General features: G+C 49.0%; 2 protein-coding genes across 8 annotated transcripts; one reads left to right on the plus strand and one right to left on the minus strand.

The window, feature by feature from the left end:
• Positions 1–686: 686 nt before the first annotated feature.
• PPP6R2 (protein phosphatase 6 regulatory subunit 2) lies at positions 687–97053 on the minus strand. Of its 7 annotated transcripts, none has more exons than XM_068401668.1 (26): positions 96951–97053; positions 90531–90608; positions 70134–70266; positions 50551–50796; positions 44687–44873; positions 43851–43988; positions 39425–39490; positions 37978–38090; positions 34851–34964; positions 33531–33657; positions 32420–32572; positions 31505–31708; positions 30806–30870; positions 26921–27036; positions 25553–25638; positions 25159–25239; positions 23434–23531; positions 20614–20671; positions 18441–18568; positions 16542–16717; positions 15780–15903; positions 15265–15353; positions 13806–14013; positions 10965–10988; positions 1975–2130; positions 687–868 (listed from the first exon to the last, which is right to left on the minus strand). In XM_068401668.1, exons 4-26 carry the CDS (start codon positions 50775–50777, stop codon positions 817–819), a joined length of 2790 nt encoding a protein of 929 aa, XP_068257769.1. In that variant the 5' UTR covers positions 50778–50796; positions 70134–70266; positions 90531–90608; positions 96951–97053; the 3' UTR covers positions 687–816. The 7 variants fall into 7 exon arrangements, with proteins under 7 accessions (XP_068257769.1, XP_068257764.1, XP_068257765.1 ...); XM_068401663.1 differs by having other exon boundaries at positions 15744–15903; XM_068401664.1 differs by lacking the exon at positions 96951–97053 and adding an exon at positions 92691–92710 and having other exon boundaries at positions 15744–15903.
• An 8528-nt stretch (positions 97054–105581) lies between these two features.
• Positions 105582–133261, plus strand: DENND6B (DENN domain containing 6B). Its single transcript, XM_068400776.1, has 20 exons — positions 105582–105731; positions 112900–112938; positions 113034–113076; positions 115253–115365; positions 117040–117120; positions 118863–118968; positions 119517–119596; positions 119857–119919; positions 120724–120779; positions 121125–121247; positions 121640–121735; positions 121828–121922; positions 122915–122980; positions 123314–123378; positions 124263–124352; positions 125126–125179; positions 125789–125898; positions 128677–128779; positions 130150–130224; positions 130617–133261. The coding sequence occupies exons 1-20, from the start codon at positions 105594–105596 to the stop codon at positions 130737–130739; spliced, it is 1719 nt and encodes a 572-aa protein (XP_068256877.1). The 5' UTR covers positions 105582–105593; the 3' UTR covers positions 130740–133261.
• Positions 133262–133880: the final 619 nt, after the last annotated feature.

Raw genomic sequence — 133880 nt, forward strand, 5'->3', positions numbered from 1 at the left:
TGGCAAACACCACGCTACCTTCTTTGCATACTCTCCAGCCAACGGAGGACGAGATCCGGGAAGTTGAGTTTTGATGGCTTGGGCAGGAGAGACCAAGTGCTAACCGAGCCCAGATCCTGCAGCGAACCGTCACCGAGAGGCTCCCCGGCACGCGGGGACCTCCCACGTCACAAGGTCAGCGTTACAAGTCAGCTCCTCGGCCTCTGCCTCGGGACAACGGCAATGACTTCCCTCCCACCCCACAAAAACGTAAAATAATCCCTCCCTGCTTCCTCCCGTTTAAAGTGTTTGCATCTTTTTCCTCCTATGAAATGTTTCTGATAAGGCTTTATTGCTATACAAAAGCGGTGCAAATGCTGCCCAAAGACAGCTCCATCAGGAACTTTGGTCACACGACTGCGGGACTCTTGTGCGCTGTCCAAGTCCCAGCGTTAGACCTGCTACCTTTCTGAAGAGAAGCTGAATACTGTGTGCAATAACACTAAGAAAATAGGACTGAACCCCAAATACAAAACAAAAAACAAGGGGGAGAGGGAAGGGGAGAAGGAACTAAAATTAGGCAGAAGGCTTGCTTGGGAAGAACCCCATCATTCCTGTGATGACTAACTGATCGATGCTACATTTAGACAATGCAAGTGTCTTTCAGAACAGATTGTTGGTGTTGAAACTGTGTGTCTGGTCCTGAATGCCAGCTCTCTCATCAATGCAGCATTTATTAAAAAATAAAATTAAAATGAAAAAAAAAAAAAATTGACAAATTGCATCACCAGGTAGCAGCCTGGCCTGGATCACACACGTCCCATTGCATCGGCTTCATCAAGCAGGGCCGTTTAATGTGGCTTCAGCACAGGGCAAGACTTCTTCTTTCCTAGAGAGAAACCCAAAGAGTAATATTAGTGAAACATAACTACTGGAACATACTTGCTCCTAAAGCTCACTCTCATCCTATAGAATCACAGACTCACAGGATGGTTTGGGTTGGAAGGGACCTTAAAGCCCATCCAGTTCCAACCCCCTGCCACAGGCAGGGACACCTTCCACCAGACCAGGTTGCTCCCAGCCCCATCCAACCTGCCCTTGAACACTGCCAGGGAGGGGGCAGCCACAGCTGCTCTGGGCAACCTGGGCCAGGCTCTCACCACCCTCACAGCAAAGAATTTCTTCCTAATATCCTGCTTGGAAACTTTCCTCTTCACTAGTACCTGAGCCATCCTTCCTCTATTTGTTTCTTCTACCTGCTAAAACACTATTAGCTTCCTAGCGAGGACCTCCTCCAAATCCTTTACAACAGACTACGTTTAGAAATCAAAATAGGAACTGAGAAGTCAGCTTTGACCACCAATTACACAACATTAATTAATTTATTGAATCAGAAGATTGGAACGTGACTGTGGGAGTCAGCCTCTTCTCCCAGGCAACCAGCGATAGGACAAGAGGACACAGCCTCAAGCTTGGCCAGGGGAGGGTCAGGTTGGCCATGAGGAAGCATTTCTTCTCAGCAAGGGTCATTAGCCATTGGAAGGGGCTGCCCAGGGAGGTGGTGGAGTCCCCATCTCTGGAGGGGTTTAAGACAAGCCTGGCCACGGCACTTAGTGCCCTGGTCTAGTTGCCATGGTGGTGTCAGGGCAATGGTTGGACTCGATGATCCCAGAGGGCTCTGCCAACCTCATTGATTCTGGGACTCTGTGATCTGAGATTCAATCTAACAGCAAACATCTCCCAGGAGCACTGAGCCACCCAAGAGAGGCTGTCTTAGCTCAAGAAGAGCAGAGCCAGCTCGTTATTGACACGCATCTCTCTGGCCAAAACCAGGAGCCAGAGCAAAGCCGTGGAGGTGACAGCACTAGATATGCACAAGGATCGATCTCCATATTTAAAACGACCTAAACTGCCACATTCACAAAATATTATTAATATAATTGAGATTACTTCCTGTTTCAGTTACCAAAACACATTGAGTTTGGACCACCTCACCTGTCCTTGGTGGCCGTTTCCGTGACTGCCGTGACAACAGCAGCGGGGTTCTGGTGCTCCTCCGGGTGCTGGGCCACGTTGTTCAGGGGTTTGGACGCTTTTGTCGTTCCCACGTCGGTGATGGTCAGCTTATCGATGACCATGCAGTCTGCATCACTGTGTGGGGAGAAGTCAAGTTCACGTTAAAACAGCAATTAATGGGGCTTGAATTCCAATGGAGAAAAAAATATTCCTCCTCCTCTCCTAGCACAGGCCACAAAAATCCCACAGAGAAAAGTGAACTGAAAATAAACTGGAATTAAAGAACAGTGTACGCATCCTGGAGGCTGTTTCCTAAAAATCAACAGGACACCGAACACACACAAGAACGACAGCTCCTCAGAAGAGCATTCCTATCTCCTGCAGCAAAATCACAGAATCACTCAGGTTGGCAGAGCCCTCTGGGATCATCGAGTCCAACCATTGCCCTGACACCACCATGGCAACTAGACCAGGGCACTAAGTGCCATGGCCAGGCTTTTCTTAAACCCCTCCAGAGATGGTGACTCCACCACCTCCCTGGGCAGCCCCTTCCAATGCCTAATGACCCTTGCTGAGAAGAAATGCTTCCCAATGTCCAACCTGAACCTCCCCTGGTGAAGCTCGAGGCTGTGTCCTCTTGTCCTGTCGCTGGTTGCCTGGGAGAAGAGGCCGACTCCCACCCCGCTCCAACCTCCCTTCAGGTAGTTGTAGACTGCACTAAGGTCACCTCAGAGCCTCCTCTGCTCCAGGCTAAACACCCCCAGCTCCCTCAGCCGTTCCTCGGAGGTCAGACCCTCCAGTTCCCTTCACCAGCTTGGTCGCCCTCCTCTGGAGGTCTCAGAGCTCCCACTGTGTCCCCACCGCCTGCAAACCATTTTACCACCCTCTGCAGCCGCCTCTGCTGGCGCGCTCTCCTACGGACAAACACAGAACACAGACAGCAGAAGGATGCAAACATGAAGTACATTGAGCTGAGACTTTGCAAGTTTAGAAGGTGCAGGAAGTCAAGCTTCCCCCCAGGAGCAATGAACCAAAGTGGGCTGCTTGCTTTGGCGGTCACTGGAGGCTGCCGGTACCAGCAGCCAGGACCACAGACCAGCCCGGCCTGGAAGGGACCCTAGAAGATCCTGTGGTTTCTGATCCAACACAGGCACCTACACAGCTCTACCCTAAAGATCTCTCCCAAGTGGCACCTGGTACTTCTGTGTGCACCTAGAAAAGCCTGAAATTTAAGTACAGAACCTAAAACTCTGAGGAAGAAAAGCAGCTGACTGACTGCAGCCCGTGGAGGTCCACGGTGGAGCAGATATCCACCTGCAGCCCGTGGAGGTCCATCGTGGAGCAGATATCCACCTGCAGCCCGTGGAGGTCCATGGTGGAGCAGATATCCACCTGCAGCCCACAGGGGTCCACGGTGGAGCAGACATCCACTGGCAGCCCACGGAGGTCCACGGTGGAGCAGATATCCACTGGCAGCCCACGGAGGTCCGTGGTGGAGCAGATATCCACCTGCAGCCCACGGAGGCCCATGGTGGAGCAGATATCCACCTGAAGCCAATGGAGAACCCCATGCTGGAGCAGGGGGATGCCCGAAGGAGGCTGGGACCCCATGGGAAGCCCGTGCTGGACCGGGTTTGTTGGCAGGACTTGTGACCTTATAGGGGGCCTGCGCTGGAGCAGTTGGTGAAGAACTGCAGCCCATGGGATGGACTCACCCTGGAGAAGTTCATGGAGGATTGTCTCCCGTGGGAGCTGGAGCCCGTCAGCAGCTGCCGGGGGAGTTTATAATGCACACATATAATCACAGCCTGGTAATTAAGACATGTGACAGAGATTTTGAGATCAAGGTTCTATTTCTGTAGCTACTTTTCTGTGTGCTCTTGAAAAAAAATACATTAAAAATGAGGAATAAGGAGATCAAAACATTCATCTTCCTAAAGGGCTCACGTGCTCCTAAAAAGAAACACCACAAGTACAAAAATGTACTTCAGAGAAACCGCAGGGGGTAGAGGAGCCACCAGAGAACTGACCTGAGGTGCCAGAAATGTCATTAGAAAATGACATCCCACGCAAGCAACTGGAGCTCATGAGGTTTAAATTGCTCAAAGACAAACTTCTCAAATTCAATCACTAAAATCTCCATGACATGAGGATTCCGACGTGATGAAGTCCTGAGGCTACCTGACCATGAAGGGGGCCTGGAAATTCATCCCTCTTCACCAGGGAAAGCAAGGCTGGACATGTGACCCTCAGCAGAGGCCACTCACCGGCCAAACTAACGGAGTAAAGCAAACCAAGGGGTTTGGGTGGATCAGAGAATACTCTGACCCACGCAGAATCACACAGAATCCCAGAATCACTGAGGTTGGAAGAGCCCTCTGGGCTCATCGAGTCCAACCATCGCCCTGACACCACCATGGCAACTAGACCAGGGCACTAAGTGCCATGGCCAGGCTTTTCTTAAACCCCTCCACAGATGGGGACTCCACCACCTCCCTGGGCAGCCCCTTCCAATGCCTAATGACCCTTGCTGAGAAGAAATGCTTCCTAATGTCCAACCTGACCCTCCCCTGGTGAAGCTCGAGGCTGTGTCCTCTTGTCCTGTCAGGTTAATGACAACATCTAATCCCGGCCTAGAATAAACTCTAGCACCCATAAATATTTTGCATTAGTATTCCTCTGGTCAGCTTGTTTTCAGCAGCGAGGTGTGTCCCCCAAACGCCCCTCTGGCACAACCCTGCTGCCAGGTAACCTCCATGTCACCAAACAGCCCGGCTACGTGCTCCGGACCCAAGGGGCTGAGGGCAGGGATGGAGAGTGTGTCACCTGTGAAGAATACGGCTGTTCTCTCATGAGGCTGGTGAAGGCAGGCCAAGGAAGAAGGGTTATGAGCAACAACAGCTGTAGCTACTGTAGACTCTGCTTGGACAGTGGGATTGATGCGCCCTCAGCAAGTTTGGGATGACACCGAGCTGTGGGGTGTGGTGACACGCTGGAGGGAAGGGATGGCATCCAGAGGGACCTGGACAGGCTGGAGAGCTGGACCTGTGCAAACTGCATGGGGTTCAACAAGGCCAAGTGCAAGGTCCTGCACGTGGGTCGGGGCAATCCCAAGCACAAACCCAGGCTGGGCGGAGAATGGACTGAGAGCAGCCCTGAGGAGAAGGACTTGGGGGTGATGGGTGACCAGAAGCTCACCATGAGCCGGCACCGTGCGCTGGCAGCCCAGAAAGCCACCCGTGTGCTGGGCTGCATCCCCAGCAGCGTGGCCAGCAGGTCAGGGAGGGGATTCTGCCCCTCTGCTCCGCTCTCGGGAGACCCCCCCTGCAGTGCTGCGTCCAGCTCTGGGGCCCAACAGCAGAAGGACACGGAGCTGTTGGAGCGAGTCCAGAGGAGGCCACGGAGATGCTCCGAGGGCTGGAGCCCCTCTGCTCTGGAGACAGGCTGGGAGAGCTGGGGCTGTTCAGCCTGGAGAAGAGAAGGCTCCGGGGAGACCTTCTAGCACCTTCCAGTGCCTGAAGGGGCTGCAGGAAAGCGGGAGAGGGGCCTTTGACAAGGGCATGGAGTGACAGGACGAGGGGGAATGGTTTTAAACTGAAAGAGGGGAGATTGAGATGAGATCTGAGGAAGAAATTCTTTGGTGTGAGGGTGGTGAGAGCCTGGCCCAGGTTGCCCAGAGCAGCTGTGGCTGCCCCCTCCCTGGCAGTGTTCAAGGCCAGGCTGGATGGGGCTGGGAGCAACCTGGTGTGGTGGAAGGTGTCCCTGCCCGTGGCAGGGGGTTGGCACTGGATGGGCTTTAAGGTCCCTTCCAACCCAAACTGTTCTATGATTCTATGATAAGCTCTGCAAAAGGATCGCGAATATTTCCCTCTACAGAAAGAACTGGGAGTTTTTAGCTCTAATTCAAAGCCACTTGTACAAATTTTCCATCAGCAAGCGTAAGTCTGTCCAGAACTGTGTCTTTTTTCACAATGGACAAGCACTCCGCCCCAACAACTTGGGAATGCCACCTACAGCCATGCCCACTGGGCTTTCCAACACGAGAGCCAGGACAATTCTCCTTTATGTTCACCAAGTTCCACATCGTAGCCAAATTCTGCAACTAAACCACCAAGTTTGTAAATACTACTCTGGAGGTCACTTGTAACAGAGAGTCCTCTCTTTCCACAAGCACTGCAATGCTTTCTGAGATATCAAACCACCCCCAGTGCACATGCTGAATGTCCAAACTCCTCAGGCTTATCAGAAAATGAGACTAGAATCACAGAATCAACCAGGTTGGAAGAGACCTCAGGCATCATCGAGTCCAACGGTTGCCCTGACACCACCATGGCAACTAGACCAGGGCACTAAGTGCCATGGCCAGGCTTTTCTTAAACCCCTCCAGAGATGGGGACTCCACCACCTCCCTGGGCAGCCCCTTCCAATGGCTCATGACCCTTGCTGAGAAGAAATGCTTCCTAATGGCCAACCTGAACCTCCCCTGGCCAAGCTTGAGGCTGTGTCCTCTTGTCCTATCGCTGGTTGCCCGGGAGAAGAGGCCGACTCCCACTGCGCTACAACCTCCCTTCAGGTAGTTGTAGGCTGCAATAAGAAGATATGACCTGCATTATTGGGCCCAGCCATCTTCACTTCTGGAAGGTTAGAACAGAGTTTGCATAAAAGAAGTTGGAGATGTTTCCTCCTAACCACTGGCTGGTTGCTTGGGAGAGCCCTGGTACAGAGTCTGGTGGTATTCTCCTCCCCCAGACACGTGGTGAACATCATGCTTAGCTGAGCTCCAAGCATCCCAAACAGGATGGTCTCTACTTGACCTTTATGCAACAGGGCTTCTGCAGGAGAACTCTGAGAAGATAACCTTGGGGTCTAGAGACAGAAGAAACTTCGTGGCAGCAGCAGACTATTATTGCCTGGATTTCCACCAGCTTTACACTGAAAATACTTCAGCATTGCAATTTTTTGATCACCTCTCTTGCACAGTTTCATTACACCAACTTCTAACCCCCAGTTCGACAGCACTACTGTAAAACCCGTCGTGCTCCCACCCTGCCTTTCCAGTGACGTGTGTACCGAGAGCCTCTTGGATCTAGCAAGACAAATGAAGCTGGAACAGCTTTGCTGGTGGCACAAATCTGCCAAACTGACCTCGAATTGTAGTGCCAGATGGAAATCCACATGCTACAGCACCTAATGCAGCTCTTAGAATGATAGAATCTTTTGGGTTGGGAAGGAGCTTTAAGATCATCAAGTCCAACCCTTAACCCAGCACTGCCCAGCCCAGCACTAACCATGTCCCTCAGCACCACATCTACACGGCTTTTAGATCCCCCCAGGGATGGGGACTCCACCACTGCCCTGGGCAGCCTGTGCCAGCGCTTGACAACCCTTTCCATGAAGAAATTGTCCCTGATCTCCAATCTAAACCTCCCCTGGGGCAACTTGAGGCCGGTTCCTCTCGTCCTGTCACTTGTGACCTGGGAGAAGAGACCGACCCCCCCTCGCTACACCCTCCTTGCAGGCAGTTGTAGAGAGCGAGAAGGTCTCCCCTCAGCCTCCTTTTCTCCAGGCTAAACCCCCCCAGGTCCCTCAGCCGCTCCCCATCACACTTGTGCTCCAGACCCTTCACCTTGCCCTTCCCTGGACTCTGACCGTTCCTCCTGACGCTCAGGGCCGTGCTGAGCTACATCTCACTGCCGAAGGGTCTGTGAAGAATTCAGGCTGTATTCCCAAATCACCAAACAGCTCTACGTATTTCGGGAAAGGATTCAATACTGAATGAAACAGCCTCAGAGCTCAACTCTACCCACCTCTGAAGCTCACTACTGGGGCTCCTGGGACACACTTTACATATCCTCTAGTCTCTTTGGTAAACAATTACAGAATCAACCAGCCAACCAGGCTGGAAGAGCCCTCTGGGCTCATCGAGTCCAACCATTGCCCTGACACCACCATGGCAACTAGACCAGGGCACTAAGTGCCATGGCCAGGCTTGTCTTAAACCCCTCCAGAGATGGTGACTCCACCACCTCCCTGGGCAGCCCCTTCATATCACAGACACCAGGACACCGTGAGGACACAGCAGGAAAACCAGCGGTGCTCTACACAACGCAGCAAGACGCCTACACGAAGCACACCTCAACACAAGCCCCATGCTGAGCCCACAAGCAAGTCCTTAAACACCAGGCTCTGCAGCAACCCACCGAGAGACAAGAGACGCACGGGCAGCCACGCTACTCTTGTCCTTCTCAAAACACGGGGAAATTACGTGTTGGCTGTTAATTAGACAAAGTCACACAAGGTGGGAGGTCTGGCTTCCATTACATGCAATCTGCCATTAAAAAGGCCAATGCTCAGGTCAGCTCAGACGAGCCCATCTGTGCCAACTGCTGCACTAGGTGTTCACCTTTCACTTTTTCTGGTGAAATGGGACCCCGGATTGGCCACTTTTATTTTTCTTCTAAATAAAAGCACCCTGACATGCACTTGACGCCATGCTGCAGCCATGCCCCGTGCCCCGTTCCCCCCATGCCCCGTTTCCCCACCCATCTGTTCAGCAGCTCCACGCAGTCAGGCAGCAAAACGAGACACGAGCGTTCCTCGTGCCGGTGCCCCGCGCTCCTCACGTGCCACGGCACACGCAAACGTCGTGCAAGACCAACAGTCGGCAGGCACAGAGAAGGGAAAGGGATCCCAGGAGGGGAGAGCTCAAAACATCCACTGTGACAACGTCGCTCCGCTCCGCTCGGGACGCTGGAGGATTATGTTCTCTGCTGCGTCTGAGCGGGCGCTGCACCGAAAATCCTTGGTGGGTGACAGCCAAGGGCCTGGCCTGGACCCCGGGGACCCCCGCATGGCACGGAGCCCCCGGCCCCCCGGCCATAGCACTGCCAGCAGCTATTTCTGAGCTATTTCAGCAATTTAGGGCTGTCTCTGCTGTTAGAAGTTAAGCGCTTTCATCGCCGAACTCTGGATGATCAGAAACGAGAGGAGACTTTTAACAGTGATTTTACAGAAACTCTAATGCAGAAATGGCAGAAATTTCTGCAAAATTGCTCGTGTTGTCTCATTTTCACCTCAGTTCTAAGGAAACTGCTGCAGCACCTGCCCTGTCTGCCTCCAAAGCTGACGAAAGGAGAGTTGGTATCATCCAGATACAGAAGGAATACAGTTGTTTTTAACAGATATCAAGCACTATTGTTCAGGGGGACTCCAGCCTCCCCTCTACACTTTCTTTTTCAGTTGCTTATCCAGGCTGGTTGGGTGTGGAGACACGAGGGAGAAGGGGACAATGAACATATTCAACCATAAAGAAAAAAAAAAAAAAGAAAATAAAAGATTAAAGGGGGGAAAAAAGCATTTCAGGTAAAGTTAATAAACTGAAAGAGAAATTGAAGGTTATGAACATCCCAAGCCCACTATCACCATACACAGCAAAAGCTGGATTTTCAATTTTTTTTTCCTTAAGTGCAGCTCATCTTTTAAGGAGCTCTTTAGAAACCTTATTTGACCAACTCAGCGGCGAAATACTTCAGGCAGCTTTTGAAAATCATAACGAAGAAATGCAAAAGCTCGGGTTAAGGACATACAATTAAAAATTAAGCACACAGACATGGAAATGCGAGTCGTTCCCCACAAGAAGTACTGCTCACGCTGCACCCACTGGTGCACCCAGTACTGCTTGCCCCATCAAACCCAGTCTCGGGGCTGTTTGTTCTGCTACCCACACGCTGGTGAGGACGAGCAGCGTGGAGCTGCCTGGGCTCAGCCCTCACATCTCCCCTGCCTCGTTCATCGATTGCTTCTACAACTTCAGCAAAGCCTTGGAGAAATTTCCGAGACCTTCGCAGCTGACGCTGGCACGGATCGTGCCTCTCGGGTCGCTCGTTAACAGCTTAATTACTAATTTTTGCTGGCAAAAAGGACAGCCTGAGCATGTAGGGCGAGCTACGTGCGTTATGCACTCGCCTGCTTATGAAAGAGGCAGAAAACTTTCCCAAGTTTGTTACAAAGGCATCGTTAATTATTAAAATAGTAAGTTAAGTACGTGTTGTAATTATAACTCTCTTAAAATACCACACAGCTTACAGTTCTGAAAGGCTTTCGTCTCTGGAGACTGCAGGCACGTGCTGAGCTGCATCTCCTGAATCTCCTGAGAAGTCAGGACGGGGTTTCTGTTCATCAGTAACTCCTGTCTAGATCTGAACGTTTACGTGTTGGCTGTAACATACTCCAAAGGAAACGGCTGTGAGACATGCTTACTACAGGGGATTTGCTTTTAGTCTCTGATCTCATCCCAAAATTACAGCAAAGTCTTGCACAGCGACTGGGAAAACTGAATTAAACGGATGAATTCTAGAAAATAATTAGTAAAACGCCACGATTTAAAACAGAAAGCAAACTTTGGGAGGAAAAAAACAACTATTTTGTTAAAAATAAAAAAGGCATTTGGAAAACACACTGATCGTTATTTTATGGCATATTACAGCACACAAGCGAAATATTGGTTAGTGCTGTTGTGGAAAGTCTCAGGAGACTTGACCACTGCAGGCAGCAACTCCAGCAGCGTGTGCCTTAGCAAAGTGCAGTCAGCAAGGCTCTCCTCCAGTCATCCTGACCAGAGCACGAACCTTCCTTTTAAAAGAATTTTAAAAATCCTATTTGCAGAAAGAGCTCACAAACAGGTGGAAGGGCAGAAGGTCAAGGACACGATGCAGGGAACTACTGAACACCGTGTTTGCTTTTTAATGGTTTGGTGATGGCCGTGGTGACCTTCACAGAGGGCCACATGCAACGTCAAATCCAGGTTTTCGAAATCTAATTTCTGGGATCTGTTGTAACTGATTGATTGCGAAAAGAGGAGCTTTCCCAGTCCAACAGCTCTTTTCCCAGCCCAGGATGAAGTAACTAATGGGAGAAACTACTTGTCAGGTGGATGTTTGGAACCCTGAGGAGGTCACCGTCATACATACCCTCTGACTGCAGGTCTAAATACTCTGAGCAATACCCACAGCGAGAGAGAAAGGCAGCGAGAGAGGCAGAGAGAGAAAGGAAGCAAAGAAAGGAAGAAAAAGAAAACAGTAAAGATTGCTGAAAAAACAGACAAAAGAGTTAACTTTGCAACCAGGGCTCCTGCCAGGAGAACGTGCAGGAACATTTAAAGCTATTTCAAAGAGCACAATCACTGAATATGGCATTTTCCACATAAAATTCAGATCAATATACAAAAAAAAGTAGATTATTTGATACAGTGTAAGAAGCACCTTCCTCAGGCCCCACCTTTCTCACCTCACACACCCATTCTGAAGCTATCACAGAGCAAGGTTTGGCAATACTGGAAGCTCTTTGGTCAGTGTAGTTCTGCAAAACTACTTATTTTTTCACAAGAAACTACGACATAGAATTAAATATGGGAAAGGAAGGTAGCTAAATACATTTAAAGCAGAGAAGTTAGCTAAATAAATCTCAAACACCTTCTTTGTGTCTGATGGTTAAGCTACTACTAAGAACACTGGCTCCCTTAAGCAGAAGTGCCATGAGGGACACTCTACTAAGCCATGCAAGGACAAATCAACTTCCCTGAGGTTAAATTTTGGGGCAGTACGGGCAGGCAGAGAAGCATCAGCAGTTGAGAAGATGATCATGGAGGGTATTAGAGGCAGGCACTGGAACATCTGGAGCATGTACTGTAACATCTGGAGCTGTCATGACCCTGGTGATGGTGGAATCCACAGTCCTTGCGTAGCTCCAAGGAGTATTAAAGATCTCCACTGCAGGGAGGGGATGAAAGGAGAGGGAAGACCTGTTTCTACAGAAATAGGAATGTGGGTCGGTGAAAGTTTAGCACTTCTGGGGAAGTGCTTGTAGAAAGTCACCAAGAACCACATATCCAAGCTGAAAAATTCTTCACCTTCTAGTATAGTTCATTTCCTTGGAATCATTAAGGAACACAGTAAGAAATGAATATATTCCCTACTGGCCATTGGAGTTTAACTCTATCCATTCCAACAGAAGGCAGAGTGGTTTGGGAGAGCTGAGGACACCAGCAAGATTCTGTTATTGTCACTGGTCAATATGGCAACTCACACACCGGGAGAAACCTGGCTACTAAACAGAGCTGGAGCAGCTGAAATCACCATCTCTGTAACAGGTTCTGCCTTCCCACAGCTCTGTTTTGATTTTTGGCTACAGTTATAGTGTGGAAAGCTACAGACACCTTTGAAGTGGAGACTGTGGTTACTCAAGTATTTACTTTCTTTGCCAAAACTGAATGAGTTTTGTAGAATTGCAGTCATGCAAAACCAGGCAGGTTCTGGAAGCCTTGGCCTTGTTGCAAGTGCTCCAGGTATATACTTTGAGAAAAAAAACACCTTCAAAATTACACTGCCTGAAACAGCAGCACAGCCCACAGCAGCTAACCAGCCAAATCAGAAAAAAAATCCCTGCTATGAAACACATGGAAGACGTAAGACTTGCCAAATGAGATTTACACTGCTACTGTGAAGCAAGACAGCCAGCTGCAAGTGTGCTACTACTGTGTTACAAACACCATGCACTCAGAGAGGAAAAACATCTGGAGCACAGAGCTTGTTTTAGATCCACATGCCAATGGATTTAATTAGATGTAATTCAAGCGCCATGAAAACTGGAAAAGGAGATGCTGCTTTTAGCACAGCAGGCAGTGTTTTTTCATGCTTTCATTTCTCGTGAAGCCATGGGCCATGTGCACACAAACTAACTCCAGTTGTCAAAACAGCTCTTCAGGTGCAATCGCTGCAGGCAGAGAAATCTCAGGCATCTCACTCGTTTCTGGCATGAAGAGTAAAGGCCATTTGAGGTGGACATCAAAAATAAAACCCAGTCACGTTGTTAAAAACTCAATTCAGAGCTGCCTCACCAAACATACCTCTGGTTAACTTCCTCCCTTAGTTTTACCTAGTTCTGTACTCCCCCTTGTATCCTAAAACTGCTTTTTAACTCCTAGTAGCGAGGTGTTGGAGCCTGTACACACGCCAGCAGCTCACGTTGACTATCCAAAAAAGCCACGTAACCACAATATTATAAAAAGTAAATCCCTTTCCTGAGTCAGATGTATAAAATACAGGGACTCCAACTAGTTATATCATACACACAGTTAAAACATACTTGTAAGGAATATGGGGAAAAACCCAACTATGGTAAAATTGCGTAATATTTCTGGATGCACCGAAGGGAACTAGAGGCTGTTTTGAAAAGCAAGTGATGAGAGCAGTCTGGATTCCAGCACATGCAATTCCCACCAAACTGCTGCCCAAGAGCTAACAAATCTCAGCATCTGCCATATCTTTTCCTGGCATTTTGTGTTTTTTATCATTTATTGTCTATAATGTACTAATATAATGTACTACTCTGGCAGTGAGGGGAAAATGATAGCTTGAGACATTTAAATCTTCCCCCTGCCAGACTGATTCCGTGGCAGACCTTGCACTTGCCATGTGAAGCTTTGCTCAACTCTTCTGTGCGACCTGACCTGGCATCCCTGCCATGAGCCCAGGCCCTGACCTCTCGTGCAGACAGACAGACAGACAGACAGACAAGTGATGCTTCTGTGACGTGGCTCAGTGGCTAAAACAAGCCACAAATGTTTCTTAAAATAAACCCGTTATAAATATTTTCTTAAAACAAAAGCCCTGTGACAAGACAGCCGTAAGACACCCTCTCACAGGACATTTGGGACCGTGGTGTCTACAAGGGAAAGGTGATACATTGACCCTGAGTGACACAAGGGGGTAAACCCAGGGCAGGACCCCGGCCCGAGGAGCTTCCCTTCGCACCTGGTGAAAACAGCCTTCTCGTTCTTAGCATCCATAGTCAGCTTGATGGTCTCCTGGCCCGAGCCCGTGCTGATGGTTTCTGTGACCATATCAGCTTTATCCTCCTCCTCGTCGCTGTCGGAGCCTCCCGAGGAGCTGCTGTCCGAGGCCACCAGCGGCGCTTTCCTCGTGACGCAGACGTTCCAAACGCAGGGAGAGGCGGCGTTGACTGAGAAAAGGAAATAATTCACATTGCAAAATGAACAAACCCACAGGAACACCCCCCAGGGATGACCCCGAGGAAGAAGAGTGGTGTAAAACAGAGTGTTTACAACCATTGCAAATTCTGAGATGATGGTTTCTGGGCAGATCCCACAGCATGCAATATTATTTTTGCAGGTAAAAAATAAAACCCAACCCCACAAATGTGTGTTCTCCACCTGCCACCTCATGTCTGTGTTTAATACTAACAGCAGAGATTTTTTCTTCATTTGTTGGACAGTGGTAACCTTGAACAGAGTATTAAGGCAGCCCCTGGGGTCCCTGCAGCCTCTTCTCAGTGACAGGACAAGGGGCAACGGGCACAAGCTGAAACACGGGAAGTTCCATCTGAATATGAGGAGGAACTTCTTTGCTGTGAGGGTGCCAGAGCCCTGGCACAGGCTGCCCAGGGAGGGGGGAGTCTCCTTCTCTGGAGATATTCAAACCCGCCTGGACATGACCCTGTGCGACGTGCTCTGGGTGACCCTGCTTGGGCAGGGGTTGGGCTGGGTGATCTCCAGAGGTGCCTCCCAACCCTTAACCAGTCTGTGATTCTGTGCTGACTGTGACCTAGCTCTGAGAACGTGTTGTGGTATAACTTAAGCAGCCACAGAAAAATGTTTAATGTAGTTCCATCAAAGTCCTTTGTTAAATTTTATTTTCCCTTGCTCAGAAAGGAGGAGGGAAAGAAATGAGCCTGAAGCGAACCAACTGGCCCGGCACAATTACCAACAGTAAAACTTACTCTACCCTTTTGGGTTTTGGCAAGTAATTTTATAATCAAGAATACAGTTAAAACAGGACTTTTGAATAGTTTATAAGTGAATCGTCTCTGTGACATCGACTCCTACTAACTTAAATTTCATCCTTTTCTTGCTGAATAGTATTATCCCAACAAACAGTCAGGATTTCTGAGGTACTATTTCAAGATTGATCTCGGTATGAAAGAGAGCCTTCCAGTAGGATAAGGCAGATGACACTGGAAGGAAGTTCACAGAATCCCAGAATCAACCAGGTTGGAAGAGCCCTCTGGGCTCATCGAGTCCAACCATCGCCCTGACACCACCATGGCAACTAGACCAGGGCACTAAGTGCCATGGCCAGGCTTTTCTGAAACCCCTCCAGAGATGGTGTTCTCCCCAGTAGGCTTGGTACGCTATGCAGAATCTCCAACAGCTTAAATAATATATCTGTTCTGTCTCGTAACATTCTCACTTACAGTTCTTGTCTTGACTCTGCTTCGGGTTTCCATCCGAATCATTGCTTTCTGTGTCGACAGGAGAACTGCACCGTGGACCTGATTCTGAGCTAAAGCAGGGGGGAAAAAGCCTTGAGAATGAAGTACAGGTAGCTTGGTTGTGCTTCTAGATATCCCCAACAGAAGAAATCAATAGGATTGACTCTTTCTTTACATAAATATTTTTAACTTCTAAAAAAACTTATTAATTTACTTCTTTTATTGATACATAAAGTATTCCTGTAGCATCAGACATGAATGCTAACACCAGTTAGAAGCACTGGAAGGCAAAGCGAATTATGAAGCCCTGATCCAGAATACAATATAAAAAACCAAAAGGGGTAGGAAGGGGAAGGGAAAGGGAAGAAGAAAAGATCACAGTCAATGTACTCCATCAAACCGTATTTCAAATACTCTTTCATTCAAGAGTTCTAAAGAAACGGAAAGAACACGAGTCTCACCAACAGAAAGGTTGGAAGTCTGTAAACTTTGCCCACCCCTTCTCTGGCGTCGTGTTCTCCGGGGCTGCTGAATCCCACACGCTCGACCCAACATCCATGGCAACGCAGGGCACGGGGGGCTTGGAGTTCACAGGCTCGAACACGGCTGTCCACCCAGACCCTGGAGACACACAACAACGGACTGTGACTTCTCAGATTCTTTGGCCATCCCAAAAATATTCCAAAGTGATCCCAGGGACAAAAAATAAACAACATCCAATGGCTGTCCTTTGGAATCTGCAGGAAGCTGCTGGGCTCTCAGGTTACACACAACCAGCTTGAAAATCCCTCTTCTGATCAAAATTACAGAATCGCAGAATCCCAGAATCAATGAGGTTGGAAGAGCCCTCTGGGCTCATCGAGTCCAACCATTGCCCTGACACCACCATGGCAACTAGACCAGGGCACTAAGTGCCATGGCCAGGCTTTTCTTAAACCCCTCCAGAGATGGGGACTCCACCACCTCCCTGGGCAGCCCCTTCCAATGGCTAATGACCCTTGCTGAGAAGAAATGCTTCCTAATGTCCAACCTGAACCACAGTGTGTCTCAGGAACTCACACAGCATTGCTTGTATTATCATCTGGGAAAAACTTGTCCCTCTACAGCCTTCCTCTAGGCGCTGTGAGAACGGGTTTGCAACATGCAAGCTAAAACTAGAAAGGCAATTAGGCAGAACAGGAGATACATGGAGTGTGGAGAGACTGGGCAAGGGTCTGCATAAAACTCTTGGAACGGGATGATGTTGTTTTAGTCTTTACCTTCAGAGGAGTCAGAGTCTTTCTGCTCAGAAATATTATTCTTGTTGCTGTTTGCTGAGGAAGGAGGCGGCTGCTGTTCTGTCTCCTCCTCTTCTTCGGAGTCCACGCTACCATCATGATCTCCGTTCTCAAGATCACTTTTGGACGAACTCTCTGAGGTCTGAGACGCTCCAAATCTAAATGGCAGAACTCGGAATTAGAAAAACCCTTGGAGCAGCCCGTTCACCCCTCGCCTGCTTCCTCCTGCCCCAGGGGGAAAGCACAGCTCAGGAAGTGACCAGGCGATGCTGAACGCCTTTTACAGGGCTTATTGCCCCCAAAGACACAGAGCTCAGACAGGCAAGAGCAGGCACTCCTCTAGGTACCTCCACTGAAGTCCCAAAGTGCTTCACATGTCAACATGCATCTGCAGTGACATAGTCAGGGCTGGAGAGTGACATGAGCAGGCAAGAAAGTCGCAAACAAGGGGAAGAGAATCACAGAATCACAGAATGTTTGGGACTGGAAGGGACCTCGAAAGATCATCTAGTCCAACCCCCTGCCGGGGCAGGATCACCTGGATCATGTCACACAGGAACGCGTCCAGGCGGGTCTTGAATATCTCCAGAGAAGGAGACTCCACAACCTCTCTGGGCAGCCTGTGCCAGGGCTCTGGCACCCTCACACCAAAGAAGTTCCTCCTCACATTCAGATGGAACTTCCCATGTTTCAGCTTGTGCCCATTGCCCCTTGTCCTGGCAATGGGTGTCACTGAGAAGAGCCTGGCTCCATCCTCATGACACTTGCCCTTTACATATTTATAAACATTAATGAGGTCCCCCCTCAGTCTCCTCTTCTCCAAGCTAAAGAGACCCAGCTCCCTCAGCCTCTCCTCAGAAGGGAGATGTTCCACTCCCTTAATCATCTTCGTGGCTCTGCGCTGGACTCTCTCTAGCAGTTCCCTGTCCTTCTTGAACTGAGGGGCCCAGAACTGGACACAATATTCCAGATGCGGCCTCACCAGGGCAGAGTAGAGGGGGAGGAGAACCTCTCTTGACCTGCTAACCACACCCCTTCTAATCCACCCCAGGATGCCATTGGCCTTCTTGGCCACAAGGGCACACTGCTGGCTCATGGCCATCCTGCTGTCCATTAGGACCCCCAGGTCCCTTTCCCCTACGCTGCTCTCCAACAGGTCTGTCCCCAGCTTGTACTGGTACATGGGGTTGTTCTTGCCCAGATGCAGGACTCTACACTTGCCCTTGTTATAGTCCATTAAATTTCTCCCCGCCCAACTCTCCAGCCTGTCCAGGTCTCTCTGAATGGCAGCACTGGTGTGTCAGCCACTCCTCCCAGTTTGGTGTCATCAGCAAACTTGCTGACAGTGCACTCTATTCCTCACCAATGTGGTATCAACTCTGTGTATGAACAAGACAACTTCAGTTAGTAACTGACTGTATCAAAGGGGTGGAAGTGATTTGCAGCGCCACAGATGTGCCACAGGAGGTCACCCATCCTCATGCCAACCAACACTTCTCTTCTTTTGACATTTTTAAAAAGAATATTCTGTCTACTACCCTCAGTCTTACAAATCTTTCAACCTCCTCCTCTCCAAACATGAGGCAAGGAGTAAGCCCTAAGTATTTCAAACCAAGGGTGTTGTTTTTTTTAGTACCTCTGACAACAAACTCAGTAATTAGGTGTTTCCATCACTACTGTGTTCCCACAAATTGGATCTGTGTTTCAAGACAAACCAGCACCTCTTTCTGCAGAAGTGTGACATGTGAAGCACTCTGGTTTATGCCACAAAAAGGCCTCACAGCACATAAATAACAAACAATTAAGCATGTACTTAACTAAAACATACAGCTTCATAGCATCTAGGAGGGAAAAAAAATTGACCTTTTGTTTTCACCTTACCGTGTTCTTGATTTCACTTGGGTTGCATAGGTTATCTCCTTCTCTTCCCAGATATCTTCTTCCTCCTCGTTATCATCAAATTGCTGGATCCGTTCGTTGCAGCAGGCTTCAAAGAGGGAAGCATTGGGCTAAAATAATATTAAAAAGAAAACGAATTCCATTTATTCTTTGGAGACAGAAACAAGAACTTCAGCGATGAGGAAGTTCATAGAACCACATTTGTACACAACTAACGCCATGAAGGCGTTTGGGTTTATTTCGTTTTATATCCCAAGTTGTGCAACAAGCAACGTTGGGATGTGGAAGAGCAACAACAGCACAGTGTGCTCAGAAGCAGCACGACAGACTGAGAAAGAAACACAACAGTAGCTCAGTCTATGCTGCTTCCACACCAGCAGGAACTCCCGCACGCTGCGTCAGAGCTGGTCTGTGACAGGACTCTTTGTACCCCTCACAGTGGCAGGGATCTAAAGTCACCGCAGAAGAGGGCTGGGAACAGAATCCCAGAATCCCAGAATCACTGAGGTTGGAAGAGCCCTTTGGGATCATCGAGTCCAACCATTGCCCTGACACCACCATGGCAACTAGACCAGGGCACTAAGTGCCATGGCCAGGCTTTTCTTAAACCCCTCCAGAGATGGTGACTCCACCACCTCCCTGGGCAGCCCCTTCCAATGGCTAATGACCCTTGCTGAGAAGAAATGCTTCCTAATGGCCAACCTGACCCTCCCCTGGCCAAGCTTGAGGCTGTGTCCTCTTGTCCTGTCGCTGGTTGCCTGGGAGAAGAGGCCGACTCCCACCCCACTACAACCTCCCTTCAGGTAGTTGTAGACTGCACTAAGGTCACCTCTGAGCCTCCTCTTCTCCAGGCTAAACACCCCCAGCTCCCTCAGCCGTTCCTCGCAGCTCAGACCCTCCAGACCCTTCCCCAGCTTGGTCGCCCTCCTCTGCACTCGCTCCAACACCTCAACATCTCTCTTGAAGTGAAGAAAACAATTCCCTTACGAACACATTCGCAAACTGACCAGCTTGGAACTCAAAATGCCACGTACACAAACCGTCCTGCTCAGACTCACAACCCACAGTGCAATTTCCTTCAGTGACTCCATTCTCCTTGACAGAACTGCAGGAGCTTCTAAGCGAATACAACAACACTTAACTCATGTGCACACCCCTTGCTTCAAAACACAAACCCTTCCGTGCTGGAACGACAGCTCTCAGACACGGGTGAAGTGAGGTATCCCTGTGATGACCTGCCTATTTGAGCGTGCTGGGATCAATCAGTTGAAAGACTACGTGGTGACTTCCAGATGGTGCACGGTCCAACCCAACACCTGCATTAGAATTCCATCGCACACAAAAACTGTCTACTCAAGAAAAAAACAAGTTCAGATAAGCACAGCGACAGCTCTTGGTGGCTGCACACTTAGCTGGCAGATTCCAAAAGAAAGCAAAATTTCTGTATCTACAGAGCACTGCCCAGAGCAGCCAGAAGAGAGAAAAAAAGTCCTCTTCAGAGTACTGGTTAAGTGACAAAGTATTTTAAGGCTGAGGAAACCTAAGTCTTAATATTGACTAAAATAAGCTTCGGTCAGGAGATGTGCTTGGAATCAACCAACACTAGAGACACTTGACATGACCACTCAACACCTTCTGCGTTTGAGATGAAAGATTACTGTGTATTTTTTAATATTTGAAAAAAATACGTAGGATTTCCATCTTTCTTTTAAGCCACTGTCCAGCTTCCTCAAGGAGTACTGATTTAGGTCAGTAAAACAGAAAAGGCAAGACAGAGCATGGCAATATTTAGCCCCATGAGAAACCCAGTCCTCTCTAGTTGCATCTTTTCCTTGTCTGAAAGATTCTCAAAGTGAAAATAAGGACAACAGATTCACGCTGCAGAGAGAGAGGGAGAGAGAAAGATCCCTCCAACGTAAAGAGCACAACTTGTGAAGGTCCTCAACAACGCAATAAAAGCAGGGAGGTTCTCCAAGGGTAGATGCAATGCCCCGAGTCCTTAACCGAGCTCAGGCACGAGCCCCGTCACCAGTTTTCACTTACCAAAATAACACACCAGATCTTTGTTCTTTCAAAATGACAACAACTAATCCAAGCATGAACTACCTTGCTGGAATCCGTCCTGTTAAATAAATATCCCCAAACACCCACTTACACTGTCATCATCAGCATCGATATTGAAGTTGATCTCTGCGATCCTGTCGAAGGGAGCGCTGCGAAAACAAGGGAGAGGAAGGTCAGGGGTGGCACGGAGTAACAAAGCACTTTGGCAGCCCCAGCACAAGAGCAGAGGGTCGCCAACCACAGAGACACTTGACATGACCACTCAACACCTTCTGCGTTGGAGATGAAAGATTACTGCGTATTTTTTAATAGTTGAAAAAAATATGCAGGATTTCCTTCTTATGTCTGGCTCAATACCTGAGTGGACAAAATTTGTCATCATCGTTTGTCACCCATCTCAACCCTTGTTGAGAGGGTGTTCTGAGGCTTCATGGCAACCACAGCAAAGGCTCCTGTTAGTTTGCAACTCTCTTGGCACCTATGGAGCATAAAGGCTATCTTAATTTTTTTCACTGGGTCTCTCCAGCTGAACCAAATCTCATTGAAATAAAACAAATTCAGAATTAATTAAAAAGGGAAGGAGCTGCACCCAGCTGCTCTGGGATTCCAGTCCTACGTTCACCCAAGAATTCTACTGGGTTCCTCAGCACCAGACAAGACCCAGGGATGGGATTTGTCTTGTGGGGTTGGAACCAGACGATCTTTAAGGTCCCTTCCAACCCAAACCATTCTATGATTCTACGACTGAATCCTTCGTGGTGGGCATATATCCAGGAACACCCAGTCAGGATTGCACCTGCCTGTTTTAACATAATTACAGTAACTTCGGGGAATCTTAGTGCACCAGTGGCTCAACAACCCTGATGCGTTACTAAGACACGTTTGCTACAACAACCATTAAACAACCCAGTCCCTGAGGTGGACCCAAGGGTGTCGATGGTAACAACAGCAGAGGGTGCTACAGGGTAAAAAACTCCAACTCACACGCACAGGCTGGGTCCACGCAGTATTTTTTCACCATATCTGTGTATCTCTACGTTTGGACAGTGTTGCTTTCTTTTAAAATGTCATTTTCAAAATGGACATTATATACCTTCAGTAGCTCCTCACAGAAATTACGTCCTCCCCTCCACCTACGCCCTTGGAAGTTCAATGTTTGCTGCTGTCTGATAAGAAGTTAAAAGTGTATTTTATTTTTAAAAAATGTGTAGAACTAAGTAATCCACGTTCAGTTAAACTCTCCTTCTAGTCTGGAACTTTTTGGCCTTATTAAAATTCTGGACATATACAATGCTCAGAAAAAAAAAGATGGGAAAGCTGGACTCCAAAATCTTTCTCCACGTTAGAATACAGTTCCCAGCTCCTTGGCCAACCCCTGAATGGAGCTCCTACGACCCTGAGGAGCTTATGACTCTCTACTTTGATTCATGCTTGAAAGCAACTCTGAAGCAGCCAAACTATTTCCACATTGTCATTTCATTTAAGGTATTTCATGGAGCCCAGCAGTTGCTAAAAATATGGTCTGAGCAGAACAGGCAAAAGAATGCTCAATAAATCAGCTGTGGAGCAGCCGAGGAGTCGGAGCGATGTGGTATGACCAGAGCTCTCCGGGCTAAAAGCTGCTGGTTTCTGTTGGGATTCCAGGACACCAGGATCCTGCAGCTCTTTGCAGAATCACAGAATCAATGAGGTTGGAAGAGGCCTCTGGGCTCAGCGAGTCCAACCATTGCCCTGACACCACCATGGCAACTAGACCAGGGCACTAAGTGCCATGGCCAGGCTTTTCTTAAACCCCTCCAGAGATGGGGACTCCACCACCTCCCTGGGCAGCCCCTTCCAATGGCTAATGACCCTTGCTGAGAAGAAATGCTTCCTCATGGCCAACCTGACCCTCCCCTGGCCAAGCTTGAGGCTGTGTCCTCTTGTCCTGGCGCTGGTTGCCCGGGAGAAGAGGCCGACTCCCACCCCGCTACAACCTCCCTTCAGGTAGTTGTAGACTGCACTAAGGTCACCATAAGAGCAGCCCCAAGGTGTGCTGGTGTGTGACACCAGCCCTTGGATGGTGCCTACAGCAGGTACTGTCATGTATGCTCCCTGTCACCTCGCATGACACATCACTCCTGTGATTGAGATGGACATTGCCACAAGGTGAAAGGCAATGGGCACAATGGGCAGGCAGCAAACACGCTGGGTGTCCTCCTGGAGCATCTTCTGTCAATAAATGTACACTAAAGGGTTACAATTCCTGAACCATTATGGACAAGTGGGATAATTACAGTCCCAGTAACTTCCTTAGCTGCAATTTTAAGGTGAGAAGATGAGCTGCAGTTTTAATTAGATTACAGTAGCTCTATAAAAGCAGCACCACTTCTGAACACCGAATTCAGAAAGTCGCGTAACATTAAATCCACCTGTATCTGCCGCCTTTGAACTGTTATTTCCTCCTGCCTTATCTGTGTTTCTTTATTCCTACGAGAGAAAACGGCTGAATTTTTCTGTGGACTTCATCAGAACACTATTCGTTCTACTCCTAATTTCAATAAGGATTTAATGCCACTGGGGAATATCCGTATAATTGCCTAGAGTCAGTTCTAATGCTTTGCTTTCTGTGCAGTTAAATTTATTCTAGCATATGGCTGGATAATAATTGTGTGTTTTATTAAAAATGCTTCTCTTGGAAACGAAGAAGCCCTTTTCCTTGGTTTTGCAACTGTCTTTGGAGATCAGGGATGGACTCCTATAAGAACAGAAAAAGGTCATCTGGTTTCCAAGCCATTGACCTGCCTTCTGCTTGTTTCAACCCAAAGGTACACGGTGAGGTTCATCTTAAAACCTGAACCAGAAGAAGAAAGATTAGATGCAAAGAGGCTTAAACGCTAAACAAAAGCCTCTTGGAATTTTATAAACTTACTTGATATTGTCATCCTGGTCTGCAAACTCCTCATCGTTAAAGCCAAACTGATCCACAAAGTTAGCTGTCATCTGCTGGATCTGGTACTCCGAGAAGGCCTGAGGAACAGAACACAAACAGGGCCATCGTTAAGGTGTCCAAAGATATTCAGTCAAGCTGGCTGAAAACACATATTCTAAAAAGCATTAAAATCACAGAAAACTGACAACTCTGAGAAATCATCTACTCCAACCCCCTTTCTCAAAGCAGGATCAAAGAGACTTCTGCAAGTCCTGAACAGACACTTCTCTGAGCTGCTGTTAACTTCTTCCAAACAGAGTTATGAAATTTGCCCAGGAAATCATCTGGTGGCTTCACTGTTCTATTAGAACATTATATTGGGTTTAATTTGTTTGTTTTCTCCTGATGCCGTAGGAAATGCACCTTGCTGCAACTTAAACCCACCAGTGACATCAAGAAGGTACTTTTCACTTCCCCTAAACCCCTCTTCCTTGTAGGATGAGGCATATGTCTCCACATCATCTTGTCTTCTCTTGACCAAGTGGACCAAATTCTTTCAACTTTTCTTCCTATGTTCTACACCTCTGACCCCTCTCATTAAAACCCTCCAGCCTACCTTCTGCTAATACAAATCACTTCTGAAGTTCACTGCCTCCAACTGGACATTCACCAGGGAGGATGGGACAACTACTCCATACGTCTTTGAGACAACACTCCCACCTATCACATGTCTGGTTCCCCAGCTTGGGTCTTTGTTCTTCAGCCTGCACCTCGGGATGATTGCCTTTTGGGCACATTCTTGCCTACTCATCCATGCCTCATCCAAGGATTGCTTCTGCCTCCAAATACAATCTCACACTAGCTCTTATGCATTTTTTTTCAGACCATTCCTCCTATTTGGAGGGTAATTCTGAATGTCAAGAGTAGCCAGTTAGAGTATTTGGACAAAAGAGTAACTATAAACTATTTTCAGCTCATTTTTACCCTTAACCAGATTTCAGATTGAGGTCGTCTTTTTACTCCCTGTAGGTAGCTTCCTACTAAATAGGCTGAAATTTGTATGTTCTGCTGATGCTCTTTATGTTCTTAGCACCAAAAAAGGTTGGAAGAACTTGTCTAAAGACTTCATCCTCAAAAGCAGCTTCCATGTATCTGATGGAGCTTTAGCAGAGCACCTCAGGTTTTGAGGATCCTGAGATCTTTGCCAAATGCAAGTGAACCTTTAAATACCTCTGTTTCTTCCTAAGTCAAGGCTTTTTACTGCTCTTTACTGCTCACATTTCAGTGTGGCTCTTCCAGTTTTTAACAGAAGCCCAAGGGGAAGCAGAACCCCTCCATCAGCTCCAGCTCTGCTGCCGGTAGGTGACGCACACCACCTTGTTGGCTGGGAACTACAGCAACTCGCTGCAGCTGCTCCACACCACCAGGATCTGCTCCACACCACCAGGACCACCCAGCCCCCCAGTGTGGAGAGAACCAGGAAAAGAGCAAGAAATACAGAGTGTCTCACAGGAATGTGTGAGACATCAGGATCTGGGACTCGCATGAAGTCTGAGCCAAACTTATTCCCAACTGGAGTCTAGACCACGTAAGTAACTACACTGGAAAAACACAAGAGAGCTGAACACACTAAGAATAAAATTTAGGATCTACACCAGGATGGATTAAGGGTGAATCAGAGAAGCAAGCTTCCTGGGAATAGCGAAGAGCATGTTGTTAACAAACCTGTTGGAGAGAAAGTTCATTGGGAAAAGCACTCTCAATGTCTTCATCCTCACTAGAAGAGTGCAGATGGTGAGTGCTCACCTGGAAAAAGTACAAGAAAATAAGCACAAGTGAAAGCTAAGAAAGCTCAAATACTTTCATTCCACACATTTAATCGAAGACCAAACTCCCCAGAAGGCAGAAACTGTCCCAGTGAATAACACAGAAACACGGACTAGAGTTTACCAACACGTATCAGAGCTGCTGCTGCTTGAAGAACTATTACAGAATATGTTTTCTACTTCATAAAAACTAGCAGCAGAAGAAAAAAACCCAGCAGTATCTCCTTTTTTTTTAGTTAAAGTCCAGGAGATAGCAGGTCTATCTGAAATAGGCACACTATCACTGTTCTCACCAAATCCACTGTATTCCTCCTGTTTGTTTCCGTCAGCGTCTCTTCTACAAAACTCTCCCACCTCCCTCTGCAATCTTCAGGTAGCTCTGAAATAAAAAGGTCACCACAAAGATCACCACAACTCAGGAGAAGGCTCAGAGCCAGTCACTCAGCCCCACTGCTCACCCGGGAGTTTCTGAGCAGACACATGAGCTAAGTAATGTGTGCATTACTAAGTGCTCTGCAAAGTAAGTTATATTTTACTCCTGATTTTCTAAAAGTGGTAACTTCTGCAGAGAAAGGAACACCTTTCATTAGGCCAACCAGTAAGATATTACTGGGCTTAACAACCTTACCTCGCTTGTGGAATTACAGTGGGCTAAGGACAGAAAACATCTACAACTTTCTGAAAACCAGCCCACATGTGACTTAAGTTCTACTTTTTTCTTCCTTTTCCTTCATGGTGATTGGGGTGGGTTGACCCCAGCCAGCACCTAAGCACCCACCCAGCTGCTCGCTCACTCCACCCCACAGCAAGGCAGGGAGAGAACTGGAAGACCAAAAGTAAGAAAAACTCATGGGTTGAGATGAAGAAAGTTTAATAAGTGGAGAAAAGAGTTAAAAAAACCCAAACCAAGCGATGCAAAGACACTCACTCAACACCACCCACCAGCAGACCAGTCTCTGAGCAGGTGGTACCTCGGAAAGAAGGTCCCCCCAGTTCCTACTGCTGAGTACATGGCATGGGGCAGCCCTTCAGCCCACCCAGGTCAGCTCTCCGGCTGTGTCTTATGAAACTTATGAACCTTTCAGTCTTTACTACAATATTTATGACTTCTCAATTTTCACGTAGATATAACAACTCACCAAGTTACTGTATCACCATTTGATATGTCCCTTAGATGCCAAAAATGGAAACTCAAGTCATATTTGTGCTCATTGTTTCCCTTAATAGACACAGATGGAAAATCTTATTTCCTCTGACACAAAAATGTCAGATAGAACTAGTTCTCAACATAAATCTGATGAAGACATGATGGACAAAGCCTGGCAATGTGACTATCTCCAACAAAGCAGAGACGTAGGGCCTCTGTGATCAGTGACTCTGGTGCGTCCCTTCCTCTCAGACAGGTATAATAAGGAAGTACAGACACACCAGGCACAAACACCACCACAGAACGCTGTAAATAAGCACTACAAATGTACCCTAAATCTATTTGGTCTAGACATTTCTTTCAGGTATGGGAATTTGTGATATTTAACTGGAAATTCTTTTCATTACGAAAGGGACCCTCACAAAATATGTGCAATAGAAGTTTTTCCAAAAGACCTGCAAGGGTTATTTAATGAAGGTAAAAAAAAAAAAGGAATGGAGGAAGGAGCACGTACCTTTAATGAAGTCACTAATTTGAGTCTGCATGGGGCCCTTCTCCATGTTCTGCACTACAGCGTTGGCTATCCGGGTGAGGTGGCCCATATTGCCTCGCCTCATTCCCCCTTCTGCCCTGAAAAGAGAGAACAGCCAGTAGCAATATAACCCAGCCCCGGGGTGACAGTCACAACCCCTCGCACAGCCCAGACATGCAAAGAGCCCCCCACCCTTGCAGCAGCCTGACCTACGTACAGGTTACTCCAAGCAGACTCCGCAGGAAGGCTCCTGCTCATGCAGGCAGGGCACGGGACGAGTCTACCCAGAACAAACGAACCTTTCTGCATTTTTTCATGTATTCACAGAATCCCAGAATCAATGAGGTTGGAAGAGCCCTCTGGGACCATCGAGTCCAACCATTGCCCTCACACCACCATGGCAACTAGACCAGGGCACTAAGTGCCATGGCCAGGCTTTTCTTAAACCCCTCCACAGATGGTGACTCCACCACCTCCCTGGGCAGCCCCTTCCAATGGCTAATGACCCTTGCTGAGAAGAAATGCTTCCTGATGGCCAACCTGACCCTCCCCTGGCCAAGCTTAAGGCTGTGTCCTCTTGTCCTGTCGCTGGTTGCCTGGGAGAAGAGGCCGACTCCCACCCCGCTACAACCTCCCTTCAGGTAGTTGTAGACTGCACTAAGGTCACCTCTGAGCCTCCTCTTCTCCAGGCTAAACAACCCCAGCTCCCTCAGCCGTTCCTCGCAGCTCAGACCCTCCAGACCCTTCCCCAGCTTGGTCGCCCTCCTCTGCACTCGCTCCAACACCTCAACATCTCTCTTGAAGTGCAGGGCCCAGAAGAAGAGGGAAGGGATCACTCATCCAGTCTGAATGCACTAGATAAAATTTAAGCCAGTTACAAAGAGCACGCTAACTGGGTACTCTGAAAGACCAGTGCAGAAATAAATAATCTGGTTATAATTTCCACTAAAGAAAACTCTCGGCAATAAGAATTTACATCACTGCTGCTGAAAAAGCTTTAGAGTTTTACTTGCAATTGAAGCATTAAGCAGATGAACTCCAGAGAACAAAAGACACTAATCTACAACCACTAGATTTCCCCCTTACAAAAAAAATATAAGCAGCTAACGCTCAGTCCAAGCAGTATCTAAGTCACTTCTCTTTGAATCTTCATTGGTTCTCCTTCACTGGATGGCAAAGAAGCCACCTAAAAATCAGGGCATGAAGAGCCTGAAATAATTCTGCTTGCCACAAAGAAGGACTGATGAGATTTGGGAAGAAAAATGTCAACCCTCGTGGCAGATTACTGGTAAGAAATGTCCCAGTATCGCGTTCAGGAACAGCATCCCTGCCTGATGCCCAGGCAGAACTCTTACACACAACGCTACTACTCATTGTAGCATTATGCACACTAACGTACCCCACATCCTGAAGTCAAATTCAGGAATTATTATTTCTTGATGTAGCACAAGGAGCGTGCAAGGTCGACTCAAGCCACCACAAACAAAACTGGTGGGTCAGAATCAAACTAAACAAGAATAAACCCCTTACAAACAGGATGACAAGAAGTTTCCACCATGTTACTAAGTCTCCAGCTGTAAAACAAAGGTTTCTTTGCGAGATGCTAACAGAGCCAATGTACAACAAAGAATTTCATTTTCCTTGGGAGGGAGGAAGACAGTAACTACACCAGAGTTAATTTTGAGCTGGAACGCAGCGCTCACGTAAATTCTTCTCTACCCTTCTAAGCTGACAGGTCGAACACAGCAAAGCCACCAGACGGTGCCAGCTCTCCTGACCACATGCAGTTACAGCTACATTTGTAAGCTTTTTTTTATTTTGTGACCCCCACATCCCCTGAAAAGTGTAATCATCACCTCCTGAATCTCTACAAAGGATAAGTCTGTACTGAAATTATCTCAGGCTTTCCCCTGATGTTGGAGCTGAACATATAGAATCATAGAATCACAGGATGGTTTGGGTTGGAAGGGACCTTGAAGATCATCTAGTTCCAACCCCCTGCCATGGGTAGGGACACCTTCCACCAGACCAGGTTGCTCCCAGCCCCATCCAACCTGCCCTTGAACACTGCCAGGGAGGGGGCAGCCACAGCTTCTCTGGGCAACCTGGGCCAGGCTCTCACCACCCTCACACCAAAGAATTTCTTCCTCAGATCTCATCTCAATCTCCCCTCTTCAGTTTAAAACCGTTCCCCCTCGTCCTGTCACTCCAGGCCCTTGTCAAAAGCCCCTCTCCTGCTTTCCTGTAGCCCCTTCAGGCACTGGAAGGTGCTAGAAGGTCTCCCCGGAGCCTTCTCTTCTCCAGGCTGAACAGCCCCAGCTCTCTCAGCCTGTCTCCAGAGCAGAGGGGCTCCAGCCCTCGGAGCATCTCCGTGGCCTCCTCTGGACTCGCTCCAACAGCTCCGTGTCCTCCTTCTGTTGGGCCCAGAGCTGGACGCAGCACTGCAGGGGGGTCTCCCGAGAGCGGAGCAGAGGGGCAGCACTGCCCTATTGCTCGCTATAAAAATGTGTGTTTTTCAGCAAACTCGCAAAGCTCTCTCAAAAATTTAAAGCGTGTGGTGCTAAAAGCAGCGTACAGCAATGTTGGATCTGTCCTCCTCAGTTGTACACCCTGGGAGGGCTACACACTGATGACCAGACTTAGTTTATTTTAAATTCTAATTAGGCAGATCAAAGGGACCGCAGTAAAAGAATTACATGGGTTACCTAGAAGTTAAATTCTAGTAGTTACAAAGTCCTTTATCAAGAGCATACGGAATAACTAAAACTAAGAGAATCCAAGGAGAAATTCCATGTTCCAACAGGAAAATATATCACCATTATTCTTGCTGATAATTTTTAGGAAAGAATTCCCAAGCTCTCCGTTTGGAATCTCTGACCCTGGGGTTCCCAGTGCATGACTCCATCTCCTCACCACGTGCATACAATAACCTTCACATAAAACCCAACTCCTTGAAGCACGCCAAGATACCTCTCTGTTAACTCAAGATTTTTTTCTTGCCATTAAAATTCTTTCCAATGTGGTGACTGGAACTGTTTGGCATGAAATATGCATGAGCTCTAGTTCCCATCTAATTTAATTAGGAAAACTCTTAAGCAGCAACCACAGATATTTGTGTTACCTACAAAACTGTGCACAATGTGCAATAAAACTATCAGCAAAATTTGTTATCAACAGCCCAAGGGGTTGTAAGAGGGAAAAAACAACAAAAAAAACAAACCCAAACCAAAACAAAATCAAACCAAAAGCCAACCCACCAATTAGGGCCTGACAGTAAGCCTAAAATAATTACAGTGGGGCTACACAGCACTTGGAAGCCACGAAGAGCTCAAAAATAGTGAGGGAGGACAGAAATATTTAGATGGGCAAAGAAACAGAAGCCTAAATAATATTTTCCCTTTAATATGTTTAGGTTTTTTTAATTATTTAGCTCTTGTAATCATTGCAATCAGCATGAAATCTAAGTGTTTTACTAAGTTAGAATATCAAATGTGGGGTAAAAATGCTTGCCCACCCCAGTTTTCACACTTGCTCACTCTAGGGAGAATATAATTATATATTTAAAATAAATAAATAAATTAAAAAGTCAATGCTATGCAACTAATACGCTGTGTAACCTCCTGAGAAAGCCAGAACCACCTCGTGTATCTGGGTTGAGATGTTATAAGCATTTAAAAAAAAAAATCATGCTTTCAAATTACACGCCTATTTGGTGAATCTGCTTTGTAACATGCAAATAATCCCAAATCCAAATCACAACCCAAATCATTTTAGACACCGTTAAATTGTAAATTATCCCAACGATTGAATGAATATTTCAAGGCAATATTCTAAATACAAGGGCCGTGGGCACCCGAAACCCCTTACTGTATTTTGTCATTGGCTTCCCAGGCATCCAGTATCCTCTGCACTAGGCAGCACTTCTGGAACAGCTACAGGGGAAAAAAAAGAGATAGAAGAACATTTCAAACGTTTGCCAAAGCCAGACTCACGCCTTAGGAAGCCTGCACTGAACTAGAGTTACTTTAGGTCATCCCTTCACTCCTCCTGAACAAGAACTTGGAAGTTCAGCACTTCTCCTGCCCAAGAGCTCAAGTTTCTTCTTTCTCAGTGTTTTTCTCAGAGGCTCCAGGGAAAACAGCACTACCTAGAACCACCTTCAGCCTGCTTCTGGGCTTGGCATGAGCAGCCATGGAGAACATTGTTGTCATTTTCCAACATAACAAAAAATTGTCATTGTTAGGGCCACCACGCAGAAGCTAAAATGCAGTTAGCTCGTTGTACTTATTATTATTTTTTTTGTCCAAAGTTTATATGCGTCTTTATTAAAAAAATCTAAATAAAAATGGATTCACAAGCCCATTAAATGAGATGGGTGGTATGTTTATTTTTTCATTGGATGCTAAAAACAAATGTACAAAAGCAAATACATCCAGAGCTGACAGAACCAAGTTATACCCAGACACTTTTAAATAAACCCCACACTTGTCACACCGCTGTCTTGTTAATGCATATTCAGCTTGAATCAATGGGTCTAAAACTCTCAGGTGACACGACCAGACTTACATGAGTAACCATGATATTCTCAGTACTGTTTTCAGGAGTCTCTGAGCTCTCCGTGGCCACGTTTCCATTCAGCACCTCTTCTTTGCTTTCTGGGTCATGAGTAGTAGTTTTTCCCTCTTGCACAGAGTGGGAGAGAATAGCTGCTATGGACAATTCCACTTGGAAATGCAAAAAGTTATTCCACGTGTATTTAAAAAATAAGTCCTGGAACAAAAAGAGAAACAAAGGAATTCACTCTAGATACATCTTCCCATCGTTAACAATCGAGTGATCTTAGAACGCTGCACAAGTAGGTGTTTAATCAGCAATTCCACAAAAATAAATTTATTTATATGCTGCAACATCCCCTCCTCGTTGAATGTGCTCGGTTTGCTCTGCTGTAACGTGTGTTTCCCAATAAACTGAGCACACAGGTAGGGCTCACAGCACAGACACACTGAAAAAAACCTGGTGTCTATTCTGTGGCTGAATTAACAATAGGAAAAATATTAACTAAATAATTTCTAAGTATAAAAATAATTTTCTGAATGACTGCCCAGGTTATATGAGTGATTTTCAGAACGTGTCCCTGTTCACAGCCAGACATAAAGATGAGTTCTCAGTGTTCGGAGAGCTGATACCCACAACACACCCAGGCTTTGTCAATAACCAGGCTGTTTTGCATACACAACTAAACTATCTTAACAATAAATGTGAAGCATGAGGCTCAGTTCCAAATACCAAGCAACTGTATTTGTGTTACAAAAGCTATTCTGAGGATGAACGTTCTGGCTTTCAGATTAGACAAATAATTAGACACTGGCACCCATGCAACAAACTACCTTGCGCTGAGCAGATGAAAGGGAAAGCAAAAATGTGCCCAGTTTCAAGTCATTCCCCCGCTCCTCCTTCACAGCGTCCCACTATGTTACTCACAAGTAATAAATTCATGGTACTGAGTCTGCATAGTTCCTGATTAATACTGGGAGTGTTTGTGTGGAGCAGAGCAGCTATTAGACGAGATCCGTGAAGACGAGCATTCCCCAGCGGCTCCTCCAAGACACCGATTGTGGTCAGGATTGCTGTTTTCTGTCAGAGAAACAGATAACGAGTCCCTCAGCAACGAACTCCAGCACTCCCTTGGGTGTACATGCACAATGATCTGACTAAACATAACTAGCTCATTTCATAAACATTCTCTGCAGGTAAACCTAAACCATCTTCCCACACAGAGGACAGTGGCGTGTGACCACTGTGAGACCTGGGCTTCCAAAACCGAAGATCAAAATCAAAGTATCCACTAACTAGAAGTTCCTTTCTCTTCACTCCTCAACCATCTTTACACAAACCACCAGTCCCAACGTCTTAGTTTTACGTGAATGCAATGGCTTTCAAAATTCACAGAATCACAGAATCAATGAGGTTGGAAGAGCCCTCTGGGCTCATCGAGTCCAACCATTGCCCTGACACCACCATGGCAACTAGACCAGGGCACTAAGTGCCATGGCCAGGCTTTGCTTAAACACCTCCAGAGATGGTGACTCCACCACCTCCCTGGGCAGCCCCTTCCAATGGCTAATGACCCTTGCTCAGAAGAAATGCTTCCTAATGTCCAACCTGACCCTCCCCTGGCCAAGCTTGAGGCTGTGTCCTCTTGTCCTAGCGCTGGTTGCCTGGGAGAAGAGGCCGACTCCCGCCCCGCTACAACCTCCCTTCAGGTAGTTGTAGACTGCACTAAGGTCACCTCTGAGCCTCCTCTTCTCCAGGCTAAACACCCCCAGCTCCCTCAGCCGTTCCTCGCAGCTCAGACCCTCCAGACCCTTCCCCAGCTTGGTCGCCCTCCTCTGGACTCGCTCCAATTCCTACTGCCTAGCCCCTAGGCACCTGAATTATAAATCTTAAGCATGAATTTTTCTTCAAAAGACATTTGCCTGTTCCAGCATATGCTGCTGTCAGAAAATATCCAGGAAGCCTGTGCATGAGGAAAGCAAAATCCCAAAATCAGGTCAGGAACCATTTGCTGCTGAGAAAGGCTGAGACGCTTTACCTTGGGAGGGCTGAGCAGCAGCTGGTGGAAATCCTTTAGCCTCGGTTCAATCCCCTGGAGGATGCTGCTATTGACAGTGTAAGACCTTTCAAATCCCTGAGTGTATGAGTCCATCAGTCCTTCCACTCTGTGAAGGAGAAAGCACAACAGTTAAGATTTGACTAAATCTTAAACTGCTCTCCAGTCACACTGTCCAAGTTGGTCATTTTCTCTTGAAAAATAACTGTGAATAAGAAAAATAATAATTTCCAGCTACTGACTATATTTACATAACTAAACTCTATTAATATATCATTTACAAGTTGATAGTCACATAATCAAAACTGTGAATGAGCTGGGTGGGAAGACAGACAATAAGCTGTCTGCAGAGCTGACAAAGATAAATTACTGAGGTGCTTCCTGGTTTTTAAAACTTCCCAAACATTTGAAAAGCAAATTACAGCAGCAAGAGTTAACTACAAACATGTGTTAAAAACTGTAAACCTTCCACAAGTGTTCAAAAAGATGTACATAAATATACTAACTGGTGAAAACCTTGAGCAGGCATGTAGCTGTGCTCATAATCGTGCCTCTATTGGCAGTGAATTACAACTACTACTAGCCCCTTCCACCAGCAAAGCCTCACACTGCAATAAAAGAAACGCTTCCATTTCAGAAATGTAATTCCAGCACGGCAGGAATGGGCTGGATAGGAACCCCTGAGCCCCCAACTCATAAACCTTCCGAGGTCCTGGGCACAAGACACAGCAGAATTAGTACCTCCACTTTTCAGTTCTAACTCTGCACATGACTTTCTGACTAGCAACTTGCCTGCCCAGTGCCAGCTCCTGTCCTGCTCTCCAGCACCTCTCCTTAATCTTCCATCATCTCCTTCACTCTTATTTTCTCCTTTTTTAGAAACTGAGATTTTCAGTGTCTCCCTTCCCCCCAGAACCCTTTTGCCTTTTCTCTCCTCTGCCTCCATAAAAAGGCAGATATAATTTTAAAAAACAAAATTCAAACTATACAGCCATATATATATATATATGCACACGTCATCACACAGATTATGCATGATACACCATTTCCTCCCCCCTCCACACACATTCTGCTGTCACAGCTCTGATATTACAGAGAAGACTTTGCTCTACACGTGCAAGAGAAGGTGAACAGCCCACAGAAGGGTCCAGCTGCCAACGGGTACAACTGCCACGAGGTGCACCAGAAAAACCAAACAGCTTTTCCTGTACTCAGAGGCCAAAAAATGTCCTTTTTTATCTAAGTAAAACCAGACTGGAGTTCCTGAAACTGCTCTTGCTGGAGAAGCAAGTGCTAACTTACCCCGAGCGCCTTGTTTCCAGCAATGTTAGAAGAACTTGTGTTCCATTCACTATGCAATTTTCAGTCTGTTCTCCATCAAACATATTCTTCAGGAGTTGCTCCACACATTCCTGCCTGTTGACCAACACACACTCATTAGCAGTAGAAGAATCAGAAATATTGCTTTCATCACAAAATACCCACTTCTGGGTCTTCTGGAAAAAAAGGCTGCAATTCCCCTGCCCCTCTACCCCGAGCAAGAATAAAGACATTCCTCTTTGAAGTCTCAGATGACAAGAATGCTTCTACACCAGGTTTCTCAACTTGCTTACTCATCACAGAATCACAGAATCCCAGAATCAAAAAGGTTGGAAGAGCCCTCTGGGATCATCGAGTCCAACCATTGCCCTGACACCACCATGGCAACTAGACCAGGGCACTAAGTGCCATGGCCAGGCTTTTCTGAAACCCCTCCAGAGATGGGGACTCCACCACCTCCCTGGGCAGCCCCTTCCAATGGCTAATGACCCTTGCTGAGAAGAAATGCTTCCTCATGTCCAACCTGAACCTCCCCTGGCCAAGCTTGAGGCTGTGTCCTCAAGACCTGGTCATAGACACCTGGACTCCAAACCAAACCAAACTGTCGTTCTCCTTTATCAACAGGATACACCTCTTAATTATAAACTGAAGACAACCCAAGTGTTAACTCAGTCAAATTGATTTATTAAAGACAACATAAAGCTGTTAGCTGACAGTCTAAAATTATCCCTCAGAATCGCAGAAGGCAGACAACAATCAGTGGAAGTTGACCCTTATCATTTGCCACTGGGAGAAGATGATCCAGGACCTGGAAATGAAGGCCAATAACTACAAACTGTCAATAATACGCAGATCTTTCGCAGTATTGAATATTTTAATCAATTCACCATCTCTTTGAGCCCTTAAACCAAGACAAGATGCCTTCCAAATCCTGACAGATTTGGGGCCAGGTAGAGGGATCGCCAAGTGAAGCGGTGAAGACTGCTGCAGTCAGAAGGAGTAATGACACTGGTCCCTCCAGCATTAAAAATTACCCTGACACTCAAGCACGGCCTTAGAATTGAATAACAATTAGCACAAAGGTAACAGCCCACTTCTCTCTCTACTGTTTGCCACACGCTAAATGAATAATAGATGTAAGAAATACGAGGTTCAGGCTGGCACTGTTACTCCTCTACATTACCTGACTGCAGCAGTGCCTGCTCCCACCTCGGCACTCACACTCCCTCCTACGCTAATTCTGGGGATGTTAATGACAGTTCTCCAAAATCCAGCACTCAGCAAGTGCCTTTCTCGACTTGCCAAGTCACACATCCAGCTAAAAACAGTATTACTCAAGTTCAGAGCCTAATTTTTACTATTTTGTAACATTTGAAAAAATATCATTTGCATTTGTATAAATAAAATATGAGATTAAAATGTAAAATATATGAATAATGCATGAGATGAAATTATTTTAATAACTAGCATCTAAATACACTCCACCAGCACAAGCACAAAAGGCAGAGTCAGGAAAAAGAAGTAACAGTTTACCGTGATTAACTGAATTCACTTTTATCGCATCCAGCCAACAGTGGACTCTTCGATGGGTTAAAAACTGGCTGGCTGGCCGAGCCCAGAGAGTGGTGGGGAATGGGGCAAAGTCCAACTGGTGCCGGTCACTAGTGGTGTTCCCCAGGGCTCAGTGCTGGGGCCGGTGCTGTTCAATGTCTTTATAGATGATCTAGACATAGGGATGGAGTGCACCCTCAGGGAATGTGCAGCTGACCCCAAGCTGGGTGGGAGTGTCGATCTGCTGGAGGGTAGGAAGGGTCTGCAGAGGGGTCTGGACAGGTTGGATAGATGGGCCGAGACCAACGGCGTGAGGTTCAACAAGAACAAGTGCCGGGTCTGACACTTGGGCCACACCAACCCCCCGCAGCGCTACAGGCTGGGGGAAGAGTGGTTAGAAAGAGCCCTGGGGGTGCTGATCGACAGGCGGCTGAACGTGAGCCAGCAGTGTGCCCAGGTGGCCAAGGCCAATGGCATCCTGGCCTCTCTTAGGAATAGTGTAGCCAGCCGGTCTGGGGAAGGGATCGTCCCTCTGTACTGGGCACTGGTGAGGCCGCACCTTGAATCCTGTGTCCAGTTCTGGGCCCCGCACTGCAAGAGAGATGTTGAGGTGTTGGAGCGAGTGCAGAGGAGGGCGACCAAGCTGGGGAAGGGTCTGGAGGGTCTGACCTGCGAGGAACGGCTGAGGGAGCTGGGGGTGTTTAGCCTGGAGAAGAGGAGGCTCAGAGGTGACCTTAGTGCAGTCTCCAACTACCTGAAGGGAGGTTGTAGCGCAGTGGGAGTCGGCCTCTTCTCCCAGGCAACCAGCGCTAGGACAAGAGGACACAGCCTCAAGCTTGGCCAGGGGAGGGTCAGGTTGGCCATGAGGAAGCATTTCTTCTCAGCAAGGGTCATTAGCCATTGGAAGGGGCTGCCCAGGGAGGTGGTGGAGTCACCATCTCTGGAGGGGTTTAAGAAAAGACTGGACATGGCACCACTCCACTACAACCTCCCTTAATGATTCAGTCAAAGTAACAGGCAGGCAGACAGTCTTTGGTGAGATGCATCAGGCAGTATCCCAGCATCACCTCATCTCTGTGAAGCGCAGGCAAGCCAAGGTTCACAGAAGTCAAGAACTCTTCAACTGATATTTGACTCAGAGCCAAAACGAGCGTGCCAGAGGACACTGCGAGTGTACAAGCACCTCAGCACAGGCTGGAAGGCAAGCTGATAATGCCCCATACAAAACGAAGTGCACGGTGACACGTGAGCTACTACGGTGAGAAACTTCTTCTGTTGTCACAGCATTTTCTTCCCCATTTTGATGAACAGCAACTTGATGACCTGAAACCCATCTATATGGTGCAACACGTTGACCAGTGGGAATAACAGCCACTGTTGGGCCAAGTATCTCAAGTGATGCTACAATTTAAAAGCACTATTAAACGATTGGCACAAATGCCAAGAGTTAAGCAAAGGCTTAAGACTACTTACTGCATAGTTTGTGTCTCTAGAGAGCTCTCAGTAAGTGACAATATTAGTAGCAATTAATTTAGCAACAGCCCTGACGAGTACTTACGATTCCAGTGCTGTGAGAAGTGGATCAGGCTCAGGTATATCCTGGAGTTGATTGCTCTGGTCTCTGCTCAATCTTATGATATCACACAGGGTCTGGGAAGCGTTTGATTGCCTCTGTAAACAACAACACAGAGCACAGTTCAGTGCTGACGTCTCAACTTGGCTCGTTCTGGCTGTCCGAGAAAATCTACCATAGCTGGGAGTGCAAGAAACTGAATAAATCAGAATTTTTCAGAACAAGTGCTACCATGCTCTAGGTTATTCATCTGTTAAATATAACGCTGAGACGAATTCTTAGAAGCGTTAACAGATTTTTAAATCAAAGAGGAGATCCTCCTGAACGTAACAATTAAATGCTGTTGAAGATTTCAAAAGCGAGGATGGTTTTTTTAGTTTTCAAATACAAGTATTTCGTTCTTACTTCTCGCTACTCAGGAGGTTCCCTGCCTGAAGAAAAATAAATGGCTTGATAAAACCCTTTACAATTTAATTACTATGCATTAAAAGGCTCTGAAGTAGTATTTTGATAAATCAATCATCTCATTCTGGCTATCAAAGACTCCCCGTAGCTGCTGCACGGCTGAGATCTCACGCTGTAATTTAGCATTCACCCATAGACAGCACTGCTGAGGGCACCCAAATCAGCGTGTTACTCCCCATTTTTTCCCTCAGAAGAGACAATTTTTGCTGTGATGAGGGAATCATACTCTCAGCAGTAACACTACACCAAAGGGATCCCATGCCATCCAGTTCGCTCTGCTGCTGGCCCTCCCAGGCGTCTGTCACCCAGTGCCCCCAGCCCCACCTGAGCCAAAGCAGGCCAGGAGGGATCCATGTGCTGCCTTGGGCTTCTCCTGCTCAGCATCAGGGATGGCAGCCAACAGTCAACACCCAAATGTGAAATAATCATGGAGGAAACTGAAATCCAGACCTAGAGCTCCTGGCTTGGAGGTTTTGTAAAAATTATTGGTAGCGGAAAAAAAAAGAGAGGGTACTCGTGTCATTTAACACTTAGCACGTCTTTCTCATGGGCTCAGAGAATTGCATCGTGTAGATTTTATAATGAATTTTTATAACTTACTTATGGTCTAAAAAGAATTGAAAGTTACAGCAAACTGCTTAATTTTAAAAGCTGTTCACCAGCCTGTTCCAAACAGCAGGTTCCTACTTAAAACCAAGTACGTTACCACTCACCGTAGATGCTGAGATGAACTGATGCGGCAGCAGAATGAACTTAGAAATTGGCAGTAAAATAAGTCAAAATGAGATTAAAAATACAACAAAACGTTTTGGTGTTGAGCCAGGCAACCAGAGGACAGGATGTCCATCATGCAGGTTATCTCCTTCCCTAAGTCTCCTGGGCATTATTGAAGAGACAGCGAGAGATTCTTCTGGACCTTGCAGGACCCGCTCCCCACAAAGCCCAAACTTAGTCCTGTCATACTCACGTCCTCATCTTGGCTTGAATGGATCAGTTCCACCAGTCTCTGAATAATCTTTGCTTCATTAAGCCACTGGAGAGAAAGGAAGGGGAAAAGAAAACCCTCGGTTGATATCACAGAATTCAAACCCAGAGGAGCTCTGCGAAGCTTTGCCCAACACAGGCTTTCCAAGAAGGGAAAGCCCTTCCCTTCCACCTCCCCACCAAAGCCACGGGCAGTGTACCAACGGCCCTAAGGCACATTTATTTGCATCAGTGTGTACACCCTGCCCATGGAACCAAAAAACCAAATACCTTTGGAAAACATGGACTAGATCGGTCATAAACAGTCTCATCCGAAGGAGCATTAGCATAATTATCAGCATCTTCTCCTACCACGTCCTACTCTTACAGCCTTCCTGCTGTTTACACTAAATCATTTCTCAGACTTCGAGACGACCTAACGATGCTGTTGTTATATCGCGTCTCCTTCGGCCGACTTCCTTCTCTCAGTGCAAGCTATCACTTTATCTCCCTCTCCTGACCACATGCAAACCAAGTGTGTCATCTGCAAACGATACCTTCCAGTCTCTCCCGTCCCAGCTTCATCTGCAAGCTCAACATCTCATTTCCACCCAACCATCTTCACTCTGATTTCTCTGGTCTTCATCCCAGGCAAATGGCCGGGTGTCTAACATCAGTCAAACTCAACACTCAAATCAAACTAATGCATTCTCAGTTGCTTTTGACTGACCAAACATTAATTAAAAGGAGAAAGACTCTGGAGGTTTCTGCAATGATACAATCTTCCAGCACTCTTCAGATGAGTCATGGAGAAAATGAGCAGTCTCCTGCCTGCTGAAGGCTCTATGCATATCTTGTCCCCTTGAACGCTCGTTTTTATGTGTCATCTATTCACACGACTTCAACTATGATCCTCATGTTGACTCTTCCACCAGCTTTGCTCTAAGAACCTCCCTACAGATCTCGTCCTCTCCTCTATGACTCCATGTTGAGTATCATGTACGTCTGACACAAAACAAAAATTCCAGGTCACCATTTTTGGTGACTTTTCCCGTTAATAACACTGCTGTTTTCCTACTAAGTCTGAAACGTCCGACTTTGTCTCCTTTCTGGTGTCCCTTATTAATGCAAAAATGCTAATGTTGTCCAACAATCTTCCCAGGGAAACCAAGTATTTAATTCAAGACCATATTTTCACATCTGGTTTCTGTAATTTCTTCTTCCCAATACCCAGTTTACCCAAAAGTTCAAACAACTGGGTTCCTAAGACATTTTTCCTCACCAGTCTCTCTACCAACCTCTCTCTTCAGATCCTTCTACTGCTTTCTGGTTTCCCAGCATTAAAATTATCAAGACCACCACAGTAGAGTTGATCCCTGCTGTGTCTTAATACATCAGTCTTGCCATCTCCATGCCACTAACACAGCAACTCTCCGTTCCCTCCTGGCTCATTTAGTCTACCCGCATCTTTTCTCATCTCCCTGTGTATCGATATGACTATTGAGACCCTTCTGTCAAACCCTAAGACCCTTCTTTCAAATCCTAAGTCAGGTAGCTGTCAATTGGCAATTTACCAAAACAACTTCATCAAGATCAACGAATTTCTCCTCATTTATATCTTCCAAAAACCAGCCGCTCAATTCTATCAATTATGCCTACAGAATCCCAGAATCACTGAGGTTGGAAGAGCCCTCTGGGATCATCGAGTCCAACCGTTGCCCTGACACCACCACGGCAACTAGACCAGGGCACTAAGTGCCATGCCCAGGCTTTTCTTAAACCCCTCCAGAGATGGGGACTCCACCACCTCCCTGGGCAGCCCCTTCCAATGGCTAATGACCCTTGCTGAGAAGAAATGCTTCCTCATGGCCAACCTGACCCTCCCCTGGCCAAGCTTGAGGCTGTGTCCTCTTGTCCTAGTGCTGGTTGCCTGGGAGAAGAGGCCGACTCCCACCCCGCTACAACCTCCCTTGAGGTAGTTGTAGACTGCACTAAGGTCACCTCTGAGCCTCCTCTTCTCCAGGCTAAACACCCCCAGCTCCCTCAGCCGTTCCTCGCAGCTCAGACCCTCCAGCCCCTTCACCAGCTTGGTCGCCCTCCTCTGGACTCGCTCCAACACCTCAACATCTCTCTTGAATATACTTAAGTTCTTGGATATACTGCCAGAATTGCTGCTAAGTAGCTTCTCTAAACATTGAAACCCAAATTTCAATGTTGCTACTAGTTTCTGTTTTTCTGAGAAGTCCTTAAGCCATCAGGTTTTTAAATGCTTGGGGATAATGTTTATATTAAGACTATTTGTAAAAAAAGAAACCTTCAGGTGCACCTCCAGCGCCACTTGGTATCTTCACTTTGTTTTCATTTTTCTTGACCGTGTGAAATCTTTAACAGGTAGAATAAACCTGATAGAATGGGGTTAAAATATATCCCATCCAGTTCTGACTGTTATGGATGGCTGATATTTGGAAACCTGCATATTGAAAGTTTCCTGAATGGAAGCCATCCATCCAGGAGAAACACTCCTCAGTTAATATGGCATTTCAACATCAGAAGAAAAAATAATTCCATTTATCCTGGTGACATTACGCTGCACTATTGCAAAGTCTGTCCTGCGCTGATGAGCCCTGGCCTGGCCCCAGTATCTTGACGGGTCTCACCAGCGCTAAGCAGAGGGGAGCAATCCCTGCCCTCACCCCTCCGGCTGCCCTGGGGCCGTCATGGCCTGGGATGTGGTTGGACCTTTCTTGCAAAGCTGCATTTTCTTCCAGTGAATTCTCCATCATCACTACACAGAATCCCAGAATGGTCAAGGGTTGGAAGGCACCTCTGGAGATCATCCAGCCCAACCCCTGCCCAAGCAGGGTCACCCACAGCATGTCGCACAGGGTCGTGTCCAGGTGGGTTTGAATATCTCCAGAGAAGGAGACTCCCCCCTCCCTGGGCAGCCTGTGCCAGGGCTCTGGCACCCTCACAGCAAACAAGTTCCTCCTCATGTTCAGATGGAACTTCCCGTGTCTCAGTTTGTGCCCGTTGCCCCTTGTCCTGTCACTGGGCACCACTGAGAAGAGTCTGGCCCCATCCCCTTGACACCCACCCCTGAGGTATCTGTGAGCATTGATAAGATCCCCCCTCAGTCTGCTCTTCTCCACCTGAACAGCCCCAGCTCCCTCAGCCTCTCCTCGCAGCAGAGATGCTCCAGCCCTCTCACCATCTCCGTACCCTCCGCTGGACTCTCTCCAGTAGCTCCTGGTCTGTCTTGAACTGGGGGGCCCAGAACTGCACACAGTTACTCCAGGTTTGGCCTCACCAGGGCAGTGTAGAGGGGCAGGAGAACCTCCCTTGACCTGCTGCCCACACTCTTCCTCACACACCCCAGGACACCATTGGCCTCCTGGCCCCAAGGGCACATTGCTGGCTCATGGGGAACTTGTTATCCTCCATCAGTCCGTTTCTTGAAGGCTTTTTCCTCCCATCTGCTTTCCTGCTATTACTATTGGATGTCCAACCAACTGAATTGCTCACTTTCCTGTCAAGAAATGATGACTTCCCTCACGGGTGAACGCCCACACAGGTCTGTAAGCACCGATTTGTGCCTGCACTTCTCTCCTTCTCTGTAACGGCGTGTGGACGATGCACCGTAAGGCTGAGAGGAGGAACCCAACAATGGTGATCGTCTATCATGAGTTCTTGCAAAGAACATCCACCTGCTCACCTATGGGGTGGCCAACGCTCTGGACACAGAAGACTCAGGCAGCAAAGCCTGTCAGATGTACAAACCCTGGTCTGGGCGTCAGTGACTCCAGCACAGTTTTCCACACCACACACTGCTCTTCTGGTTTACTCAGAGGGAGCTAAAGTAGGTTTTTTTCCTCCATCCTGCCCATCTGGCCACTAATGGGGGCATGAGGCAGCCTCACCCACACTGGGCTATGAAGGGAGAAAAACTTGTCCTACCTGTAAAGCAAACTGAGCGTCTCAAGGAGATATTTTCTAAGGCTGCCTATTAAAGAGCAAGGGAAAGGAGGTGGCAGGTGATATCACCTCCAAAAATCACATCCACCCTTGAACATGGTGAGGAAGTAAACACATTACTGTCCCAAACGATCAGAATAATTCTGAACACTGGGGAAGATTACAAATTTCCTTTGTCTACAGCAAAACCAGATAAATAGTGGTTGCTATATGGAAAAATGAGTTGAAAATCCTTTACTGCCAGTGAGTGAAGCAGGCTTGCTCTGCTGTGCAAGCCACAAACAGGCTGAAGTACCCAGAGTAACCGACGTGCAGACTCCAGCATTAAGAAAAATAGTTTTCAGAAGAACGGATCTGCTCTCATAATCAATGACAAGAAGAATTCTATTTCTTTAAGACACAAACCAACCAACCCCCTCGTTCCCAAACTCTCAAAGAACAAAGCAGCAGGTTCTCACGTTGAGGACTTCCTGCCGTAGAGTTGCGGGCTCCACGCAGCTGATCAGGCGCAGCAGGAGGTCCATCATGGCTGATGTATCTATATGCTTTAGCACCAGGCTAATAAATTTGTCTTTTTTCCTTAAAAATGCAATCACCTGAAAAGAAAAGTCACCATCAGTTGCTAGTACAACACACAGAGACGGCACAAAGAACTCCCTATGCTTCACCTTCTTGTCTCAACCAATCTTGATGCAGAACAGCTACCAGGTTGAGAAATTCTCTGGAGAAGGAGAGGAGAGAAAAACATCCTCGTTTCAAGGCAATACTAAATCAAATCTTTTTAGCTCTCTTTTCTTTCCTCTACACCACAGAGAAACCCAAGCCCACAGAAATAAGAGCATCAAGAAGCGGGTGAAGCTGGGGAATTTAAAAATCAACTTGGAATTGGGACACATGGATCCTGTGTTCAGCTCCTGTTTCCAGCACCCCTGTTGTAGGCATGAGACTTAGCCCTTGGTTAGGTAACGAGCTGGTTCTGGGCAATGATCAAAGGATGAATTGATATGATGAAAAATAAAGCTTTAGCTGTGGCACAGGAACACCCCAGCTACGGCAGCTCCGAAACCACAACCACGCAAAGGTGTCTCAATGAGCCAGCATCTCTCTCAGTTGAGGGATCTGAAGAACTTCTCAAAGCCTACACTTCAACTCCAACCTGGAAGAGCACAGCGAGCTGTTCTTCAAGGCTAAGAACACCATGAGATCACGAGGGTAGCAACGATACCACCACACAACACAACCAACGTTAGCGAATTCATTCGTGCTTACGTATGAGGACAAATCTCATCACTACCTGTTCCGTTTTTCTTGCAATGAGATTCCCAATAGTCTTACTGAAGAAACTGGCAAGCAAAGGGTTCAAAGGCGGCTCGTGATCCAAGAAGTCGTAGAGGATATTCAGCAGAGTTTCATCCCCTCCCAGCTTGTCGTTGATCTGCGGCACATCCGAGGTCAGCAGTTCACAGGCTGTGTTTGGATATCTGCAAGGACAGAACCAGAGCAACTAAAGGTGAAATGAAAACTCTCAAGAAAATCTTCCCTTCTTAAAGTTATAAAGCAAAGAGTAGAAGGATCGTCCTTCCTGGAGACGGGAAAAACCACAGAGGGAACAAGGGTCACCTACATTAACGGCACATTTCGAGGAGCATCATTTCCTGCAGCACATCGTGAGTGGTTTTTAACCACTGAATTATGCATCTCAGCGGCCTTCAGACTGCAGTTAGTGCTGGTTTTTGAAAGCGATGCTTAATCAGTTGCAATACAGAATCCCAGAATCAATGAGGTTGGAAGAACCCTCTGGGATCATCGAGTCCAACCACTGCCCTGACACCACCATGGCAACTAGACCAGGGCACTAAGTGCCATGGCCAGGCTTTTCTTAAACCCCTCCAGAGATGGGGACTCCACCACCTCCCTGGGCAGCCCCTTCCAATGCCTAATGACCCTTGCTGAGAAGAAATGCTTCCTCATGGCCAACCTGACCCTCTCCTGGCCAAGCTTGAGGCTGTGTCCTCTTGTCCTAGTGCTGGTTGCCTGGGAGAAGAGGCCAACTCCCACCCCGCTCCAACCTCCCTTCAGGTAGTTGTAGACTGCACTAAGGTCACCTCTGAGCCTCCTCTTCTCCAGGCTAAACACCCCCAGCTCCCTCAGCCGTTCCTCGCAGCTCAGACCCTCCGTTAAAAGCCAGCAGTACCATACTGCTACAGGGCCCTCTTTTGCAAACACTTCACTGATTCAGACCCTCCATTACTCACGTGATGAAGGAATGAAGCAGGGGATGGGAGGCTGTCTTGCACGCACGCTACAACCCCAAAATTCATCTCACTGGTTTTTATTTTTTTAAAAGAGGAGGGTCAGGTTGGACATGAGGAAGCATTTCTTCTCAGTAAGGGTCATTAGCCATTGGAAGGGGCTGCCCAGGGAGGTGGTGGAGTCCCCATCTCTGGAGGGGTTTAAGAAAAGCCTGGCCATGGCACTTAGTGCCCTGGTCTAGTTGCCATGGTGGTGTCAGGGCAATGGTTGGACTCGATGAGCCCAGAGGGCTCTTCCAACCTCATTGATTCTGGGATTGTGAGGTTAGTGTCTTAATCCCCCATTCCAGCTACTGTCCACCTATAAAAAGGGCTCAGGAGAACTCCTGCCAAAAAGCCCTCCTCACCACCCCACAGAGGTTACTGCAGTCAGCAGCAGCAGCTCATTAGTGCTGTGAAATTCAACCCACCACTGAACTTCGACACTATTTTCACAGTTTCAATGATATATACGAGCCTAGAGTCAAAAGGCAGCTGGACTTTATTTTTAAACCATCATTTGCTCTTGCCCCACTAATTGTTTGAGGCTCTGACAGGGCGTGCGCGTGGCTCAGCGGTTCTGAGCACAAAGCAGCAATTCTGAACACCAAACCTCCTGCTCGCTGCCAGCTCTCACCCATGCTTCCTAAAGTAGTTTTGATTTGTTCTCAAGCAATACAGATTAAGAATAAAACCTGTCCTTTACAGTTCGAGCATCTTCTCTCTGTAAGCAGAGCTGGGTATCTCCCCCCTCCCCCAAAAAGCAAAAAAGAAAATTTACGATGTATTTTAATAAGGGCCAACTAAATTAATGTTTAGTTTAAAGCTGCATTCTCTTCCAGTGAATTCTCCATCATCACTACACAGAATCCCAGACTGGTTAAGGGTTGGAAGGGACCTCTGGAGATCATCCAGCCCAACCCCTGCCAAAGCAGGGTCACCCAGAGCATGTCACACAGGGTCGTGTCCAGGTGGGTTTGAATATCTCCAGAGAAGGAGACTCCCCCCTCCCTGGGCAGCCTGTGCCAGGGCTCTGGCACCCTCACACCAAAGAAGTTCCTCCTCACATTCAGATGGAACTTCCCATGTTTCAGCTTGTGCCTGTTGCCCCTTGTCCTGTCACTGGGCACCACTGAGAAGAGTCTGGCCCCATCCCCTTGACACCCCCCTGAGGTATCTGTGAGCATTGATAAGATCCCCCCTCAGTCTGCTCTTCTCCAGCTGAACAGCCCCAGCTCCCTCAGCCTCTCCTCGCAGCAGAGATGCTCCAGCCCTCTGACCATCTCCGTACCCTCCGCTGGACTCTCTCCAGTAGCTCCTGGTCTTTCTTGAACTGGGGGGCCCAGAACTGCACACAGTTACTCCAGGTGTGGCCTCACCAGGGCCGTGTCGAGGGTCAGGAGAACCTCCCTTGACCTGCTGCCCACACTCTTCCTCACGCACCCCAGGACACCACTGGCCTTCCTGGCCCCAAGGGCACATTGTTGGCTCATGGGGAACTTGTTGTCCCCCAGAACCCCCAGGTCCTTCTCTGCAGAACTGCTCTCCAGTAGATCACCCCCAGCCTGTACTGGTCCATGGGGTTATTCCTCCCAAGGTGCAGGACCCTACACTTGCTTTTGTTGAACTCCATGAGGTTCCTCTCCCCCAGCTCTCCAGCCTGGCCAGGTCTCACTGAATGGCAGCACGGCCTGCTGGGGGATCGGTCACCCTTCCCAGTTTGGTGTCATCAGCAAATTTGCTGAGGGTACGCTCTGTTCCTTCATCCAGGTCATTGATGAATAAGTTAAACAGGACTGGACCCAGTACTGACCCCTGGGGAACACCACTAGCCACAGGCCTCCAACTAGACTGAGCACCGCTGATCACAACCCTTGGGGCTCTGTCGTTCAGCAAGTTCTCGATCCACCTCACTGTGCACTCATCCAACCCACACTTCTTGAGCCTTCCTATGAGGACCTTATGGGAGACAGTGTCAAAAGCCTTGCTGAAGTCAAGGTAGACAACATCCACTGCTCTCCCCTCATCAACCCAGACAGCCATGTCATCATAGAAGGCTATCAGATTGGTCAAGCACGATTTCCCCTTGGTAAATCCATGTTGACTACTTCTGATGACCTTCTCCACATGCTTAGAGATGGTCCTGTCTTCCTTTTCCCACCTGGATCACCCATCCGCCCTACACATCTCCGAGAGGCCTCCTTAGTTTGCTGGCTTCGAGTACTAGTGGGTTTGCCTTTAGCAAACTGCCTCTCCAAATCCCTCCGTTCATCCTCACAGATTAACTACCCACAATATCCTTTTCCCATATCTGGACACAACTTCCTTGCTGTGAGGCTGTACTTCCATCTGTGATGGATTATTTGTTTTTAACCACGCCAGTTTTCTACATTAGGATTTTTTTTTAATGTCTGTAATACAAGCTCTGCCTTTACCATGAGCCACTAGAATGTTTCCAGGCCAGCTGTGAGCTCTTTACTCTCTCACAGTACCACTTAATTCCTAACTAGCCTCCTCATATTTATGTAGCTCCATTCCTAAAAGTTAGAAAAACAAACCCCAGGCCCACGGTAATGCCGTTTATGTCATTTTTGCTCCTGCGAGGATGTTAAATCTGAGTACATTACGGTTACTATTACAAAGTGATTTTACAACAGTTATGTTTCTTACAGCCCCCAAGGGTATATAAAGAGTTATTTCTCCTTTTTCTGGCTCGCTGCTCCATGCAAAAGGCATTCACGATGCCTAAAAATTCATGCCCCGTGCCTCCCCGTGATATATATCCTGTCAGCAGGGGGATAAATGAAACCTCGCCTTGTTGCAGCACATTCTGCTCTTGCAGCCTCTACTGAGCCCAGGTTTCACACACTCAGATCTCATACTTCACAGAATCCCAGAATCAACCAGGTTGGAAGAGCCCTCTGGGCTCATCGAGTCCAACCATTGCCCTGACACCACCATGGCAACTAGACCAGGGCACTCAGTGCCATGGCCAGGCTTTTCTTAAACCCCTCCAGAGATGGGGACTCCACCACCTCCCTGGGCAGCCCCTGCCAATGGCTAATGACCCTTGCTGAGAAGAAATGCTTCCTCATGTCCAACCTGAACCTCCCCTGGCCAAGCTTGAGGCTGTGTCCTCTTGTCTTGTCGCTGGTTGCCTGGGAGAAGAGGCCGACTCCCACCCCGCTACAACCTCCCTTCAGGTAGTTGGAGACTGCACTAAGGTCACCTCTGAGCCTCCTCTTCTCCAGGCTGAACACCCCCAGAGTTCCTACATAACGTATTTCCTGGCATTCACTTACCTGGAAACAGTCACTGAAACCTCACTGACCAACCAGCTCACCTAATTATAAACCTAATCAATTCCACCATTTCTTCTGTGGATTTCAAGCACCAACAGCAATAATCAACCCTGATCCATTCCCACAGCAACAAACTTGCCTGTTTTATTTATTTATCCACAGAGCAACCTTTTATTTTTTACATAAACTTAACAGAGAAAAACAAACATCCCAAATCCAAAATGTAAATATTTTCAAGTATACATTCAGTTAACAATGTATAAACACAACTTGCTATGAGAAGGAAACACATCTAAAGAGCTCCCCACCATGAGGCTCTTTACAGAGTTAGGCCCTCTCCCTAACGATATGATCACCAAAATCAGGAGGTTTTGCATATGCAGCACATGGAAAATATTGCATCTTTATTCACTGTACAGCGCTCTGTCTTTGTGGGCTTGACTACTGAAAACCAGTCAAGTTCAGAAACTTATAACTTGGAGCACAACGCTCTTTGCTTGCACTTCTGATCATAGAATCACAGACTCACTGACTGGTTTGGATTGGGAGGGACTTTAAAGCCCATCCAGTTCCACCCCCCTGCCACGGGCAGGGACACCTTCCACCACACCAGGTTGCTCCCAGCCCCATCCAACCTGCCCTTGAACACTGCCAGGGAGGGGGCAGCCACAGCTGCTCTGGCCAACCTGGGCCAGGCTCTCACCACCCTCACACCAAAGAATTTCTTCCTCATATCTCATCTCAATCTCCCCTCTTTCAGTTTAAAACCGTTCCCCCTCGTCCTGTCACTCCAGGCCCTTGTCAAAAGCCCCTCTCCAGCTTTCCTGTAGCCCCTTCAGGCACTGGAAGGTGCTAGAAGGTCTCCCCGCAGCCTTCTCCTCTCCAGGCTGAACAGCCCCAGCTCTCTCAGCCTGTCTCCAGAGCAGAGGGGCTCCAGCCCTCTGAGCATCTCCGTCGCCTCCTCTGGACTCGCTCCAACAGCTCCGTGTCCTTCTGCTGTTGGGCCCCAGAGCTGGACGCAGCACTGCAGGGGGGTCTCCCGAGAGCGGAGCAGAGGGGCAGAATCCCCTCCCTGACCTGCTGGCCACGCTGCTGGGGATGCAGCCCAGCACACGGGTGGCTTTCTGGGCTGCCAGCGCACAGTGCCGGCTCATGGTGAGCTTCTCGTCACCCATCACCCCCAAGCCCTTCTCCTCAGGGCTGCTCTCAACCCATTCTCCGCCCAGCCTGGGTTTGTGCTTGGGATTGGCCAATCACAAGTATTTGTGCTTGGGATTGTTTGACAAAAACATACTAAAGGTACTTTTGAGATACTGCTTATTTTGCTTGCAAAGTTCTGAAAAAGCAGCAAGAGGGGTTTTTTTTTTAGACAAACTCAATGTTAAGCCATTAAAAATAAAGAAACAAGCTTCTGAAAACTCACTACAAGTAACAAAACGCTGTGAAATCTTTCCCAGTACTCGAAAGCCTTTCTCCTGAGACTGAAAAGGTTACGTCCAACTCGCAGCAGAGCCCTTGCAACATCAAGCTCTCTCATTCATAAAGGACAGAAAACAAACACCTACTTGAAGCGGACCTTCTCATCCATATCCACAGGGGGCTCATGGGTGATGAGGTTGACCAGCTCCTCCATGCAGTGTTGCTGGCACAGGAAGTCCAGCAGCTTGCGGTTCTGAGCCTTGCACTCCTGTAAGATGTCATCTTCATCCATCAGCTCGTGAAGTGTCACATCTTCTTTATCCAGCAGCTTGTCCACATGTGATGTTGTGTTCAAATCAAACTTCCAGAACATGTTGATGGGACACAACTAGCTGGAATGCAAAAGAATACGCGTTAATCTTCCATCTTTGCTATTTATTCCTCCTTTACGTATTCTGAGCAGAACACCTTGATGGAACTGCCAGCCAGCTGTAAAAATCAGTTAAATTCTGTAAAGAAAATTAGCAGCTTTTCGCACCAGAAAACTAACACGACTTCGATTATAGCTGGTATAACATCAACAATGGACACAATATGCATGAACCAACTTCTAACTGCAAGTATCTTGAACTAAAAATCAAAGAGTCTGTTCATACACAGAAAGGCTTTGCTGGATTAGAGTCACAGAATCCCAGAATCAACCAGGTTGGAAGAGCCCTCTGGGATCATCGAGTCCAACCATTGCCCTGACACCACCATGGCAACTAGACCAGGGCACTAAGGGCCATGGCCAGGCTTTTCTTAAACCCCTCCAGAGATGGGGACTCCACCACCCCCCTGGGCAGCCCCTTCCAATGGCTAATGACCCTTGCTGAGAAGAAATGCTTCCTAATGGCCAACCTGACCCTCCCCTGGCCAAGCTTGAGGCTGTGTCCTCTTGTCCTGTCGCTGGTTGCCTGGGAGAAGAGGCCGACTCCCACCCCGCTCCAACCTCCCTTCAGGTAGTTGTAGACTGCACTAAGGTCACCTCTGAGCCTCCTCTTCTCCAGGCTAAACACCCCCAGCTCCCTCAGCCGTTCCTCATAGGTCAGACCCTCCAGACCCTTCACCTTTATCTTCATTCTTCCCCAGTAACACTTCCAGTATCTTCAGGGAGTACAAGATAACTCCAATTTCTCATCAGGAGACATTTGTACTTCAAGAAGCAGCTCATGTAACTACCTGAGAATCGGAGCACAGCCTTGCGTTTCTGGCCCCCGTTTAGTGTTTCAGACTAAATTCTTCCCCAGACACCGTCCCATCCTCACTCAAACCCCACGGCTCTGCTACACGCACAGAAGCATAATAAAAGGAGAAAAAACTGGCTTCTGAAGGAAGGAGCCCCAAGCTGAAGAGCCGGTCGACTCCTGGGTCTGTTCGCTATGCAGAAGGTGCGGTGAAGGACCATGAAGAGTCGGCACCGTGCTGTAGGCTACGGGGAGCAAAGAGGGTTTCAAGAAATAAATAATAGTTAACACTAGAGTCACTTATTCCCCACTGACAAAGGTGATAAGCGTAGCTCAAACAAGAGAAATGTTATGTGTAATAACATCATTAAGCTAAAATATATTTTATAAAACGAAGTAAATTGGATGAGAGATGTCAACGTGCTCCATTCCCAGATGATCCGGGGAGAAGCGTGTGATTTTATACAGCAGGAGCACGATGCTTTTTTTAACCTAACCCACATTACTATTTCGGCAGCAGCAGGAACACTTGCTCCAACCATTCATTTTGCTTTCTCCAGTACCCAAAAATGTTACCGCACCCGATCCTTTGCCAGTTCCACTGCTTGTGTAATGACATCTTCAAGAAAGATGTTGAGGTGTTGGAGCGAGTGCAGAGGAGGGTGACCAAGTGGTGAAGGGTCTGGAGGGTCTGAGCTGCGAGGAACGGCTGAGGGAGCTGGGGGTGTTTAGCCTGGAGAAGAGGAGGCTCAGAGGTGACCTTAGTGCAGTCTACAACTACCTGAAGGGAGGTTGGAGCGCAGTGGGAGTCGGCCCCTTCTCCCAGGCAACTAGCCATAGGACAAGAGGACACAGCCTCAAGCTTGGCCAGGGGAGGGTCAGGTTGGACATTAGGAAGCATTTCTTCTCAGCAAGGGTCATTAGCCATTGGAAGGGGCTGCCCAGGGAGGTGGTGGAGTCACCATCTCTGGAGGGGTTTAAGCAAAGCCTGGCCATGGCACTTAGTGCCATGGTCTAGTTGCCATGGTGGTGTCAGGGCAATGGTTGGACTCGATGAGCCCAGAGGGCTCTTCCAACCTCAGTGATTCTGGGATTCTGTGATCTAAGAGAGAATATTGAAATTATCCTTTTTCAAAGGCAAACAGAAAACAACACTTCTGTCCTCCAGGAAGCTTTACTGCAGAAGGGGACACTGCTTTCCAGTTACCATAGCAGGCAATTTAAAAGGCTAAAGACCCAAATTTTTTAATTATGTTTAAATATTTGTGTCCCTTGCAGTGTAACTTTCACACTGAACCTCCAACTGAAGGACTTATAGGAACTACTGAATGAAAACATTAAAAGAAACACTAATTTTTTATTTATTTTTACCAATTATTGACATGCATTTTCTGCCCTACCTCTGTTCAAGGATCCTTCACTTGTGTGTGTATGTGTCCAAGGATGTCTAAAAGAACGAGGATTACCTGAAGAAATTAAGGCTATTTTTTTCTAGGAATAGCTCCATTACCCAGGCTATTTGATAACAAACTCTGTGAAGCTCCACTCAGCGCTTCAAAATTTGTCACAAATAACTTCTCTGTTTCAGAGAGCTTTTTTCCATGTCAAGAGAATTCTTTCTTTTAATGTCTTTATCATCTCAGAGATTTAGAAGAAACCAAGAAAATCATTGCAGGTTTGTCTTCTGTGGTACAGCGTTGCCGATATGATGAATCATAGAATCACAGACAGGTTTGGGTTGGAAGGGACCTTAAAGCCCATCCAGTCCCAACCCCCTGCCACGGGCAGGGACACCTTCCACCACACCAGGTTGCTCCAAGCCCCATCCAACCTGACCTTGAACACTGCCAGGGAGGGGGCAGCCACAGCTGCTCTGGCCAACCTGGGCCAGGCTCTCACCACCCTCACACCAAAGAATTTCTTCCTCACATCTCATCTCAATCTCCCCTCTTGCAGTTTAAAACCGTTCCCCCTCGTCCTGTCACTCCATGCCCTTGTCAAAAGCCCCTCTCCAGCTTTCCTGCAGCCCCTTCAGGCACTGGAAGGTGCTAGAAGGTCTCCCCGCAGCCTTCTCTTCTCCAGGCTGAACAGCCCCAGCTCTCTCAGCCTGTCTCCAGAGCAGAGGGGCTCCAGCCCTCGGACCATCTCCGTGGCCTCCTCTGGACTCGCTCCAACAGCTCCGTGTCCTTCTTCTGTTGGGCCCCAGAGCTGGACGCAGCACTGCAGGGGGGTCTCCCGAGAGCGGAGCAGAGGGGCAGAATCCCCTCCCTGACCTGCTGGCCACGCTGCTGGGGATGCAGCCCAGCACACGGGTGGCTTTCTGGGCTGCCAGCGCACGGTGCCGGCTCATGGTGAGCTTCTCGTCACCCATCACCCCCAAGTCCTTCTCCTCAGGGCTGCTCTCAACCCATTCTCCACCCAGCCTGGGTTTGTGCTCGGGATTGCCCCGACCCCCGTGCAGGAAGCCCTATTTCAATGTATTGGTGTTGCAAGACTGGATTACAAAGGGAGCATTTAAGCTGGGAACTACCAAGCCATCCGAAGTAGTTTCCTCGCAGCTTTGTCTTCCCGCAGTCCTCCTGGACGCCACGTTTACTCGTTGGCTTTGGACTGTTGGCATTTTGAGGCAGAGCTCCCATCCACATGATGGGGAAGTACATGGCCTCGAGCCCCGCCGAAACAGAACGGAGATCCTGATCAAGCATCACATCTCAAAGACCACTTTATACTGACAAAGTTCCTTTAAACATCAGGCGTCAATCACTTCTAGTCAAACCCACAGCATCCCGTTTCTTGTAACGCTGCCTACGAATGTCAAGGCTACTGGCTTTAGTGGTGATGGGCCCATGCTCAGTTAGCAGGAGGAAAGGCAGTAGGTGTCACAGAATCAACCATGTTGGAAGAGCCCTCTGGGATCATCGAGTCCAACCATTGCCCTGACACCACCATGGCAACTAGACCAGGGCACTAAGTGCCATGGCCAGGCTTTTCTTCAACCCCTCCAGAGATGGTGACTCCACCACCTCCCTGGGCAGCCCCTTCCAATGCCTAATGACCCTTGCTGAGAAGAAATGCTTCCTCATGGCCAACCTGAACCTCCCCTGGCCAAGCTTGAGGCTGTGTCCTCTTGTCCTAGCGCTGGTTGCCTGGGAGAAGAGGCCGACTCCAACTTCACTACAACCTCCCTTCAGGTAGTTGTAGACTGCACTAAGGTCACCTCTGAGCCTCCTCTTCTCCAGGCTAAGGAGGGGAGAAGCTGTCCAAAACAACTCAGACCTCCCCCACGGCCCATCCACTGCCAGTCCCTGACCATCTTCCAAACTGCCAGATCAGTTTAGGTTGACCCTAGCCTGTTGGGAACTAGTCCCCCACAAAAGATAGCACAAAATATGGCAGAGAGAGCAGCACTTTCTAATTTGAGCTATTTAAATCAACAGTACATTGAAATAAATTTTTAAAAAGTTAGTTTTTAGCATTTTTAGCATCCTCATTTGGATGGGGCTTGGAGCAACCTGGTCTGGTGGAAGGTGTCCCTGCCCGTGGCAGGGGGTTGGGACTGGATGGGCTTTAAGGTCCCTTCCAACCCAAACCAGTCTGGGATTCTATGACAGCACCAAGCAGGAGCTGCTGCATCCATCCATTCAGCTCCTGAAAACGCACTCAAGGAACTGAATTTCTGCATTAGGAAGAGACATCTGAATTTTCAACCTACGTGACATTTCTGTGACAGTAAGGCTGTTGGGCTGCACGGTGTGTTCGTTACAAACTGTTCTTCAGATATTTTTAACTATCTCTGCTTAGTTATAAATTCACCGAGTGAAAAGCTGGCCCAAAAGACCTTAAATTAAGAATGTTTGGGTGCACAGTTAACCCAAATCCATCTATATTCCGTAGATAGATGTGGAATACACACGTAAATCTCACTTTTCAAATTTAAACCCATTACAAATATGTCAATTCTACAGTTTCTCAAAACTTTTTATACATCTATAAGAAAAGCTGTTAATCTACAGGAGACACTGATAAGTTGTCCTTAGGAAAGGAATCACAGAATCAACCAGGTTGGAAGAGACCTCAGGGATCATCAAGCCCAACCGTTAAAGGCAGACGGCTCTTCTCTCATCGCAGAGCACGCAGATCCCCTTCCCAACCTCCTTCTTCAAACAAAGGTTGAGGAGAACTGCTGAGGGCTTTGGCCTCTCCTGCTCCTCGCTGGTGGAACTGGGCTTCTTGAAGATGCTGATGCAACTCCCAGCACCCCGGGACTGGGTGCAGCTGCATGAGCCAGCAGTGTGCCCGGGTGGCCAAGAAGGCCAGTGGCATCCTGGCCTCTATCAGGAATAGTGTGGCCAGCCGGTCTGGGGCAGGGATCGTCCCTCTGTACTGGGCACTGGTGAGGCCGCACCTTGAATCCTGTGTCCAGTTCTGGGCCCTGCACTGCAAGAGAGATGTTGAGGTGTTGGAGCGAGTCCAGAGGACAGCGACCAAGCTGGTGAAGGGTCTGGAGGGTCTGACCTCCGAGGAGCGGCTGAGGGAGCTGGGGGTGTTTAGCCTGGAGAAGAGGAGGCTCAGAGGTGACCTTAGTGCAGTCTACAACTACCTGAAGGGAGGTTGTAGTGAAGTGGGAGTCGGCCTCTTCTCCCAGGCAACCAGCGACAGGACAAGAGGACACAGCCTCAAGCTTGGCCAGGGGAGGGTCAGGTTGGACATGAGGAAGCATTTCTTCTCAGCAAGGGCCATTAGCCATTGGAAGGGGCTGCCCAGGGAGGTGGTGGAGTCACCATCTCTGGAGGGGTTTAAGAAAAGCCTGGACATGGCACTTAGTGCCATGGTGTAGTTGCCATGGTGGTGTCAGGGCAATGGTTGGACTCGATGATCCCAGAGGGCTCTTCCAACCTGGTTGATTCTGTGATTCTGAGCAGGGAGACTCTCCCACCACGTTGCCTGAAGCACATGCAACAACATGAGACTCTTCTTCTCCACCCTCACCCCAAGCCAAAAAAAAGCTCTTTTAGCTACAGCGATCTTACAGGCTCCTCAGTAAAACACAGCAAGTGAGATCTGGAAATGATTGTTCACGGCATATTGAAACCAACAGTTAGGCCAAAGCAGGTGTGCAGGCGATGAAGGGAGACTTTGTAATCCACCTCACATCTTCGCAAGCTTGAAAACAGAAAGGGATCATACACAAAAAACCCCCAGAGACACGTACACACCACTTAAGGACCAGCAGAATGAGTCATGACCGACAGGAGCCAGATGAACTGTCCTGGAAGGCCACAGGACAGGCACAAGAGAGACAATACGCTGCTGTAACCCTGTCCATAGGGTCTGACCTATGGTGCCTCTGGAAGCAGAGAAGTACAGCAAAGGCTGAACAAGCAGCTCCCAGCGCTAGTGAATTGAGAGTCACAGAATTTGGGTTGGAAGGGACCTTAAAGCCCATCCAGTCCCACCCCCCTGCCACGGGCAGGGACACCTTCCACCACACCAGGTTGCTCCCAGCCCCATCCAACCTGCCCTTGAACACTGCCAGGGAGGGGGCAGCCACAGCTGCTCTGGGCAACCTGGGCCAGGCTCTCACCACCCTCACACCAAAGAATTGCTTCCTCACATCTCATCTCAATCTCCCCTCTTGCAGTTTAAAACCGTTCCCCCTCGTCCTGTCACTCCATGCCCTTATAAAAAGCCCCTCTCCAGCTTTCCTGTAGCCCCTTCAGGCACTGGAAGGTGCTAGAAGGTCTCCGCGGAGCCTTCTCTTCTCCAGGCTGAACAGCCCCAGCTCTCTCAGCCTGTCTCCAGAGCAGAGGGGCTCCAGCCCTCGGAGCATCTCCGTGGCCTCCTCTGGACTCGCTCCAACAGCTCCGTGTCCTTCTTCTGTTGGGCCCCAGAGCTGGACGCAGCACTGCAGGGGGGTCTCCCGAGAGCGGAGCAGAGGGGCAGAATCCCCTCCCTGACCTGCTGGCCACGCTGCTGGGGATGCAGCCCAGCACACGGGTGGCTTTCTGGGCTGCCAGCGCACGGTGCCGGCTCATGGTGAGCTTCTCGTCACCCATCACCCCCAAGCCCTTCTTCTCAGGGCTGCTCTCAATCCATTCATCCCCCATCTGTACTGACAGTGGGGATTGTCCCAGCTCAGGTGCAGGACCTTGCACTTGGCCTTGTTGAACTTCATGCGGTTCGCACAGGACTGCTCAAGCCTGTGAAGGTCCCTCTTGATGGCATCCCTTACCTCTAGTGAATCAACCTGCACCACTCAGCTTAGTGTCATCTGCAAACGTGGTGAGGGTGCACTCAATCCCACTGTCATTGAGGAAGATATTAAACAGTGTGGATCCTTGAGGGACACCACTCACTACAGGTTTCCACTTGGACACTGAGCCACTGACTAACTCTTTGGATGTGACTATCCAGTCAATTTCTTATCCATCTACCAGTTCATCCAGTAAACCCCGATCTGTCCAATTCAGTGGCCAGAACATTGTGTAGGACCATACCAAAGGCCTTACAGAAGTCCCGGTAGATGACATCTGTAGCTCTTCCCTTGTCCACTGATGCAGTCACTCCACTGTAGAAGGCCCCTAGATGAGTCAGGCACGATTTGCCCTCGGTGAAGCCATGTTGGCTGTCTCTAATCACCTCCCTGTCTTCCATATGTTTCCACATCTTCCAGGAGGATCTGCTCCATGATCTTACAGGGGTGAGGCTGACTGGTCAGCAGTTCCCAGGGTCCTCCTTTTTACCATTTTTAAGAACAGGCGTGATGTTTCCCCTTTTCCAGTCACCAGGGACTTCACCTGACTGCCACAACTTTTCAAATATGATGGAGAGTGGCTTGGTGACTACATCAGCCAATTCCCTCAGGACCCTGGGAGGAAGCTTGTCAGGTCCCACGCACCGACGTGTTCCTCAGGTGGTCTCCAACCTGATCTTCCCTTACAATGGGAGGGACTGCCTTGAGGTCTGGGGGCTTGAGAGATGTGGGAAGGGCGATTACTATTGAAAACTGAGGCAGACAAATTGCTGGGCACCTCAGCCTTCTCCATCTCAGCTGTCACCAGTTCTCCTGTCTTATTTATTGCAGAGGGGGCAGCTGTGGATTTTCTTTAATCTTCCTTTTCTGGCCAATGTACCTGGAAAAGTCCTCATTAATCTTTGCATCCCTTGCCATTCATTGAGAGTTTGCAGGCTTGGAAGGTCCAGAAGAACTTTCCACACAGACATGCAACATCAGGATGCTTAGAGTCGACAGTGGGGCAGTGGCACACCATTACCCATACCCAGGCAGCACCAACAAGACAGAAGAGTGGACTTCTTGATGAAACCCAGCTACGTCACTTGTGGAAGCAGCAGGATATGTACACACACCGACTTCAGGATGTGTGCTTTCACCTGAAGCACACGCAGTCTTCTACAATACACAACATCACTGATGAAGCATAGGAAAAGATATTGAAAACACAGGACAGAGGGCCAGAAAAAAGTTCTACACGACGGAAATTACACCTCTGTGAATGCTCCGTTTTGAGTTGTGCCAAGAAACAAACTAGTAGGCCTGTAACATCATAAAAAATGTTCATGATTACTTCAAAAACACCTGATAATCTAGAGGAGTAACCGTCCTATTCTGCGATGATTAGCTACTTAGTTTTCTTTATCTGCTTCGCTGTAGGTAAGCCATCCTAACCGCTTGTTCTCTACGAGCCATGGAGAGCTTGAAGAGAAGCGTTCAGAAGAAATGGGATCTCCCCATAAAGAACCCGAGCTATTGTGAAGAACTTCAGCAGCATTAACCACCGAAGTGCAGTTCATCTAACATGTACTTTAGTGCAGCCAGCCGGTCTGGGGAAGGGATCGTCCCTCTGTACTTGGCACTGGTGAGGCCACACCTTGAATCCTGTGTCCAGTTCTGGGCCCCGCACTGCAAGAGAGATGTTGAGGTGTTGGAGCGAGTCCAGAGGAGGGCGACCAAGCTGGGGAAGGGTCTGGAGGGTCTGAGCTGCGAGGAACGGCTGAGGGAGCTGGGGGTGTTTAGCCTGGAGAAGAGGAGGCTCAGAGGTGACCTTAGTGCAGTCTACAACTACCTGAAGGGAGGTTGTAGCGGGGTGGGAGTCGGCCTCTTCTCCCAGGCAACCAGCGATAGGACAAGAGGACACAGCCTCAAGCTTGGCCAGGGGAGGGTCAGGTTGGCCATTAGGAAGCATTTCTTCTCAGCAAGGGTCATTAGCCATTGGAAGGGGCTGCCCAGGGAGGTGGTGGAGTCCCCATCTCTGGAGGGGTTTAAGAAAAGCCTGGCCATGGCACTTAGTGCCCTGGTCTAGTTGCCATGGTGGGGTCAGGGCAATGGTTGGACTCGATCCCAAAGTGCTCTTCCAACCTGATTGATTCTGTGATTCTGTGGATATATTTTTGTTTTTTCCTACCCTCAACATAGGGCTGAGAAGCCAAGGGAAGCGTTTATTAACCCAACAGGCAAGAAGCCAAACAGAATCCAAGCTTCAGCTTCCAACATCACCTTCTAGCTGATGACAATCTCTCCCTCTCTAAACGAAGAGGCTTTTATGATTTTCTTGAAATACAGTAACTTCTTGGGTTGGGATTTCTTCATCTCTTGGATCTTCTCAGAAAAAGCAAAGCAGTGCCTCAGAGAAGGCCTACAATAGCCCTGAGATGCCTCATCAAGAGAAGCAGTACGGTCTGTCAGTCTTCAATGAGAACATTGAAGCAGAAGCACAGGACCCACCGCTGGAAAGCAAGGCAAGAGTGACCTTCTTCTGGTCAACTGCCTCAACCTCCTGTTATCATTTCTCCACAGATAATCTTAAATCACACCTGAAACTGCATGTTTGATAACTATCAGTGAATACACCCTATGGATTCACCTCATCTTTTTAAACCCATTTGGGCTTGCCATCAAAAATGTTCTCTGACCTCAAACCATACCAAAGTTTCAAATTGTTTGGAAAAGTACTTTTTTAAACCAGCTGGTTTGAATTCACTGCGTAACATTCCTCCTCCCACCCACGCTGAGTTGTAAAATGCAACTGCCTCACATTCACTTTCTCCACAACACAAATTAAACAAGTTAGAATTGTTTAAGAAGTACATGAGGATTGTAGAAGATAAGGGGCAGGATAATTTAAAAACTTCAAGCTGTATACAGCAGACGAATTAGAAAGCTGCTCCATTTTTAGGAAATATGAATTTGGAAAGCTATAATTTTTTCTATACCTAAGAAGTTAAGAGTTAAGTCTCCATCTTTGTTTTAATCTGATCTCTACACTAAAATAGTCAGTACCTTCATAAAATTATTTTAAAACAAAAGGGTGCAACAAAAAGGAGCATTTGGTAGAAGTGGTAACTCTTCCTTAAAGGTGATGGAGAAGTTCCTTGGATAAACTCAAGGAAGAGAACAGAGACATAAGTGGGTTTGGACCATAACTAAATAGTTACCATTCAAAATGAATTTGAATTTTCTAATTTTACTAACAATATTCCTTTTCCACTGCTTAGTTGTCTGTCTTTCACCTAACCGGACACTACCAAAAGCTCATTCCTGCCATCAAGATGTTGAGGTGTTGGAGCGAGTGCAGAGGAGGGCGACCAAGCTGGGGAAAGGTCTGGAGGGTCTGACCTGCGAGGAACGGCTGAGGGAGCTGGGGGTGTTTAGCCTGGAGAAGAGGAGGCTCAGAGGTGACCTTAGTGCAGTCTACAACTACCTGAAGGGAGGTTGTAGCGCAGTGGGAGTCGGCCTCTTCTCCCAGGCAACCAGCGACAGGACAAGAGGACACAGCCTCAAGCTTGGCCAGGGGAGGGTCAGGTTGGCCATGAGGAAGCATTTCTTCTCAGCAAGGGTCATTAGCCATTGGAAGGGGCTGCCCAGGGAGGTGGTGGAGTCACCATCTCTGGAGGGGTTTAAGAAAAGCCTGGCCATGGCACTTAGTGCCCTGGTCTAGTTGCCATGGTGGTGTCAGGGCAATGGTTGGACTCGATGAGCCCAGAGGGCTCTTCCAACCTCAGTGATTCTGGGATCCTGTGATCTACCATGGTTCACTTGTTCTCCTCACATTTAAGTTTCCAGTTTTGTAAAAGTGGGGAAGTCCTGAGCTGCAGGAGGATGTTGTAGAGATTAACAGCTGCAAACAGCTTAAAATAAGCTTTCCGTAACCGGGTATTTCTCCACCGAGCTGTCACCCCCCACCACCGGCCCGGCTTTATTTGTAGCCGTGGCAAAGTTTGTTTGAGACACCACCAGGCTACTTACAGTCATGTAGATACTCAAAACAATCCCTGTTACGCTGCTGCTCAAGTTTCACTTTCCTTCCTTAAACAACAAGTAAAAGAGAGCTAAATCAGAATATGAGAGCACGAGGAGAAACATGTTAGGGTCAAGGTTCACATTCTTGCTGCTCAAGATAACTCCTGCTATTTTTCTTTTAAAGCTGTTTCTAGCTCTTATATTTGGGGGAAAAAAATGAAATGTACTCATTATAACTGCTACAGTGACACTTGTCCAGCCTGCAAGTTTTCTTCAGCAGTGGAAAAGGCAGCAAGAAACAACACCCGCTGCTTCCACCGAGCAAGAGCAGGAGCTAAAGCTCACCCTGGCCCAGCTCTGCGGGCTCGGAAGCCCAGCCGGGTTCTACAGGGACTGCTCAGTCTGTGGGGATGAGCCACCTACACGGAAGCACAGACCACCATAACATGGAGGGAGCCAAGAGAAGGCCATCAAGCAATGCCACCCCCCAGTCAGCCAGTGGTTAAGGTCCCATGGTAAGGGACACGCCGCCTTCATTTTCCCAAGTGCTTTAATCAGCTGTGAAGCAATTACCGCTCCTGACCTCTAACACTTCCCAATTGTCTCCAAATTACACCGAAGAATCACTGTTCTTCACACTTGGCTTTTGATTCCGGTGTTTTATAGATGTCAAATAAAAGACCCAAGTTGCTTATTTTCAAGCAGTTAATTCAATCACAACGGCACAGTTCACACAGAATCAATCAACCAGGTTGGAAGAGCCCTCTGGGCTCATCGAGTCCAACCATTGCCCTCACACCACCATGGCAACTAGACCAGGGCACTAAGTGCCATGGCCAGGCTTTTCTTAAACACCTCCAGAGATGGTGACTCCACCACCTCCCTGGGCAGCCCCTGCCAATGGCTAATGACCCTTGCTGAGAAGAAATGCTTCCTAATGGCCAACCTGACCCTCCCCTGGCCAAGCTTGAGGCTGTGTCCTCTTGTCCTAGCGCTGGTTGCCTGGGAGAAGAGGTCGACTCCCACCCCGCTACAACCTCCCTTCAGGTAGTTGTAGACTGCACTAAGGTCACCTCTGAGCCTCCTCTTCTCCAGGCTAAACACCCCCAGCTCCTTCAGCCGTTCCTCGCAGGTCAGACCCTCCAGACCCTTCCCCACCTTGGTCGCCCTCCTCTGCACTCGCTCCAACACCTCAACATCTCTCTTGCAGTGCGGGGCCCACAACTGGACACAGGATTCAAGGTGCGGCCTCACCAGTGCCCAGTACAGAGGGACGATCCCTGCCCCAGACCGGCTGGCTACACTATTCCTGATAGAGGCCAGGATGCCATTGGCCTTCTTGGCCACCTGGGCACACTGCTGGCTCACGTTCAGCCGCCTGTCCATCAGCACCCCCAGGGCTCTTTCCACCGGGCCGCTTTGTAACCACTCTTCCCCCAGTTGATACCCAGTTGCAGGTAATTTTATCTGGGCAACCAGTTTACTGAACAGCTTCTTAAGATCATATTTAAATTTACACCCAAACTGATCGAGTTTTATTGTCAGTCTTTACGCATCCATAGCACCCTCCCTGTCCTCTGCATCATTAATGCTGTAATGCCACAGAGCACTAGAAAACTTTTATTGAAAGGCAGCTACGGAGGAAGGGAGGAGGGTCTGACAACCTGGGCTGGGCACGTGCTCTGCTGTCCCGTGACAATCACCTTTGGTGTCAGAATAAAACAAAATACACCATTTAGTCCACTGATTTGTTAGTTTTCTTCTGTTCTTGCTTGAAGCCACAAAAATAAGACTTTTTGAAAGCTTAGGTGAAGGAACAAGCCATTTCACTGAAGGCTCTGACAAATTGTGCCATTAAAAAAAATATAAAAGGACAAATTTCTTATTACAATTCACAGCAAGAAACATGTCAGGTTCAAACCATCTTGTATAGAAGATAGATTTGATTCATTTATGACAATGAGCAGCTTTTAAGGGAGGCAGGTGCTTTCCAGACACAGGGAGGAGGGACTGTCCTTGCTCTAGGTAGTATGAAAAAAAAAAAAAGGCAACTAAGTGGATGGAGAACAGAAAAACTGAGCAGAACAGAGGTGGCAAAAGGTGTTCCTTGTTTGATATTTTTAAACAGTAAGTGGATTAATTGTTGCAACTCTCTGTAAACTCATCTTTAAGCCTAGTCTGTAGCAGTGCTCATTGGGTGAGCTGGGGAAGAGCTGATGTCTGCTGTCCCCAGGGCATTCCAGTCAGCAACATCCCTTCGGCCTCGTGTTTTGTGTGCAAGAGAGATAATACACACAGCTCTGAGGAGGCAGGGCTTGTTAGTAATCCCACACAGGAACGGGGAGATGAAATACTTCCTACATTCTGCTGAGCAACTTAATCTCAGAATTGATGAGGTTGGAAGGGACCTCTGGGCTCATCGAGTCCAACCATTGCCCTGACACCACCACGGCAACTAGACCATGGCACTAAGGGCCATGGCCAGGCTTTTCTTAAACCCCTCCAGAGATGGGGACTCCACCACCTCCCTGGGCAGCCCCTTCCAATGCCTAATGACCCTTGCTGAGAAGAGATGCTTCCTCATGTCCAACCTGACCCTCCCCTGGCCAAGCTTGAGGCTGTGTCCTCTTGTCCTAGCGCTGGTTGCCTGGGAGAAGAGGCCGACTCCCACTGCGCTACAACCTCCCTTGAGGTAGTTGTAGACTGCACTAAGGTCACCTCTGACTCTCCTCTTCTCCAGGCTAAACACCCCCAGCTCCCTCAGCCATTCCTCGCAGCTCAGACCCTCCAGACCCTTCCCCACCTTGGTCGCCTTCCTCTGCACTCGCTCCAACACCTCAACATCTCTCTTGCAGTGCGGGGCCCAGAACTGGACACAGGATTCAAGCTGCGGCCTCACCAGTGCCCAGTACAGAGGGACGATCCCTTCCCCAGACCGGCTGGCTACACTATTCCTGATAGAGGCCAGGATGCCATTGGCCTTCTTGGCCACCTGGGCACACTGCTGGCTCACGTTCAGCCGCCTGTCCATCAGCACCCCCAGGGCTCTTTCTAACCACTCTTCCCTCAGCCTGTAGCGCTGCGGGGGGTTGGTGTGGCCCAAGTGTCAGACCCGGCCCTTGTTCTTGTTGAACCTCACGCCGTTGGTCTCGGCCCATCGATCCAACCCGTCCAGACCCCCCTGCAGACCCTTCCTGCCCTCCAGCAGATCGACACTCCCACCCAGCTTGGGGTCATCTGCACATTCCCTGAGGGTGCACTCCATCCCTACGTCTAGATCATCTCTAAAGATATTGAACAGCACCGGCCCCAGCACTGAGCCCTGGGGAACACCGCTAGTGAACCAAAAGCCTCGTCCTTCTTACCACAAAACTTAGCGTCTTGCAACGCTTCTTTGGCTGCCATAAAAAATACACTGCATCTCCTGCTTCCCCTACAACTGGGGGGGAATTTTTTGTCCTACTCTATTATCTGAATTCAATACTTGCATTATTTGGCCCAGGACTATCACTGTAGGCAGTTCCGTAGTTACCAACGGCTGCCCTGAGCCTCACCGAGTATGGGCAGACATGCAGAAACCCACAGCATTTTCCAACCTTTTACAACACTCTCAGTACTCCAAGACCAGTAAAAACGAACACGGAGGGCCAGCAATCACCGCAGGCAACTCCTGCTGGAAACTGGGAGGAAATCACCAAGATTTACTGATTTTTTTTTTTTAATTTAAGCCCATTCCTGATAAAATAAAACATTGAACATTTTCCACTTCGTTACTAAGTGGAAACACATGGGAATGGTGAGAGAAGTACATTATCCTGCTTGTTTCCATAAAGAAAGTATTTTTGAATATTCTGACTTTCCTGTAACATCCTTTCTGCTATAAAAATACAAAGGACAAACAGAACTTCAGCAGCTATGTCACAGCTGAGGCGTCCTCCTAGGTCCCATTTCATTGTCTCTAGTCTCGACAGGCACGGATTCCTGATGTGAATTTTAAGGTTATTTTATGATTTTGCTAATACCCACTCTCCGTTATTTCCTCTATAAGCATAAATAATTTTAAGCTTTGCTACACAAAGACAGCAAACCCTAGATACTGCAATTTGAGAGAATTATCTGAGCAAGTTTTAGAACATACCTGCAAGCCAGGGGGTAACAGATCACCAGGACTAGATGGCATTCACCCAAGAGCTCTACACCTTTAAAAGCGCAGCTACTGAACAACTAATTGCAGGGAATAAAGTATCACTTTATTTAACCTGGTGAACTTCAAGCCTAAAACCAGCTTTTTAAACAAACTGTTGCACAATCTAGAAAACCCACAACGAAAGCACACAGACAGACAAGGACAGTACGATCGATAGTTCATCTGAATTCCCACAGAAGTATTTTGCATTAAACAACTTTAAAGAAAAGCTCACTTTGTGAATCAGCAGCTGGTTAAAACACACGAAATAAATCAAAAGAAAATTAAAAAAAAAATAGAAAAAGGCAGCAAGTAGAGTCCCCACAGAAACAGTGCTGCTCAATGTATTTATACGTGATCTCAGAAGACAGACAAATCCCAGAACCGATGAGGTTGGAAGAGCCCTCTGGGATCATCGAGTCCAACCATTGCCCTGACACCACCATGGCAACTAGACCAGGGCACTAAGTGCCATGGCCAGGCTTTTCTTAAACCCCTCCAGAGATGGTGACTCCACCACCTCCCTGGGCAGCCCCTTCCAATGGCTAATGACCCTTGCTGAGAAGAAATGCTTCCTCATGTCCAACCTGACCCTCCCCTGGCCAAGCTTGAGGCTGTGTCCTCTTGTCCTGTCGCTGGTTGCCTGGGAGAAGAGGCCGACTCCCACCCCGCTACAACCTCCCTTCAGGTAGTTGTAGACTGCACTAAGGTCACCTCTGAGCCTCCTCTTCTCCAGGCTAAACACCCCCAGCTCCCTCAGCCGTTCCTCGCAGCTCAGACCCTCCAGACCCTTCCCCAGCTTGGTCGCCCTCCTCTGGACTCGCTCCAACACCTCAACATCTCTCTTGCAGTGCGGGGCCCAGAACTGGACACATAATAGCAAGGTAGCAACATTTACTAGTGATAGGAAAATTACTCAGCCTAAACCTACCAAAGCTGTCAGAAACAGCTGCACCATGATTTCATGTTAAGAAGCAGCCAGACAGTGGAACTGCAGATTTAACTCAGTGCTGACAAAAGCCAAGTACTAATCATGGCAGAAAACCCACCACTGAACAACCACCGCTAAGTCAGTTAACATCCCTCTGACCAGGGACCTGTGGCCACCCAGCGCTCCCAGACAGAAGCACCCAAAGCTTTGTTATGGGCACATCAGGAAAAGAAATACTTGCAGGGTTTATGTCACCAACAGGTATTTGAGTGGCAACTGCATCATTTCAGGTGAATTTGTCTTTCTGAAAAGAGGACAAGCAGGGGATGAGCAATTTGCCCCTGTCCACTATGTCGTGACTGGCAAATCTTGCCTCTGGGCTTGGTTTAGTCTAACCCAGGAGCTTTCTGGGACCAGTCTCCATCTGCAGTGTCCTCTGGATCCTCAGGAAGTCTCTCATTCTCCAGCAGTTCTGAAGCCAGGCTGTCCATCTGCCCCTTGTCATCTGAGATGCATCCCATGCTCTCCTGCGCCACCAGTTTCTTCCCTGCTGAACTTTCACACGCTCACACTCTTCTGCCTCCCCCATCCCGTGTTCTGGGAGCTTCTTCCCCCAAGCATGCTCAGATGACCCCAGGAAGGAGCCATCTCCCCTCCTTCCCGAGGGCTTCGCCTGACCTGAGTGCCACAGCCAAGAGAAAGCAAACAAGCAGTCCTCCTCTGTGATGCACAACAACCCTTCTGAAGAAACATGACTTTTAAATATACAAATACAACAGATTTTGTTTGTTACAGCCATTTGGAAACGATCTTGGAGCCACTGTTCAAGGATCCCAACATCAGGCAGCAGCCAAAGAGGTAAAAGTAATGTCAAAAGGGATTACAAGAAAGAATAAGCAAGTAAACAGAAGGCATGACATCATTGGACTATGGTGTGCTTGCATCTCAAGCGCTAGTCTGGTTAGCTGCTCTCAGAAGAGACAGCAGAGCTCCAACAAGTCCAGCTGGTCTGATCAGCTTCTCTTCAGAGAGACTGAGCAGAAGGAGAGACAGCACAGCTTCTTGTGGAAGATGCGTTAAACTTGACTTGATACATGACCACAGCTCAGAAAAACAACAGATACAGAGGAAGGCACGAACGGTATGAAGGAGGTGAACAGACAGTTACTTACAGCTTCTTACAAACCCAAGAATGGGGACAGCTCGCAAAGTTATCACGCGGCCAACTCAAAACCAGGCAGAATGAAACACTAATTATGTTCTGCATGGGAAGAAGAAACCCTGTGGAACTTATTGCCATAGATGGTTATGGAGACCTAAAGTTCAACTGAACTCAAAAACTCAGCTGCTTACACCAGTTCATACACAGCAGGTTTAGGAAGGACCCTGAGATGGTTTGCAGCCACTGCTGTTTCAGAAAAGTCACTCACCTTGGTGACTGTCAGGAAGTGGGAGTGCCTACCCTCCATCTATCCTGTTCTAAACTTCCCCCAAGGACATCGTTAGCAGGAGCAGGTATCACAGAATCAACCAGGTTGGAAGAGCCCTCTGGGATCATCGAGTCCAACCATTGCCCTGACACCACCATGGCAACTAGACCAGGGCACTAAGTGCCATGGCCAGGCTTTTCTTAAACCCCTCCAGAGATGGGGACTCCACCACCTCCCTGGGCAGCCCCTGCCAATGGCTAATGACCCTTGCTGAGAAGAAATGCTTCCTAATGGCCAACCTGACCCTCCCCTGGCCAAGCTTGAGGCTGTGTCCTCTTGTCCTGTTGGTAGTTGCCCGGGAGAAGAGGCTGACTCCCACTTCACAAGGGAGGGTCCTGAGCCAGCTGGCCCTCAAAGATGACTGTCAAGTTTCCAGACTGGGCTACATGGTTATTTCCGACTACTTTTTATTTCTGTAAATCTCACTGGCATAGATGACTACAAATGTCTGGGTACCATCCACACGCTCTAGCTCCTACATCACTTCCAGAACAATTTTCACAGAATCATAGAATAGTTTGGCTTGGAAGGGACCTTCAAAGGCCACCTAGTCCAACCCCCCTGCAAGGAGCAGGGACATCTTCAGCTAGATCAGGTTGCTCAGAGCCCCGTCCAACCTGACCTTGAATGTTTCTAGGGATGGGGCATCTACCACCTCTTCGGACAACCTGTGCCGGTGTTTCATCACCCTCAGCGCAAAAAAATTATTCCTTATATTTAGTATGAATCTACCCTCAATTTTCACCAGTTTCAAGCCATCAGGTCTGACGTGCAACATAAATACAACCAGCTCCATAAGCAGTAGCACCTTTATTTACAGCTCACTTAACACCTGCACTTTTCTGCAACAGAACTTAGGGTCTCCTCCTTCTTTTAGGAGCTTTAAGAATGCCTTTAATTCATAAGCTGTTCCCCCTGGGAAACCTTGCTTTGAGTAAAAATCTTTGTAGCATTAATAAAGCTTTTTCTGCCTGAATTACTGACAGGAAAATGATCAAGTCAGCCAGCTCCACGGCCGGCACCAGGAACAATCACGGCGCTCCCCCAGGCAGCCAGGCCACCTCCAAACAGTCCCAAGGCAGTGAATCCCCAATGCAATTACATGCTGCATGAAAGGGCAGTTCCTCTTGCTTGCTTTAAACTGTCTGCTTGATAACTTGGTTGGATGCTTCCCATTTCTCACCTTAGGACAACCTGTGAGTAATCACAGCCTTTCACTACCCCAATGAGAAGACGTACTGCTGTGTCATCTCTGTATGGTTACTTCTTGGAACAACCCCAAGCAGTTCCCACAAGTACAGATAGCCACCAGAAAGAAAGAAGTTCCACCTTCTTCCCATCAATTACGTGCATTAAATTAGAGGTCAAGTTTTGAGAAGCACTTACCAGTTAAACCTGGTTTTAAGGAGTAACCTGACCAACATAATACCATGACCAGACTGCAGACTCAACAGCAGCAGAGGAACTGAGCTTCTCAGCTCTGCACCTCATCAGCAGGACCATCCCAGTGACACCACAGCTCCCTCCAGGTAGTAAATATGAAGAACAACCTCACTAGCAACCACCAGAACACATAATAAAGCATTACAAAGCACGCCGTCGTTACTGAGCTTAAAAAGGAAAGGTAGATGTGCATACCTTCAGTAGAAGTTATTTCAAATGTGAAATCTTCTCCGCGGACAGAGAAACATTTGGGTTACAGTTCCTGGAATATACCCAGCTTCAGAAAATTATTTTCATCCAGTGTGAATTCTTTCTCAAGCTTCCTATCCTGGAAAATATTTTTAAAAGTTACAATTAACCAAAGGTAACTGAGGGCTGAAGATTTGTTTCCTAAACAAACTTTCACATAACGTTTCAGCTAGAAGAAAAATTTGAGCAAGACTATAGGCAACTAACACTCTTTGCAAAGCCACCACCACGCCAGACATCCTCCTTTCAGTTACCCCCCTCTCTGTAGCGCTGGGCAAACACGAACCTTCACCCCAAGCTGTGACAACGCGGGGGTTAACAGCCCCTTCCCTCCGTAGCCCTCGGACTCAGCTGGGAGACTTGTACCTCATTCAAGAACATGTGTTTGTTTTCTTGACATCACTTCAAAAGAAAGTTGGAGGTTGTCAAGGAAACCCAGGGGTCATTTTCACTTGTTCCAAGAATAACTGCAGCAACAATACACGCGTTTCACGTTCGGGCTGGGGCCCCCGTCACCTTATGGAGGCAGCCAGGCACTCGCCTCCAGAGCGGAGCTCGCAGCGGTTACGGAAGGTGATGCACCCAAGGGAAGCAGGCAGGAGAACTAAGCTTGGCTTAGCCCGCCGGGCTCCCCCCACAGCTGACAGAGCTGGGTTTTAACCAAGCCTCTCCCCAAATCCAGGTCTTCCTTTTGCACTGCGGGGTTATGAGCAAACAGCAAATACCAGCCATCAGTCACAGAATCCCAGAATCACTGAGGTTGGAAGAGCCCTCTGGGATCATCGAGTCCAACCATCGCCCTGACACCACCATGGCAACTAGACCAGGGCACTAAGTGCCATGGCCAGGCTTTTCTTAAACCCCTCCAGAGATGGTGACTCCACCACCTCCCTGGGCAGCCCCTTCCAGTGTCTAATGACCCTTGCTGAGAAGAAATGCTTCCTAATGGCCAACCTGACCCTCCCCTGGCGAAGCTTGAGGCTGTGTCCTCTTGTCCTGTTGCTTGTTGCCTGGGAGAAGAGGCCGACTTCCACTTCATTACAACCTCCCTTCAGGTACTTGTAAACTGCACTAAGGTCACCTCTGAGCCTCCTCTTCTCCAGGCTAAACACCCCCAGCTCCCTCAGCCGTTCCTCAGAGGTCAGACCCTCCAGACCATTCACCAGCTTGTAGGTATAGACCCTCTCATCTCAAGAGGCTACAAAACATTTCCCTTTCCCCACTCTCCCTGGAATTCACCTTCTGCCCTAACAGTAAGAGCAGACAGCCTGCTCCTCTCTACCTGAATGCCGATGTCTGTTCCCAGCCTCTGCAATTCACTTCTCAGACTTCACTCACACACTCTTTAACAGCAAACAGCAGTTAAAACACATCCTTCATAAATTCAGGTGCAGAGCGACTGTAAATTTATTTTCCTCTCCCTCTGGACATTTGCAAAACGATATGCAAATCATGAGATACATGAAATGATACTGGTAATTATAGATGTAACTGAGACCAGTTACTATTTTAAACCGTTGGCCAAGCACTGTGAATGTCTTTCAGAGGAGCTGACCTGTCCACAAGAACAGCATGTTGTGCTCACAGAATCAACCAGGTCGGAAGAGCCCTCTGGGATCATCGAGTCCAACCATTGCCCTGACACCACCATGGCAACTAGACCAGGGCACTAAGTGCCATGTCCAGGCTTTCCTTAAACCCCTCCAGAGATGGTGACTCCACCACCTCCCTGGGCAGCCCCTTCCAATGGCTAATGACCCTTGCTGAGAAGAAATGCTTCCTAATGTCCAACCTGAACCTCCCCTGGCCAAGCTTGAGGCTGTGTCCTCTTGTCCTGTCGCTGGTTGCCTGGGAGAAGAGGCCGACTCCCACCCCGCTCCAACCTCCCTTCAGGTAGTTGTAGACTGCACTAAGGTCACCTCTGAGCCTCCTCTTCTCCAGGCTAAACACCCCCAGCTCCCTCAGCCGTTCCTCGCAGCTCAGACCCTCCAGACCCTTCCCCAGCTTGGTCGCCCTCCTCTGCACTCGCTCTGTGGTGACAGAGCTTGCGTGAAATCTTTTCACAACTGTTCGGTACAACGCAGGATGAATGCGAAGTCATTGTGGTTTCTTGAGTCAGACAAAGTCCGTGGAAGGCCCGTCCACAAGGTCAACCATAACCAGGTAACCCGAAGAGAGCTGGAGATTATCTAGTGCGGTTATTTATGGTAACAAGCTGCCAAAAGGCACCAGAGCTGTGGCTGAGAAGGAAGTCAAGGACAGTGTTTTATTGTCAGACTGGGAAGAAGCTGGAGTCTCCAATAAATCACTCGCAGAAGTACAGAAGGCCCCAAATACCATCCTACTGTTTCTTACCCAGCACTAATAACAACAGACGTGTCACACTGCAGCCCAGTGATGCACAAGGCAGGGGACAGTGTAATTTCAACCAGTTTTTCTTCTACTGCCAACACAGCGTGCTGCTCTTTCGCACTCCCAAGCTGATACTTTAAGTCAGCTACAATCCATTTTAAGAATCTGTCAAACCACTCAGTAACTAACCAAGCTGAGGAAAGTTGCCAGTTTAATACATAACACCACGCTGTTACCTCACAACAATTTACATTTTCAGTATTTTTATCACCAAGATCTTCCCAAGAAATGTGATAATTTGGGTTATCAAGAGTTTTGGACTGCACAACTTCAGTTGCCAAAAAAAGGGCCCAACTTTCCAGAAGAGTTAAGTAAAAACCTTCCAAAATTCAGAGCACTCTATAATGTCTCAAATCATCCATGACAAAGTCTGCAGACACATCTGAAAGTCTTCCTCCTGTGACTGCTGGAGAAAGGAGGCAGAAAGCCATCATCCTGGACCCAGTTCATATCCAAAAAGGCACAAGATGCTCTTGAAAATCACCCTTCATAGACTCCAGAATGGTTTGGGTTGGAAGGGACTTTAAAGCCCATCCAGTTCCAACCCCCTGCCACGGGCAGGGACACCTTCCACCACACCAGGTTGCTCCAAGCCCCATCCAACCTGGCCTTGAACACTGCCAGGGAGGGGGCAGTCACAGCTACTCTGGGCAGCCTGGGCCAGGCTCTCACCACCCTCACACCAAAGAATTTCTCCCTCAGATCTCATCTCAATCTCCCCTCTCGCAGTTTAAAACCGTTCCCCCTCGTCCTGTCACTCCATGCCCTTGTTAAAAGCCCCTCTCCAGCTTTCCTGCAGCCCCTTCAGGCACTGGAAGGCTGCTATAATCCCTGTTTATCTAACCTCTTGTTCTAGAAAAACAAAATAAGCCCGTACACTATTCTATTCTGAACAAAAATTGATGCAAACTCAACCAAGAAATAAATCAATGCACGAGCTTAACTGCACTTCAGTACCATAATCAAACCCAACGGTTGTTCAACTAGTGCAAAGCTCCACGATGGGACCCCCCTGACTGGCAGAGCAGCCTCCCTGTCCCCCCTCACACCCCGCAGTGCTGCTTCTCAGAGAGACCAGAGAAAGGGCAGGTGAAATTACAACAAACCTCACTCCACGGTTAAGTACAGTCACTAGCACTCTGCCAGGTACACACACAGTGTTACAGCTGGTAAGGAAAAGCAAGCAGATTAAACGCATCCTACTTAAAAAGAATTCAAATTTTTAGTTTTAATACACAAAATCCACAATGAATTAAGAACTAACACTTGTTCATATTCTGCCAGCACACCATACAAAACTTCTTGCTACAAAAACAAAAATCCCAGGCAGCCCAAGGCTGACAACATCTACTTCTAGAAGACACACAAATATATAAAAATACTACCTAAAACTTATCATGCTGCTGACTCAAGGCACAAAAAGAATCCATTTCAATAAAAACACAGTTATAAGAACATGGCACACAAGGCAGGCTGGAAGTAACTGCAATAAAACCTGGAAGTACTGAAGCTTCTGTACATCTCACCGCAATCTCTCCTGTATCTTCCACACGTCAGGCCTTGCTGCCAGGAGCGGTCAGGGTCTCCTCACCTCAATTTTCACCTTTCCCATCATTTGCAAAAAAACAGGGCTGTCAGTGGTTTCCATCTATTTCACAGAATCCCAGAATCAATGAGGTTGGAAGAGCCCTCTGGGATCATCGAGTCCAACCATTGCCCTGACACCACCATGGCAACTAGACCAGGGCACTAAGTGCCATGGCCAGGCTTTTCTTAAACCCCTCCAGAGATGGTGACTCCACCACCTCCCTGGGCAGCCCCTTCCAATGGCTAATGACCCTTGCTGAGAAGAAATGCTTCCTCATGGCCAACCTGACCCTCCCCTGGCCAAGCTTGAGGCTGTGTCCTCTTGTCCTAGCGCTGGTTGCCTGGGAGAAGAGGTCGACTCCCACTTCACTACAACCTCCCTTCAGGTAGTTGTAGACTGCAATAAGGTCACCTCTGAGCCTCCTCTTCTCCAGGCTAAACACCCCCAGCTCCCTCAGCCGTTCCTCGCAGCTCAGACCCTCCAGACCCTTCCCCAGCTTGGTCGCCCAACGTACTGTTAGTTTTCAAGATTCTTCACTCTCCCCCAGAAGCGCACTTACGGGGTACAGCACGTGCTAATTCAGTGATCAAACCTGCAACTGAAAGGAAACGAGCCTCACTGGACACACCACAAACCGACAAGCGCTGCCTGGAAAGGTGCTTCCCGTTACTGCTCGAATGAACTGCTGTGAACAGCATTCCTCCAAAACAAAGTCAAAAACTCCTCAGAGTAAAAAAACACACCACACTGTTTACACCTCTAGAATATCACGCCTGTTCTTGCTTGGTTTTATTTCTAAGGATTGAACAGAAAGATGCAAGAATGTCTTATTTAATTCTATACAAGCATTTTAGGATGCCACCTGAACTGATGGTCCCATGTAAGATACATGCATAGTACTGAAATCACAAAAATGCCGTAAAGAACACGCACAGAAATCATGTTGCAGACACGATAAAAGAGAAACACGCTCTTTCCAGAAGCCTTACTTCTAAGGTGTGTCAGCTGTGCATGTGGCAAGAGCAACGCTCCCCCTCTACACGGCTCTGGTGAGGCCACATCTGGAGTAACAGTGTGCAGTTCTGGGCTCCCCCCCAGTTCAAGAAAGACCAGGAGCTACTGGAGAGAGTCCAGTGGAGGGTACGGAGATGGTCAGAGGGCTGGAGCATCTCTGCTGCGAGGAGAGGCTGAGGGAGCTGGGGCTGTTCAGCTGGAGAAGAGCAGACTGAGGGGGGATCTTATCAGTGCTCACAGATACCTCAGGGGTGGGTGTCAAGGGGATGGGGCCAGACTCTTCTCAGTGGTGCCCAGCGACAGGACAAGGGGCAACGGGCACAAACTGAAACATGGGAAGTTCCATCTGAATGTGAGGAGGAACTTCTTTGGTGTGAGGGTGCCAGAGCCCTGGCACAGGCTGCCCAGGGAGGGGGGAGTCTCCTTCTCTGGAGATATTCAAACCTGCCTGGACGTGACCCTGTGCGACGTGCTCTGGGTGACCCTGCTTGGGCAGGGGTTGGGCTGGATGATCTCCAGAGGTGCCTCCCAACCCTTGACCATTCTGTGATTCTGTGAACGCTCCTTCCGAAACGGGTGAAGCTGCAAGCACGGCTCCTGATGCACACTACCACTTAACATCAACTTAACGAGTTGTTTTAAAAAGGAGCTTCCCAATTATACCGATGACTATTTGCATGCTGTTTTCTCTGAAATTCAACTTGCATGACAAGAGCTCTGAGAACGCTTCTTTTTGTACTACCAGGGAAACAACTTTGCAGAGTAAACGGAAAAAGTGGCTGGTTCCAAACCCTCCAAGAAGGCTTTGGCAGCCCGCTGCTGACAAGCAGCACACTCCTAGGCCCCGGGTCCATGGGAAAGCTGGGAGGAAAAAGACACCAAAAAAAAAAAGTGCCCTGTGAAGTTGTTTGGTAGCTATTAAGAGAGTCACTGGCTAACCAGCCAGAAGAAACGTGTCTGGCGAGCTCCGACAGTAACATGTTTTGCACCAACAAAAAGGCTACAGATCTCCTGGGCACCCTTCCACAGGAGCCTAACTTGCCAGAAGGAATCAGCAATAAAATTTACCAACTAAAAAGATGCCTGGTCTCATTTTTGCTTCATCCCGTTCTTTTAGTATCATTTATTTTAAAAAGCCTTTCCCAATTTAAAAAGATCACTGCATTAACATCACCCACACACCACGGGACAGCTCTTAAGAGGAACAATTGCCCGGTGACCACAAAGTCTCCCTTCCTAAAGGAACTCTTCAGATCACCCAAATGGGTATTTCAGGTCAAGGGGGAGAGGATGGTGGGGACAGGGATACTGGGGGAGTTTCCATTTTGCTTGCAACTCAAACTGAGCCAGGACCACGGCTGGCGAGCGGAGGGTAAAGGTTTGCTGTGTCCCCCCGGGGGTCCTGAACACACCGAGTTTGTACAGAAACTTGACCTTTTTCCTTGAGCATTCACAGCCTTCTTTAAGGCTCTTTCCCACTTGCTTCCAGCAGTATTTTAAACCACGTTCTCCTGCTGGAAGCAGGTTCTGTTTAGAAATGTTTGTAACATCTCAGAGAATCATTTCAAAGCATCTGTGCCAGGCTGCACAGCCACAGAGCCAGGAGAGCCAGGGCTGCCCCGCCGGCACGCCGTGCGTTGCCTTAGGGAGGCTGAGAAAGGTGCCGAGCCCAGACCTCACCCAACACCACACAACATCCTCCACCACCTCACACCACAGGGCTGACACGCAGCCTGTGCACCACTACTGCTATGTGTAGCTGCCAAAGCGTCCACCACCACCCCAGACAAACAGCACGTCCATTAGAAGGTGCTTCTGGGTGAAGGGTCCGTCCTGCTTAGTCCCATTTTCAACATTCACTCAAGTTCCCCATGAGCCAACAATGTGCCCTTGGGGCCAGGAAGGCCAGTGGTGTCCTGGGGCGTGTGAGGAAGAGTGTGGGCAGCAGGTCGAGGGAGGTTCTCCTGCCCCTCTACACGGCCCTGGTGAGGCCACACCTGGAGTAACTGTGTGCAGTTCTGGGCCCCCCAGTTCAAGACAGACCAGGAGCTACTGGAGAGAGTCCAGTGGAGGGTACGGAGATGGTCAGAGGGCTGGAGCATCTCTGCTGCGAGGAGAGGCTGAGGGAGCTGGGGCTGTTCAGCTGGAGAAGAGCAGACTGAGGGGGGATCTTATCAATGCTCACAGATACCTCAGGGGGGGTGTCAAGGGGATGGGGCCAGACTCTTCTCAGTGGTGCCCAGCGACAGGACAAGGGGCAACGGGCACAAGCTGAAACATGGGAAGTTCCATCTGAACATGAGGAGGAACTTCTTTGGTGTGAGGGTGGCAGAGCCCTGGCACAGGCTGCCCAGGGAGGGGGGGAGTCTCCTTCTCTGGAGATATTCAAACCTGCCTGGATGTGACCCTGTGCAACGTGCTGTGGGTGACCCTGCTTGGGCAGGGGTTGGGCTGGATGATCTCCAGAGGTGCCTTCCAACCCTTAACCATTCTGTGATTCTCATTTTCTTCACTTTCATTCTGATGGTCAAGGCACATTCAGGCAGAAAACACAATTCCTCTTTTTCTGGGAAGAGGATTTCCCATCTGCAGTAGTTTGAAAGAAAATCAGCAAGTGTATGGACTAGCACAGAACCAATCCATTAAGCATTGTCCAAAACTGAAACTGGTACTAAATTAACTGGCAAAGGACAGCATGGCTAAAGCTAACTCTGCAAGAGCCAGAAAATATAAAGGAGAAACCCCATCAACTCCACTCTGCCGTACTGGGATGTCTGGAACTGGCACGTACCCGCCCGGGATGCACCACAAGAATGATTCAGGCCGTTTTGAACAAGCAGATATAAGTAAAGACGTTTTATGGGCTGTGGCGTGTCCCACGGGACTGGATGCACTGGGCAGATGGGAAGGATCACCTCCCCTGACCTGCTGACAACACTCTGCACATTGCAGCCCAGAAGGCTGCTGGTCACTTTTGCAGCAAGGGAACATCGCTGGCTCCTGGCCAGCCCTGTGTCCACCAAGACCCCAAGGTCACCCACTGCAGAGCTGCTTTCCAGCTGCTCAGCCCCAGCCCGCACTGGTACACGGGGTTATCCCTCCCCAGAACAGGGCTTGGCATTTCCCTTGGCTGAACTTCATGAGGCTGCTACTGGCCCATTTCTCCAGCCTGTTGAGGTCCCTCTGGATGGCAGCCCAGGTCTATCAAGCACTCCTCCCCACTGTGTCACACAGTGCATCCCAGACGGGCTTCATTTCATCCTTCCAGAAGATACGCTCTTATTTCATAGAATCACAGACTGGTTTGGGTTGGAAGGGACCTTAAAGCTCATCCAGTCCCAACCCCCTGCCACGGGCAGGGACACCTTCCACCAGACCACGTTGCTCCCAGCCCCATCCAACCTGCCCTTGAACACTGCCAGGGAGGGGGCAGCCACAGCTGCTCTGGGCAACCTGGGCCAGGCTCTCACCACCCTCACACCAAAGAATTTCTTCCTCAGATCTCATCTCAGTCTCCCCTCTCTCAGTTTAAAACCGTTCCCCCTCGTCCTGTCACTCCAGGCCCTTGTCAAAAGCCCCTCTCCAGCCTTCCTGAGAGTGGAAACAAGGAAAGAGTTGTTAGTGAATCTGTTCAAAACAACTGAAAAATATCCTCCAGGCACACTAACAATCTCTGAAAGAATTTTCTCCAGCTCCTACTGACCACCAGCTGATGTGTTTGAAGGGATTTTAGCCTGGTCAGACTGATGGAAACCTTGATGATGTTTTAACCTACACTGCTTAGAGCACGAATTAGGTGTTAGCCTCTTCTGAAAGCATTTTAATGCCTCAAGTTCTCTCCTGCTGCTGAGGCCCTGAGCACTATCACACCACTTTGGTTTCTTGAGCGTTTAACTGCTGTGACCTGGCAGAAGACAACTGCTTGAAATACACAAGACTACCTGTGTTACAGGATTTGGTATCACGCTACTTCCAACCTTCTCGTACTGAAGCATCAAAGCTGTGCTGCTGCTTTGCACACCCACACCCCAGGCTGCCACCCCTCCAAACCCCACCGCCTGTCCCCAGTACAAGGTTACTGGCTGTTACTTGTTGCCTGTAACTGCCTCTGAAGTTCATCATTGCCAACACCTCCAGTCCTGCCTCCTCTTCCAGCTCCATGACCCCATCACTGCCAACTGAACTTCTCCCACCACTGAGTACAGCCAGAAGCCTGTTACGGCCGGAGATGGCACTGTACAGGACCAGCCCCGTTCCAGCAGAGCTTGGATCCACCACCACACCTTGCTATTGAAGTACATCCACAATACAGGTAAGAGATGACTTACAGCTGTCTGCTCTTCTTCGGGTTCACAGAATCACAAAATGGTTAAGGTTGGAAGGAACCTCTGGAGATATCTACTTCAACCCCCTGCCAAAGCAGGGTCACTCAGAGCACGTTGCACAGGGTCGTGTCCAGGCAGGTTTTGAATATCTCCAGAGGTTCAAACTGCTCAGAATCTACATTTCAGTCTGTCAGGGGAAGCAAATCACGAGCTACTCAACTTCTAGAGCTCACTCTCAATCTCCTTAGGATCCTACTTCAGACTCTTTAGGAATGCACTTAGTGCTTGTTTCCAAGACAAAACAACGCTGATAAAAAATTTCCTCATTCATCTTATAACACAGCCTAGATTACATCAGATCTGTACTGATTCCTCTTACACTCACACAAAGCATGGAGAAACCCCCCCCCCAGAGAACAGGAAAAGCTTGCTACGTAAATAAATACTATAGATCAAGAAGAGAGATTTTTTTTCAGATTATTATAAAATTATACCTGAGAGGTCTGTGGTTCTCCAGCCAAACTAAAGCAGTACTGGGGATCTCCTGACGTATCTAATCTATCTCTGACCTCCGAGGAACGGCTGAGGGAGCTGGGGGTGTTTAGCCTGGAGAAGAGGAGGCTCAGAGGTGACCTTAGTGCAGTCTACAACTACCTGAAGGGAGGGTGTAGCGGGTGGGAGTTGGCCTCTTCTCCCAGGCAACCAGCGCTAGGACAAGAGGACACAGCCTCAAGCTTGGCCAGGGGAGGGTCAGGTTGGCCATTAGGAAGCATTTCTTCTCAGCAAGGGTCATTAGCCATTGGAAGGGGCTGCCCAGGGAGGTGGTGGAGTCCCCATCTCTGGAGGGGTTTAAGAAAAGCCTGGCCATGGCACTTAGTGCCCTGGTCTAGTTGCCATGGTGGTGTCAGGACAATGGTTGGACTCGATGATCCCTGAGGGCTCTTCCAACCTGGCTGATTCTGTATTCTGTAATAAGCACTGGAGCTGTTGAAGCCCACCGCTACCTGGAGAACTGCCTTTCAGGCAGTCACGTATCTCCTTCCTACCAGCTACACACTTCTGCTGGGAAGTAGCTGTCCAGCCACGAGAAGGCAAAATAAAAAATAGAAAGTTAATGCAGGAAATACAGGATGCCTCTTCACCAACCTTCTACTTCTTTCTAGCCCACCTCATCTGTCATTTGGAAGGACTTAAGACCTCATTAATACGCACTGCTCTGAATTCACACTGGTATCACGTCCACCCTTGGTCGTCATCTTTGACGGTAACAAAAAAGCCAACCTTCCTACAGAGGAGCTCTCTCACCTTAAAGAATGTTTTTCTCTTTGGAAACCTACTTGCAGACACCCTTTGAAAGCCAAGTCTTGGCAAGCTTTATGTTAGTCCCTTCCCAAGCATGAGTGTCACATCAACCCAACAACAAAAATAGACGTTATGGAGCGTTATCTGACGTGCTCCACATGCTTTCACAAGCAATGCTAACATGGGCAGGCATTATTTTAGTACGGTCTGTTGCAAGCTATAAAGCCCAAAGCATAAGGGTAAAACAGCAAGACACAAATCTGTCTTCTACAGGTATACAGAGCTTTAATCTCAACATCTAGGCAAATCTGTTCCAACCTTAGTGCCACACTGAAAGCATAGCTTAATACTACAAGGAAAGACTAAGCACAAAGCCATGAGAAAAACAGAAATCAAGGTTTGGGTTATAGCCTGTGAAATAAATAACAGGTTCACACAGCAAACCAAAGTAGGCCCTAGGTGCAAGAATGCAATTTTACAAGCAGTAGCTGCAGCATGTTAAAGAACTACGATGAAATGAGCAGCTGTCCTCAATACAGCAGCCCGAGTGCAAACCAGCCTCCTCTATTCCCAAATCAAGATCACACAATGAGCCCATCCTTGCTCGCAGCAGCTAGCTGTAGGTTTAGTGAAAACAAAGCCAAGGGACATTATCTGTGCAGGGTTCTCTACGAAACTCTGCAAGAGGCATTGCTGCAGTTTCAGGACACCTTTAGAAGTTGCAGGACATGAATAAAACAACTATTTTAACATCAGAATTTTACATAAATATATTCTCACTCATCACTATTCCCTTTGTTCCCGTCCCTCACTCATTTGCCCGATTCTCTTTTCATAAACTCTGAATAAAAGGCAAAGCAGGATAGACCAGAGCCCTCAGATGCAATGATGGTCCCAGCAGCTGTCCACACACACCCCAGTTAGCATGTCCCACTGGACATCAAACTCTTATGATCTCAGCAATTTCAGCCAAGCTCTGACTGCACATGTACACATCAAAGTCTCAAGAACATAAAACACAGAAATGAATTATAATCTTTATTCCCTCCTATAACTGAGCATACAAAATTATAAATTGTCTCTATTGTACTCAGCTAGCTTTGTAGTTAGCTGTCATCATAGTATCGGGATAACTTCAATACTTAAAACCTGTGAGAACTAGTATTTCATACCATGTTTCAGTTTTAGTAAAAAAATGGACTTAGTTTATCATCATTTTATTACTTCATCTGCCCTCCACCTCCTCAGTGCCTCATAACCTTCAGAGGTGAACAGTCAAACAGTCAGAAGCTTCTGTTTTGTACAGGTGAAGGATGGATCTCTGGGAACATAAAAAAAAGAATAAACAACCAGAGGATTTTGCCTGCAGGCGGCCAGCAAAGCTCTGTCTGAATGGCAGAATGGCTTGTCAAGGTCTTCTGGAGCAGAAGCAGTTTCCTCCAGTGAGCACACCCCTGAACACCAGCGTGTGCATCTGCTTCTGCCTTCCAAGCTTCAGCTACTTCAAACTGGGAAGGACAGATGATCGTCCTGCCAAACACGGGCAAACACCTCCTGAACAACACGAGTCACATCTCCCAGCTGAAATTTTTCACACTACATCAACCTGGTACCCCAAGCCCACCATAGAATTAAGCAGAGGCCACAATACATTTTATTAATGGCCTTTTCAGGAAAGATTCAGTATCTGGATTTTCATGTTTCAGAACTCCTGAACCCAGCACTGTATACTCGGCCACAGTGACACTTAGAAGAGTGGTTAGAAAGCGGCCCTGCGGAAAGAGCCCTGGGGGTGCTGATGGACAGGCGGCTGAACGTGAGCCAGCAGTGTGCCCAGGTGGCCAAGAAGGCCAGTGACATCCTGGCCTCTCTTAGGAATAGTGTAGCCAGCCGGTCTGGGGAAGGGATCGTCCCTCTGTACTGGGCACTGGTGAGGGGCACCTTGAATCCTGTGTCCAGTTCTGGGCCCCGCACTGCAAGAGAGATGTTGAGGTGTTGGAGCGAGTGCAGAGGAGGGCGACCAAGCTGGGGAAGGGTCTGGAGGGTCTGAGCTGCGAGGAACGGCTGAGGGAGCTGGGGGTGTTTAGCCTGGAGAAGAGGAGGCTCAGAGGTGACCTTAGTGCAGTCTACAACTACCTGAAGGGAGGTTGTAGCGGGGTGGGAGTTGGCCTCTTCTCCCAGGCAACCAGCGCTAGGACAAGAGGACACAGCCTCAAGCTTGGCCAGGGGAGGGTCAGGTTGGACATCAGGAAGCATTTCTTCTCAGCAAGGGTCATTAGCCATTGGAAGGGGCTGCCCAGGGAGGTGGTGGAGTCCCCATCTGTGGAGGGGTTTAAGAAAAGCCTGGCCATGGCACTTAGTGCCCTGGTCTAGTTGCCATGGTGGTGTCAGGGCAATGGTTGGACTCGATGACCCCAGAGGGCTCTTCCAACCTCATTGATTCTGGGATTCTGTGAGATACACTTATAATTCTCAGATAAAATTTATTCTTAACCAAAATAGTATCTCACCAGTTAGCCAAGATTTCCTCTTCTGAGCCAGCGACATGAATTTCTTCATTTTTTGTTAACATCCAACTGACAAATGAAAGAGACATCTACGTTTACATTCCTTGGACACAAACAGTAAATCCCAAGTACTGCAGCAGAGAGTCTGGTACACCAGCACAGTAAGAGCTTGTGTTGGGCTTGGTTTTTTTTTTTTGTTTTTAATAAAAAACTGCTGCAGGCACAAAATGATGAAGGCCTGTCTGTTGTACAAATATGCACACAAAATTAGGAGCTACTTCTAATTATTCTATGCCTCTGAAGTTCCCTAATAAAGAGATGATATCAAGAAGTACTCAGTTTTGATGATCAACTTTATCCTCATCTAGTATCTAGTTAAACAGCCTTCTAATTGACGCCTTACCCCATGCTAAGGACAAAATTTGCACAGCTTCTTTATTTAAATGTTACATTTTTAATTAAATTCAACACACCCAGACACTGAAGAAACTGCAGTGCTTCAGAACAGGCAGGAAAAAGCTAGCTAGAAAAATATACCAAACGCAGGGAACATAATTGCACAAAGGAGGTCTTTTTTTTTTCCTACATCAGTCAAAAGCATATGGAGCTCAACACACACCAAAGAATTAAACTCCACAGCCTACCAGCTTCATGTTATCTATAAGGGCAGAGTTATCTCAAATTTTTTAACTTGTACTTCACTCTATCACTAATAATTGAAGGAGATTAATAGTCAAGAATCTTTAGTTAGTACTCCCTGTTTACGCAGCTCTACAGTCCGTCTGCCCCACCGAAGCAGGCAGCAGCAGCACCTACAAGGAACCCCGGGAGGATTTCTGTGCTTCATTTAAAGATTAACCTTTAAGTGTAAGATTTGCAACTAGATTTGAATATTAAAAGTTAACACACAATCACTGTTAAAACGAGCAAAGCAAAATCATGGGGGTTTTTTAAGTGTCGATTTACATCCCTCGCAGGACTCCTCAGACACTCCTCACTCACTTCCACTGCTCGCATTAAACAACAGGACTTTGATGCTACTCAGACTGTTTACTACATGTTGTTTAACCAACAAATCTCAGACTGTCAGTGAAGCTGCAGCGTTTGCAAACTAAGATTTCCTGTTGCACTTCACAAGAAGATCAAGAGCTGCACGCTTCAGATACACCTATTTTATCAGTAGCGTGATGTCCTCAAATGAGAAAAACAACTGCTTACGTTCCTTTAGTGGTCCTTTATACAAGTTCAAAGCTTCAGAACTGCATTTGTGCCTGTATCTATGCTTTTTGCACGCTAAAAACTACCAGAACGTTCTGACGTTGCGCTGTTCTACCAACCAAACTCATGGAAAGGGGGCAAAATATTGCGTTGTCACAACTGTAACAAGTCAGTGCCTTAAACCAGGGTTTTAAACAACATACGCATTTTAACTTCCTTAATCCTTAAGAGCCCTGGGGGTGCTGATGGACAGGCGGCTGAACGTGAGCCAGCAGTGTGCCCAGGTGGCCAAGAAGGCCAGTGACATCCTGGCCTCTCTTAGGAATAGTGTAGCCAGCCGGTCTGGGGAAGGGATCGTCCCTCTGTACTGGGCACTGGTGAGGCCGCACCTTGAATCCTGTGTCCAGTTCTGGGCCCCGCACTGCAAGAGAGATGTTGAGGTGTTGGAGCGAGTGCAGAGGAGGGCGACCAAGCTGGGGAAGGGTCTGGAGGGTCTGAGCTGCGAGGAGCGGCTGAGGGAGCTGGGGGTGTTTAGCCTGGAGAAGAGGAGGCTCAGAGGTGACCTTAGTGCAGGCTACAACTACCTGAAGGGAGGTTGTAGCACAGTGGGAGTCGGCCTCTTCTCCCAGGCAACCAGCGCTAGGACAAGAGGACACAGCCTCAAGCTTGGCCAGGGGAGGGTCAGGTTGGACATTAGGAAGCATTTCTTCTCAGCAAGGGTCATTAGCCATTGGAAGGGGCTGCCCAGGGAGGTGGTGGAGTCACCATCTCTGGAGGGGTTTAAGAAAAGCCTGGCCATGGCACTTAGTGCCCTGGTCTAGTTGCCATGGTGGTGTCAGGGCAATGGTTGGACCCGATGATCCCAGAGGGCTCTTCCAACCTCATTGATTCTGTGAAAAAATCTTTCAGGAAATCATATAGACACCTTCCACACAAAGTTTACGTAGTTCTACAGTTAAAATAAACACTAAGACACCTCGGAAGAAAAATCTCACCTCTGACAATGGACCGCCAGCCCATTTTCCCTGCGTGGCACCACAACCTCTATCTATGGGCTACGCTTCATTTCTTGAAAGGAAAAGAGTCATTTGGAAATCTCAGACCCACCCTTTGCAGTTCAACAGGCTTTACCTGGACAAATAAACATTAAAGCTCAGGTTGCTCCTGAAATCACAAAGCTGAATTATGCGCTGATGTCAGGTCACACTTTGCCACGTATTTAAACCTGCACTGCTGAAAATAAAATTGTTTTCCTTTTCCACGCAGTATTAGCAGAAGAAAGTTTTAGCTGAGTCACTCCCCCAAACTGGATCACAACGTAGCTGCACAAACGCTTGTGCAGCAAGGAAGGAGGGTGGAGAAGTGATGAAAATGGGTATGAGCAGCAAGAAGAGGACAGCTTTTCGGCAGTAGTGTCAGCTTAAATGCATGTCAAACTACGGCTTTAAGCACAAATCCTAAGAAGCAGTTCACATTGTAACTAAATGGCCTTAATCATGACCAAAACTAGGGATAAAACCCACAGATTCTGTGACAGAAAAGGTGAAGATTTCAAATGTCTGAAGAGGATGACATTTATTTGGCAGGGGGTTGGAACTGGATGATATTTAAGGTCCCTTCCAACCCAAACCATTCTGTGATTCTATTTTTCCAAGCTTAATAAAGAATTCTAGGGATTGTATAAACTTTGGGAAAAGAAATTAACATCGACCTTGCACAAAAGACCATCAGTAAGTACTCTTGGTCTCTATAAATACCTCAGAGAATGCAAAGTACGATAGCTGCAGGAACAGGGTATCATCTTAGTGATCACCTCTGACTATCGTAAAACCTCGTATTCAAGATTCCCTGGTGTTGCAACTCAATATTCAGTTACAGGGAGTCTCCATACGATATTGATTTGCATATAACACTCAAAGTCTATTTGAGTAACAATTCCCAAGTCAGAAATTCAGTTTCAAGCTACAAGCAACAGAACTGTCTGCCCCGCTGTAGCACAGACACGCATTCTCTGTGGTGCCAAGAGAGCTCGCCACCATAAATTTCATAAGAACACCCACCACCTCAATGGCTTAGTGCCCTGGTCTAGTTGCCATGGTGGTGTCAGGGCAATGGTTGGACTCGATGAGCCCAGAGGGCTCTTCCAACCTCATTGATTCTGGGCCTCGCAAGCAACTCTGCTTGAGTGAAGTATCTTCCAGTTAATTTACAACCTGACTTCTCAAACTATGAAGATTACAGAAGACTATCAAGCTCTTCTGAAGATGAGTTTTTTTGCTTTCTACAAATTCTGAAAGTAAGGCGTGTTTTTATTCTCAGCTGTAAAACACTACAGTGACATTTTAAAGAATGTTCTTGTTGCTTCTACATCTGAACAGCACGATAAAGCACCACATTAAGAGGTGCCCCTCCCAATTTAGCAAGCTGGTACATTTACATGTGCAGGACGATGCTGTACAGAGACACCAGCTCAAGTTTCGCAAGCAGAGAAGGCCCATCGGGCGGGCACGGAGGTGGAGGGGATGGAACGGGCCTCCTTCCAGCCCTACAGCTCATGCAGAGCTCTCCGTGTCATGCTCAGTCGCATGGTACAGACATAACCACGGGAGCCTGAGCTCTCTTTCCCTCCACTGCTTCATCACAGAATCAATGAGGTTGGAAGAGCCCTCTGGGATCATCGAGTCCAACCATTGCCCTGACACCACCATGGCAACTAGACCAGGGCACTAAGTGCCATGGCCAGGCTTTTCTTAAACCCCTCCAGAGATGGGGACTCCACCACCTCCCTGGGCAGCCCCTTCCAATGGCTAATGACCCTTGCTGAGAAGAAATGCTTCCTAATGGCCAACCTGACCCTCCCCTGGCCAAGCTTGAGGCTGTGTCCTCTTGTCCTAGCGCTGGTTGCCTGGGAGAAGAGGTCGACTCCCACTTCACTACAACCTCCCTTCAGGTAGTTGTAGACTATGTAACAGTCCAAGCAAGAACAAAGAAGTGGTCAGGGCAAGGGAAGCATCCTGGGTTTCCAGTAAGAAATACCATCAGAGAGAACCAGCTTGTGGTGTTCAGTCCCTGATGGCAGGCAGCACCCACGGCCTCAGAACTAGGTACAGAAAAAACAAGATGGGACTACAGGACTGTAAGGAGGGTCTTCTCCCAATCCCACCAGTATACTCCACAGTACATTACGGTGGTGTTCAGCATTACGCATAAACAAATACATTCCCCTCTTATTTAACAGGTAAAACACCCACATTAACTCTTGGCCTAATCGACATTAGGTTCAGGTTGGACATTAGGAAGCATTTCTTCTCAGCAAGGGTCATTAGTCATTGGAAGGGGCTGCCCAGGGAGGTGGTGGAGTCACCATCTCTGGAGGGGTTTAAGAAAAGCCTGGCCATGGCACTTAGTGCCCTGGTCTAGTTGCCATGGTGGTGTCAGGGCAATGGTTGGACTCGATGATCCCAGAGGGCTCTTCCAACCTCAGTGATTCGGGGATTCTGTGACATCCCTGACATCAAGCTTGACAAGTCACATACACGCCAAAAATTGTGAACAGGAAACACATTCAGAATTCCACACATCATCGGCCTTTCCCTTGCTTTTTTTAAATACAGCAGATTATCCAGTATGGTTTTTATCTTCTCTGCCCTCCTGTTTTCTTTAATCACATACCTCAACGTTGTCTCCAACACTAACACGCATAATATTTTGCTATTTTCAGGTACAGCATCCATTCCAATAATTATACTTTCAATGTTATTTTGGCTTATTACTTCACACACTGAGGTGACTTTTCACAGACCTTCCAGCAACACCACTTGGTCTTCCCCCATCTCTTCCCCATCAGGCAGCTGGAGTTTAAAGCAGTCGTATTTGAGGTGTTTGGAGCGAGTGCAGAGGAGGGCGACCAAGCTGGGGAAGGGTCTGGAGGGTCTGAGCTGCGAGGAACGGCTGAGGGAGCTGGGGGTGTTTAGCCTGGAGAAGAGGAGGCTCAGGGGTGACCTTATTGCAGTCTACAACTACCTGAAGGGAGGTTGTAGCGGGGTGGGAGTCGGCCTCTTCTCCCAGGCAACCAGCAACAGGACAAGAGGACACAGCCTCAAGCTTGGCCAGGGGAGGGTCAGGTTGGACATGAGGAAGCATTTCTTCTCAGCAAGGGTCATTAGCCATTGGAAGGGGCTGCCCAGGGAGGTGGTGGAGTCACCATCTCGGGAGGGGTTTCAGAAAAGCCTGGCCATGGCACTTAGTGCCCTGGTCTAGTTGCCATGGTGGTGTCAGGGCAATGGTTGGACTCGATGAGCCCAGAGGGCTCTTCCAACCTCATTGATTCTGTGATTCTGTGATACTGTGAGGGTGGTGAGACCCTGGCCCAGGTTGCCCAGAGAAGCTGTGGCTGCCCCCTCCCTGGCAGTGTTCAAGGCCAGGTTGGATGGGGCTGGGAGCAACCTGGTCTGGTGGAAGGTGTCCCTGCCCGTGGCAGAGGGTTGGAACTGGATGGGCACAGTCCACCAGCTCTAACAACAAACCGTGGTTACGTAACGATATTTTCCTCACATGACAAATGTCTACTGTGACTACCAGGTGATTCAGTTTCACTTCACAGTTCCTTGTAAAAACTCAAGCATACATTCAAACCCCAAGTACACACTAAATATTTTTACTTGCTGTGTTCTTCTAAGACTAAAAATAATTAAAGTTTCATTCCTGGGAACTGCACCACTTCATTCCAACATTTTCTTCCAGGTATTTTTAAAAAACAGCACTTTTAAGTTCACTACAATTGAGTAAGACATTTCACTCATGAAAAATGAAGTTGAAGCGGTGAGGGTTTTTTTCTGCAAGACACAACATTCTTTAGCAGCGCTGCTGTTTGAAATGGAGGGGAAAAACAGGACTGGGGAGGCCACAGACGCACTGGGTGAAGGCTGCCACGCTGAACGCACTACAGATGTTCACACTAATAACTTGTAACAGTTATTTTATAGGGACTACACTAGCTAAGATGACAGAAGTAACAGGAAAAACAGAAGTCATGAAATTAGCTGCCTATTTTGTAAGAGGAAACAGTGGGTACAGGGTAACGCCAATGAAACTGAATGTGTTCATTCCTGGCACTGCATCCCTAAAATATTACACACCTTTCTGTAAAATTTGGCGTCCTCAGACCCCTTCATATTCTTGTGAACTACTCTGCTACTTCCTCCTCGAGTCTTCACAACGCTCAGACACATGTAGCAGTCTCTAGGACTGGTCACAATTAAATAGTCTTTAGAGAAAGTATAAGGAAAAGAATTCAGTATTTACATTTAGTAAAATGTGACAAATGCCTTTTCAGCTTCGGGTCCTCTTCACGCTAAGCACTGAAGAAACATGGAGAAATCCTGTCTTGTGCACCACGGAGCTTAGTGCTTATTTATGACCCAGACTAGACAATCACACGTAGCTACTCCTCTGGCTAGCATCTGTACGTCTCAAACAGCATCTGGAAAACCAACTGTGCTGGCCACATACATGACAACAACTTAAGTTCGTTTTATTCTATTGGTCTGAATTTATTGTATATGATTCTGCATCATTTATAGACACTGCTTTCAACCTCAAACTTATCAGTCAGCCATGAAAGAGGAAGAAGATTCATCGAGCAGAGCTAAGGGCATAGCACATTGCGAAACACAACCGATGTCTTATTCACCTTACAACCCATCCAGGGTGAGAAGGCAACCCCGCTGAGGTGAGGCGGTCCCCATCAGAACCTTGGCCTAGCAAGTTGTCTTCTGCAATAGGATCTGTCTCACCTAACGTGTAGACATTTATGCTATGGATGACTAATCTGAATTAGTCACCCAGACTCCCTTTGCAGTAGAGGAGAAATGAGCACTTCTACAGCAAAACTCGGCTCTATTTTAGACTTCCGCATCGAAAGAAAATAAGCATCTGGTTCTCTCCATTGACTAAAAAAGGAATCCTAAATGGTTACCTCAGAAGTAGGCATTTACATCATAGATGTGTGAACTCCGGTGAGAAGTCTCCAGCCCCTTGAAAGTGAAGGCAGAGTCTGAAACACAATGTTAGGGAAAAAAAAAAAAAAGGCTTAGATAGTCATGGGAGAAAATGAAAAAGATAAAAGAAAATTTAGGATATACCACGGACAATGTAATGTTAAAAGGCAATATAGTAAAGGACTGGGAGAATGCAGAAGTAGTAAAAAACAACTGAGCACTACGAAAAACAATCTTCTGTATTAAAAAAAAAAGGATAACATGCAATAGAACTGACTTGAAATCCATCATTGAGCATTTTCTAATTTAAGTAGAGTGCTGACTGAGCATCTGTTGACCATTAATCGGGTCCTCTGGCTCAGGAGCTGTGGTCCTGGGCCTCTGAGGATGACCTGGATCTTCTGTTCACTAGGCTTAGTTTGATTTAATCTACCACGGAATCACGGTTTTCATTAGCACTGCTTCAGCCCCACTATGCCCAACCGCTTCATATTTCAACTGACCAGCAAACCTCCCAGCAGCGGTGCTCAGCGGCTCCTACCCTGCCTGGGAAGCCAAATAAACCAGCAGAAAACGAGCAGGGGAAGGGCGGGTAGTCTGTTGACAGACTGGCTCCCTGCAAGTGTGGGACCAGCACTAACGCAGAGGGACAAACCAGGAACACGTTGCACCACAAACCTAAATTAGTTAAATTGAACCCCACCCTATTTAAATCCAGATGGCGAGAGACCTGCTCCTTCTACTCCTCTCCTTCCTGGGACACACGTTGCTGCATCCTCCCTTGTGTCAGGGCTGTTTGTGCAACTACACATCGAGCTGGTTGAGGGAGCTGATCCAGCTGAAAACGACTCCCTCCGAGCAGGGTCAGCGTTCCGCCCGCTCAGCCCTCCCCGGTGGCACCGCACGGCCACACGGGTATTAATGCCAACACATGGCAGCCTGGACACGGGCCCGCTGATGTCGCTGTGGAACTGCACCCTTAGTCCTCTGGCTCGGGGAGACGGGATAGTTTTCAACCCGTTAGCTTAGTCTCAATTATCCTTCTAAAAAAAGAAGCAGCCCATCTTAACAGAAAAGAATTACATCAAATGGCAGACCAGAGGATCTTCTGAAGGAAGAAAGTGAAAGGGAAACAGCTAGAGAAACACCACCTTTCTCATCCCACCCTGCTGCACGTGAAAGCAAGAAGCTGAAACAATCCCCAGGTTTGCAAGACCATGAGGAATGCAAAGGAGTTGCTACCCACGAGAGAATCCAAGTCGCTTATGACAAAATGTCAAGGCATACAGAATCACAGAATGGTCAAGGGTTGGGAGGCACCTCTGGAGATCACCCAGCCCAACCCCTGCCCAAGCAGGGTCACCCACAGCACGTTGCACAGGGTCGTGTCCAGGCGGGTTTGAATATCTCCAGAGAAGGAGACTCCCCCCTCCCTGGGCAGCCTGTGCCAGGGCTCTGGCACCCTCACACCAAAGAAGTTCCTCCTCATATTCAGATGGAACTTCCCATGTTTCAGCTTGTGCCCGTTGCCCCTTGTCCTGGGCACCACTGAGAAGAGTCTGGCCCCATCCCCTTGACACCCCCCTGAGGTATCTGTGAGCATTGATAAGATCCCCCCTCAGTCTGCTCTTCTCCAGCTGAACAGCCCCAGCTCCCTCAGCCTCTCCTCGCAGCAGAGATGCTCCAGCCCTCTGACCATCTCCGTACCCTCCGCTGGACTCTCTCCAGTAATTCCTGATCTTTCTTGAACTTTCTTGAATGCATACCCATCATGCATCCTCTGTTAACACAATTAAGTCTACCATCGAAAAATCAAAGACAAAACTGAAACTGAAATATCTTGTGTTCTATTTCCTCCTTCCTTCCTGTGCGTTGCAGCAAGAAAGAAGATCTCCACTACTGCAGTCGTCGCACTTGTTTGCCTTTCTCCCAGCAAGCAGTGCCAGCCTCTGCTTTGCTGCTATTGCTCCTAATTCTGCCAAACAAAATCAGAATCAAAGTGACTTAACAGTTATCAGTGTCACTGCAGGCCACAATGCTCTGAAGGGCAGCAAACTGCAGAAATGAAATAAAAAAAACCCAACGAGCATGGGCGTACCGGAAAGAGCAGCAGAGACGTTTGCCAACTGAACACAAACCTTGCATTCAAGTCGTCAACGTTTGGAAAGTTTTCTCTGCAAACCCTGTAGATTGCCTGCCATGCCACCTGCCAAAACAAAAGCTGGTGAAAGTTTCTTCTTTTGCCTAGGTAAGGAAGTCGTTCGGAGCTCTGCCCGCTTGGCTTAAACAACTTCTTGAGCTGTGCCATCTAACCAGAACGTTATTTCTCACACCTTCCAGGTTCCCCTTCTGTACAGATAAGATTGTGTCCTCCAGCACACGACATTGACACGAGGGCAAGGAATTGGGTACTTCCAAGGGGACAAGGCTGCCCTGTGCCAGGCACCACGGCCGCTGCCCCGGTGAGCTTACAGCCTGTGCGCGGAATGAGAACACAAGTAGACACAAAGAAAGAGAAATTGAGAGAAAAATCAGCAGCAGTCACGGCTGCAGAGCTCCCAGGCTCAAGCTGATGATTTTAACTTCCTCCTTTTGACATCGAGCCCTCCTAAGCTCGCTCATCCTCCTTCTGCTGACAACCCCCTTCCCAAGGCCCGGTGCCACATGGTGTTTCAAAGATGACAATTTTAGTTAGGCTTTAGGCATTGCCACGCAGCCATTTATTATTGTAACTACTTGCACTGTCTCGGCTTTGTCTAGGACTAAATGGCATTAATAAGCAAAAAGAGAGAACGACACTTAATTCAGCCACTGATGTCCAACTTCCCATTTGCAGACCTGACACGAACACCGTGTATGCGATGCGTGTGGCATCCAAATCCCACAAAAATCCGAGCTTTTGTGGGCTGAGACTTTTAACCTTGGCTATGAAAGCTTCATTTCCCAAGATAACTAAATATTTATTTGCCCGAGTTTCCCCCCACACCAGAGTTAACAGACAGGTAAAAATAGCCAAGGCATGTAATAATAATGTCAATATTGGTTATTGCACTGCTGACTGTTTCAGCAGATCAAAACAAGGAGCTGGGAAGTCCACCACAGGGGGAGGGGAGGACGGTGGGAGGAATATAGACAGGGAGAGGGAAAGAAAAAAGCACAATTAAAGAAACAAGCGCCCTAGAAACATAGCAGCGGCCAGAAAAGACAACATACTTTTGCTTCTAATAATATTGAATCAAAGACAACACTTAAGTTCCATTGTTGCTACTACTGGTCACACAGAGGCCACATTCTTTCCCTGATCCTTATATAAATCCACCGACATCTGTAGATTTTCCGTGAAAAGGAGGTAACAAACAGTCAAGCTGATTCCCCAGCCCGTAAAACATAATTAAGAACAGAACTGTGTTACCCTATAAATAGGGCTAAGAGTAAACGACTGCTGCTCTGAACCGTGCCTCCATATTTGACTGCTCGGATGGAGAGCTGACATCATTCATTAATAGTCTATTAACTCTGCTCTCCTCAATTAGTTTTTCAATAATTTTACATCTAGCAAAACAACAGGACCTCCCACAAATATTCCTCCCTATAAAGTTCTCAAAAGTTCTCTCACCCACTCAGCTCCTGCTTTGCTCTCAGCTCCCTGACCTCATCTGTTTTTCCTGTGTCATTTACACCCAAGTTTCCCAGTTACTCTTGTCATTCTACTATTGTTCCAGAAACACTCACTATAACAAGATACTCTTCTATTTCTTGGCATTCCAGTTTGCCCATTTTTATGGCTGAGCTTATTACGCTGTTCTAGGTATCGCCCTTCAGGCACTAACACTTCAGACTCCAAGCCACTGTGTCAAGAAAACACACTACGTGATTATGTACGTCAAGTCATTTTCCCCTAACATATAATCTGCTTTTACACTTGCACTTCTACACACCTTATTATCCAGAAACACAGAGTAAGAAAGCTCCTCTCCCCTGTTCTCCCCGCCCCGAGCTCTCCTCAAGCCTAACAACTTTCTTCGCTGGAATTCTTCTGTACCACTAACGCCCTGCTGCATCTCAGGGGAGAAAACAGTTTTGGTTTTCCTTCAGCACCTTAGCAAATAAAACTCAGGGGAGAACACGGATGAAGCGTTCCTTCCCCAGAGCACAGAACACCACCACAGCCACGCCGGGGATACCTCCCTACCAAAGCGGAGGGGAAGCGTAACTAAACAATTCCCCCTCCTAGCTCAGGATCTGGGGACAGCGAGACTTTAATTCCTTCCAGCTGACTCCCAGTCCAACCAGTGACCCGTGCGCCAGGGCTGGGGGGAGCCCCGCTCACCAGCCCCTAACAGCTCCGTCAGCACCCCTCTGCCAGGGCTTCAGCCTTCCCCCGCAGGGGAGCACTGCAAAACAGGCTGTGCTGCTCGTGACAGCAGCCTGGAGGTCTCTAAAAATAATTTAAGCCCACAGACTGAGGATGCTTGCTTAGCAGGGGAAAATAAACCCCCACCAAACAAACAACATAAGCTCTGAAAGAGTTTTCTCTTTGTTATTCATTTTTGACAGTCTCCAATTTCTGCACTACGAACTTAGAAATTCAACCTGTTCCTCCTGCCACACAACCACGGTTTAACCGACGAGCAGGGTGAGGAAGAGGATGCGTCAGTGCTCCCCGCCATCCCCAGGACAAACGCTCGACATCAGTCGCCCTCTCACAGCCTGAGGTTTGCAAGAACCTCCCCAAACCTCAGCGCCAGCGTCTGCACCACCTGTCTGATACCATGCTGCTACGGACCGAGCTCTTCCCAGAAAGCTGCTGCAACGCCACGGATTTTCCACGATTTCTCGCCAGGCCGTTGACCCAGGTCCCTGGATTTGCAATGCAACACAAAGCAAGTCCAAAAGTCACCAGTAATGTCTGCAGATCGAACACACGAAAAACAAAGCCAGCCTTCCATCTCACACCATTTTGTTCTTATCCAATCCTCAGTCACCTTCTCCTGAGCAAATATTTCTTGCTACCCCTCAAACCAGCACAGGTCGCTACGTGTTCCCACTGCACACTCCAACACGTAACTCTGCTTACCACGGTACCACCATCAGTTGCTATGGGAATTGCTATACTACCAGACTTTTTTACCACTAAGTATTTTGGCAAACTGTTTGCTTTTAAGTGTCAGAGGAAGAAGAGAAATCATAGATGTTTATTCACCCATTATTCTTAAAACAGCGCTTTGTAACAAAAATCTGCTAGGAAGTGTTTACACGCTTGACTTCAAACGCGTAGCTCTGGACAGGAGTGGAACCACAACTTTCTCCTTTGTTTTTTGAGAGAGAAAATAAAATACATTAGGAAAATAAGCTTTGGTTTTTAAAATATTAATTTTTAAGTTGGAGATATGTAAGATACGGAAAATACCTCAGGTCCCTCCAAGTTCTCTCAGTTTCTCTTTTTCACTTCCTAGTTTGGTTTTTTTTTTTCACTAGTGCAAAACAAGGCCTTCAGATGAGAAGGGGAGCCCTCGTCAGACTCGTCAAGAAGTCATCGTTCTGCACAATTACATGCTGTAGTGATTCCAGTTGTGGCTACAACTCCCACCCCATTTCTGTACACCAGCAATGCCAGCTCAGTGACATTTATTTTCACACGCCAAGCCGCCGGGGTCCCTCGCTCGGGCTCCAGGCCCTGCGCACCCCAAGCCAGGGGGTCCCCAGGAGGGTGACCCACGCCTCTGTCCTTGCCACCACCACGGCTCCCCACAGCTTCAGCCAGCACCCACTGGCTAAGCACCAGTCCCGGGAACCTGCACCCTCGCCTTCCCATGACCCATCCTCACCAGGTCGACCCCAACCAAAAAAAAAACAAGAAAAAGCAAACTCTGACACGTGCAGAAAGTGTGATTTAACCCAGATATCGCATGAAACGACCCGGTGGGACTCCAGCACGGCCGAGAGCAGGGACCCAGAAGCGGACTCAGCGACCGGGGCTGCCAGGGGGGCGGCGCAGGCAGCACCAGCGGGGCTACGGGCTATTTAAAACACCAAAAAAAACCAGTGAAAAACAACCCCGGGGCGGCTGGAGGCGGCTCTGCAGCCCCGGCAGCGCTGCGGGCCCGGTGACCCACTCCTCCCGGCGGTGCAGGGGGTGGGAAGGGGCTGTCGCTGCCCCGAGGAGGCCGAAGCGGAGGCGGGCTGGCGGGGCGGCAGGCCGCGCACCGCCTCCGCGGCCCGGCCAGGCCCAGCGCCCCGGCCCCGCCGCAGGAAGGCGGAAGCAGCCGGCGGCGGGGCGCAGCCCGCGGCCCGGCCAGCCCCGGTCCCGGTGTGGCGGCAGGTGGCAGCGGGAGGGCGGGCGGGCGGCGGTGACAGCTCGGCGGAGCGGGCGGAGGGGCCCAGCCGCGGAGTCTCACCTGCTGGGGGTCCGGGCCTGCCCTCCGCCCCGCGGCGAGGCCGCTGGCGCGCTGCCTGGCTGCGAGGGCCGGCGGCCCGCGGGGCATGGGCCGCGTCCGAGGCGGGGCGCGGCGGCCGGAGCTGCGCTGACAGCGGGCGGCGAGGCGGCGAGCTGCGGGCGCTCCGGCTGCCTGCAAAATGGCGGCGGCCCCGCTGCTGCCCAGCGCCGCGCGGGGGGGGGCGGGAGGGCGGGGCCGAGCCGGGGCGGGGCCACGCCGGGGGGCGGTACCTGGGCCGGGGGGCGGGGCGAGGCGGGGGTGGGCGGGGCCGGGGGCGGCGGCCTGGGCCGGGGGCGGCGGCCTGGGCCGGGGGCGGCGGCCTGGGCCGGGGGCGGCGGCCTGGGCCGGGGGCAGCACCGCGGCGGGCAGGGCAGGGCAGGGGGGGCCCGACGGGGCGGCCCCAGCCTCGGTGACGGGGTAAGGGGACAGGCCCCGGGCCCCCGGGGTGGGCGAGCTGCGGCCCCCGGGGAGGCGCGGTGACGGGCGGGCAGTGATGGGTGGCCGCGGGGGACACAGGCCTGGGCCTGGGGGGGGCGTGTGGCCCTTCTGTGCCCTTTAACGTTAAGGGGGGCAGAAGCGGCAGGAGGGGGAAGGCCCCTTGTTCCCCACCCAGCACAGGGGAATAAGGCCCCGGGAGATGCCAGAGATGGGCACTGTCATGGGGCTGGCGGGGATTAACGCTGGGGTGACACAGCCCACCGTGTCCTGGGAGGTGGGGGCGAGTGTGGGGGAGAAGGGAGGGAGCGCGAGGGATGGGAGAAAGAGGAGAATCACAGAACCGTCTGGGTTGGGAGGGACCTTTAAGATTGTGTCCAACCGTTACCCCAGCACTGCCAAGGCCACCGCTAACCATGTCCCTCAGCACCACATCTACACGGCTTTTAAACCCCCCCAGGGATGGGGACTCCACCACTGCCCTGGGCAGCCTGTGCCAGCGCTTGACAACCCTTTCCGTGAAGAAATTGTCCCTGATCTCCAATCTAACCCTCCCCTGGGGCAACTTGAGGCTGGTTCCTCTCGTCCCATCACTTGTTACCTGGGAGAAGAGACGGACCCCACCTCGCTACACCCTCCTTTCAGGCAGTTGTAGAGAGCGAGAAGGTCTCCCCTCAGCCTCCTTTTCTCCAGGCTAAACCCCCCCAGGTCCCTCAGCCGCTCCCCATCACACTTGTGCTCCAGACCCTTCCCCAGCCCCGTTGCCCTTCTCTGGACTCGCTCCAGCACCTCAAGGTCTTTCTTGTCGTGAGGGGCCCAAAACTGCACCCAGGATTCGAGGTGCGGCCTCACCAGTGCCGAGCACAGGGGGACAATCCCTGCCCTAGTCCTGCTGGCCACACTAGTGCTGGTACAAGCCAGGATGCTGGTGGCCTTCTGGCCACCTGGGCACACTGCTGGCTCATACTCAGCTGGCCATCAATCAACAAGAAGAAGGAAAAAGGGATGACCCAAAAGATAGAGGAAAACAGTAGTGGAGAGAAAGATACCTCTTAGTCACGCTCGCCTGCTGGGTTCAGTACATCTCATTGTTGCCTTGCCCAGATTTGTCTTTGTACATGAATAAAGTGCTTCCTAAGTGCCAACACCATACAGGAACACAACAGGAACCGATCCAATCCTTCTCTTAATTCCAGAGTGAATTCCTGCCATTAGATTTACCACTACGTCTGGTCTTTGCTGATCTTCTTCAGGCCTTGACCCTGCAAATATTAATGCACGTGGTTAAAATTTAACACGTACGTGTCTGCTTCAGAACCTACGGGCAGATCTGCCTGCTGGAACAGCCGTGGTGGCAAACGTGCCCAGTGGATGGAGGGGATGACAAGGGAAAATGGGGGGTTTGCCAGCAAGGCATGGCAAAAAATTAAAGTTTTATACTGCCCTGTTTACACTATACGGTGTGGGATTTTGCCACAGAAATACCACCAAAAATTTTCAGCCATGTGTAAATGGGCAAAATTTCTAGTTTTTGCCTGTTTTTTCACCATAAGGGCTTGAAGACAAGGTGTTTAATGGTAGACAGTATGGTAATTAACACTTTGTTAGCCATTAATAAAGAGAAAAAATAGTATAACCTCAAGTTTCATTTCTCTGTTTTGTCTATTGGAGGGTAATCAGCTTATAAAGCATTTTTTGTGGCTTGTTGTGGCTCCTGAGGACACAACAACAGCTGCCCAAGCAAACTCCCAAGTCTTCCAGCCATCCCCAGCGCGTTTTCATTTCCCCACATTGCGCAGGAGGGCTGGGGCTGGGGATGCTCCCTCCTCCAGCTGATTTCTGGAGGACCACTCTTGGAGCAGCTTCCTTTTTTTCCTCCTCTGGCTCTACAAACTGCACTAAAATACTTAGCTGGGCTTGGCAGCGAGCACAGGCTTGGGCTGCCAGCTCACCTCTCCCTGGCCAGGACACAGGCAGGTACAAGAACAGGGAGAGCTACTTAAGTAGGGAAAATACCCGGCGGGGCTCAGACCCTGCTTGTTTTACAAGGGCAGCGACGTTCAACGGCCAACGAACGGTCGCTCTCTTCCGTGGCTGCTCGTGCTGACATGCAGATGCTGAATACAGGTCTGAGCTCTTGCCTGTTCAAACAGATACAAAAATCGGTGTTTGCCTGCTTGTGCACATACAAAAATACAGTAATTTTAGGTTTCTCATCCTTTGCTGCTGCTAAAATCCACACTGGGATGTAAGTAATGAAAAATATTATCATGTTGTCCTCTCACCAGAGTTTCAGCTTTCCTAAACAGGAGAAGCTGATCATTTAGTGTCCTTCCTCCAACCGTTTTAGCATTTCCAGGGCAACTGTTTATCGAAATTCACGCTGACCATATTCAGTGTACTGCAAAACACACGTCCTGAAGGATCTCATGATTATTTAGTTTCTACTACAGCAAAAATATATTCAGAAAAGGACTGCCTCTTTCGTAGGTTTATAATAAAACCCCTAAGGATTTTTACCATGTTGTACTAAACCAGCACGGTGATCTCACCAGGTTACAAAAACGTGAATTTACATTTAAATCCTAATGCCTATGAGTAAGGAACAGCTTTGCTGTTGACGTGGTGTTTTCTATCAGCCCCGTCTCCCCATCGATCGTTTCAGAATTCACACAGAATGAACAGAAAGAAGGAGCAAGGTACGACAGTGCCAGCTGTGCTTAAACTAACAGCAACTCCAGCTCTGGGATGAAATGCTATTCTGGCCAGTGACCTCAGCTCTCCCTGTCTCGGAGAGAGATCACAGAATCACAGAATCAACCAGGTTGGAAGAGCCCTCAGGGATCATCGAGTCCAACCATTGCCCTGACACCACCATGGCAACTAGACCAGGGCACTAAGTGCCATGGCCAGGCTTTTCTTAAACCCCTCCAGAGATGGTGACTCCACCACCTCCCTGGGCAGCCCCTTCCAATGGCTAATGACCCTTGCTGAGAAGAAATGCTTCCTAATGGCCAACCTGACCCTCCCCTGGCCAAGCTTGAGGCTGTGTCCTCTTGTCCTGTCGCTGGTTGCCTGGGAGAAGAGGCCGACTCCCACCCCACTACAACCTCCCTTCAGGTAGTTGTAGACTGCACTAAGGTCACCTCTGAGCCTCCTCTTCTCCAGCCTAAACACCCCCAGCTCCCTCAGCCGTTCCTCGCAGGTCAGACCCTCCAGACCCTTCACCAGCTTGGTCGCCCTCCTCTGCACTCGCTCCAACACCTCAACATCTCTCTTGAAGTGCGGGGCCCACAACTGGACACAGGATTCAAGGTGTGGCCTCACCAGTGCCGAGCACAGAGGGACGATCCCTGCCCCAGACCGGCTGGCTGCACTATTCCTAAGAGAGGCCTTTTTTTCCTACGCATTGAGCATATATTTCACAACCAAAACTATGTCGTTAACATACACCTCTGAGCTTGAAAAGCTGCCACTCTCTAACTCAAATAACTTGATTTACACATCAAGCAGTCGGGACATATTAAATCGTGTTGCGTTGTGTGACTTGCTGTACTACTTGCTAGCGAGGGTTCGCTGGTGTCTTTGAAGTGCTGAACCCTGTTCTAAGGAGGTTTTGATTCTGAAGTCAGTGAAAAAGCATAAAAAACAGAGAAATCCAAAGATTACTGCAGCAAAGCCTTGGGCAGAGTATGGATAGTCGTGTCTTTGGACCCACAGAGTGATGAGCATTTCGGGCTTCAGAGCCTGAGCACAGCTCCGTGGTTCTGGAACTGGAGAAAGGAGCCTGAGCTGAGGATTCACACCTGGAGTGGGATTAGGCACACATTTTGCTAGGAGGCTGCACCACCAGAAATAGGACGTCGATGATCAAGAATGCTGGGCTCTATTCTTGGCTTAGAAATGAAGTGTGATCTAGTGCCTAGAGCAGACGTTGTATCAGGATCGCCGAGCTACAGTTTTGCCATTAATTCTGAGAAACACTGAAGGGAGGAGGGGAACAGTCTCAGTTCGCTCTACTGGAGTCACAGGCTCTCTTCCTAAGTATAATTTGTGTTTTGGGCTTTCCAAACATCGAGATTTATACTTGGCTGCCTTTTGGGGCAAGTTATAAAGCCTTGTTCAAATAACAAAGCTCTGAAGTGCGCAGAATATAAACAGCAGTGAGAAGTGAGGCTGGCGAGCTAACATTTCTTGGCTTACAGCATATTGCACGTTCCTCTAGTCTGCAGGGTATTTATGTTTCTCCTCTTGTCTGGGGAATATTAGCCTGACTGGCAATGCAAGAGAAAAGGCAGACAAACTGAAGCTGAATGCAAAATATCCTGCAAAATCTGGTAGGCCGGTTGCTCTTGAGAGCTCTGATGCAAAAGATAATTATAGATGAAAGTGTAGCAACCGCTGCGGTTAAGGTTGCGAAATGTTCTATTTACTCAGGTTGCTTAGGAGCCGTGCAAAACCCACATGCTGGCCCTGTGCAGCGCAGGATCCCCGGCCAGGCCCGAGCTTCAGAGAGGATCAGATCTGCAGCGTTCTCGAGTTCTGCACAACCTTTATTGCCCAAATATGGTCCAGGAGCATATAGGTGCTTAAAAGGCTAGAAACTGTGGGCCTGCCATTAGCTGTTTCATAGAGACCGAAAGCGAAGGCGCAGCCCTCCACGCTGAGCAGATTAAATTATTCTCTTGGAGAAAATACCACTTTGCAGCTTTCTCTGCAGAAGTCCAGAGGAGCACAGGACCAGCACCTGTCCCACCCCTCGTGAAACAGCTGCAGAGCCAGATACCCATCAGGGCTTGAAGCCTTCCCTGTTTTTGTTTCAAGACAAGCTGAGGAAATTAATTGTAAAAGCTCTTGTGTTTAGACAACACAAACCCAAAAATACTCTGGGGCATGTCCGCAGCTTGTGTAAATTGTCAGGAGATATCAAAGCAAAGATCAAACGCCAGGCCTTCCCTCAGATATCCTGTGTATGACACAGCAGCTACACACGGTCAGAAGTTGTCTCCCAAACAGCAGCACAGCACAGTGCAGTAACACCACGGTTAGGCTAACGATGCGGCAGGACCACTGGGCCCCGCACTGCAAGAGAGATGTTGAGATGTTGGAGTGAGTGCAGAGGAGGGTGACCAAGCTGGGGAAGGGTCTGGAGGGTCTGAGCTGCGAGGAACGGCTGAGGGAGCTGGGGGTGTTTAGGCTGGAGAAGAGGAGGCTCCGAGGTGACCTTAGTGCAGTCTACAACTACCTGAAGGGAGGTTGTAGCGCAGTGGGAGTCGGCCTCTTCTCCCAGGCAACCAGTGCTAGGACAAGAGGACACAGCCTCAAGCTTGGCCAGGGGAGGGTCAGGTTGGACATGAGGAAGCATTTCTTCTCAGCAAGGGTCATTAGCCATTGGAAGGGGCTGCCCAGGGAGGTGGTGGAGTCCCCATCTCTGGAGGGGTTTAAGAAAAGCCTGGCCATGGCACTTAGTGCCCTGGTCTAGTTGCCATGGTGGTGTCAGGGCAATGGTTGGACTTGATGACCCCAGAGGGCTCTTCCAACCTGGTTGCTTCTGTGATTCTGTGACCAGCATCACCCCCTTGGCTTCTTAATTTTTTTTGCACTTTGATTACCTTGACATGCTGCTGCTTCATGCTTAAGCCGTATAATCTCCTTGCCTGGTTTGCACTGCACCTTGCTAAACGTAGCTGTGGCCCATTACTGGGGTGCAGAGCTGCTACACTAACACAAATAATGAAGTGTAATATTAACTGTTAAGTAATATTGATTATTATTTATTATAAGCTCTTGGCATACTGTATCTAAAGAATTTGTGTTAGATATGCTGCATTACTTGTGTGATATGTTATGTCCAGTCATAGAGCTGTCACAACACGTGCACGTAAGGAGAACAAGCTCTTTAGTCTTAGAATCACAGAATCACAGAGTGGTTTGGGTTGGGAGGGACCTTAAAGCCCATCCAGTCCCACCCCCCTGCCACGGGCAGGGACACCTTCCACCAGACCAGGTTGCTCCCAGCCCCATCCAACCTGCCCTTGAACACTGCCAGGGAGGGGGCAGCCACAGCTGCTCTGGCCAACCTGGGCCAGGCTCTCACCACCCTCACACCAAAGAATTTCTTTCTAATATCTACTCTATATTCTAATATCCAATATCTTCCTATTGCTGAGGACTTTCTTCATCACAATTGTAAGAAATGTTGGTGAGGTCTCTACAGGAGTCCAGCGTAAGAGACACATCTACTTTTGTCCTATTTACAATCTCAGAAAATCCTAATACTGAATGTGTAGGACAAGTTACCAAAGAAAACAAGTGGAAAAAAAAACTCACCATGCTTATAGCTGTGTCTTGCCAGAAAAGGGGCGTGATAAAATATAAGAAAAATAACCTGCATAAAAAATATCTGACATTTTTTGCCTGACATCCTTTGTCCCCTAATAAAAATCACCTTTAAACTTACTGCCAAGGGGTCTCATATAGCTGATTTCACTGCAGCCACACATACATTACTGGCTTGCCAAGCAGAAGAAAATTTACTGTGAATAAAAAGGGTAATGAAAGTACTTCTAACATCTGAGAAGTATCAAAACAATAGCTGAAAGACTTAAATTAATATCGAAACAACACACCTTTACTCTGAACAGGAACCTGTCATAGGCACAAAGCCAGCACAGATCCCAGATCTCTAGTTCTCTCTTCTCAGAGGCAATTTCCAAGAGTCGTATCGCAGGATAGGCAAGTGTTGGAATCCTAAAATGAATTTTAGATTTATCAGCAGGTTGGACATACAGCCAAAGGACACAAATTCATCTATAGTGGTGAAAGGATCTCTGTATGTAATAGTTAAAGCTAATAAGGCAGATTCTCCTCTAAACTCATGTACATCTGAAACAGAATCACAGAATCAACCAGGTTGGAAGAGACCTCTGGGATCATCGAGTCCAACCATTAACAATTAATTGGTTTTGATGTAATTTCCTGCAGTTTGTACCTTTGGGTCATGATGCAGTTTATCAAGGAAGCACGCAGAAACGTTCACATCTCTTCCCATAAAATCACACCAAAAAACTTTGGTTTAGGCCAACAAAGAGGCTTTACGGCCAAGCTGATATGGCTAATGTTAGGACTGAGGTTACTGCTCGCGTGAGTGAAAACCACCTTCTCCATCACATAACTCAGCAGATAAAACTTCTCTAGGAGGTGTGAGGTGCAGGCAGGATGCTCAGAGAGTCAGTATAAGCCTGTCTAAGTCAGTGCTGCTGCAGACTCTTTCTCCTTTCTCTTTCCTTCTTTACAGTGGCCCTAATGCTTCTCTGCTCCATGACTGCAACTGGCCGAACAGTAGCCTAGCAATAAAAAAAAAGAAAAAAAAAAAGATGAATGGGTTTTAGGCAGCACCTCAGGAAATCTGCCATGAAACTCTTATTTATCACTGGTATTTCAGCAGTTCCTAGATGCCACTGTCCTCCCACCCCAAGCACTCAATAATCGTGAGAGTGAAGCAGCTCGTGCCACACAGTTCACGTGCCTCAAATCTAACAAACCCGAGCACGTTAAGGTCCCGATTTACCCTTTGCCATTTACTTTGGACAACGTCCACCCCGCGCCAAGCACGGCTCTGCTGGACACCCCTCCGGCCTCCTCGGTGATGTGGGGCTCAGCAGCCCAGGCCGCCCTCCCTGCCACCGGCACCATTCCCAGCCTCCAGGAGTCCACGGTGCCGCGGGCACCGAGCCTGGGGAGGCCCAGGCCGGCCGGGCCCAGCCGCGGGCACCGAGCCTGGGGAGGCCCAGGCCGGCCGGGCCCAGCCGCGGGCACCGAGCCTGGGGAGGCCCAAGCCGGCCGGGCCCGGCCCAGTCAAGCCCCGGGGCTGCAGCTGCGGCCCGGGGCGAGCAGGGGGCGGAGGGGTGAAGCTCTGGGGAGCAGGAGCGGGGCAGGGTGAGGTGGGTTTAGCGGCGGCCACGTCCCCCCATGTTCCGGCCGCCGCCGCAGGGCCCTACGGAGCACAGGCCGCCCGCCCGCCATGACAGCCGGGCCGCTCTGCGCGCCCGGAGCCGTCTCGATGGTGGGGGCGACGGGCGCGGGACCTCCGGGCCGCCGGGGGGCGCGGCGGGGCGGGGCGGGGCCGGGCGGTGGGGCCGGGCCGGGCCGGGCGGAGCGGGCGCTGCCATGGACGCGCTGTGCCGGGCCGAGCCCCGGCCCCGCCGGTCCGCCGCCGCCTCCCCGCTGCCCTGGGCCCGCTTCTCCGCCTGGCTCGACTGTGTCTGCGTGGTCACCTTCGACCTGGAGCTGGGCCAGGCTATGGAGGTGCGGGCAGGGCTGGGGGGCGTGTGGGGGGGGTCTGGGCCCGGGCAGGGCCGGGGGGCGTATGGGGGGGTCTGGGCCCGGGCAGGGCCGGGGGGCGTGGAGAAGGGGGGGACAGGCAGGGTGTGGGGGAGAAGGGGCACTGTGTGGGGCAGCGAGCAGGTAGGGGAGGGTGGGGGTGTGAGGGGTGATGGGGTGGGGTGAAGGGAGCCTGGGGGCAGGCAGGGTGGGATGGGGGGGCAGGGGCGAGAGGGCAGGGAAAGGGGGTGGTGCTGGGGAGCGGGCAGGGCCCTGGGCGGGGGAAGAGAGGGCAGAATTAGTGCTGGAGCCAGGCAGGGGGGGTGTGTGTGGGTGGGGGGGCAGCTGGGCTGGCCCCTGGGGTAAGGCTGTGTGCAGGGTGGGGGAGCGGGCAGGGGTCTCGGGGGACTGGGCCGAGAGGAGCCAGGGCGGCCCGGGATGCCTGTGAGTGTGTGTAGGGGCTGGGGGAGTGGGAAGGGGGTGAGTGAGGAGGGCGAGCAGGCGGCGAAGGGAGGGGGTTGTGGAAAACAGCCCATGGAGGCAGGAAGGCCTGGGGTTAGGAGCAGAGGTTGGGCTGAATCTGGCTCGGAAACACAGATCTGATGCGTGGGGTCGGCAGGCACTGAGGTGGGTGTCCTGATGGGGTCTGGAGCTGGGTGGGAAGTGGGGGAGCAATGGGGAGATGATGGGGTGGAGTAGAGCAGGGCGCTGAGGCGGCTCTGTCGGCCTGAGGACCTGCGGCGTCGGAGGCTTCCCAGGAGGTCTGATATGCCTGTGGGGGTCACTGGGGGGCCTGAGAGGATGAACTGGGAGTGAAAGGGCTGGAAGAGTTTTTCCCTGTGGGCTGGAAGATCGTGCTGTTTGCCTCTGAAGGATTTGGAGGGAGTTAGATAGCCAAGGCTTGTAAGGTGACTGAAGGCAAGAACTGCTTGGTGTTCTGAGAGAACACAACATAAGGGGACTGGATAGCTCTGGATTATGCTGAACCTAAGGCATTATCTCAAATTCCTTGATATTTGTTGTGTAATTGTGGGAAGTACTCCTCACTGTGCCTTTGTGTAAGGAGGTTAACGTTGGTTTTCAGAGGATGGAGGCTTTCCATTTTTAAAGTCATGCTGCAGCTTCTGAAGGGAATGGGAAGCAGTAAAGATCAAGTTAGCCTATTGCTGCTCTGTTTTCTTAAATACTTGGCTGTGTTTCTTTCCATGAAAGCCTGAAAATAAATGAAAAAATCTGCTGTAGACCTGAGTTTCACATGCTCTAGACTCTTCCCTGCAAAACCAGACCTGATACACCCTGGAGAGGATATGAATATTGGGATAATAATTAGCATTTACAATTTAATGCTTTATAGGTGTGTTTTAATATATAGCTACAAAAGTGCTTTCTTACCAGTTTTATTAACTGTCTGGCATTATAAGGAGCGGACTTTGTGATCAGGGTATGCACTAATATGGTTTGTTAATCCTTGGAAAGGTATTTTTGCTTCTTTTTCTTCCTTTCCTCCCTTTTCCTCCTTTGCTTATATAAGTGTTGATGGGAAAAATGTTCCTCATGTGGCATAAATGACCAAGACAACTGGGAACATCGCAGCATCTGGACTGAGTGATGACACAACCCCAGCATCACTTTTTCTTTGGTTGTTCGTTGTGGATTTCTGTCTCTGAGCGAAGGGTTTGGGCAAGGAACAGGGGTCTGCGTTGGGTAGGAGACCCAGAAAGGAAGGCAGGCAGAGGAGAAGCTGTGCGATAAAGATCCCGTGTTCCATTCTTGATGAGGTTGGGAAAATAAAATAGCTGTTACTGTCTTACAGGGGAATTACAAGTAAAATTATTTCAAAATTTTGAAAAAGTGAGAATGTCACTATTGCCAGGAGTCAAATTGCTTTCCTGCTTGTTTCCATGTGTTGCCTTGGTTGGTTTAGATTGGGTCCAGATCCTGCTGCCTGTCTCCAAGCTGGCTGATTTCTGCAGCTGAGAAGAGGGAGTTTCATTATTTGGGCTCTTGACTGCAAGTTTCTGGATTAAAAAAAAAGCCTCTGTGGCACCCAGCCCTGTGGGACTTCAGTCCTGGCTGAGGTTGCAGGGGAAGTTTGCCATAGACATCACCAGATCGGTGTAGCTGAGTGAGATTAGATCTCGGCAGAGCTCTCTGTGGTTTTGTGGATGTACGTACATCCCTCTAAGAGTGATTTATGTGCAGGGGCTGTTCACCCACCCAAGGATTACACAGAGCGACGGGCTACAAATACTCGGAGTAACTCGCTCTACCTCACGTGCTCACCGCACGGTGAGTCAGAGGGAAGGGAAACCTCCCGTTGTGGAGGTTGCACCACACTTCTGCATCATCTCTAAGTCAGTGAAGATGCAGGCATCCCTAGTCCAACCTTACAAAGTCCCCCGCAGCTCTGCTTTGGGAGCAGGCCTGTCACAGTCAGGGCTTCTGTGCTGAAACCTTGTCACCCTTCCCTGAAGGTTACTTTTTCCCTGAGTATAGGATTCTTTCCAGATAAACCATCGCTTTTTTTCCCTTGCTGCCCACATCTACACGTTGTTGAAGCCTGCTTAGTGTGTGTTGTCTTGTCCTTCAGCGACACTGAGTAGAAAGGCAAAATTACCCCCGCGATGGGGTAGGCTCTGGGGATAGCACTTCACAGCCAAGAGCTCGTTTAGGGTCTGCTCAGGCTTCTGAATATTGCATGACCTGTGTTCTGCGCAGTCATCTCGCGGTGTAGATACGCCGTCGGCCTGATATTTGGTGAGTCCTGCTCTGCTGCTCTTTAAATATAGAGTAGAAAAGGTGTTACAGAGGAAAACACAGGCTAATGCAGAAATTCGGTGTCATTACTGTTCCTGACTCACAGAATCACAGAATCAACCAGGTTGGAAGAGACCTCAGGGATCATCGAGTCCAACCATTGCCCTGACACCACCATGGCAACTAGACCAGGGCACTAAGTGCCATGGCCAGGCTTTTCTTAAACACCTCCAGAGATGGTGACTCCACCACCTCCCTGGGCAGCCCCTTCCAATGGCTAATAACCCTTTCTGAAAAGAAATTCTTCCTAATGTCCAACCTGAACCTCCCCAACCTGAACTCATCCACCAATTTCTTCAAATAGTCAATTACAGACGGCAAAAACACCAGGAAGAGAGAAGACACGTTTCTGAGATGATCCTCTTGGGCTAGCTGCTGCAGCAGCCCTCCCCACCAGCCGTTTGCGTCCGACTCCTCAAGGGCTCCGACTTCTCTGGCGCCGCTGTCATAGAAACGCTGAAAATCCGTCCCCGCGGGTCTGAAAAATCCCTTTTCACGGCGGCGCTGGCTCCTCCCTCCCCGAGCTTTTCCAAACACAGGCACTTTGTGAAGCTGGGTTACTTCAGAGTCACCCAAAGTCATTTTCTGGGATGTTCTCCGCGTTGCTATGACAGCAGCAGAGCGCTTGGCACCCTCGGCGGTATCAACAGCAAAGCTTTAGCGAGAGGATCTGTTTTCAACAACATGTGTCACCTCCACGCTTGTTAATTCAGTATTGAGGGGAGAGAGAGAGCTACATCACAAGTTAGGACATAATTTAAGCCCTTTTGGGCTATTTCTGGGATATCCAGGGACTTTTACAAACAAAAAGTTCCTCTTTGTTTACTGTTTGAAAAGTTCCAGCGACTAGGATTCTGACTGGTGTAGATTGGGGTTTTAATCTTGTAAATATTTAATTATCTCCCCCTATCCCAAACACAGAAGCACATGTCAGAGTGTTAAACTGAAGGGGAAGCAAAGATACAGAAGACAAGGCCTATTTTTCAAAAACATAACTGAATTTTTGGGTCCACCAGTGTTTCTGTGCTCAGACAGAAATATTTGAGCCTGATTTTTTTTTTTAATCTTTTTTTCCCCAAAACACTGAGCACACATCTCCGAGTAAAACATACACTTAGCTTATCTTAAACTTGGACCCACAAAACAGCTAGGAGCCATCAGTATCCACTTCTGGGCTGACTTGTTTGTAGAAAGACCCCCCAGAAAAGGCAGCAGGAGAATTAGAAGTCTGTCTTAACTCTTGAACTCAAGTTTAGATTGCAGAAACCGTGGTGCTGGGAGATTCCTGAGCTTCCTGATGAATCAGCGTCAGGTGTCCAGGTCTCTGTTCCTGGTCTACGCGTTATTACACGGGAATTAACAAAATGAATGTTTGTAGGATCGTTAAATTAGTCATAACCACAAGAATTTATTCAGTCACCTAATGCAAAAATACAGCAAGCAGAGAAGTGTGTCTTCTGTGGCGGCGTAATGCACAGAATCCCAGAATCAATGAGGTTGGAAGAGCCCTCTGGGATCATCGAGTCCAACCATTGCCCTGACACCACCATGGCAACTAGACCAGGGCACTAAGTGCCATGGCCAGTCTTTTCTTAAACCCCTCCAGAGATGGGGACTCCACCACCTCCCTGGGCAGCCCCTTCCAATGCCTAATGACCCTTGCTGAGAAGAAATGCTTCCTAATGTCCAACCTGACCCTCCCCTGGCCAAGCTTGAGGCTGTGTCCTCTTGTCCTATCGCTGGTTGCCTGGGAGAAGAGGCCGACTCCCACTGTGCTACAACCTCCCTTCAGGTAGTTGTAGACTGCACTAAGGTCACCTCTGAGCCTCCTCTTCTCCAGGCTAAACACCCCCAGCTCCCTCAGCCGTTCCTCGCAGCTCAGACCCTCCAGACCCTTCCCCAGCTTGGTCGCCCTCCTCTGGACTCGCTCCAACACCTCAACATCTCTCTTGCAGTGCGGGGCCCACAACTGGACACAGGATTCAAGGTGCCCCTCACCAGTGCCGAGTACAGAGGGACGATCCCTGCCCCAGACCGGCTGGCTACACTATTCCTGATAGAGGCCAGGATGCCATTGGGCTTCTTGGCCACCTGGGCACACTGCTGGCTCACGTTCAGTCGCCTGTCCATCAGCACCCCCAGGGCTCTTTCTAACCACTCTTCCCCAGCCTGTAGCGCTGCGGGGGGTTGTTGTGGCCCAAGTGTCAGACCCGGCCCTTGTTCTTCTTGAACCTCATTCATGCTTCAGCATCTAGAAAGCCTTCGTTCTCTAGTCGTGCCTCCACGTGCTGCCTCATCGCTGGAGCTTGTACCTGATAACTCTGCTCCTGTCTTCTTGCAGCTTTCATCTTCCAGAGAAGCTTTAACCGAGGGCGAATCGGCGTAGTTTTTAATTGTTAATTTGGCTCGCTCTCTGAAGCTGATTAGATGACCTTGCCGAGGAATCAGTGGGGAATTGTTAGAGCGAAGCGAGCCAGCTCGGTGAACTTCCAGCACGCTGGCACGGTGCCACCAGCACTATTTATAGACTTGTAAGGAGAGTCGAGCGCCGAAGAGAGTTCCTGAGGTGAGCACCAGATGACTCGCACGCTGGCCTGAAGCAGCGTTACTGCCCGGGAGCTGCAGGACTCTGATGAGCACATCTCTGTTTTTCAAGTCATTCAGTGCTAGTTTTGTTCTCATCCGCTTGCTTTAAGCCTCCTGCAATTTCTGCATTTCCCGATCAGTGAAGTGCTGCAAAGGTGGTGTAGGTTATTTCTACAGATTTGTAAGTACTTCGGTCTCCATCCTCTCCCAGTGACATGGGGAACTCCTTATTGCTGTCGCTGTGTCATTTCTCCCCTCTCAGTGTGGTTGGTAGTGGATCTTGCCGGTGGATCTTGCTTGCTGTTCCACCGTCAGCCCTGACCTGAGAAGTCTTGCGTGGAGTTTTATTGGGTTACAGTAAATGCAGAAAGAGCGTTACCAGCATTTACCCAGCTCAGCTGCAAAGCTACAGTCCTTAACTCTATGCTTTAAAATTCTTGACGACCTCTCTTATCTGAAACGCTCGACGATCAATTGGGTGTAACGCAGTTCAGCTGTCGCTGGTGTGCTGACAAAGCGTGAATCTTCAAGCCCGTGCCAGACCCACCTCTTTCTGTACAAAATAAGCCTCGGCTTGTCTTTCTAACAACAGATCTCAAATCAGGGAGGCTAAACCAGAGCACTGCATCCTCCCAGACTTCTCCCGCTGCCCCTTTTCTGCTCTGTGGTCACTGTGAACAGCACCTCTCGCTGACCAGTTGCTCAGGACTGTTAAATAAGCGTTTTCACCCTGAAGGCTAGGATGTATATACCCAAGTCTGGGTCTAACACCAGACTTGGTATTGTTTAGTGTACGTGGGATATATTCTTTTCTAATCACAGAATCACTCAGGTTGGAAGAGCCCTCTGGGGTCATCGAGTCCAACCGTTGCCCTGACACCACCATGGCAACTAGACCAGGGCACTAAGTGCCATGGCCAGGCTTTTCTTAAACCCCTCCAGAGATGGTGACTCCACCACCTGCCTGGGCAGCCCCTTCCAATGGCTAATGACCCTTGCTGAGAAGAAATGCTTCCTAAGGTCCAACCTGAACCTCCCCTGGCCAAGCTTGAGGCTGTGTCCTCTTGTCCTGTCGCTGGTTGCCTGGGAGAAGAGGCCGACTCCCACTGCGCTCCAACCTCCCTTCAGGTAGTTGTAGACTGCACTAAGGTCACCTCTGAGCCTCCTCTTCTCCAGGCTAAACACCCCCAGCTCCCTCAGCCGTTCCTCGCAGCTCAGACCCTCCAGACCCTTCCTCAGCTTGGTCGCCCTCCTCTGCACTCGCTCCAACACCTCAACATCTTTCTTGAAGTGCGGGGATTTGTAAATTTGTATTTAGGTGCAAAATTGAATATTAACACTTTTGGGCTTGGAGAGCAAGTAGACATTAATATAATTTCAAGCAGCATTGGAATGGTCCTCTCCTGCCTGCTTTAGAGAAGACAGATGTTTGCACATCAGTAGTCTGTACAGAGAAGTTACCAGCTGGGTGGTGGGGCTGGTTGTTCACGAGCTATCAACTCTCAAGGTAAAAGCTAAGTAAAACGTAAGTCATTTGGTCTGTCTCCAAATCTGCTCTAATAAATACAGATTCTGTGACAGGTCCAGGGCAGTGGGCTCTGGACAGTCAGATTTTAAATGATGGATGTGCCTTCTTGTAGGGTATGTTTGGGAAAAAGGAGGCGCTTATTTTATGAAGCAGTGGTTCTAGATCTATATAGAAGTCGTGGAGGAACAGAGTGATTGATTTACTGACTCTTGTTTCTTGCAGTTGGTGTATCCTTATGACTTCAGACTAACAGAGAAAGAGGTAATAACTAGTTTTTTTTCCTTTTTTCCCTGGTTTTACAGCTACCGGGCAGCGGCGATGGAGGTTTTCTCACTGTGTGTTTTTGTTTGTTGCAGAAAACTAGTATCTGCTACTTGTCCTTCCCGGACTCCTACTCAGGTAGGTGGCATCTGTGGGCCTTGCCTGCAGGATGGTTCGTTGCCGTTATAAAAGAAACAGGTTCATGATGGGAAGAGTGAGTCACCGCCCGTGATGCAGCAGGGACCGACGGGCTGTACCTTCCACAACTGAGACACCAAGGAGCACCCAGCCCTTGGGTCTGAACAAAGAGGCTTCTTGTCACTTTGATTGCTCTCTGGATAGAGAATCTGCAGTCTGGTGGGTGACAGGACAGCTTCTGGGTAAGCTTGCACACCCATGCTTCGCCTGTGCCAACAGAACATAAAAAATAGGCACAAAGGGTGGGTTCCCTGAGGTTTGCAGCTGTCAACCGTCAGCATTTCTGTGTTTGTGAGTGAAGTGCTCAGTGAGGAGCACTGAGAGGATGCTTTCACAGCAGGAGTATTCCCAAAGCTTGTATTTATAAATCAGAAGGGTGCCAGTAAGAAATAAGCCTGTTAAACAGTACCTGTTTGTTTAGGACTGGTTCCTGACTGTTAGTTTTCTACAGCTTTGCCCAGTTTTAAATGTTTTTAAGGATGCACTTTCACTAGTTTCTCAGAGCTTAGTGAACACTCAGGCTAAATGTCCCTTTTATTAGAGTAAATTAGTTACTAATTATTTACTAATAGTAATACTAATTATTAGTAGTACTAATACTAATTATTTACTAATAGTAATGTCTTGAGGGTCTGACCTGCGAGGAATGGCTGAGGGAGCTGGGGGTGTTTAGCCTGGAGAAGAGGAGGCTCAGAGGTGACCTTAGTGCAGTCTCCAACTACCTGAAGGGAGGTTGTAGCACAGTGGGAGTCGGCCTCTTCTCCCGGGCAACCAGCGATAGGACAAGAGGACACAGCCTCAAGCTTGGCCAGGGGAGGGTCAGGTTGGACATGAGGAAGCATTTCTTCTCAGCAAGGGTCATTAGCCATTGGAAGGGGCTGCCCAGGCAGGTGGTGGAGTCACCATCTCTGGAGGGGTTTAAGAAAAGCCTGGCCATGGCACTTAGTGCCCTGGTCTAGTTGCCATGGTGGTGTCAGGGTGATGGTTGGACTCGATGATCCCAGAGGGCTCTTCCAACCTGGTTGATTCTGTGATTCTGTCTTCGTAGCACACACAACAGTCTTTACTCTTCTTCAGAGCACAGCAGACAGTGGGAAGGGGATATGTCCTCTCACCCCGTTGTATCACCTTAGCGTGTTTAACCTTGATTCGTGTTCAGTGAGCTTAGTGTGTTTAACTCTTTCCTCATAACTGACCTCTTTGTACGTACTCAGCCCTACTCCTTCTGCCCATCCAACTGATGAAACCTCCTGAGGACTTCATGCTGCTTTTTATCCTGCTGTACAAAATCTGCCTGGTGGGGGGGTGAGCTGGGAGACGACTGGCTGTGGTGCTTGTCTGGGTCAGTCACTAGAACCATCGGGCAGGGGATTGTTGTTAAAATCAGCATTTGTCTGGCCTTGGATTAAGGCTGTTTGTAGGTTTTTCACTACGGTGGGTAAGAGGTGGTGGCTGCAGCTACTCAGGATAGATGATACTGGCTGATGTCTCTTAAGCTTCCCAGCAGTGGGTTGGCAAGGTTTAGCTTAATGGTACTGGTTCTTGTGTTCAGCTCTGTGTTAGCCTGGAGAAGAGGAGGCTCAGAGGTGACCTTAGTGCAGTCTACAACTACCTGAAGGGAGGTTGTAGCGGGGTAGGAGTCGGCCTCTTCTCCCAGGCAACCAGCGACAGGACAAGAGGACACAGCCTCAAGCTTGGCCAGGGGAGGTTCAGGTTGGCCATGAGGAAGCATTTCTTCTCAGCAAGGGTCATTAGCCATTGGAAGGGGCTGCCCAGGGAGGTGGTGGAGTCCCCATCTCTGGAGGGGTTGAAGAAAAGCCTGGCCATGGCACTTAGTGCCCTGGTCTAGTTGCCATGGTGGTGTCAGGGCAATGGTTGGACTCGATGAGCCCAGAGGGCTCTTCCAGCCTCATTGTTTCTGGGATTCTGTGTTCTTCCTGCCTTGCACTGGGTTTTTGGGGGTTTCTTTATGCTGTTACTCTCCACTTCGTTTTCAGTTTTGGAGTTCCTTGTAAATCAGCATCCCTGTTCATGTCAGCATTTCTGATGTACCCAATTTCCAGCTTTCTCTTTACTGTTACTTCTTCCTGAGCGTTTGTGATCTTCTCTGTCTCAGGTGGCCTGGGGGATACTCAATTTAGCTTCCGCCTTCGTCAGTCTGGGGGACAGAGGACCACTCCTTACGAGGACGATGGCGAGTACAATAGAGAAGCACCCCTAACGCTGCAGGTCGGTTGCATTTCAGTGCACTGCTTGTACCTGCTAAGCAAACGGTAGTGTTATTGGGTTAAAAGGCAGGTATGCTTTTGATTTGTTTTCTGTGCATAAAATACTAATTTTCTCTGGCCATGGGAATAGTCAGAGAAGGAGAAAGCTTTCAGCACAGGGACTTGCTTCCACGTTAATACTCAGAGGGCTGTGTTGAGAATCCCAGCTACTCTGAGGTGGAACTGAACTAGGGGGACTCCAGATTAGAGCACTGGTCATGTCTAGCTACAGCAAAAAGATAAATGGTGGCACACAGGTGACATCCAGCAGAGTGCACGGCTACCTGTGCACATTTCCATGGGGCAAGACAAGAATATCCTTGTCTGTGGTAAATCAGATGTTTACCTCTTGTTGAGGGATGGTGGTTCTTTTCATTTGTTGCAGGATCTGTGTATATAAAAACACCTGCAATAATTGGCGTGCTGCAGATCCCCACGTTGGCTGGCTGCACGTGGGCTGCTTTAACCGTGCCCAAGCACTAACATCAGTCTGTTAGTTGTGGTTTTTCTGTCAGTGAACTGTGCAGAGAAGGGATATGCTGAGCACTGTTGCTTCTTTTCATTGAGCAGATGGCCAGCAGATCAACTCGTCCCCTTCTGCTTTCTCCTTTGAGATGATGCTTCCTGTGCATGTGCCTTTTGAACCCTTCTGCAATCTTTTTTGTGATAAGCAATCCACAAATGGATTTCTGGTCTGAGAGGGAGTAGGATTTATTTTCCTAAATTCTGGTCTAGAGATTTTTCAGCTTGCAAACATCTTTACTGCTTTGTAGCCATCAGATTCACCTAGCCTTAAAGATTCACCTAGGGTGAATCATCTGTGTGAGGCAGATTCACTGCCTCACAGATTCACCTAGCCTTAAAGAAGTAAGGGAAATCAAACTGCCAAAGTACTGGATTATGTTGTGGAAACTAATATTTGGGAAGAGAAAGGTGCCTTAAACCGTGGGGCTTCAAAAACTGATATTAAGGATGGTCTTTGTGGTTGGCACTGATAACTGTCCTTCCTCCTTGATGTCTGTGGGCTCTTAGAAGCCATAGCATGTTTGAAATGATTGCTGGGGTTTGTATTCCATCTGTGAGTTTTCATGGATGCTGTGAAGGAAGCATCATTCAGCTTTGTGCTTCATCCTGAGCAAAGTTTGACTGGTGCTGCCTTAAATGCCTGACTACAGAGGAATGCAGCGGGTATGGTAGAGGACATCTCCTCCTCTCGACATTCCTTATTCCTTCCTCAACAAGACATTATCCTCTAGCTGGCAAAGAAAATGGACAGTAAGAGCACATCAGTGGCAGCACTGGGTGCCAGGATGAGCTCTGGGGGTTGGCTCAGCTGGTCCTATTAGTGGAAACCTCACTTAACCCTTTAGATGATGGCCCTGAAGGCGCTGCAGAAGGGGGCTAGTGAAAGGTGCTACCTGGAGGCTGTCATTTTTGGTGAATTTAGTTGTTTGTATGTCCTCTCTCTCTTTCCATTTGGTAAACTCTCCCAGATGGCTGGATAACTTTGGTAAATAGGAGGAGGTGCTGTAATTGTATCGTAGCAGGAGTGAGGTGTGTTTGGTCAGTGGCTGGAGGGAGTTTGTGGACAGCAGTAATGTGTTTCTCAGTTAACAGCATTGTTGGTCTCTTGCAGCGGGAGGCAGCTCATTACTTTGGCTACGTATACTTCAGGCAAGTCAAGGACAGCTCCATGAAGAGAGGTTATTTTCAGAAGGTGAGTACTGAAACCAGATAGCTTGCTACTCTCCACTGGTACGTAGCTGTAAAAAGGCACCTATCCATAGCTGTAAAATTGCACCACTTCCTACGTGACACCCACAGTGTTTCTGCAGGAAACAGCAAAGGTCGTGGAGAACAGGAATATGGGGAAGGTGTAATTCCAAACAAACCTGGATGTGGTTGCCATGGTGCGTTAATCACATGAGCAGTGACCTGCTCTCTGAATCATGAGATCCTGAAGTACTCCAACATTTGCTTCAGTATGTGCTCTAATGTCACAGCTAGTGAGGGGATACACTTCGTTATTGCAGTCTGTGCTAGTTATACCTTCAACCTGCTCTTATTATTGCATTAATCTTTCTTCTTCCTAGTAGCCATCTGGGAATGGATTTCCTGCTGGGCTGATTGCTTCTAACTAGCAGCAGTGGCACTGAGCCTTGTCTCTTATCATAAACTCCTTTGACACAGACACTGGAAAAAATAATACAAACTGCATGTTTATTTCAGCATAAATATGCAGAGTGCTTTGTATTATTCAGATAGTTGTGGTCACTGCCTGAAAGAGAGTGACATTTCAGACTTCATCTAGAGAAGGAAAATATTTTACTTTGATCCTAAGATCCATTTTTCTCTGTGGGTCCGTGGAATTACTCTTTCAGTAGTGCTTTTTCACATCAAAAGTCACTGTCAAACAAATGAACTTTGAACACTGCTCTTCAAAGAGCAACGCTTCGTAGTAGATCAGCCTGGTAACTTGCTGGGAGATGGGCACAGCGTTCTGTCCCAGCAGTTCCTTGCCCTGCTGTGCTTTCTCTCCTCCACCTCTAGGCAGTGACAGGGAGTTTCTTTCAAAGAGACAAGCTAATACAGAAACGAGTTTCTCCATCTCCACTAAAGCAGTGGATTGATCACTCAAAGAGCTGGAGGATTAGAGAAACTGGACACCACGGAGAGCTGCTGAACAGATATTTCTACCAGGCTAATGTGCTGGCTATTCGGTAGACTTACAAAAATAGTTGAATTCCTCAGTGAAGTATATTGTCATGCTTGGATGGGTTTTTTTATTTCAAATGGCAAAGTTTTGGGTTGGAAAGGAGGTGTTTAAATGACTATTGCAGAAATAATCAGCGGAGTAATGAAAACCCCCAGCGGGGCTAAGCTGGAGTTGTAAAAAAATAGTGATATATTTCCCAAAGAAGCATTAGAAAGAAGCCAAAACAATAACAAAAAAAAAAAAAAGACATTGTTGGAAACAAATTAGCATTATTCCAAGTGACTTTGTTTCTTGTTCCTCAGAATTCCTTTATTTTGTTTTTCTACCTAACTGCAGTTTCAGTGGTCTGCTCCCTTGCACTTCACCATCTGATACGGTTGTTCTGGTAGCTTTGAACCTATCAACAGTTTATTTTTATTTTTCCTGCAGCTGATATTTTGCTAGATCACAATCTCATCCCTCTAAGTTGCAGTGGCTCCCTGGTAGGAGCTGCCAGCTGTACTTATTCATTAAACAAAAACCTCCCTGCCTCCGTGGACACCCAGGGTCTCCCAAAGCCTGAAGGCTCAACGACGAGGTAGCTAGCAGGAATTCCACCAGTAAAAGTGCTACTTTTGAGCTCTTTCATGTTCTTGGTGTTGGTTTTTAAGCGTAGCCCTCTAGTAGGCAGTGTAAACATAAGCAGTGCTAGAAATGATCGTGTCAGGGGGTCTCTGACTCCTAAATGTACCCTTTTTTTTCAGTCTCTGGTGCTGGTGTCGCGCCTTCCGTATGTGAACTTGTTCCAGTCCTTGCTGCAGCTGATTGCTCCGGAATACTTTGACAAGCTGGAGCCATGCCTGGAGGCAGGTGAGCAGTCAGATCTAGCAGGGAGGGTTTGCATACTGAAATCTTTCAGAGGTTTTATCAGGAGGTTCCTGAAAGACAGCTGAGATGTTCCAAATTAGTTCATTCTGGAACAAATTCCAACAGGGGAAAAACTTTCATCCAAGGGGTTGGCTTGTCAGAATTATAAACAGCTGTAAAGGATGCATTAATGGGAAATGTCTGACAGCCTTAATAGATGATGCTGTCAGTTTTGCACACAATGTATTCCCAGAGAGAGGAAAAAACTGCTAATGCTACATCTCTGTCGAGGTATTTATTGCACTGTTCAACTTAATCATGATTTATCAACAGTATAGTGCTGCTGGGCCTGCACTGGAAGCTGGTGCAGACCTAAGACTGGTGTCTGACCTAAACTTGCACAATTATTTGATACAGTGTTTGTTTGTAACTAGCCAGGGGGACACGTGAACTAGGAATGAGCGATAATTAAATTGGCAGCACTCATAGGAGCAGCTGAATTAGCTGTATTGACCTTCAGATTAAACTTTTTCTTACCCATGTCCCTGCAGTGTGCAATGAGATTGATCAGTGGCCGCCTCCTGTGCCAGGACAGACTCTGAACCTTCCAGTGATGGGAGTTGTCATGCAGGTACTTGTTGCTGATGATCTGTACTCAGCAGCACGCTGAGGCAGACTGGGAAGTGGAACATGTATTCTCTTTTCTTCTGGATGTTAGAATTGCTGTTTGCTCTAGTTTCTTTCCATTTATTCCTAACCTCTGTACAATTAGAACTGATAATTGAGGAAGCTTTCTTACGTGGATGGTTGTTAGGGAAGAAAGCAAAGTGTGTCTGCATGCTGACTGATCGATCTCCCTGGATAATCTGTCTGTTCTTACTTGTAATCTAGGTGAGAATCCCATCAAGGGTGGATAAACCAGGATCAAGCCCAGTGAAGCAGTTCAATCAAGAGGTGAGATGAAGTGTGGCATGACACAAGCCAGTGATGAGCAGAATGTAGACTACTAAGGAGGGCGGGTGGAGAAGAACTGGAACTTTCAGCCTTAATCCTATTTGAAACCACTTTGGTCTGGCTTTAATGTGGTTTCAGCTGCCCATCTGGTTCCAACTGCACGCTCTCATGCCTGTGACTTTCAAAACAGGACTCTCTGCACAGAATTTGTGTGCTTCAAGTTATGTGTGTGCATTGTTCTCACGGTTTTTGTTCGCCTTGCCTTCCCTGGGAATTCATGCATAGGTAGGTCTCCATGAGACCCTGCCTTAGTCTTCTGGGTTGTTTTTCATCATTTGCTTGTCTGACCATCTTTGCTGCTTTGATTCAGCTTTGATTTTGGTTCTTGTTCATTTAATCTTGTCCCTGTTTCTCTCCTTTGAATAACGTTGTCATCTTTCACAGCTTTTGGTACCAATATTACTAACCCTTATTGTCTTTGTCTGTATCTTAAGCTCTGCCTTGCACCAGAGGAAACTCTAGAAAATAAAGGAGCAGACACAGGAAGTCTTTCCCATCTTGAAAAGAAGGGATTCTTGGCTATCTTAGCAAAGGAAATTCATTTGGACCTTGAATGCTCAATCCAGATCTGTTCCTGGCTCATATCTTCAAGCATTAACCTTGTTCTCTTCTTTTTTTGCGATTATTGTGGAGGGAGCTGCTTTGTGATTGATGTGGTCAGTTTAGATGGCATTTCAGTCAGGATGCTTCTGTTTACTAACAGTTTTGGGGTTGGTTTGTTTTGTTTTTTCCTTCCTCATTTAGAATCTGTTACCAGCCCCACTGGTTCTTCCGAGTATTCACGAACTGGATCTTTTCAGGTGAGAGCCACCATCCTTGCACCCCTCTCCTCTCCATCTGCTTTCCCCTCTCCCTGCTATCAGAGTTTACTACCAGAGTAAATCATAGGCATAACAAAGAATCAAAAATTACTGCTTTGCAGAGTGTCATCAGCGCTTGTGCAGGGTTTAAACCTGTGTGCTCTGCCCTTAACACAACCCCCTGTATCCTGGTTAGGGAGGGTTTCTTTCCTTGACCTCAGCTGGTGATCACCTTAAGCTCTGAAGATGTACATTGTGTGTCTGAACCAACCTTCTTATAGGCAGTAATTGTGTCTGGTCTTTTCTGATCTGCATTTCCAACCTCATTCCTCCTTTCACTAACAGGTGTTTCCAGCCAGTGCTAATCCATGTCCAGATGTTGTGGGAGCTGGTGTTACTAGGAGAGCCCATTGTTGTGATGGCACCGTCCCCTACGGTGTCTTCAGAAATGGTTCTGGCACTCACCAGGTAATGCCTCCAAATTCTGAGGTGTGGGTAACTATAACAGTAAATTCTGGCAGTTTTTCTCTTTCAGATCCACTCTTCTGCCGAGTCAATTGGTTTAGATTTAGTTTGCCTGTGAAAGCACGTAAGACAAATAGCATAGCAAGAGAGTCTTGCTCATATCCCACCAATGGCAGAGTAAAAGTGAATCTCCCATGTTAGGAGCCCTGATGGTTCATAGCCCTGAGGAACTTTGTCTCCCCAGCTTTGAACTCTGCTTTAGCAAAGAGAAAAGCCTGGAACTCCTCCAAAGTGTTACCTCTGGCAGGACAAAACACTGCTCTAGGACATAAACCTGATGTAAACACACATTCCTCCTCTGTGAAGTTTATATGGCAACTATTCTGTTGTTACAGCTGCCTTGCTCCTCTGAGGTACTGTTGTGACTACCGCCCCTATTTTACTATCCACGACAGTGAATTTAAAGAGTACACCACCAGGACACAAGCTCCGTAAGTAGCCCCTAGACCCTTGCTACCCACTTGCTGCTGGCTGTGTGAAGGAAACCCTGAGGTTAGCCCTTTTTTTTTCCCCCTCTTTCTAGGCCAAACATCGTTGTAGGAGTCACAAACCCTTTCTTTATCAAAACTCTCCAGCACTGGCCACACATTCTTCGGGTTGGGGAGCTCAGAATGTCAGGTAAGGGTGGAACCAAAGCCCACTTGTGCTGGTAGACTTTGTCAGAGGCTAATAGTGAGCTGACAGTTGCAGTGCCAGCCATCAACTTATACATCTTCATTCCTGTGAGAGCTGAGGAACCAAAGGGAAGTGTAGACTCTGACTCAGTTGATGTGCAGGATGAGCGCAGACAATGGTGAAGGCAAACTGTTGAGAGGATAATTTGCTGTGTTTTTTTTCTGAAGCATTCACCAAGCTGGTGAAGGGTCTGGAGGGTCTGACCTGCGAGGAACGGCTGAGGGAGCTGGGGGTGTTTAGCCTGGAGAAGAGGAGGCTCAGAGGTGACCTTAGTGCAGTCTACAACTACCTGAAGGGAGGTTGTAGTGGAGTGGGAGTCGGCCTCTTCTCCCAGGCAACTAGTGATAGGACAAGAGGACACAGCCTCAAGCTTCATCAGGGGAGGTTCAGGTTGGACATGAGGAAGCATTTCTTCTCAGCGAGGGTCATTAGCCATTGGAAGGGGCTGCCCAGGGAGGTGGTGGAGTCCCCATCTCTGGAGGGGTTTAAGAGAAGCCTGGCCATGGCACTTAGTGCCCTGGTCTAGTTGCCATGGTGGTGTCAGGGCAGTGGTTGGACTCGATGAGCCCAGAGGGCTCTTCCAACCTGGTTGATTCTGTGATTAAGAAGTCCCTCCTGGGCAGGAAAGAGAAAACTGCATAGAGAAGAACAGAGAGGTGGAGAGAGAGACTCTGATTATTATCTATGAAGCCAAGCAAACCTCTAGGTTGAGGAGTGGGTTTTTTTGCAGTGCCTCCTTAACACGTTCCTGTTCCAAGATTTTAGAAGGGAAGTTAGCAGACGAGAAGGCTTATGTGAGGGTGGAGATAAGGGAGATGTGATTTAAGATGTACAAGTGTAGGACTGGATGTTCTCGAGTGTGAACTCTCTCCTGTACGTGCTGTGGCTGTGAGGGTGGATTCATAGCCTGACCATCATTTGATGTCTTTCCACAGGAGACCTGCCCAAGCAAGTCAAGGTGAAGAAGCCAGCTAAACTAAAAACTCTAGACACAAAACCAGGTAAATTCTTTTCTCAGATGCAGCTGCCTGTCACTTAACTAACTGTTCAGCTCAGGCCTAGCCATAAGCTGACTTCAGTAAGTTATCTCACCATAAGCTTAGCATCAGAAGGTCCTTGAGGTAGTTCAGTGTCCTTTAATCCTGCTGTGAGTACTGGCTGCATTAGCAATTTCAAAATTTTTGTAATTATTTTTTATAACACAGAGCTGCCAGGGTTTGTGCTAGGAATTTCAGCTCTATTATCCTTGCACTATATAATAATGCCTCCTCTAGATGCATGGCCAAAGATTTGTTTCTACCTTCTGGTTTTGTTTTTTTTTTTTTTCAATCTAGGAATCTATACTTCTTATAAAACATTTCTTCACAAAGACAAAACCCTGATAAAAAGATTACTGAAGGTAAGTACTTCCCACTCTGTCCTACATGCTGTATGTAATTATGGGAAAACTGTGCTAAAAGCTTGGTTTAGACAGACAAAACTCTCCAAAAGGAAGAGACTTTTTCATTGATTTAGTTAAGAAGGACACGGAGGTGTTGGAACAAGTCCAGAGGAGGCCACGGAGATGCTCCGAGGGCTGGAGCCCCTCTGCTCTGGAGACAGGCTGAGAGAGCTGGGGCTGTTCAGCCTGGAGAAGAGAAGGCTGCGGGGAGACCTTCTAGCACCTTCCAGTGCCTGAAGGGGCTACAGGAAAGCTGGAGAGGGGCTTTTGACAAGGGCATGGAGTGACAGGACGAGGGGGAACGGTTTTAAACTGCAAGAGGGGAGATTGAGATGAGATGTGAGGAAGAAATTCTTTGGTGTGAGGGTGGTGAGAGCCTGGCCCAGGTTGCCCAGAGCAGCTGTGGCTGCCCCCTCCCTGGCAGTGTTCAAGGGCAGGTTGGATGGGGCTGGGAGCAACCTGGTGTGGTGGAAGGTGTCCCTGCCCGTGGCAGGGGGTTGGGACTGGATGGGCTTTAAGGTCCCTTCCAACCCAAAGCATCCTGTGATTGTATCATTCTATGAAGTAGACTGGGATATGTTTATCATGCCAGTTTTAAAATTTTTCACTTGATATTACTGATTAAATGCTGGTGCTAATGATACCCTAAGTGAGAATAAGCCTTATCAAAAAAAGAGTCTTAAAAAAAGCCAGATTGTATGTATTGAAATGGGAGTGATATGTTTAAACAGAGAGAGGATTATGTATTTGGGGAGGTACAGTTTGTGAGAGTGCTCTGGACTGGATGCTCGTAGCTGTGTCACAGGGACTAGCACCTTTGTGAGCGCTGCTTGTGCTTGCAGGGGATCCAGCGGAAACGCCCGTCTGAAGTGCAGAGCGCCCTTCTGAGGCGGCACCTCCTGGAGCTCACCCAGAGCTTCATTATTCCCCTGGTGAGTTGAGCAGAGAGTTGTCAGAGTGGCGTGAAGGGGAGGGGAGGTGGATGGGAGATGCTTGAGTCCTCTATTATTCACCCGTAGCTCAGCATCTGTGGTCGATTCAGGATGTGGCACTCTGTACAGATGCTGTACTCCATGGAAAGGAACTAAAAGTCTCTTGAATGCAAATTTCAGTCATTAGCATAAAAGTCTGCAGGTTGGATCTTCAGCACACTGTAAGGACAGAATGCTGTTTGTTTCCTGCAATGTAGGAATAGTTATTCCCCGTGATTGGATTCTGGTGCCAATTCTTTGCTCTTTCCAACAGATAGTCAAAGCAGGTATATAGGGACGGGAGCCCAGACGTTCCTCTTCCCCTCTAACGCTGGAATCAAACCCATTGACAGTGTGAAACCCTTTGGGCTTTGGGAAGCTTTGCTGTAGAGCTTGAGGCCTGTCCACGTGGTAACACCACCCCAAGGCAGATTTCAGTGAATGCTTTCCTTCCAGACCTTTCCTGTCTAGTCCCACTAGAAACCTGCTGGTGCCTTTTTGGTGACCGTCCAGCTGGCCAAGTTTGGCTCCTCCACTTTTTCTACATCATCTCAGGAGGTAGCACATGGGAGGACAGAGCATCCTCTCAGATTCTAGTCCCTCCTGCCAGCTTGTTCCCTCCTGACCTTTTCTCACAGGGCATGATGAGGATTCTTAAGGCCATCACGCTCGGTGACCACGCAAGAGGCTCCTCGATTGTTGTGACTTTTTTTTTTGTTGGTATTTCTTTCTAGGAGCATTATATTGCCAGTCTGATGCCTCTGCAGAGGGCCATTACTCCGTGGAAGGTATGTTCAATTTTCCAATCACTTCTGCTTTCCTGTGACTGTGGGGATTCAGGTAGTCTACAACTACCTGAAGGGAGGTTGTAGCACGGTGGGAGTCGGCCTCTTCTCCCGGGCAACCAGCGATAGGACAAGAGGACACAGCCTCAAGCTTGGCCAGGGAGGGTCAGGTTGGCCATGAGGAAGCATTTCTTCTCAGCAAGGGTCATTAGCCATTGGAAGGGGCTGCCCAGGGAGGTGGTGGAGTCCCCATCTCTGGAGGGGTTTAAGAAAAGCCTGGCCATGGCACTTAGTGCCCTGGTCTAGTTGCCATGGTGGTGTCAGGGCAATGGTTGGACTCGATGAGCCCAGAGGGCTCTGCCAACCGGGTTGATGCTGTGATTGGGGATAGTTATGCCATATGCTGATCACACACTCTGATACTCTGTGTGAACTTCCCTCATTGGAGGAAGAGGGTTATTACTCCTTCAAAAAAAAAAAAGAAAAAGGCAAAACAAACATTGGGACAGATGCTTCCTGTTTTGCAGTGAGCTCAGCCATTGTGAAGCTAATTTGAATTTTACTAGCAAGGCTGGTTAAGGTGTTGTGTAATATGGTCTTTCTGTTGTGCAGAATCCTCCACAGATCCGTCCTTTCCGTCAGGAAGATTTCATGAAGACCCTTGAGCATGCTGGTCCCCAACTCACCTGTGTACTGAAGGGCGACTGGTTAGGCCTCTACAGGTAAGATTTTGGTAATTACTTGCCTTATCCCTGTAACAGCTCTGCAAGATATAATGAACATCAAATCCTGAATTAAAAGTTCCATCTGAATGTGAGGAGGAACTTCTTTACTTTGAGGGTGCCAGAGCCCTGGCACAGGCTGCCCAGGGAGGGGGGGAGTCTCCTTCTCTGGAGATATTCAAAACCTGCCTGGATGCGACCCTGTGCAACGTGCTCTGTGTGACCCTGCTTGGGCAGGGGTTGGGCTGGGTGATCTCCAGAGGGGCCTTCCAACCCTTAATGATTCTGTGATTCTGTGTAATTAGAATTGTGTCCAGTTCTGGGCCCCGCACTTCAAGAAAGATGTCGAGGTGTTGGAGCGAGTCCAGAGGAGGGTGACCAAGCTGGTGAAGGGTCTGGAGGGTCTGAGCTGCGAGGAACGGCTGAGGGAGCTGGGGGTGTTTAGCCTGGAGAAGAGGAGGCTCAGAGGTGACCTTAGTGCAGTCTACAACTACCTGAAGGGAGGTTGTAGCGGGGTGGGAGTCGGCCTCTTCTCCCAGGCAACCAGCGCTAGGACAAGAGGACACAGCCTCAAGCTTGGCCAGGGGAGGTTCAGGTTGGACATGAGGAAGCATTTCTTCTGAGCAAGGGTCATTAGCCATTGGAAGGGGCTGCCCAGGGAGGTGGTGGAGTCACCATCTCTGGAGGGGTTTAAGAAAAGCCTGGCCATGGCACTTAGTGCCCTGGTCTAGTTGCCATGGTGGTGTCAGGGCAATGGTTGGACTCGATGAGCCCAGAGGGCTCTTCCAACCTGATTGATTCTGTGAGTCTGTGATCTTCAACTTCCTCATCTTTTTCTTTCTCTGCTGCCACAACCCTTATCTTTGTTAGTGGCTTTTCAATCCCATTTTGAATTTGATCAAAAGTTCTACGACGCTCGGAGATAGAAACAGGTATTGTGCTGCCCCCTGCTCGATTTCCTGCGTAGCTCAGCAAAAACGGAGGTTTATTACTGTGCTGCACTGGGGGGGGGTGAGTTACACATCCCTCGACATAGCCTAGATGATACCTTGTTTATGGAGGAGACGTGTAAATCACCAATGATACGGGATGTAAGGCCACGCTAGCAAATGGTTGAAAGCTTTAAATACCAGGATAGGAGAGGAATTAAGCAGAATACTGCAGAGGAATGTGAACTTCTTCCCATGTTGAACCATCCCAGCTATCGTAACTCCAGAGGAGAAGTCACAGAATCACAGACTAGTCAAGGGTTGGAAGGCACCTCTGGAGATCATCCAGCCCAACCCCTGCCCAAGCAGGGTCACCCAGAGCACGTCGCACAGGGTCGTGTCCAGGCGGGTTTGAATATCTCCAGAGAAGGAGACTCCCCCCTCCCTGGGCAGCCTGTGCCAGGGCTCTGGCACCCTCACACCAAAGAAGTTCCTCCTCACATTCAGATGGAACTTCCCATGTCTCAGCTTGTGCCCGTTGCCCCTTGTCCTGTCACTGGGCACCACTGAGAAGAGTCTGGCCCCATCCCCTTGACACCCACCCCTGAGGTATCTGTGAGCATTGATAAGATCCCCCCTCAGTCTGCTCTTCTCCAGCTGAACAGCCCCAGCTCCCTCAGCCTCTCCTCGCAGCAGAGATGCTCCAGCCCTCTGACCATCTCCGTACCCCTCCGCTGGACTCTCTCCAGTAGCTCCTGGTCTTTCTTGAACCGGGGGGGCCCAGAACTGCACACAGTTACTCCAGATGTGGCCTCACCAGGGCCGTGTAGAGGGGCAGGAGAACCTCCCTTGACCTGCTGCCCACACTCTTCCTCACGCACCCCAGGACACCACTGCCCTTCCTGGCCCCAAGGGCACATTGTTGGCTCATGGGGAACTTGTTGTCCCCCAGAACCCCCAGGTCCTTCTCTGCAGAGCTGCTCTCCAGTAGATCACCCCCAGCCTGTACCGATGCATGGGGTTATTCCTCCCCAGGTGCAGGACCCTACACTTGCCCTTGTTGAACTCCATGAGGTTCCTCTCCCCCAGCTCTCCAGCCTGGCCAGGTCTCACTGAATGGCAGCACGGCCTGCTGGGGGATCGGCCACCCCTCCCAGTTTGGTGTCACCAGCAAATCTGCTGAGTGTACACTCTGTCCCCTCATCCAGGTCACTGATGAATAAGTTAAACAGGACTGGACCCAGTACCAACCCCTAGGGAACACCACTAGCTACAGGCCTCCAACTAGACTGAGATAAGGCTACAGAAGGGCGAAGAGCACTGCTCCGTGCGTTGGCTGGGGCGTGAGCGGGTACAAAGGAAGGTGTGAGGCTGGCAGGATTGTCCCTCTTGGTGGTGACAATCTGCTAAAGCTTCTCAGCTGTGTCACGTTAATGCCTGACAGAAGAGAAGCCTCTGGAGTAGACAAGGTACGAAAAGAGCGTGGTAGCTCATAATCAGTTGCTGTCCCTAACGACACTGTGAATCAGAATGTCTTTTCCTCTCACGTCTTCGCCAGGGGAGGGTCAGGTTGGACATGAGGAAGCATTTCTTCTCAGCAAGGGTCATTAGCCATTGGAAGGGGCTGCCCAGGGAGGTGGTGGAGTCACCATCTCTGGAGGGGTTTAAGAAAAGCCTGGACATGGCCCTTAGTGCCCTGGTGTAGTTGCCATGGTGGTGTCACGGCAATGGTTGGACTCGATGATCCCAGAGGGCTCTTCCAACCTCATTGATTCTGTGATTCTGTGAGCCAGCATGCTGCTCTGGATCCCCCTCTGTCCCCTGCTCAGTGTCACCTCTCTTTCTGCAGGCGTTTCTTCAAGTCTCCCAACTTTGATGGCTGGTACCGTCAGAGGCACAAGGAAATGACCCAGAAGCTGGAGGCCCTTCACTTGGAGGCGATCTGTGAAGCGGTACGTTCCACGTGCAGGTATCAAAACCAATTCAGATGGTACCTTCTCAGGCCTGAAACCTGGGAGGTGAGGGCACTGCTACCTCGGGTGCATCTCAGTGCTGCACTGGTGGACGGGGACAGCCCTTTGTGCCCTTGGGAATCAGCTCTGCCTCGTGTCTGCCAGCGCACAGGAACGGCAGCACACGTGGGGGACAAGAACACGAGCAGCTCAGCTCCCCCGCTTTGTCAGCCAACACAGGTCCTGCTCTGGCTGCTTCTGTCGGCTATTTGTCATTCATCAGGCCCTTCCCAAGCCAACAGGGTGCCAGGCTGGAAGCCTCATCTGTTGCTGGCTTCCTTAATGCCACACCTTGAATCCTGTGTCCAGTTCTGGGCCCCGCACTGCAAGAAAGATGTTGAGGTGTTGGAGCGAGTGCAGAGGAGGGCGACCAAGTGGTGAAGGGTCTGGAGGGTCTGAGCTGCGAGGAACGGCTGAGGGAGCTGGGGGTGTTTAGCCTGGAGAAGAGGAGGCTCAGAGGTGACCTTAGTGCAGTCTACAACTACCTGAAGGGAGGTTGGAGCGGGGTGGGAGTCGGCCTCTTCTCCCAGGCAACCAGCGCTAGGACAAGAGGACACAGCCTCAAGCTTGGCCAGGGGAGGGTCAGGTTGGCCATGAGGAAGCATTTCTTCTCAGCAAGGGTCATTAGCCATTGGAAGAGGCTGCCCAGGGAGGTGGTGGAGTCACCATCTCTGGAGGGGTTTAACAAAAGCCTGGCCATGGCACTTAGTGCCCTGGTCTAGTTGCCATGGTGGTGTCAGGGCAACGGTTGGACTCGATGATCCCAGAGGGCTCTTCCGACCTGGTTGATTCTGTGTGATTCTGTAATGAAGGTAGGCAGGATTTTCACTAGTGCCTGGTGCTACAATTCCTTAAACTGGGCAGCTGCTGGGGTAGTCCCAGGAGCTTTGGTGTCCTGCCCAGGTGCCTCTTCAGCTGCAGCACTCGCCTCCCTGTTCAGCAGCGCAGATCCTCAAGCCCGGTGTGGGCAACGCCAAAGCTGTCTCCTTTTTTAACAAGCCTGATCCTGGCAAATCGATTTAAATTCTGAGCACAGCACGAGATTCACGGTGCTGACTGGAGGAGGGCACTGCCGGCGTATCACTGCGTCTGTCCTTGATTCTTCTCTTGCAGTTGAGAGCTGTCACGGTCAGAAAGGTGGGGAGAGCTCTGTCTTGCTCATTTAGGCTTAAGTGCTGTGAGCAGAGCTGTGATAGAGGAGGAGAAACCTCCTGCTCCCTTTTATTCCAGGCTTTGCTTAGTGGTATCTCTTTGAGAAAAGTTTCTCTAAAGAAGAAATGTCCCTGAAGAAACCTATTCTCTCTCTTTAGAACATCGTGGCCTGGATGAAGGACAAGTCTGAGGTGGAGATTGTAGACCTGGTGCTAAAACTTCGTGAGAAGCTGGTAAGATTTCCTCCCTCCTGCCTGCACTGATTCCGTCTATCTCTGGGGCAGGGAGAGACGAGGGACGTGGCTCACACTTGGTGCTTAGGAAACGTTTGTTCTCCGTCCCTGGTTGGGACAACTGGCAAATGGGGCAGTCATGAAACTTTGTGTAGAAAAGGGTTCCAAGTTCTGACTCTCTTCATCTCCCTGAGGCTGAGGTGACAATTTCCCATCTGTTGTCTCGTACCCTGAACTAAAGAGACAATGTAAGGGCAACGGTTGGAGTCGATGATCCCTGAGGTCTCTTCCAACCTGGTTGATTCTGTGATTCTGTGTGAAGTTTGCTCCAGTGGTGAAGCAGAAAGAGGAGCTTTGAAGTGATTATAAAATTCCTCTGTTTCTCTCCGTAGGTAAGAGCCAGGTGCCAGCACCTCCCTGTGAAGGAGGAGACTTTACAGCGGGTGGGCCTCTATATTGACACCATCATTGGCTCCTTGCCGGAGGATCTCCAGACCGTGCTGCACCACCACTGAGCGCCGTGAAGGGACTGTTGGAGAAGGAAGGGCCCTCCCGCCCTGCTCCAAGCTGTAGGAACGGAAGGTTCTGCCCTGATCCAGCCAGCGTGACCCGAGCTGGGCCTTGCTCACAACTCTCGATGATTTTTGAGCACGTGAGCGCGTGGGGCAGGACTGCAGCAGGAATGGGGAAGCGCGTGCGCTGCTCCCTGTCTAGTCCTGCTTTGAGGAGCTGGATTAGGGGATTGTAAATGAGAAACTGTTCCCTGAGTGGCTGCTAGGAGGTCAGAAAGTGACAGCCAGGCTTCCAGCAGCATGCGACACAGCTCGCCCGTATCTACGCGTCCATCTTTGTCTAGTGCTTGGGCTCTAAAATGTCAGTGCCGTCATCCTGCCTGGGAGAAGCAGGACCAGCCCTGCGGGGGGGAGCTGTTTTGGGGACAGCTGCTGATGATAACGAGAGAGATGCTCGTCCCCCACAGAGAAATGATGGGAAAAAATTGTCGCTGCCTGTTCAGCAGCCTGACTCACGCCGGCGAGCGCTTCAGCTGCGATGGGAGTGGGAGGATGAATTGCTGGATGCAGAATGCTGCTGGTTTTTTTCTCCGAGGCAGAGACAGAGAAGAAGAAGAAGGGGCTGGTGCATCTGCAAGGAGCAGAGCTCTCCAGAGAGCACGGCGGGGCGCTGGGTGAATGGCAATAGCTGCTGGAGCTCCACAGAGAGGAGCTGGCCTCCGAATGTAATTTATTCTGCTTGAAAAATCAAGCCTGCGTGCTCTAATAACGTACAAGAGAGCTGGAGCTCTGCCTTGGGCAACGAGATGTCTAATGTGCTCGGCCCACTCGCTGATAAAACGTTGGAGAATCTGGTTTTTGCAGCCTGTGTCAAGCGGGAGCTCACGGAGCGGCCCTTGCGTGGGCCCCGCTGCAAGAGGTGCGTGCTCGCCCTGGGGGGAGCCACCTCTCCTGCTCTCACCACAACTTGTTCTTACCACCACCCAGCTTCCAGCTTGGCCGTTCTGCTCCCAGTCACCTCTTGGGAAGGAGAGAGATGTGTGTGTGCTCCTGGGCTGAGGCTCTGCTGCCGGCTTTGGAGGCAGCTGCCCTCTGCCCAAGAGCCATCTTGGAAAAGGGTCTGTGGTCACCCCAGGACTGATTCCTGCTGCTGTAACTGCATTTCACCATCTGCCCATCTGGATGTTTGCCTCGAGGATGGGTTTGAGGATGGGTCTGGCCACCCGCTGCGCTCCTGTTCTGTCCGAAGCCCTTGGCTGTACCAGAGAGCTCAGCGTTTCAGCTGAGACCCGCACGGAGCTGCTGGCAGTGCCCGCTGCTGATGGGGCAGAAGCCATGCGGGTTCACTCACCGTCTCTGCCCGCTGCTGCGCTGCCTCGGGGCTGGGGAGAGGCCAGTGAGGCTCAGAGGCGGCTGAACCCTCCTGCATTTTCCCCTCCAGAGCCAGGGAGGCCTCTCCGTTCCCCACCACCTCCAGCCTGGAAGTGGCCGAGGGAGGAGGCACGGCCAAACCTCCCCGTAGTACCGAGGTGTGTACAATACTCCGTGGTGGCCGCCCTGCCTGTACAGTGTATAGTGTGTACATAGAGTCCGTGTGTGCGTCCGTGTGGTAGCTCTGCGGTGACTGGGGTGGACCGAAGCACTAATGTATAGTAGAAAATATTAGTTTAAAAAAAAACAACCTAACCCAAGCTGTGTCCTGGTTTTGGGGCGTAGGAGATTTATTGAGTTAGGAATGGGGGTTCTGTGCAGGGGTGCTGTGGAGCTTGGTGGCTCCTCACTCTCCATTAGGTGTCTGTCCAGGGCTTTTGGTCAGCATGGAGGCTCCTGTCCCCTTTTGGAGGCTTCTCTATAGGCTTCAGAGGGCCCAGCCCTGCGAAGGGCAACCTGCACCCGCATGCTGCTGTGTGTCCCTCTGCTGCGTGGGCTGGAGGGTCCTGTGGCCTTGGGACCAGCTGCACAGCCCCGTGCTGCGGATCTGAGTTGGGGTTCACTTGAAGCTGCCGACTTTTCATAGACTCACAGGATGGTTTGGGTTGGGAGGGACCTTAAAGCCCATCCAGCTCCACCCCCCTGCCACGGGCAGGGACACCTTCCACCAGCCCAGGTTGCTCCAAGCCCCATCCAACCTGGCACAGGGAAAGGGTGAGCGGGGCAGAGGAAGCCTGTGCAAGGTGAGCCCCAGAGCCCAGTGCCACAGTCAGCGCCAAGACCCCAGCCCGTGCCAGCGTGCTCTGGCAGCACCAGGAGGCCGGGCACGAGCGGGGATGGGGTGACAGGAGGGCTGGGTGCAGGTGCCTCTGCAGGATGCGGCCCCACCCGCCCCTAAAATGGTTTTTAGTCGTGTGCAGACAGGGATCACCAAACCCCAGCAAACCCAACCTTCTCTCTGCTGCGTGTTCTTCATGCTTGAACGCAGCGTCCGTGCCTCCCACAGGCTGTCACCTAACGCTGTCCCCAAGTGTGACAGGTTAAAGCTGGGCCGGCTATTAAACCTGTGGCCAACACTCTGTTAACCCTCTCCCACCCCCGAAAGGAAAGGGAAAAGGGAGAGAGACGGGTTGGAAAGTTAAAACAGTTTTAATAAACCATAATAATGAAAAAGAGTATAATAATAATATTAGAATAATAAAATATATACAAATATATACAAAACCAGGATCGAGCTCCCCCGATGTTGGCCACGTCCCCACTGGCACTGCAGGGCAGGCTCCGGGAAGGCCCAGGCGAGGGTTGAGAGCTGGATTCAGGGATGCAGGGATCGGGACCGGGGGCAGCAGGACAACAGAGTCCTCCTGGGACACTGGCCACAGGCTCAAGCCGCAGAAGCAGCCCGAAGCAGCCCAAGCAGGCAGAGGCCCCCAAAACCAGGCCACGACCCTTGTGATCCCCCCATTTTATACTGGGAATGACTGGTATGGGCTGGAATACCTTCGTTGGTCAGTTTTGGGTCACCTGCCCTGCCCGCTCCTCCCTGCAGCTGCAACCCCCCTGCGGCTCTTCACTCCTAAGCAGTGAGGAATTCAGCAGTGACCTTGGTTTCTCTGAGAATAAGGACAGCCAGAGCCTTTCTGCACAACATCCCTACCAGTGCCTCAGTGATAACTACAAACTTAAGAGTGTTATCAGTCCTGGAAGCAGACA

This window comes from Nyctibius grandis, chromosome 5 (assembly GCF_013368605.1).
Source record: "Nyctibius grandis isolate bNycGra1 chromosome 5, bNycGra1.pri, whole genome shotgun sequence".
NCBI lineage: Eukaryota > Metazoa > Chordata > Aves > Nyctibiiformes > Nyctibiidae > Nyctibius > Nyctibius grandis.

Coding starts and splice junctions, on each gene's coding strand:
- PPP6R2 (XM_068401663.1), bottom strand. CDS start 50,777: ATGTTCTGGAAGTTTGATTTGAACACAACATCACATGTGGACAAGCTG. Junction 27,037..30,805: donor GAAGCCAATGACAAAATACA/GTAAGGGGTTTC, acceptor CTCTCTTTTCAG/GGCAGAAGGGGGAATGAGGC. Junction 20,672..23,433: donor GACCAGGATGACAATATCAA/GTAAGTTTATAA, acceptor TTGTTTTCGCAG/CGCTCCCTTCGACAGGATCG.
- DENND6B (XM_068400776.1), top strand. CDS start 105,594: ATGGACGCGCTGTGCCGGGCCGAGCCCCGGCCCCGCCGGTCCGCCGCC. Junction 119,920..120,723: donor TGAAGCAGTTCAATCAAGAG/GTGAGATGAAGT, acceptor TTCCTCATTTAG/AATCTGTTACCAGCCCCACT. Junction 123,379..124,262: donor TGATAAAAAGATTACTGAAG/GTAAGTACTTCC, acceptor TTGTGCTTGCAG/GGGATCCAGCGGAAACGCCC.